At 44.8% G+C, this 138430-nt stretch overlaps 2 protein-coding genes across 2 annotated transcripts in view; one reads left to right on the top strand and one right to left on the bottom strand.

The window, feature by feature from the left end:
* Positions 1-19894: 19894 nt before the first annotated feature.
* On the top strand, positions 19895-120277 carry LOC8040172 (calcitonin gene-related peptide type 1 receptor). The gene is made up of 17 exons (XM_040500166.2): positions 19895-19945; positions 53902-54031; positions 97015-97125; positions 98822-98907; positions 101728-101890; positions 103051-103170; positions 103862-103968; positions 106157-106248; positions 106867-106993; positions 108503-108656; positions 109342-109408; positions 109492-109558; positions 110572-110657; positions 115610-115742; positions 116761-116802; positions 117559-117648; positions 120014-120277. The coding sequence occupies exons 1-17, from the start codon at positions 19913-19915 to the stop codon at positions 120086-120088; spliced, it is 1683 nt and encodes a 560-aa protein (XP_040356100.1). The 5' UTR covers positions 19895-19912; the 3' UTR covers positions 120089-120277.
* A 15141-nt stretch (positions 120278-135418) lies between these two features.
* LOC121838194 (BTB and MATH domain-containing protein 43-like) overlaps positions 135419-138430 on the bottom strand; it is a 15228-nt gene continuing 12216 nt past the window's right edge. Inside the window, exons 2-3 of the mRNA XM_042294284.1 lie at positions 137995-138298; positions 135419-135694 (exon numbers count right to left, since the gene is read on the bottom strand). Coding sequence (XP_042150218.1) covers positions 135419-135694; positions 137995-138298 — 580 coding nt within the window. The remainder of the gene's footprint in view (positions 135695-137994; positions 138299-138430) is intronic.

The following is a 138430-nucleotide window of genomic DNA, read 5'->3' on the forward strand; positions in this document are numbered from 1 at the left end:
GCACGCGCTTCGTCGTCGTCCTCGGTGGCTCTAGCACGCGCCCCGGCAGAACCGCTACAATATATATATATATATATATATATATATATATATATATATATATATATATATATATATATATATATATATATATATATATATATATATATGACGTATATGGAGCGTAAAAAGGGGGTAAACAGCCGTGCAGGGCGGTTAAAGACTGCATTTCCGCAAATTTTTCGAGACTGAGGAATTAGTGGCGTCCGGGACTTCTAGGCGCACATCGGGGAGGGGGGGGGGGGGTATAGCTGGTCGAGCTAAAAAATTGTGTCAGCCTTTTTGGATTTCTGTATTTATTTCAATATGAAGCGAGAAAACCGCAAGAAAATACATCGTTAGTTTTATATACCTCTTCGCACCTGGGAATAAACTTTAACCATTCACGCTGGAACACTTACCAAAAAAAAAACAACTTTTTTGTGTGTGTGTGTGTTGCTTTTTTGCGGTACGTGTAATTTTAGTGCAATACAGCTGTCTTACTTGGTATATTTTGCCGTGAGGTGTTCGAAAAAGGAGCCTACGATCATCAACTCTGGCCCATTATTGGATATGAACAAACTAGATCGTGTATGTACCAACCACACTATAATTTCACTCAGCGGTCGCATACAGGAGCTTCACAATGCACAAAACTTGTCAATTGGTTGTTGCTTATGTTCATTTAAGATGTAAACGTTCTATGAAATTGGGTAAGGAGTGGGGAGGATGTTTTAACGAAGAAATTAGGAATTGGGTTCGTTCTTTACCTAGTAGGGTAAACAGGGGTTAGTCCTTTTTTTTTTTTTTTTTTCGTAGTCACAATTTGGGCGAAAACTTATGGCACTGGTTGGATCTTCAATACTGAACGCTGATTACCAGATTAACGATAGTCTCTAACAGGAGCAGAACGCAAAGGAAAGGGGGGGGGGGGGGGTATTCAGTTTTTCCTACACCAGCGCGAGCTTCGTGCCTAGCACTTCGGTGTCTCCTGAAGGAAGGCAATAAACGGGGGTTGAGGGTTAGGCGTTCGAAAGAGATGCCCTGCACTTCTTGTACCGTTAGTGAATATCTATACGATTGCGAAGCCCGCTCTGGTTATAAGACAATCTAAGTAAACTCCCGCTCCTTCCTTCCCCGTTGCTATTAGTGACCGTGGAGGTCACCACGAACAAGATCACCCCTGAGCATGGCGCTCTTACCGAAGCTCTAACACAATACTGCTTGTTCTGATCGCAATTATCCTGCAATATTAAGTTGTACTCGCTGACGCTCATAACGTCACTACCTAATGCGAGGTAAGAGCAGGGCGAAAGAACGAAGCGCCAGAGTCAAGGTGGCGACAACAATACATCGAATCACCCGATGATGTCGCCTCTGCTGCATTCGCGTTCATAAGGATCGCGATGTTACGGATATCGCCCGAATACGCGTATGCTACAGCTCCCGTATAAGTCCTCTGGGAACCGCAATATCTTTCAAAGTATTTAGCCGCGTCGGGGTTGCGCACGCGTGCAGAACGCACAAACATTGTCTTGCTCTTGACGACACACACTGCCCTCCCAAAAATCTATTCTTCAAACGTCCCGTATGCGGAATGTGTTGGCAACATGTACGCCAGATCTGGACAGTGTGACGTCACGTGACATAACGCCGTCACTTGAGGTGCCGGTGTCGAGTCGTGGTGTCGTCTGAAACCGTGAAGTCACGTGACCCAACGTTACGGGGACGAGATCACGTGTCGTGACTTGAGCTTCCACCACGACTTGACACCCAACATAACTGGAAGTGCCTTTTGCACACATCACGTGACCACGTGACCCATAGTGGCGTCCAGCCAAATATAGCGGTGCATTAGCCCGCCAAATTTAGCTGATCACGTCACGCGGTACGGCTATGGGGACGCGTGACAGCGACGGTTACACGACGGCCCCAAGAATCCCACGTTCCCTTCCGCTAGAATGCATTCTGCATACTAAGGAAATGTTGGGCTAGAAATCGAGGAAGTTTTATTACTTGCTACAGATTTAATGTCGTGACTGCACGCGATCACTCGAGAATATCACTTCATCTCGAGCTAAAGAAATCAAACGCGGTTTCACTAGAAATGCCCAGAGGCTATAGGTCGCCTTGTCGCTTGACAGCCCTCTGATCCCTCCAATGCAGAAGGCGATCACGCCTCGTCCTACAGATATCGCATCGGTCTGTTGCTTGCGCAAGAGCAGTCTGATAACAGAAGAAGTGTACAAGCACGGCACTCATTCAAGACGCCCGCGAGAACGGCGTCGTCTTCATAACTTCTCACAATTCTTTAGCATGAGGCGTTAGGAGGTTCTTTGTTTCCGAAGGCGGCATGACATCAATATAAATAATTTAACGGCCTTTCGTGCGCGTTAAGCCCCTGGCGCGCTTCTGATCTTCTGGGTGATTAGGCTCATTCAACTTGTTTCGGAGGCAACCACGCCACCCCATATAAAAGACACGCTATTTGCTCCCTGACTTTGCGCTAGGATGTTTTCTATAGCCATTCATACATTGTCAGATTAAGAGTCGCTTAAGGCGCTTTTGTACAAGGTCCTAAAAATGCCCGTCACGTAGCTAGCGCCGAACCAAATCCAAATGACTCACTTGTAATCTTTCATGAAGAGAGCAAGTGGTTGAATAGGCGCTTCCCGTCTTTAATATAAATTATGGATAGCTCCGAAATGTCGCAGCACAGCGTTCTTACTGAGGAATACGAAGAAGTCGTTCACCATTCTAGGCGAGCGTAAGTTTTCTCCGATTTCTTATACTTATTTACCGTGGCTTGAAAGGAAGAGAAAACGAAAAGGACCAGTGTTCCTTAGGACATGAAATATTAGTTGAGTATTTGACTTACGAAATAAGTCGGACGTCGGAATAGACTTAAGATACGTTACAATCGATTCAAAAGCCGATGCGAGAAGGTTTTACGGAGAAAGAACGAAGGGAGAAGTGTGGCTTCAACTCCCCGCAGTCACATGGCTGCATCCGTGGATATTTCGTCGAAGCTGCCTCCGCTCTGTGCTATGTAAGCGCTTTGCATCACCACTTTTAATATAGCCCCTCGCGGTCGGTATATGGTTGAATGAACTGGAGCTGCAATATTGGGATCCGAAAACTTATGAGGTTCCCTGCTACTAAAGTTGCATAATTGAAGGTATCCGGAACTCCCCAAATGTATTTTCTTTTCAATCATCACACGCTTTAGGATTGTCGTAACTTTTTAAGAGGCCAAGTTAACCTCTGTTAAATTTACACACGTCTAAGAAATACTCTAAATTCCCTCGGTGATATAAAAAGCAGACAACGACCTGAACTCGCTTATTGCGAGACTATTTTAAAGTTATACTTTTAATATAGTTTAGGTTGCAAGCAGCATAATCATTAAATATGTCATAAATAGTTGAAACGTATTAATTAATTGCCTACTTTAAAACGAGTTATGCCTAACTTAGCTCGCTTATACATATGTATAAACAAAATAAAGACAAAACCTTTACGAACATCAAACGGTCTAGGGGTTGGCAGACTAGTGTCACGCACGGTCTCTGTTATGAAAACTCAGTGGCTAACTACTGAGAGAGACTCTTAGCTGAAGTAGACATAAACCTTCTGGTCTTGTCTGAATAGAAAGTCCAAGAGGCACGCTCATGCCCATTTATCCATATAGCGAAAACACTCAAAGCTGGCGGGAGGGAGTTTAAAATAAATATACTATACCTGTTTTCTACCCAAGAACCGCAAATAAAAGAGTCTGGCTCATGGTGCACGGAGCATTACTGATATCATCCTTCATGTAGACAAATAAACGGGCCATGAAACGAATTTTGGGCTGGGGTAAATGATTTCAAGTTGGGGCTTTACTAATCGCATATCGTTTAGTTGGCCAAAAGAAAGAGGGTCGAAAGTCAACAGCCAGCTTTTCGATACGAACATTTGAAAGTATAGCGGACTATTTTGTACCTTCTTTCCTTCAAAAGCTATCCGCCTTTTTACTATGATACATCCGCAGTTCCCAAAGCGCGTCAGCGGTGCCAACCTGACGTCAGCCGAGCCCAGCTCACGCATTGGATACGAGAACTGCGTCACTCGGACGTATGCGCTCGTCAACAAAAAGTCCGTCGACGAATATTTGCATTCGCGTTCGTGGCCAATGAGTGCCCTGACGGAACTTATCGTCACTGGGGAATGACAAGTTTTATGGTGTGCATAAAAAGCACGGTGGAGGCTAGGAGTCATCGCACCGGTGCCGAAGAATGTCTCGGCGACGTGATCTCACAATTCGCATTTGAGTTGAGGATTAAAGCTAAGGAGGAAGATGTAGGAAAATCGTTTCATGACCCCTTTAAGGTGCATTCTAGGTTAGAAATATGCTATCTTATCAAGACGTACACTCTTTAAACGCCAAAAGCACCGTTTCTTCCTCCGACAACCAAATCTTGTAAGAACTATATACTCTGTTTCACCTTATAATGTACCCCAGGAAAGGCTACAAGCGCGAGCTTCTTGCTCTAAGGCACATCTCGGCGGCACAAGCTCTCGTGCACCAAGGGCAGCTCGCGCTTCTAGCCTTCGCTGCGGTACAGCATGAGGTGAAACGGAGTATACCTCGCGTGGCGTATAAACAATGCGCAAAGATTTCTTTTTTCTTCAGGTGAAAACGACTATAGAAGCATCACAGTACCAGCCGACCCGTTCTCTAGGCATTAGCTCCTGCTGGGCCCAGGAGAGGCTGAGCTCTTTCAAATTTATGTATACGCAACTCCAACGCCGTATATATTTAATTCCTTATCCTCTCTTTTACATTTAGGCCGCTAGGCCGCGTCAGTTTTTGCTGCGCACTTGGATAGGTGGTGCCTCCCCACTTCCCGTCTTCACGTCTTTTCCACTGGGTGGAGTCTTTTCCTCTGGAGTCGCTATTGGGCAGGAGATCGAAGTATAGGTAGCGCGTTATCGAGCTTGTTGTCCCCACAGCTCGGTGTTTACTAGCGCATCATAACAATCAAATTGAACCTCGCCTTACACGGTCCGGGCACGAGCGCGTCTGACCAGCGCTTTGGTCGCTCGTGGAACTACCTTCCAAACGTCATCTTGGATTTCTGCAAGCAATAAAATTCCGTTTGTTGTCCCCACAGCTGAAGCTTACCTTTAAAGGCATGACTGTTCAATCTCCTCCCCCGTAAGGGAAAGACGCGAGTTTAGATATATGCACACATTTTACAATAAAATTGCCGGGCTGTTCCGTTTTCTTTTATATTAATTGTTGATCTCGCAAAGCACAGGTGGCAGTTGGCTATAGACACCCCGAGGCTGAATCTCTATACAAGTTATGTTTTCATCAGTGCAACTGGACGGCTTGCCTGCCCGTCAACTGCGCTCCATCGCAGTACAGTGCACACATAAGTACTGACGCAACCGACTCAACAAGCTGATGGGACCAATCAGACAGCATCAACCAATCATAAACGAAAACAACGATTGGCATCGTTGAACCAATCATAAACAAAAAAGGCCTAGAAACTTGCGTTTTTGACGCTGCTTGATCAGTGCCACTACCTCGTAGCGTCGGCTGTGTCGGGACTTGGGCTGAAACAAAATATGAAAAGAATTTTAATGCCACGCTTGCTTATCTTTGGTGGTGTTCCTTATATCAAATGACGAGCCTCAATCGGTGCTTCGTCCATAACACAAAACAGCTGAAACCCCGATCCTTACCAAAAATTTCTGGACCAACGACGATAAAAAGTCTTGACACAAGCAGAGCTGCAAAAACATATGAATGTAGCCTCGGGTAACTTTCACGAATAAAACAAACAAAAAAGGCGAGAGCAATTTTGTGTAAAATTTATTGCTGCACCATAAAGGACGCGGAAGAATTTCTCGCTTTTTGATTCGAGTAAATTCTTTGGGGCCGCAGTTCGAAGCACGGTTTGCCTGAAGATTTATCTTTCCGATTTTTTTTTTATGAGTTCGAAAATATATGCGAAAGAGTGACAGTTCAAAGGCGCGGTCACTGGTTCGGCGGTCATGGTTTGAATCTCTGTAACGTTTCTTCGTCGGTCGATTCGCTTTGTTGGACGTGTCGGCTTCTCGGAGATGTGCCTTCTTCGCCTTTTGACTTGTTTGTGGGCGTCTAACATGCTGAGTATGAGAAGGTTCGGCGATATTTAACATCAAATAAACCCATCGGACGCGGGAAAAAAATTAACTGAATAGAAAGACACCATGAATCTCAACCGAGATTTTTTTTTTTTTTTTTTTTCGGTTGAAAAGTATGTCCTAAGCTTTGGATTTCCTGGCCGTAGTATATATATATAGTTTTTGTAAGTATGGATATATTTGAATCGAATGCTTTTTTCTTTCTTTTTGTTTCTTGACAAAATGAGAAATATCTCTTTTGTGAGCGTATCAAAAGCTTTTTCGTACATCCGCCAGAAATGTGTCTGTGTTCTGATTTCTGGGCGTTAGATTTAACTTTACGCTGACGTCCGTTATGTAGAGTTTGTAAGAAAATATACACATTTGCATTTTTCGTTTTGTTTTGTTTTCTTTCGTGTTTCTCTGTTGTTTTTTTATCCCCTTGCACTATTGTTACTATATGCTATGCTAGCAATGCTCGTCGTTAAATTGTGTATGCCAGAAAGAAGCTTTACATATCTCTTGGCGCGTTTTTAAAACCTTGACGGCTAGCGTCACCGATGCCAAGCAAGAAACAAAGAGTGAATTAGTAAAAATAAATATTTGCTGTATAATGACGTCTATGAATGCATTTATCAGTATAATAGGTTTTTCAAAACCTGGTGGCGGATTTTACCACCAATCTTTTATGTTTAATTATGCGGTTATAAATCGTAATGTCTATTTTTAAATCTTCTTTAGATTCAAAACAGATGTTTTATGACGTGGTGATGGCTGATAGATTACTCTTAGATAAAAGTCGCAACTTCAAGGAGTAATAATATCTCGAAATGTGTTTATTGTAGCGCGTCTTGGTTTTTGCACGTTTGTTTCCCCAAGAAATACGCCCAACACATAGAAACTTTCTATTTCAACTAACCATAAAGTACACTTGAAGCATATGTAGAGTATATCGAAGTACACTTTCAATATGCCGAATTATTCTTTATTTAAATTTAACGGCGCCTTTCTGTTCAAGGGGTGCGTTCCGCATCCTGCTATCACCGCTAACTTAGCACTGAAGCTAAGGCGTACACAGTTGAAGCATACTTTTAATATAAAACTATCAATCTAAAACTACACTTGAAGTATACTTCGGAAGTACTATTTTTGGTCAATATGAGTGCGCTTATAGTGTACTGTTCTTTGACAAGAGTGTACAGTCTTGCACAATATGAAGGTGAACGCCGGACCGTCGACCGCTTCGTACTATCAGCGCCATGACGCGGCTGCCGTGGCAGCCACGTCATGGCGCTGATAGCACGGAGTGGTGGACGGTCCGGCGTTTACCTTCATATTGCCGGCGGGTGTACGTCTAGTGTGAACCTAAGGTCTCCAACGCGCCCAGTTAGTTTTTAATTAATTGCGTCGCGGAAACATCTTTCTTAATAATTTCTTTATTAAATACCTATTCCAGTAAGACAATACAATATCCGAAAATCACGCAGGTTTACACAAAAGCATAGCTTATTACCTCGTCGTCGTTGTTGGATGTCTTTTAGTTATTTTACTTCAACCGATTAAAGCTTTTCTGGGTCGAGGTAATGAATGAACCAATTGCTCAACCAATCAACGAGCTAGCTTCTGTCTACTGTAAGCAAGCCGGTCGATCATTAGGCACGTAAGGACAGCTTCTCAAGCTAAAGTTAAGACTAGTGTACTCGTTTGCGTAATTAAACGGAAACACCAGCGTCGTTCCACAACGCACTGTCATCTATCTGTTCATACGCTGAGTGCGTATAAAACTGCCAAACGTGGGACATGCTCGAAAAACGGCGATATTTGGAAGAAAAAAAAAAGTGATTTCGGACTTTGTTTATATTTATGTTTATATTTATGTATAAAAAATAAGGACTGGAAGCGGTCGCGAAATTACGGGAAAACCTCCTGGCGACCAAGAAAGGCATGATCATGAGCCAAATGTTGCAGTGCGCGGTTCTTCAATTTGTGACGTCGCCTGACATTACAACTTTTTTAGAATTATAGGCATAGCCATCCCCTCTTTGCCGCAGTCGTTTGTATAGTTTAAATTTTTCACACAAAAAAAGGAAAAAATATATACTTTTTGCCGCGAAGAAGTGTTGCCCTACATCTCTGGTAATATTCGAACGCGTTTCTTTTCTCTCTTTTGTAATTTTAAAGGGGTACGGAAACGAAATGACGTGAGCGCGAGCTCCCTACTCGTCGCTTCAAAGGCGGCCAGCGAGGAGTGCAATGCGCGTCACGCTCGTGACGTCAGAAGTTCTCTCACGGTCAAGGGTGCTGTAGTTGCGAGCCTTGCCGCTTGGTGGCGTCAACGCGTGACAATCTCGCCTAGTAGTAATATCCGAGGACTGTATACGCCCTATATGGCCTATACATAGCTTGCTCGTAACATCATTTGCAGCCATGCCGGTATTTTAAGGGGCATTCACACGAGGGAGAAATCCCGGGGATTTCTCCCCGGCACGCGCATCCCACGACGAAAACGTCAGGCTTTGCGATGTGCAAAAGCCTCGCGTTTTCATCTCGTGATGCGCGCGTGCCGGGGAGAAATCCCCGGAATTTCTCCCTCGTGTGAATACCCTGAGCGTTCGCTTCACGGTGTTAGTTTCACAACGCCGAAGTAGTCGCTCGAGGGAACCAGGAAGTAGGAATAACCGTCAGTACCTGGCAGGAATGGCGTATGGTTGGCCTGACCGAGGTTTTCGCATCCTCAGATCAAGCTCCCACCTAACGCCTGCAAACAACGGCGATCTCGATGGTGTGGAATGGACGTTGCAGAAGCACTCTGGAACTGAGACTGCAGTCAATGCCGCAACCGTGCACGAGAGCTCGAGTTCGCTGCTTTGAAGCGTTGTTCCGCGAAACGATTGAGCGCTCGCGCTAGTAACGCATGTCTCAAAGCCAGGAGCGCGGGCTAGCTCGCTCTTGTAGCTTTGGCTGCAGTCTTAGTTTATGAGCGTTCTCCGTCAAGTCACACTTAAGACTAAGTAACTCCACAAGAGAGCCATACTGCCACGAACTGGCGCTGCTTCTTAGGAACTCGTGACGTGACGGCATTCCAACGGAGCTTCACAGATCGCCACTAGACGCAGTTCGGAAATCTGTTCATTCGTTTTAAAACTAGTTTTCTCGACTTCTCTACCTGCAGCCCAGAAGCACTATAGTCTGGGCTAGTGTATCCGGATGGCCGGCCCAACATGGACCACATCTAAACAAAGAAATAAAATTGGAAACATTTCGTTTCCGTACCCCTTTAAGGCATTCTTCACAGTTCGCGCACAATAATTTTTGCTCTTATATTGTCCTATGACAACCAAATTTGGCGTGCATAAGCTCGAGGACACGTGGAGTGTCCATATAAAAAAAATATAAATACATTGTAACTAGACCTAACTAGTTGCTAGTTAGGTTTAGTTACGATGTATTTATTCTTTTTTTTATATATATGAATGAAAACTTTAAGAATGTTTCGTTAGCCCTATGAAAGTCGCTTTTTTAAACTGTTTAGCTATTTTAAAACAAAATAGTTATCGTACACATTAATTAGGTTGTTCACTGCAGTCAGTTTTTTTTTAAAAGAATTGAAGTCATTCATTTTATGAGGCTCTTGTAAGGTGTGTTGACATGCCCCACGTGAACGCAAGAACAGGATTCTTTTTCCGCAAACCGTGCACTGCATTCATCACATTAAAAAACGAGCTATATCATAACTAAAACCAGATTTACGAAAAAGAGATGGTGGGTAGACCTCGAGGAAGCTAGCGTTGATGTCTACCCACCATCCTTCCAATCAGAGCCAATCAAAGCTCGGCGTTTTTCTGACGTCACCAGAACCCCCTGCAAAAGTATAGCAGACGAACTTGTGCTCCGCGCAAGGTTTACTTATTGATAACCTCCGCGGACCTCGAGCGTCGAGCCATGCCCTGTGTTTTGGTTTCGTTTCTTTCTTTCCCCTATAGAACGCTAATGCGGCGATTAGGCAACACGGGCCCCCTCTTTGTGCGGCGAGACGCTGTCTCCGAGCTGCTCGCCTTGAATTTAACGGACTATTTTCCTTTCGGCGAAAATTCCAAAAAGGCGTTCGCGAATCTGACACCCGTGTGAAAGCGTGAAAGTGTGAAAGCGTTAAAAAAAAAAAAAAAAAAACATTTCGTAACAAAAAACGAACAAAAAAAGAAATGGTAAGAATTCTGTACCTTTAACTCAATTTATGAGGTACAGGCTCTGCGATGTTTATGGCTGCCCCTAGGGCTCGCAAATGGACACCAAAGTAGGGAATGCTTGAGTAATATTTCGCTAATCCGCTCTGGGCCCCGAAGGCGCCACCAAAGCCGTCGCGTTTCGTAGACATCTTCATTTGTGATTCTTTTATTCTTTTATTTTAGTTGTAGCGGAGCTTGCTGCGACTTCATGCTTTCAGAAGTTTTAATTGCATAAGGCTAAAATATATATATATATATACCACGCATGCACACCTTAAAGCATTAGTAGCTTTTTATGCGCTGCGGGATATCGGTAGAGCGGTTTGCGGTTCAGCCTGTCACACCACAATTTATCTTCATTTCTCGAACTCTCTTTATTTTACGCGTGATTTACGCCGATCCGATTCGTTTCCTTGTACGCGCGCCGTGTAACTCGGAACCTAGAAAAAAGAACACGCTGAAGCAATTATGCGTAATCTATGGCCTAATAGGTTATCATTCTTTCCACAAAAGCGCCTCTGTACAAGTTGAGCGATTTAGCCTCTGGATTTAGCTATACGCCCGCCTCGCAATATTTTGTTTGTGTTGAGTTTTTTTCTTCTTAATACAGAAATGATTGGCCAGAAGAAAAAAAAAAACAGTTGTAGTTAACACGCCTCGCACGACTAATCCGCTAAAAAAAAATTCGATTAGAATTTTACAGCGAGAAGCTAATTGGCTTCCCGTCACACTAATCTTCTCGGCCTTTCTCCCAAGCCCTGGGACGCCCAGCGAAGATTTGAATGGCTTTGAAATGTTTTAATGCTCGCTAAAATAGGATCAATCGGAAGTGATTTGTTTAGACACTTTAAACACGCGCCAGATTGAGCAGTCATTGCCGAGCTTCTCTTGACTTACCGAGATACCAAGCCACTGATGCGGGCGTTGACGAGCCTCCACAAAGGCCTATGCTGGGGAGAGGGACCCAGTAGCCCCTAAGGTGGCAATAACCTGTACTACTGCGGCAATGATGAAGTGAAGCGAACGGAATAGGAGGAAACAAAGACTGAAGGTCGGTTATGGAGGCGCCCATGCACAGCTGCCTGAAAGCGTCTCTATGGACCTCGGTGTAAGATACACTCTTTAGGTGAGGACACGGCAGGGCTGGACGCGCGGCGCGAGGAATCAGATAGTGTTCGTTCGACGGGCATCCGAAAGGCTGCATCATTCCGCGTCCACCGTGCCCGCGGCTGACAGTGTCGCCGGCGGCCAAACGGCAAAACTGTGTGAGAGCGAAAACAATTATCTCGGTGCCATGACACCTTGGTACGCCGTGGTCTTTCTGCACGAGCGGTAACCTCGCTGGAGCTCTGCGCGTGTGGAGCATGAGGCGGCGCGAGCCGTCTTTGCCGTGCCCACGGGTCGACGAGTCATCTGCCGGCGCCGGTTGAAACCATAGTGAGAGAGAGAAAGAGAGAGTAAAAAGCGAACTTTATCGGCACTGCGCGAGGAGCGCGCTGTCCACACCTGAAGAGTATTATCTTAACCTTGCTATGGGCTCATTCACGCAGGAGCGTTTCCTGGCGTTTTCTTACGTTACGTCATAAATCACCGGAACATCCCTGCCTCCAATGTCGTGTGGAATTTCTACTATAGAAAATATGGTACGCCGTGGTCTTTCTGCACGAGCGGTAACCTCGCTGGAGCTCTGCGCGTGTGGAGCATGAGGCGGCGCGAGCCGTCTTTGCCGTGCCCACGGGTCGACGAGTCATCTGCCGGCGCCGGTTGAAACCATAGTGAGAGAGAGAAAGAGAGAGTAAAAAGCGAACTTTATCGGCACTGCGCGAGGAGCGCGCTGTCCACACCTGAAGAGTATTATCTTAACCTTGCTATGGGCTCATTCACGCAGGAGCGTTTCCTGGCGTTTTCTTACGTTACGTCATAAATCACCGGAACATCCCTGCCTCCAATGTCGTGTGGAATTTCTACTATAGAAAATATGGTACGCCGTGGTCTTTCTGCACGAGCGGTAACCTCGCTGGAGCTCTGCGCGTGTGGAGCATGAGGCGGCGCGAGCCGTCTTTGCCGTGCCCACGGGTCGACGAGTCATCTGCCGGCGCCGGTTGAAACCATAGTGAGAGAGAGAAAGAGAGAGTAAAAAGCGAACTTTATCGGCACTGCGCGAGGAGCGCGCTGTCCACACCTGAAGAGTATTATCTTAACCTTGCTATGGGCTCATTCACGCAGGAGCGTTTCCTGGCGTTTTCTTACGTTACGTCATAAATCACCGGAACATCCCTGCCTCCAATGTCGTGTGGAATTTCTACTATAGAAAATATGGTACGCCGTGGTCTTTCTGCACGAGCGGTAACCTCGCTGGAGCTCTGCGCGTGTGGAGCATGAGGCGGCGCGAGCCGTCTTTGCCGTGCCCACGGGTCGACGAGTCATCTGCCGGCGCCGGTTGAAACCATAGTGAGAGAGAGAAAGAGAGAGTAAAAAGCGAACTTTATCGGCACTGCGCGAGGAGCGCGCTGTCCACACCTGAAGAGTATTATCTTAACCTTGCTATGGGCTCATTCACGCAGGAGCGTTTCCTGGCGTTTTCTTACGTTACGTCATAAATCACCGGAACATCCCTGCCTCCAATGTCGTGTGGAATTTCTACTATAGAAAATATGGTACGCCGTGGTCTTTCTGCACGAGCGGTAACCTCGCTGGAGCTCTGCGCGTGTGGAGCATGAGGCGGCGCGAGCCGTCTTTGCCGTGCCCACGGGTCGACGAGTCATCTGCCGGCGCCGGTTGAAACCATAGTGAGAGAGAGAAAGAGAGAGTAAAAAGCGAACTTTATCGGCACTGCGCGAGGAGCGCGCTGTCCACACCTGAAGAGTATTATCTTAACCTTGCTATGGGCTCATTCACGCAGGAGCGTTTCCTGGCGTTTTCTTACGTTACGTCATAAATCACCGGAACATCCCTGCCTCCAATGTCGTGTGGAATTTCTACTATAGAAAATAGTTTCCCTTTTGCCTGTTGTAGAAGTTCTACTGCTTGAGCTTTACGCTGCGTTAGATGTCACCGGGGCACATGTGCTTCATATGAATCACAGATGTTTCGCTGACCCTCCACGTAAGCCGACGCCAAAGTTTTCGTGACATAACTCGAGAGCGGTGCTGTGTGAACCGGCCTTTACGCTGGCATCTGACGTTTTGCTGAGGAACGTTCTAAGAGGAAGCTGGGACTGTTGTCGAAACGTCGGCTGCCTTTACAAGTGCTGGCCAGCTTCTGCCAATTCATTTATTTTGGATACAACGGATACAACTATAGGTTTTCCCCGTAAATCCGCAACTCTGCTTAGTTCGGATTCACTCTTTCCCTATTCTTTTTTCGTTGCTTCTTTTTCTTCCTTTTTTTTTTTTTGTAGATGTCAATTTAAAAAACGAGACTTTTTCAAATGTTGGTAATGCCGAATTAGAGCGCAGCTCTTGAGGACGAGGAGAAGGGGAGGGTATGTCCCTGCTCCACCTCCGTACCCTCCCCTCCTCCTCTCCTGTCCCCCCCCCCCCCCATTTAGCGGGAAAAGTTCGCCGAATTTCACGCTAAATTAAGCGAAAATTTCCCCGCTAAATTTATCGGGGAAACTGAATTGGTGTTGACGTCACGTGCCGTCAATTTCCCCGCTAAATTTAAATTTTACCGCTAAATTTAGCGAAGAAAAACTTTTCCCGCTAAATTTAGCCCAAAATTTTACCCTCGTGACGTTACAAGCGACGTCATTATGGGAAACGTCCCATAATGCAACGCCGACGTCGACGCCGCTCAACCCGGAAACGGACGCCTAAGAGCTGCGCTCTAAAAAGCAGCCGAGCTTCCCAGGAACCGACATGTTTTTAGAGCGCGGCCGCCTAGGCACCCGTTTGCGGTTTGAGCGGCGTCGCCGTCGCCGTCGGCGTAACCGCGCGCGTCGCATTATCGAATAATGCAACCGGGTGTGACCGCGCGTTGCCCTATGGAAAAATTTCTCCGCTAAATTTAGCGGAAAAATTTTCCCGCTCAATTTAGCAGAAACTTTCCCCGCTAAATTTAGCGGGAAAATGTCCCATTAAATGGGAGGGGAACAGGAGAGGAAGGGAGGGGGAGGAGCGGGAGGAGGGGCATATTCTCCCCTCCGTATACCCCCCCCCCCCCCTCTTGCTCCTCAAGAGCTGTGCTCTAATTCGACATTCCAGAGAATTGTAAACGTCTTTCATTTTTTTTAGAGCGCAGCTCTTAGGTACCCGTTTCGGGCATGCGCGGCGTCGCCGTCGGCTTAACCCTGCGCGTTGCATTATGCGACGTTTCCCCGCTAAATTTAGCAGGGTAGTGTTTCGGCTAAATTTAGCGGGTTAAGTTTCTCTGCCAAATTTAGCGGGAAAATTGACGTCACGTGATCTCAACACCAATTCAGTTTCTCCGTTAAAGTTAGCTGGAAATTTTCCCCACTAAATTTAGCGGGGAAATTCAGCGAACATCTTCCGCTAAATGGGAGGGGAGAAGGAAAGAAGGAGGGAAGGGGGAGGAGGGGCACGCCCTGCCCTCCTCCTCCTCAAAAGCTGCGCTCTATTTCGGCATTACAGAGAACTGTAAACGACGTTCATTTTTATTTTCTAATTTGTTTTACTTGATTTTGTTCAGACAATACCATATATTGTCTGTCCAAAACAATAAAAATAGATACGGAAGGTCTAATAAAAGGCTTCTGTGCCTGAGTGCCGCCTTATAAAAAAATATAATACCGGCATTCTTTTTTTTTTTTTTTTTTTATCCCTCTTAGACATTGCAATGTGGTCACCACGACAGCCGCAGTGTTCAGCGTTCCGTGCCATAACTGCCGGGTGTGCGCCCTCGAATCGGTTTTCTTATCGAAGCCACTTGGGACTAACGACCGATACTTTGGCGGAGAATAAATGCCCCTTACCGAGTCGCCGCCGGGCCCACAATGGCAGCGTATAGCAAGGACTCTCGGCAAGAGCACACCCTGGAATCAATATAGCACTCTCCTTTCATGCTGTGCGCGGTCATCGTTTTCATTGTTCGGCGAAGTATTTGACCCTCGCCTCGTTGTAATGTCGGCTGTACACGGGCAATAGTCGTACGTGTCCCTAGCTAAGGCGCGGCCATTATGTCCGTTGTAAGATACGATTACCGCTCTAGCTCTTCATCGTTTAAGAACGGGGAAGCTCGGAAAGCTGGAATATGTGCAAGTTTTCGATACGGGTTCGCTTCGCAACGTTTTCGGCCGTTCGTTTAAACGGCATTTCGTCTATTTTACTGCTCCAGTCGACCTCTTATTCGTCTAATGTCGAAGCTGAAGTACTTCGAGTACTTTGTTTTGCCAATGCCACGCTGATATAACATACGTACCGGTATTAACCAGCATATGTCTACGCGAGCGAACGCCTTTAAACGAGATCGGTTAAAGCGAGACAAACTATAATAGTAATAAACGATTATTTTACTCTTTCTGTACGGCGAGCAAGTGTTCCAAAATGCGTCTCTGGCGCATCGGAACTGGAGGAGGAGAAGTACGCAAAGGGAAACATAGAAAAAGCTAGGGATGTCGCGAACCACCCTAAGGTCGATTTCGAAAGGTTTCGATATTTGCGAAGCGAACTGAGGTTCGACTTCGAAAAATTTCGATATTTTAATACCGACCGAGGTTCGAATTCGAAAAATTCGCAACTTTCGGTCAGAGTGGAGTTTCGAATTCGAAAAGTTCGAAGCTTTCACGGTCTCTAAAATTTCGGATTCGAATATTTCGAATATTTTTTTACTTCAGGCTCGATAAATTCGAAGATTTCGAAATTCTTTGGAAATAAAATTCGAAAACTTCGAACGCTTCGAATTTTTATAGATATGAAGTTCGAACAATTCGAAGATTTCGAATTTCTTTCTGCATAAAGTTCGAAAAGTTCGAAGGTTTCGATTTTCTTTTAACGCTAATTAAAAAAAAACTTAAAAAAACGAAGCTTTTGATTTTTTTCTAGTCCAAGTTTTCAAAGTTCGAAGTCCGGTTTTCAAGTTCCTCCACAGTTTCAGTTTCAAATAACGTTTTCACGACTCACTGGTTTTTACAAAATCAAGTTTAGAAAAGTTAGGGTGTGATATCTAGATTCTACGAAGTTGGTCAGGCAATTAAATAAGACGACGAGTGTCCCGGATGTGCTGGAATATTTGCCAGTGCAGAGTGACGTGTGACCATAGATCAGTAATTGCGACCGCCAGCCGGTGGGGGGGGGGGGGGGGGGGGGTCTTTAACCTGCATCACGCAGTAGTGATCACACGAACACACCGTTTAACGAGACTCATCCAGTTCGAAGCGGCAGGGGCGAGCAGGAGGTTGGGGCTCACAAAAACCTTGAAGCGACCTGGCAAACTACCTCGCCACCCCTTGCACGCTGGAAGTAATCCGATCGAACGCCACCCGAGTGACGCTGGCATATAGTAAGTAGTAAGTTAAGTTTGTAATTGACCTGGAGGTTTATTTTCTGGGGCGGAAGAATCACCTCGCAAAAAGCCGACACTACTCGAGGTCGAGGAGCGTTCAACCATACAAGTGGCGTCAGAAGACGAAAAACGGGGGGAAAGAGGGTAGCGCGGGGGGGGGGGGGGGGGGGGGGGTCTTCAGCCTTCCCCCCCCCCCCCCCCCCCCTTCCAGATATTTCGGACTGTTAAAGAAAACAATACGGGGAAAAAGGGCGTTGTCGAGCTTATTTTAATCTGAAATTATTGATTCATATGTATAGCTACTGTCGCTCTTCACTGCATAAAAGAGTGCGTAGATGGTAATTGTTAGAAACGGGTCCATATCACAAGAGCGAATGACATTTTAGCGAACGGCGACATTTGAGCGAATGGTCGTTTTAGCGAATAACGGGGGCGCGCGTTAACCCATCCGTCGCGCTGCGCTTTACGCCGCTTCGCGGCGACAGTCTGCGACAACTCATTACAAAAATATAAACTCACTTGGCCCACCCGAAAACGCCGCTTCGCGGCGTCCGGCTATTCGCTAAAGTGTCGTTCGATGAAACGTGGGCGTTCGCTAAAACGTCATTCGATCAAGTGAGTGCCTCCCGTTAGAAACTCGCTGTCAGAAGGCGCTATTCGTCTCGTGCTTAGTGGTTCGGAAGTTCAAAGCTATGTCTTTTCGACCTAAATACCTGTGCCAATGATAAAAAAAAAAGATGAATAATTGCGGGGATAAAAAGCTCGAAACAAGTTTCTTTTACCAAAATGTGCACAGGCTAAAAGAAACAGGTCCCAGGAACGTGAAGCGAAAAAAAAAAAAAAAGTGTTCTTTTAATGACGTGCTGAACTTGAACACTATTAGAAATCTTCTCCCTTGAGTTAATTTATTCCTTAACGTGAAAAAACAATAAATACATTATTTTGTATTCTGCAGATGGCAACGATATGTACTGTCTGTGGTGTTAATTTAAATGCGATACCTCAAACAACTTCGACGAAAATAAATATCAAGTTTAAGGCATACTTGCATGTATATACATGGTTGGACATTTCTTCGAAACTCACGTTGAATTACCTAGGCTATACACAGATCATTGTTTAAAAGTATAACATCTCTACCATAAACAGCGCGCTTCAAATCTGGCACTAACGATAATCGTCAATAACCCGTCGTCCTTTTTCGCCCCTTCGGGAATTTATTTCTCTAAAACTAAGCATGCCAGAACATTGAAACAAACGGCATTGTCTTTCGTAAGGAACGCAGCACCGCGTGTGAAAATTCGAAAAAAAAAATTACGATTGTACCTCACTACTTGAATTCAAATGAAACCGTCCGCCGGTCTTTCGAAGTTCGACGAACGTCGAACTTTTAGCCTCAAAGTTCGAAGGTCGTCGAACTTCTGACTTTACAGGATTCGAAAATTCGAACTTTTCGATTTCTTTTGATAAAAAAGTTCGAAAGTTCGAAATTCATCGCATTTTTTGGTCAGACAAGTTCGGAAGTTCGACAAGCATCGAACTTTCCAGCGCAAAAAGTTCGAAAGTTTGAAAAAGATCGAATTCTTTAGCGTAATAAGTTCGACGGTTCGAAAAGCGTCGAACTTCTTAGCTTAACAAGTTCGAAAATTCGACTTCCGTCGAATTTTACGGTATAGACAATTCGAAAAATCAAAATCTTTTGAACCTTTCGAACCGCTTGATTCGATCATCGAAACTTCGATTCGAAAAAAGTTCGCGGCATCCATAGAAAAAGCGCAGGGAACGCGTGTGGTGGCGAGGCAGCGAAGCGCGCACCGTCGTGGGTTGAGGACGGGCGAAAGAAAAGCACGTGGCGCCCTGCGTGTATTAAGCTGCCAACGACTATGCACTCTATAAAAAAGGACGTAAGTTCAATGTCCTGTGAACGCGAAGATGGTCAATCATGGCGAATAAAAGAAGAATCCCAGCGAATGAAAAAATGCATAATACGCTTACAAAACAAAACAAAAAAAAAAAAAAAACTACAGTGACACTTACGACTGCTCACGTGTCGGAATGCGAAAGCATTCGCATACGTAGCGTATTCCTCCAAACTGCGCGCTGCGCCAGCCCGGCCGGGCGACCTGCGCGGATGCTGCCTGGGCGGGCTCTGCGGCCGCCCTCTCTCTCTTACCGGCGACCGGTCCGCTGCGCCATGGCAGTGGGGTGGCGTTCCTCGGAACTATGCCGCGCGCCAGCCAATGGAAGCCGATTCATCAATTCGCTGCTACAGACTACGGGTTTCGCTTTATCGGATAGGGGAATTTAGGTGCCGTTTGGCACGGCTTCATAAGCTGATAACGCCGGTTCGCTCCATGGAACGCCCCCCCCCCCCCCCCCCAGTTCATGCTTTCGCATTAAAGAATGCTATGCACGCCGGGACAATGATTATGACGTTTCATCGAGCTTGATAATTCACTAGGGCCCTTTTATTGATCGCCGTAATTGACTCCCTGCGTCTTTTGCAAAAAAAAAAACAAAAAAAGTGAAATTACCATTTTGGGTTTAATTTTTTTTTTGAGAATCCAGTAGACACAATCTAAAAAAAAAAAAAAAAAATTTAACTTTTGTTGAGCGAAATTACAACGTTCGATTATACTCCGCTGCACTTTAATTCTGATCGCAGCAAATCCTGCGATCCGACGGAGCTAATCAAACATCTCCAAATCTACTACGTTACGGCGCTCGTTTTTTTTTTTGTTTTTTTTTTCGCTTTTTATTACCGATTAGACCAATCACAAAGGGAAAAGTCACGGTGGCACTGCCGTCGGTACTGCGCAGACGCCTCACGTAAATCTGAGTTTTGTGCAAGCGCAGTGCCGAACGCGGAGTTGTGTGTAAACAGTGTCTTGTTTTACATGTCACGAAAGAAGCTCACTTTGAGTTAGAATTAAGCGGGTCGGTATTTGTTACAACTTTTATGCGAAGATACTTGTAGGTATAGCTGCGAATTTCTGAGCAACAACTTTGTCTCTTTTTTACAGTGCCTGGTGAAGACACTACTCGACATGTTCTTCGTCCGTCGTGCGTCGCTTACTTTGGTAAGTGCGGAGTCTTCATAATTTTTTTTCTACAAAAGAAAAAAAAACATGTCCCTTTTCGATCCAACAACAGGTATAATTGATTGTTACTTGGCACGTTTGTCGCTGCGTCTTTCAATAGTTGTTTGCAAGTAAAGCGAGAATAACAGCGTATTTTCTACTGAGATCGTTAATAATATCCGTTCTCGTGGACATTTTGAATCACGCGACGCCCAAGCAGTTAGAAAATCTTCCGCTGTTTTGGGTACGGGTAATTAATGAGTCCCTGGATCCTAAACCGGTCAACAGTTCAAGGAAGAGGTCGGGGAAAAAAACAAACAAAAAGAAACGGAAGTCACACGAGCGTTTTGAAAGGTGGCATGCCCGGTAGCTGGGAGCTGGATTCGTACGCACATTAGCGCCGCTGATGTTTTAATCGTCGAGCATATATATATATATATATATGTCGTCATACTGTGGCAAACCGACATCGCGCCGTTTTAACAAAAAGTAAGAAAAGAACTTAAAATGGACGTCCTTTGTTATATCAAGTATACGTTGGATTGACTTGACAATCAAAGCCTGCTGGGCAGTCTTCCACATAACGAAACGCAGCGGGTCCTCAGCACACTTTAAGAAATGCCTTCGCATCTACTTACCCGCAATACACTTCGAAGATCCAATCTTCGCGATCTACGAAATGAGCTCAGTGAATGATGAGGCGGAACATTCCTTTGGACCTAGAAATGAATTCTGTGCTGTGGCATTACGCAGCGCAAAGCGTCATGCTTGCATTGCGTAACGCCACAGCACGAACTTAATTTTGGGGTCTATACAGATGTTCCGCCTCATCATTCGCTGAGCTAATTTCGTAGATCGCAGAGATTGACTTTTCCAGTGTTTTGCGGGTAAGTAGACACGCAGGCATTTCTTAGACTGCAGCTCGTTATCGCTCCTCGGCCTATTAGACTGTCGCCCACAAGATCCCTGTAGAACGAATCGCGAAGCAGAGAGCGTGAACACAACTAGCCGCGCCCCGTTTTGCATCAGGTAGCTGTGACTTTAGTCTGATAACAAACGCGTTCTCAGCTTCCAAAAACAAGTTAGCTTTTATTATTGGCGATATTTTGTCTGCATTCTGAGTATTCCGACGACAAAACGATGCATCTTTTGGATGCACTCTTCCGCCATGGTAAAAGGTAAGTTAAGTGAGAGTGAGTGAGTGAGCGAGCGAGCTTATTGCAGACTTAAAACAACAAAAAGAAAGAGTGGAAAATGCAGAACAAAAGGGTTAGTCTCCCAATAGCGGTGTCATCTTTCTCGTTCCGCTCAGGAACTGGGCAACCAAGAGTGGTAGGGAATTGAAAACAAAAACAAGCAAAAAAAAAAAAAAACACATCTGTAATTAAGTAAATTGTGTTGCGAGTATATTTAGACAGCCGGAAGGTATAGTCTCAATGGACGCCCGATGTTTCGGCTGTAGATGAGAAGTGTAGCCAGTGCACTACAACCGCTAGTCTGGGGTTTTTCAACGTCCACCGCGCCGTAGTGATTCACGATCTCACGCCGGTATACGATGCTCGTCCAGATTAAAACGGGCAGGGGTGGAGTTTGAACACAGGATCCCTGGTTTCTGCAGCGCGTGTTTTCGCTCTACGCGCTCCCAGCTGGGGTGCTACTCTGGTCACAAACGGTCAGGTTCGTGTTTCTCGAAAACTTCTTTCTCCTACGAACCGCGCGCTCCTATTGGCCACAGCCCGCGTGATAATTCCAACCGGTTACCATGGTAACGTTCGCAAAACACGAAAGCAACTGTTTGCCGTAACTGTCACTCTTCGAGCTCGGACCGTGACGACAAAGTGACGTATGACCACGTCCGACCTACGTAGCACATAGCGGAAGACGCGTAACTAGATTAACTGCGATATTACTCGACACACCCTACCCTCTGTTTCACTATGAGTGCGAGCTAGTGCGGGTGTAGGAGCTACAAGAACGTGCTCCGGGCTTTCAACGACCCTGTCGAGCAGGCGCGCTTGCGCAGTGCAAACCAACGTTCGTGCAAGCATCGTTTGGGGTGATGTGCTCGTGCTTTTAATTTCTGTTTCTATTGCACGAAGGGGAACAAGTTTTGGGCAGGATTCTAGAGCGTAGAAAATGGCGGCGATGCTTGTTGCGCCACGATGGCTCGATTAACGTGTACAATGACGGGTTCTCCTCGAGCACCCGGTAGCCTTCGCGATGCACGACGACTGTTTCTGACGACAATACCGCTTGTCGAAAAGCACCGTGTGATCGCAGTGTGACCAGGGGGGCTATGTTGCGCTTTTTGCACTCCCAGGAGACTAGGGAGAGGGAAGTGACGTCAACGACACAGCAAACGCAGATTGGGTGTTCATTTCGTTTTCTTCTGTCAACATCCAATCTGCATTTGCTGTGTCGTTGACGTCACTTCCCTCTTCCAAGTCTCCTGGGAGTGCAAAAAGCGCAACATAGCACTCCAGCTGCGCGACGAGAGACGGCGACGATGAGAGATGATGATCGTCGAGCAGCAGCAGACTAATTGAATCGCACTGAGATTTTTCGCAGCGGGGAACTACAAGAGCGCGGTTGCCACCGATGATCACATAGCTAATGCCCAGTGGATGGTGATCAGAGCCGTGACGGCCGTCGCGAGTGTCGCTGTCAACCGGCTGGGAAGAGGCGGCTGGGTCGACGAAACCCCGAACCGAGGCAGCTGAGGCATGTGCGAAAGAAGGCTTTTGTCGCCACCACGACAAGCACACCGACGTCGTGGGGTGCGTTGACGGAACCTAGAATCTAACAGAACCTTCGTCACCATCATCATCGGTCTGAAGGAGATTGTCACCGTTCTGAAGGACTCGAATACTTTTCCGCAAACACCACTTTGTCATTAACAACTTGGTGGTAAGTTTACGTTAAAATTTCAGGGTTTCTACCGCTTCGAAGTTAGTGCACGCTTAGTACCTATGTCTTCAGTTGACCATTTGTTGCGATTTGTAGCTACTGTCAATCACGCAATAAAATCTGGATGGGTTGCTGATGGCATTTTGTTGTATCAATTAGATATTTTACCTTTTCACGCCAAGCTGCTGGAATTGCAAGTCAGTCATCTGAAAGTCATAAGAACACTTTTCGATGCCCTGCAATAAACTACGAACAGGTCTGTCCTAAAATTAATCGTTAGTTGTTTAGACAGCAGGAGTTTAGTCTGACGGAGCATGGTAACATTGTTACCCACTGTTCACGAGAAATTTAGCCAGTGCAATCTTGTGGATGGTCGTCATCTCCATGACCAAGAAAAATAATAAAGATAGAATTGTCCTCCATTCAACACCCGTGTGTTTAATGTAAAGGTTGTCATACAAATTAAAAAGATTGTCGTTTCAAAGGTGACAGTAACTCGTTGAAATTATAGAGTAGTGTGAGCTGGATTTTTTTTTTTAAATTTGCCTGTAATGCAGAGCAAATACGCACTCTTGAAGCAGAGTAGATGTGTGAAGGAAAAACAAGCATATGTACTAAAGAAAGAACCACTACGTAACGTGAAAAATGTCAGCAACTATCTTGCCATTGTGGTACGAGTTCAGCGGCTCTGCACATGCTGGATGCTCCCCTTATGGTATCATCCAGTGGCAAAGCCAGGGGGGGGGGGGGGGGGGGGGGGAGGAGGCTTATCTTCGCCCCCCCCCCCCTCCCCAAATCCGGCGGGCCCTAGAATATACACACAAATTTCGACATCATCCCCCATCCGCACCCCAAGTCATAAACATCCCAGCCACCTTAAACCCCCTCCACCCTCACCCCCTTAAAAGTTCCTGGCTACGCCACTACTATCAACAGCACTCAATTGATAGTCAACATAATCAAGATAAGCGAAATTTTCTTTATTTTATGCACCATATAGGCAGTGTTTCTGTCTTTATATGCGTGCAGGCAAAGCACACACTGTAGAAAACACCTGTGTGAAGCCTGCGTCCACCATGCAGTCCCCGTCAAACGTTCAAGGCGTTAACGAATTCCACAAATTAAATTTTCAACGAAACGCATTAGTTTTGAAAAACGCTGGCAAACTTACGTTGCGTTTTACTTCATTCACCTTTGTCGTCCGATGAATCAACAGTCAGCACTACACAAACCTCAATGAGCTTGTGGTTTGTTTTCTTGCCGTTGGGGCGATCGCTGGCGGTCGTGGCGGAGGCACAATTTTTTCTCAGACCGTTGGCTGCTTCCTCCGTGCTCGCAGAAACGTGGTTTCCTTTGTGTAAAAGGGAGGTTGTGAATCTTGATGCATGTCAACGCTGAATGAAGGTATATTACTGTCTTCATAATCTCAGTAAGGCTACCCTACGAGCCACAACACCGCCACCACTTTCAAGCTTCATAACACCGGCACAAATAGAAGCCTTGCATCTCGCCAAGTGTTATATCGGAGACGTTAAACGCCAGCTTACTGTGCTCTTCGACCCGGTCCTGCCGCCGAATGGGCTCATCCAACAGCACGAAAGCATTCGTGTGCGCGTTGACCGAGTGACAGATCGCATGTCAAACCCCAGCCGCGGTCGATCCGACGAGCATCGCAGCCATGTTCTTTCGAGTTTAACTCGCCAAGGGTACGGTTGTCGAGCTAAAACAATGCAAATAGTCCCGTGCATTCTTGTTCTTACGTCATTTTGTCGTCACAACCCGAACTCGAAAAATGACTGCTAGCGGCAAACAGAGGCTTTCTAGTTTCACGAACGTTTCCATGGCAAAGAGCGTTGAATCGTCACGCGCAATGAAGCCAAAGGGATAGCGAGGTACCTATGTAGGGACGTGTAAAAACGTTAAAGCCGTTTTCTTTTCTTTTTTCTTTTTTTTTTTTTTGCACGAGCTTTTCTGCAAATATAAAAATAATTAAAAAAGACTGCCCGAGATTATGCGGTCGCGTCCATTTCTTCAGCGCCGAAGCAGAACCCAGGGATCCTGGGTTCGAGCCCCACCCCTGCCCGTTTCGATCTGGATGAGCATCGTACCGGCGTGCGGTCGTGTATCACTACTGCGTGATGCACGTTAAAGACCCCAGGCTAGCGGCTGTACCGCACTGGCTAAATTTCTCATCTACAGCTGGGAGACTCGTCGCCCCTGTGAGGCAGACCAAGTTCTAGGCTGTATAAACACACACACAACCCAATTTTTTTCAGCGCCGAAAGAGAAGAGCATGGTTTATGGGGACTACCGTCGTAATCACTGCGGTGAGCAAAGCGAGCAAAGCATTATTAAAACTGCACGAAGAAACTTTCCTGCATCATCCACAGCATGTTCACAACCGGCGCACTCTGCGTCGATCTCATGACTAGTCATATATTACCACAAAGTCGTCTTCAGCTCTGTATCCATTTGGAGTCTCCTTCACAGGCGAACAGGAAATTTCATTTGCAGCTTATGTTCACGGCGGTTCCACAAAGGATGGTCGGTGTCGCAGCGTACCTTCACATAATATTTTCTCCTCGTAATGCCATCCGTATCGTGCAGAAACAGGGAAAGCAACCACGCAAGCGAGACGCAAACACCACAAGGTCGTTACCGCGGTTTTCGCCATGTTTGTTTTCAAAGACCGTAGCGAAATACTTCGAGAAAAAAAGCTGAGATATCTTAGCTAAATTTACTTTACGTCATAATTATTGAAATAATCTTTCGTATTTTATAAAAGGATAATATTATTTTTCTCTGTTTCCTTCCATTTTCCGGAAGGTAGCCTTTTCTCCGGGGGTCCACTCAGTTCATCCCAAGATACTTCATCCCAGGACACTTCATCCCAGACACTTTATACCAAAGGTTTTTCATCCCAAGGCGTTTCATCCCAAGATGTTTCATCCCATGAACGTTACATGCCAGGATATTTCATACTTTAAAGTGGCTCTGCCACACTTCATCCCCGGATACGTCATCCCAGGAATGTTCATCCCGTTCACTTCATACCAAAGTCATTTCATCCCAAGATGTTTCATTCCAAGACGTTCCATGCCAGTGGCATTAAATACCAAGGCATTTCATACCAGAATAATTCGGGGCACCCACGAGTTGCTGAGCTCGAGCAAGAAGAAATCTCAAGGTCGCATTTCACCGGCTGCAGCACTTAAATGAACGTCACTTTGGGGCGTGCATAGGAGTGCCCACAGACAACTCGGTACTGGACTTCAGCAAAAGTCGGGCCATTCCCACTTAGAGCCCTTTCTTCTCTTTTTGTATTCTTCCCTCTCATTCATTCACTTACTTCAATCCCTATTTGCAGTGCTGCTGCAACGGTCAGATTTACTAATGAAAGCTGTATACTGCAACAAACCGCAATACTGGGGATTGATGTCACTTGAAAACCGGCCGAAAGGTATCGTTCCAAGACAACATTCACCAGAAATATGAAAAATTAATACGTTTATTTTGCAATGACCCACCCATAAGAGCAAAACCTTAACAAGAGGCCAAAGTTCGGGCTAATACGCCCTTCAGAGCACACAATTCTGGCTAATAAACTCAACAATCGCCAAGTACATAGCACGAGCACGCATTGAGAAAGCTGTCTGCGTCTCTGTTGTTATAGTCATCCAGGATCCGGCATAGACGCTTGTTAGACTGCTCGTACTCCTTCTTCGTGTACAGCGGTGGCTCATGACCCACGTCCAGCTGGATGGCCATCGCGTTCACACGAACTTGTTCAGAGAGAAGCGCATCCTGCAACTTGAATACTGTAGGATGGGATGCACCGATAGAATTTTGGAACACCCGGTGCCAGCTTTCAACGCTATTGTTGGTTCTGGGAAGGCTGACCTCTGTCACGCGCTTGCAATTCCACATAGACATTGGGAACCTTGGGTCCTTGTGGGGTCGACCGACCCAGGTATTCTCAAAGTAGTCTAGGAACTCTTGGTGCTGTTCCGTGCGTCCAAACAAGTCCAGCAGCTGTCTTGCGAGCATGCGATATCTGTCGCAGACGTCGAAAACATCGCAGAAGCACAGTGCGATGAATTTCTTCACGATGAGGTGGTAGCTGGAATCATCAATGAATCGCGTGTGCATGCCCAGCTCTTGAATTCGGCGCCAGATGCTTTGCGCGAAATGAAATAAGCATCCATGCACATCGACGTCAGGAATGCATTCCCGAAAAGCATTCTCTTCAGCCTTCTCGAAGTCCATCACTATTGTGTGCACCTGTCGTGGGCTTGAAGTGGCATCGTCAATAGCCTCAAGTAGCATGCGCGTTGCTCTTTTGTACGTCGCTTCGCGCTTGTTCGGCAAGAGACAGTATACAAGGGGAAGCACCCTTCCTTTGTAGAGGCCATGAACAACCCAAAGCTGGTAAAACATCTCTAGTGCTACTTTAAATGTACCGTCACACAACCAGGTTTCGCAGGTGTTTAAACGGCACAGGTCCGTGTCACAGGCGAAAATCATTGTTCTTTCCGAGTCACTACAGCCTGTGTCCCCTGCGAGAAATACTTCGGGTGACGCTGTTCTTGTCATGCGCAGGTGTTCTGGTACAATTATGTCGTCGATTCGGTGGGGAACTTGAGCTGCGCCATGGGCTTCGCGTCGAACTCTGTTCACCTTCCTTTCCAGTGATGACAGCTTGGGGAGCTTCGCGATAGTCGCCGGTCTTGCCCCTTGTAGGCAGGCGGTGACGACGTTCCGAGGGGTGTCGTGGGAACGCTTGGCTGCAGTTTTGATCTCATCTTGTAAACGCGCCGCAGCGACATTTTCCGGACTCGGTAGATGGCAAGTATGGCCTTGTGTAACAGTGGTCGTCTCACCTGCAGTAACAGCTCGTCCCCAGCAACCCTCCTGGAATTTTTCGCATCTCCATGCCGTCTTCTCGTCGTTGGTCCTGTGCTTGGTGTACATGTAACCTTCGAAGCAGAGCTTCGGCGATCCTCGACGAGAAGCCACAAAGGTGGCCATGTTCTACAAACAAACTCGATGACAATTAATGAGTCGGGCCGGCTGGATTGTTCGACTGATGGAAGCTCGATGCCAAGTGCAGGACGGTCTTACGTGGCACGGGTGACAATAGAAGAAAGACGAAGTGCATGTGTCGGCTCCGCGCGTGCGAAACCGATTTTATAACTTCTTCTTCTAGGCAGAACACTTTGTGGTATAAAATATCCAGGTATGAAATGTCCTTGGTATGAAGAGTCTTGGGATGAGACGTCTCGGAATAGATCGTTTCTGGTATGAAGTGTCCGGGATAAACAGTCCTGGGATGAACGGACCTGGGATGAAGTGAGTAGCCCTTGAATCGGCTGAACCGTGTGGACTATTCTGGTATCAAATGTCGTGGTATGAATTGTCCATGGGATGAACTGTCTTGGGGTGAAACATCCTGGGATGAAATGACTTTGGTATGATGTGTCTGGGATGAACTGTCCTGGGATGAAGCGACTTGGGATGAAGTGTGGTAGAGCCTTTTCTCCGTCATTCGCTCGTTCTAAGTCCCGGAGGAAAGGAAGAAGATAACAAAAAGATCAGGGGGAAATGCAGGGATTTCTTTGCCACAACTGGGTGGACACGTCACCGCGACGTAGGGCATCGTCAGATTCTAGCTGACCGCGTGCGTGAACCCGAACGTTGGGGCGGAGCCTCAAACAAGAATCATTCTAGTTTGAGGCTCCGCCCCTTCTTTCTCGATACGTCACAACTCGAAAGGTTCCGTTTGCGACCAGAATAGCACCCCTGGTGTGCGTCAACACGCTCGGCCACTGATCTCTCCTACCTTGAGACATTCAGCGAAGCGCTGGCAGTTTAAGTTCGAAGCATACGCCAATAAAGTGAGCCGAGCTGGTAGAACATTTATCCGTGACGTACTTTCTCTTGTCGCTTAGAATTTTCCCAGCATTGACTCTCCGGCTTAAACCTCTTTCCTCGCGTGCCAGCGAAAAAACTAATTGCATTCGCGCGCCGAGGGGTTCCTTCGAGACTCCCAAAAATTTGTAAACAGGAAAAAAACACGAAAAAAGAAAACACAAAAACGTCGACAATGTGCCACGCACGTGGAGCTGACAACGGCGCGCGTGCCCTCGTCGCCTGGCGAGTGCCTCGTGAGGCGGGAGCTCTTCTGCCTTAGCGCCTTCTATGTTTTATTTAAACTTGTTCACTTTGACGTCGGTGCAGTGGACGTGAGGGAAAGGTCCCGGGTCCCCGCCGACGCGGCTCTTTGCAGAGGCTTCGTTGAAATACAGCGACAGTGCTGCATTAAATGGTCGCGTAAGGGTTTCTAAATCCCCTCCGAATTACCATTACAAATGAAGTTCCTAAAGGGGTATTCACACGAGGGAGAAATCCCGGGGATTTCTCCCCGGCACGCGCGCATCACGAGATGAAAACGCGAGGCTTTTGCACATCGCAAAGCCTGACGTTTTCGTCGTGGCATGCGCGTGCCGGGGAGAAATCCCCGGGATTTCTCCCTCGTGTGAATACCCCTTAAGGAGGAATTAGGTTTTCCAATGAGTATTGTTTCTTTTTTTATCTTTCTATCTTTATCTCGCGTTTGTGATTAGTCACACGCTGTTGCTTTTTTTTTTAATTAAAGCTCAATAAGGGCGACACTGCGTCAACTTTAAAACCTTGATGACCGGGTACGTTTGAGCATTTGGTGTTTTTGCGTTTCCTTCCTCAGTTGTTTGAGACTTAAATAATTTTATTTAAGAACATTCCATTGCGATTCTCCTTTCTTTTTGCTTTTTCTCGTCGCACACAACAGAAATTTTAAAACATTTGTTATTTGTTCTGTTATCGTGTATACACTAACTAAAAAAAAAGAGCTCCCTTTTTTTTTTATTTTTAGAATGACCTTTTTTTTAGGATGACATTTTGCTATTTTTTTTCCGCCAGTCGTTGGTTGACCGTCCGTCAACCAGCCTAATGTCTACAGGACCCCTAGACATTAGGCTAATTCAATACCTCTGTCGCCGGTCTCCTTAGAGCAAAGCTTTCTGAATGTTAAATTTTGAATACTTTAGCTAATGCACCTAAAATCAAGACCAACTTGTTCTTTTTTTACGGTACTTCTTGATATTTTTAACAAATGTACGCGTGTTTGCAAAATAAATTATGGCATGCTCCGGTTCTCTTAATACCACGGGACAAATGAACAGTACCACGATAAAAACAAGTTCGTCCGCCTTTAGTTTGTTTAAACGCGCCCTGAGGAGGTTTCTGATATTGCCTCAATACGGCGATAACTCACTCTGCTGGCTCTATGTATCCTATAAATGCCTAAAACACTACGATACGCAGCCGATTTCCCTATTAAAAAAGCAATCATAGATCGAAACACACTGAGCTCACCTGCGGTGATGGGAGGAGCATGTTCCGAAACCAAGACCACTATCAGCCAATAGCACGCGAAGAATCCTCGAGCCTCCGACCTAGTGCCACTAAATAAGCTGCGCTTCAGAGTAACGACACTTCGCCATATTGTGTCTTAAAATCATGGTTGCCAGTTATCTGGAGCTTTATCTGAAATCACAGGAAACGCTTTTCCGCCCTCCACAAATGTTTAAACTGCTCGCGACAAAGAAAAGCAATATTACATGAGCTTCCTAACACCGAATCTAATGCTAAGGAAGACGCACTTTTGAATCATGACGATCGGCAGTTGCGTCTGCTCTGCATACGAGCCAAAATGGCGGCGACCACAACACTGTCGGGGAACGGAGTGTCATTACTCTAAGCGCAGCTCATTTAGTGACTCTGCTCCGACCGTTAGAATTGCTGAGTGATATCTCGAATGGGCGCGCGGCTCGTTGCCCATACAGCCCGGAATACGATTGAACCCAGCTAGCGCGCACTCGAAACCAGACGACTAAACATATCACTCTCGCAAAAGAAAAAAGAAATATAGTGCGTTGTTTGTGAGACGATTATTGTATATAGTATTATGTTCTCTCTCCGCGAAAAATTAACGTTTTTCCACTACTCTTATTTGCTATTATCATCTACAGAGGCATACACATTTTGTAATAACCGAGTTTGCAATCTCAATGAAATGCCGCTTTTTCACGGGTCACGTGTCGTCCTGGCTGCCGGAACAATGCTCCTTCCATCGCCGGATATAACCTCGGTGTGTTTGATCTTTAATTGGTTTTTAAATAGGAAAATCGGCCGCGAATCGTTATGATTTATAGATTTCCAGGAAGCTTAGAGGCCCGCAGAGTGAGGTCTCGCCAAATTTAGGCGATCTCAGAAACCTCCTCGGGGCACCTTTAAGTGTGACATGATTTAAACGCAATGGTACAGGACAATTCATAAAAAGAAAATATTCTAACTCATATTGACAAAAAATTGAAAATAAATAGCGCGCATCCGATAGACGTTTCAATGAACACTCGGTGTATTGGCAACACGTTGGAAATGTCATTACGATTGCTAAGCGCGTTTTTAGCTCCGAACAAAAAGGTGTGCACAAAACCTAGCGATGAATGACGCCTTGACTGCTTACGTATTCGCCAATACAAGACGCTCGAAATTAGAGTATATAATTTCGTCATTTAAATTGATTAAAAATATTGTACATTCATTTTTACAAGACGGTCTTGGAAGCTTTTTACGCGCAAAATTCCACAAAAATGTGGCTCCGGTCTGCACACCCCGACGTGAAGTAGCATACTATCATTCATAAACTAGCGATGCAGGTTTGCATGTTATAAATGTATATCAGTTCACAATAACCCTACGGCTGAACGCAGAAAAGTGAAAAACATTTTCTCTAACATTGAACGACTTAATTTCCTGTCCAAATTAAAAGAAATATAACTACTGATTTTTGCCGCAGAATATGTTCGTCGATAACTCTACATCTGGCATAGGCCATAGCTCAAAGCTCGCATCACCAAGTTCCAATGAAGTTCTGGACTTTGCAAGAATTCATTGAGATAGATGCGACGACTTTCGTTAAGGTATCTCGCCCAGCGCCCGACGTTCTGACTACCCATATTAATCGTCAGAAGCTGGACCGGTGGAGTATAATCACTGAGCAACAATCGATCGCGTTAATAGCGAGAACTTTCCCAGTTGTCATTAAATCTGCCGCTTGGAGCGTGCGGCCTCGGCTCATTTCACTCGAGGCACGCCGCTCGTACGGCAGAGCTGTATTTGATCGGTCAGCTAATCCAGTGCAACTCCGTCCTGGTGTGAGGATTAACGAGCGTTCGAGAAATTCTTGGTGCAGAGGACCGTTCCATGTCCCGCACATATTCGAATCGAAGTCATTTAGTCCGAGTGTTGTAGGTCTGCTGCTGCAGAGCAACACGTGCGAACATTCACCATCTGGTCCTCTTCTCTCTCGCGCCATCTATGTGTAGTTTGGAAAACTATACTTCGGAACTCGCGCTAGCTGCACACGCCATAACAAAATGACTGCTTGGCAAGAAAAAAAAAAGCGTTCGAATTCTGTGATTGTTTGCTTATACTTCCGAAAGGAATATAAGTTGGCAAACTTTGTTTGAACGACGTCAATATTTGAGGCGCCGCATGTGCGCCGTTTCCCAGCCGTCATCTTGGCGCGCGTGGACTCGACAAAATTTTGCTCACTTAACAAATGCGTCGCGCTGAAAGGGTTCCGTATAGTGCGCGAGTAAAGATGTATGCGCACAGAAAAAAATAATAAAGAAAGAGTCTCGCAACAAACGAATTTTACGCATCTGAGTTCGGAAGTTGTAAACTAATTATTAACATTTCAAATCACATTTGGAAGTTTCAGTTTGAGGAACTTAAGCGTTGCATATGTTACTATATTTTAGTCTCTGAACTATGTTTCACGCGGTATTTTTGTCTAAAGCTGACCACCACTTGACCGTACGTGAACATTCGAAAGAGATACGTTTAAATCGGTGAAATAAGAAATGCACCACCGCGAAACAAAAACAAAAAAGCACAAAATCAAAAATGCTGCTCCTCAACGGATCGCCACGAGTCAACTCTGAAGAAGAGGCCGAGTAGACTTCGATATGTTGGGTCTTTAATTTGAGGCTTGGTTGGACGTCCTTCTTTTAAATTGTCGTACGACCAGTTTTTTTTTTTTTTTTTTTTTTTATGGTTGTATTTTACACTTACTTATATGTAACACGATGTCTTTAGTCGTTCATGGTTATGACTAACACGCCACCTGAATCATCTATTCCAGTCTAAGAGCGATTTAGAAATCTTGTAGCTGTTTTTATATAGGAACACTTCCTTTCGTTGTTAATCAATGTTATACAATGTTTTTTGGCTTGCTTTTACAAACCACAGTTTTCCTCTGACCGCGGAGACGGAAAATCATTGCGATTGATGACCGGTCTAATGCAGTAAAGGTTGGTTCCCAGATTTGCGTGGACCGCGTTGGGCTGCTCAGCGTCGTGCAGCACAGCGCCTCCCCATTGGCTCGTCGCAAGTGTCGCCATAGAAACAACTCGACCCGAGTAGTCTTAATTGCAGTCGCTCTGGAACGCGACTGTATGAAAGAAAGATGGGCGAGTCGGTCCACGGTCATTCTCTCTTTCTCACTGTGACTGACTCTGACTGTGAATGTAATAGGCGAAATGCCCTCTATAGTTTTTTTGCCCCAGTTCTTCTTTTGTGTCAATCTACTATTTTGTTCAGGAAAAAAACGACTGTCTTTAGTCAGCGATGTCTTTGTTAGTCTGTGTCTTTTACGGGTCCTTGTCTTCATTTTTGCACAGTTTTTTTATTTCTCTCAGATTTAACGCAACTGACTAAATTAGATATCCGCTCCGGGTGCTCCCTACGCCAAAGCGGCGGTCACACCGCCGATACATTGTACAAAGGACAGTCTGGAGACACTGTCTGAAGTTCGTCTCTTTCTTGTATATGACAGTCCTTGTAGACTGCTAAAAAAACCGTGTGCAGACATGCCCTAAAGCCGGGGTCACACTGGTCATACATCATACAAGAGACAGTCTGCAAACACGAATCACCGCAATATCTGTGGTTCGAATGCCGCACGCACAAGTCTCCTCCTTGAACTTGTTGCCATGTGGCATTCGAAGCACGAATCTCGCGGTGACCCGCGTTCCAATCTGTATGCAGGCTTTCTTTTGTATGATGCCGCGTGCATAAGTTTCCTCCTTGCACTCGTTTTTTTGCGGAATTCGAAGCACGAATCTCGCGGTGACCCGCTTTCGAATCTGTATGCAGACTTTCTTTTGTATGATGTATAGCCGGGGTCACACTGGTCTTACATCATACTAAAGACATACTACAAACACGAGTCACCGCGCAATATTCGAGGTTCGAATGCCGCGTCCACAAGTTTCCTCCTTGAACTCGTTTTCTTGCGGAATTCGAAGCACGAATCTCGCGGTGACCCGCTTTCGAATCTGTATGCAGACTCTCTTTTGTATGATGTATAGCCGGGGTCACACTGGTCTTACATCATACTAAAGACATACTACAAACACGAGTCACCGCGCAATATTCGAGGTTCGAGTGCCGCGTGCACAAGTTTCCTCCTTGAACTCGTTTTCTTGCGGAATTCGAAGCACGGATCTCGCGGTGACCCGGGTTCGAATCTGTATGCAGACTTAATTCTGTATGATGCATAGCCGGGGTCACACTGGTCTTACATCATACTAAACACATACTACAAACACGAGTAACCGCGCAATATTCGAGGTTCGAATGCCGCGTGCATAAGTTTCCTCCTTGCACTCGTTTTCTTGCGGAATTTGAAGCACGGATCTCACGTAGACCCACGTTCGAATCTGTATGCAGACTTTCTTCTGTATGATGTATAGCCGGGGTCACACTGGTGTTACATCATACTAAAGGCATACTACAAACACGAGTCACCGCGGAATATTGGAGGTTCAAATGCCTCGTGCACAAGTTTCCTCCTTGAACTCGTTTTCTTGCGGAATTCGAAGCACGAATCTCGCAGTGACCCGCGTTCGAATGTGTATGCAGACTTTCTTTTGTATGAAGTATAGCCGGGGTGACACTGGCCATACATCATACAAAAGACCGACTACAAACACGAGTCACCACAGCATCCGTGGTTCAAATGCCACATGCACTATTTCCCTTCTTGAACTTGTTACCATGCGGCATTCGAAGATTCGAAGCACGGATCTCGCGGTGACCCGCGTTCGAATCTGTATGCAGACTTTCTTTTGTATGAAGTATAGCCGGGGTCACACTGACCATACACCATACAAAAAATAGACTACAAACACGAGTCACCACAGCATCCGTGGTTCGAATGCCACATGCGCTATTTCCCTTCTTGAACTCGTTGTCATGCGGCATTTGAAGCACGGATCTCGCGGTGACTCGCGTTTGAATTCCTTTGCAGACTCTCTTCTATGATATATAAGCAGTGTGAGCCCCGGCAAATAAGCGGTGTGAGCCCGGCTTAAGCATACATATATGAATCAAGCAAGTATGCTTCGAACACGCGTGAGGCACGTACGCAGATGATTCTGTTACCGTGTATTTAATATTCTGTAACCGTGTCAGATAATTCTGTTACCGTGTCACACGTCCGGAGAAAAAACTCCGTCTATGTTGCATGACGTGTGAGTGGTGTGAGTTCGGGTTGAGGCTACACTTACGCCATGTGCACTACCGCCCCATCTCATGCAACCTTCGGAGCCGATCGCACTTCAAATTCTAATTTCGAGTTTCGATGCTTTCCCGTGGTATCTGGCTCATATATGTGAAGTCAACCAAATCGCTGGAACCGCGAATGGCATTCGACCTTTCGTCAAACTTTCAACAGGCTTTGTAAAATATGGGAATAAAATCCAAGTGTGGTTGGGGGGAAGGGGGGGGGGGGGTTGCAAACAAGGAAGGGCAGAAAAAGTTTTTCACTTTTACTTGTCCATTTACTTTTAAAAGGATTTCGCAAGACCATGCATCAAATGACATCATCTCTATAAGCGTCAACGACCTTCCTGCACACATTTAATCTCCGCAAACACAAACTCAACATCCACAGACAAGGGCATTGTCCTCTGGAGCTGAGGAAACAAACAACCGCAGAAGAGAACAAGCCCTCGATGGGAAGTTAAGCGCCATCGGATGAGACGCACTCAAAAGAACAGCAAAAAAAATAAAGGACGAGAAAGAAACGGCTCATCTCCGCGTCAGATTCATTACCAATTAGTGGTCGTAGCAAAAATAAAAAAAACCGCACCTCACGCCCAAAAAAAGGAACGTCTTTCGTGCGACCCACGATGTCGCGCCAGTTTGGTTTTTGTTTATTTATAGTATATAGGGCGACCTCCGACAGTTCACCGTATACCTCAAGTTTCAAAATTTGCGTAACACAAACCCTGAACCTTCCTAACCTCTTTGCCAAGACAAGATAGTGCCCGCCATCTGCTTTACTTTTGAAACTCCTTTGTTTTTGCGCTTATATTCTTCGGTCACGTCGTCGACACGCGTCGTCTTAATCACGCAAACACCCTTAAGTAACGTCTTTATTTTGAACTCCACTCCCGACTTACCGGAGTTTCCTCGGGTGAGGCTGCATCCAGCGTTCCGATGCCGCCTCGACCCTTTTTTTTTCGTGCTAATGACAATTTTACCGAAGCAAATTAAGCCTAACGGCTAGAAACGAAGGAATGTCTCCATGCAACTAGGACTGGCTCGGACAAAAAGGCGCACCCTTTAATCAATACACATAGATTCGGGCGCACTTCATTGCCGTTTCCCCGGATACGAGCGAATCCCTATATTTCAAAGTAAGCCTCATTAGAATGGACCCCGCGGGCGCGTTCAAAGGCGATAGCAAATACAGCGCTGGGAGCGGCGGCTGCCCAGATTACTCAGAGGCGTCGTTTTTGTAAAGACATCGAAAAGCAAGACGAAGCCCTAAGAGCAGCGCGCAGGCTGAAGTTTCTTTAAAGAAAAACGAGGCGAGATGATGGCAGCGACAACAACAAAAACTGCCTGAAATCGGGATTTCGAAAAGAAAACAAGGACGCGCGACCTTCTCTTTATATGGCGGTCTTTCGCGTCCTTTTAATTTTTTTTTTCCTCGGATGCCTCAAGATAGATCACGTGTTGGAACGCAACCACGCTGTATATTCTGCGTGCGGAAAATTGAACGAGGAGAACGACGAAACAAAAATGAGCGGGAATCGGTGTAATGCCGTTACGAGGCGCGCGAATAATCGACATCTCGAGCCAAACAAAAATTGAATTCAAAAATGTCGCTGCGTTTCACGTGGCAGACGTTTAGCGGGATGGTACTTCAAGAGGCAAAAGTAGAAAAGGAGACGGGAATCAGATTGAAAGTGAAAGAAAGCGTGAGAGAGAGAGAGAGAAAGCAAAGATGTACAAGAAATTAGAAAAGAAAATGAGAGCGAAATGAGGCAGAATTCATTAAAATAAAAATTCGAAATGCGAGCTTTGTCATTAAGATGCTGATTGAAGAGCATGTAGCCGAGGAACGAATAAGATAAAACAATGCTCAGCAAAACGCGAACGAGATAGAAACAACATTCTTGTCTCGTGTCTTATTTTCTTTTAATTGCTTTTCTATAGACCAGGGTGCTCCGAACCCCGGCCCGCGGGCCGAATCCAGCCCGCGAAGGTCTCCCGACCGGCTCGCGGCAGGGCTCGCGGTACTTCCAATGAAGCCCGGTCCGCGGCCCGGGCCCGCTGCTACCTGCGCAAAACTTAGAGCGCGTAAAGAAACGACGCCGTAACGCGCGCCAACCGCGTAAACTAATATTCCAGAAAGAAAAACAAAAACAAAACAAAACTGTTTATTGTAATTAAGAACCTTGTATCTTCCTCGTGTTTAATTATTGTTTATTGTAGGCGTGTCCGTTTTGAAATGGTAATCCTGGAGCGGGGAAACAAACGGGACGGGCCGCACAATGTGTTGTGTCGTCATTCCCATTCATCCCCGCGCTCCTCGGTTCAACATGCCAGTATTGAACCAGCTCGCCTGCACACTTGCTTTAGTGTCCACTCTTTATATTATTTACTAAACGTTGTTCTCACCCTCAACCTCACGGATTTTAGTATCCAGTTTCATATCTGTTTAGCTTCGTATGTTGAAATTCCTGTGCGTTACCATGTATAGGGAGCTTCCAAGAAACGAGAACCGTGTTTTTCGTCTCGGGTGAATAAACTATGCATCGCAGAAAGCCCAAACTTCGTGAGGATGTGACGCTGGTGGTTGGGATAGAACGCGAAAGTTTGAGAACATGATTTTACCTGGATCAAAAGATGATTGAAATAAGCGAAATTTATCTATGAGCCGACGTCCAGTAAGCCTACTATTGTTAAAACACGAAATGACACAGTGGGAGCACAAAGGATATATTTCAGTGGAAAACAATTCTGAACTAGAAAGAGGATATTGTTTTCTTTCTTGCTGACACTTTTTTTTCCCCACTGAAATAGGTACTACAAAGTTGTCCCACAGTATCATTTCTTGTTTTGACGGTATTAGGCTTAGGTGGACGTCGGCTCATAGATAAATCTCGTTTCTCTCAACTATTTTTTGATTTAGGTGACCTCATGTTTCCAAACTTTCGCGTTCTATCCCAACTGCTAGCGTCACATTGTCATGAAGTTCGAGCTTTTTTTGATGCTTAGTTTATTTACTGAGGCGAAAAACACGACTCTCATTTCTCGTAAACTCCCATTGTATTGTGCTTAGTCTCCTGTGGCCATATCTATTGCATATTTTCAGCATCAGTTCGATCATTCTAATTAGTATTCTGCCCTTTTGTAACATGCCAAAATTTTTACGCGCTCTGATTTGTACCTGATGGGTTTTTTATGTCTTCCTATTCATTGTTGGAAAGTACTTTAAGTGCATTGTACTTAAATTACTACTTGAAGTAGGTTTAGAAAACTTGCACTTTACTTTAAATACATTCTCTAATAATGTACTCGAAGATGTGGTTTTTGCTGGTACTTTCTGAGGAAAATACAGCTCCCGACTTCAAAATATGTTCCTAGGATTTGGTCATGTTAAATTTGTATCACAAAATAATCTTTTGTCTACTCTGAAGAAATGCTGGGAGGAATATTCCGCTCTCACCGGAAACGCGAGCAAACGGCGCACCGCTCCGTTTGTTCTGGGGGCGACTTTCCCGTAGTTTTTCAAACTCTCGCTACTTCTCGCTCGGTCAGTGCAAGAGGGAACCATTAATCATAATGTAACACCTGAGAGTGCGTTGCAATAAAGCTAAGAAGCTTTTTTAAGTCAAAGAAATGAATAACAGAGGAGAATTTCTCAATGTTTTGAGATGCTCTCCTCTGTTGTCTTTTACTTTGACTTGAAAGTTCCTTAATTTTTCCGCACCACAGTCCCAGGTGCCACATTATGATTAATTAGCACCAGTTCGCCTGCACACTCACTGTTTTTGTTTGTTTTTCTCGTTAAGGAGAGGACACTCATCTATGAGAGGATTGCTTCCGGAAGCTATGGGGCTAACGTCATGCTCTCTCCTTGTACAACCCCCTTGGGTGCAACAAACCACTGAGAGCGGCGCCAAGTTCACTAGTCGGAGGGACATGTGAATTCGGCGGCTTCTCTGAAAATAGCTACCTTGCGGCCACTTGACTTTATCCAATATTCGCCGCCATTTCGGAAGTAAGGGGTGCACCCCCGATAACACCCCTGGGGCAACGCATACCAGTTAAAAATCACTGTATAGGGGAATGAAAAAGTATCATGAAAGATCGTTAAAAAGTGCTTGTACTTTACTTTGAAATTGTCATCTATTTACAGTACTTTACTTCAAGTAGTACGCTGCACCCAGTGTAGTTACTTACTTCAAGTACATCACATCTAATGTGCTTTGCATTTTATTTGAAGCACCTTTTAAGTGTGCTTTACCCAACACTGCCAATGCATATTCCGTAGTGTCATAATTTTTTTATCTAAAAACTAGATTTAAAAATAAAGTAGTTGTATTATTCCACTTTACATTCTTTTTTTATTACGGCTTACCTTAACTTTAAATTTTGTATTTAATAATTGCTTATTTGGGATTATTTATTTAGTTTTTCCTAATTTAAGCTTACCTTTTTATTTCCCGGCCCTCGGGACACCAACAAAACCCTGATCGGCCCCTTAGCGAAAACGTTTCGAGGCCTCTGTTTAATAAATCTTTCGAGCCCTTATCGCCACGGCAAAAATTGCCGGGACGCTGAACCGTGGACGAAGGCTGTGTCTGATATTTCCCCAAAGAAAGCCAGTGCGCATGTTCAAAACGCGTACCAAAGCCAAGCAAACAAAATCGGACAGCGCGTCCAAGACGATTGTTTGAATGGTCAGTTCTGCCTTTATTCACTAGAGTTTACTTTTCTGCACGGTGGTCAAATTCGGTCGCAATATGCGAATTTACTGATTCAATGTTCACAAATTCGCACGTTATCTCCAACATTTTGTTTTTACTTTCTTGCTTCTATTCGTTAATCGAGTTCATAGGTATGCGTACAACTTGACGCCTACGTATGGTTCTTGATATGCAGTAAGCAAAACTAAATGGAGACGTTTTCTTAATTTCCAGTGGCAAATGGTCCCCCTCTAAGCTCTTGCCGGGAAAAAGGGTCGTCTCAAATTGAAACGTGTTATCCTCCCCCCCCCCCCCCCTCTCTTCCCCCAAAGAAAAGAAATGAAAGTAGAACTTGAATTCAAACACCAACAGGAAGAGATGACCCGCACATTAATCAAGTAAAGGGGCAGGAGGGTTCTCTCTTCGCAAAGACCTCCATAGGGTTCACGTCTTTTTTCAGACGGCCGTGGGTTGCGCAAAACCCGTTTTTCCTTTTCGCAGTTGGGCTTCTTTGGAGTTTTGACGGGATTTCATTCTCCCGAAAGGTGTTCCATAATCCCCTCCTCCTCAGTTCTGGAGTCGAAACCTACATCGGCTTACTTCTTGAACTCGCTGCTCGTTAGATTTGGATTATCCAGGCTTCCGCGTTGTCCGGTTTCTGATGCCTTTTCGGCACCACTCTCAAAGCCAATCGTGACAGCGTCAATACCCCAAATAAAAGTGCTAAAAAAAAAAGAGAGAGAGAAAAAAAAAAAGAAACGTCTAGAACACTTTAAAATATGCGGAAAAGTACGGATAAAAAACAAATTTATCTACAAACGTGACAGCCTTGAGCCTCGGTCACTCCCAATCTCCAACTTGACACGTGTCTTAAAAATAGCGGGATTTTTTGTTACAAGTGTTAGAAGATCAAGAAAACTTCAAACTCCATAAAGATAAAAAAAAAAATCGCCGCCAAAAAGAAGCAATATTTGCTTACATTTTTTTTCTTTTTTCAGGAAAAAGAAAAGGTGGGGGGGAAGGAGGAGCAAGGCTTAACTTGGGTTGAAAGAAAAGGGGTTCTTAGACTCTGGGAAGGCGCGCTGTTCTGTTGATGCGAGACAAAACAATGCAACAAAAAAAAAAATTAAAAACACCCGCGAGCACAAAACATCCGATCCGGAGCGCGGCAGAAGAGCTGTAGAGGACCGGTGTGCCGGTCAGAGATAATGCGTCCGCGGACGTGCTCTCGGTCCACAGCGCGCTTCGGTAGTGCTTCCTTCCAGCGCCCAAACTGTCCGTATGAAACGGGACCTTTTTCATCCTCCTTTCTTTCCTTGTGTTTGTCCTTGCTGTACTTAATTCTCTGGATCCCCGCTGCTCCTCTGGACGTCGCGGAATTGATAGTGCTTTCACTCGACGGCGGCGCGGATGCTGGTCTTAGGAGCTGACGTGTTGTTCTTACGCCAGCGACAACGCAGAACTGGGCTGAACGTGGGGGTTGGGGGGGGGGGGGGGGGGGGGGAGGGGGGGGGGAAGGGGGGAAGGGAGGCTGGCTAACGCTTTCCACGCGTGTCATCGTAGCTTCCTGCGTAGCTAAAAGCAGGCAACTAGTGCGGGTGCAACGTTACGGACCCGGAAGGGGCCTGATGAATGCGCCATACACGATACCGCTCCTGATCGAACATGATACTGGGGCGCATTACAATCGTGTAGTTAAGGACACCTACCGGCAAAGTGCTCTGCAAAACGATGCCTGCAACTCGTTTTCTCTTCTTCTGTCTTCTTTTCTTTGTTGTTGTAATGTTTGACGTTACAAGACGCGTGCCGGTATCGAGTTCTTCCTATCACCATGATGGGTAGACTTGGCCCGCCGTTGGAGTCACGAAATGGGCTACAATACAATTACGGCATCAACCGATATCAGCACCGAAGACGAATCACTTTCTGACGTCACGGAACTGCGGTGGCACTGCTGTCGGCACTGCGCATGCGCAGAAGCTGCACTTAACGCGAATCTTGTATCTGCGCACGTGAAGTGCCCAGAAACCTCGGTGTTGGCAAACGCGGTCTCGTTTGTGAACAGTTTGTTGGTGTATAGAGGTATCATATAGGTAAGCTCGCTTAGACTCTAGGCCAGTGGTTCTCAGCCATGGATGTGTCGGGGACCCCTTGCGGACCGCTGGCAGTGATGGGGGACCCCTTCCAGCGGGAGGGGGGGGGGGGGGGGGGGGGACGTTAGTAAGTTAACACGTCTGGACCATGAAACAGGTGCCTTTTATTGCTACGTAGCAGAAAAACATAAAACAAAGGTGCCACATCACTTCATTCTGGTCAGTTCATCAATACGTGGCGGCACACTCGCGCTTCAAACTACAAAAAACGTGCCAACTAAAAAATATATATATATTTCTTGTTGAGGGCCTCGCGGACCCCCTGGAGTCCGCGGACCCCCCCTATTTGGGAACCACTGCTCTAGGTGATAGACGTCCCCATGTCTTCGTATTAATGGTTGAATCATCATAAATAGTAAAATTAGATACGGAGGTTGTTGTTTATCGCCATAATAACAAAAGCCGGGGACTCCGGGATACATGGAAAAAACGACAAGCACGCACAGACAGGCTGTGTGTGTGTGTGTGTGTGTGTGTGTGTGTGTGTGTGTGTGTGTGTGTGTGTGTGTGTGTGTGTGTGTGTGTGTTCCTTCGCCTCAATTTTTCTTCATGATGAATAGTCACCAGATAGTTTGTTGCTTAGGCGTTGTTATGTTGTCTTTATTTTTTGTTTCGTGACTCGTTAAGGGTCCTTTTAAGCCTGGAGGGCCCGTAACGAAGACGCGTTCATTACGCAATGTCCACGCTTGCGCGCTTTGGGCCCCTGCGCTTTGGGCGTGCCCGAATGAACGCGCCACTTCCTGAATAATTGCGCGCCGTGAAATGTGGGGTACGGAATTGACACGGCGCGTTGATAAACACTCCAAGGGCGCCAATCGCCGACGTCCCTTACTTTACTTTTATTTTTGAACAGTCTAGAACATCGTTCTGCCTGTTCCTCTCTCTCTCTCTTTTCGTTTATTCTTTCTTGTTTACTGTTTTTCTTTCTCGCACTCACGTTCCCTCTCACTCGTAAAGCGTACATGATAGCGCTAAAAATAAACTGAGGATGTCCGCCAGCGAGGAGCTTGATACTAATGGCACCGAGCTTTAATTGCTCGCACGTGCGTCATTGTGTTCTCTTAAATGGCTCGTTAAAATGAAGACCGCTTTCAACTAGATAGCTGAACGCTTCTTTTCTTTTTCTAAAGAACAAGGCACCTTTGTATGCTATCCGAACTAAGTGGACGCCTTAAAAGGGTGCTGTTTGAGCATAGAAAGAGTTACCCTGAGAAGCGAGCGTCGGAAGTATAAATGTACAGACTTCTCCTGGGAACGATCTCTTACTCAAGTGCTGTATTACTTCAACTGCATTTTGTCCATTTTGTCCTCCGCCCTCCTCTAGTCAAAAAGTATATATAATTTTATTTTAATACGGACATCTCCCCCAGAGGCATTATAGTATGGTAAGCACATACACAAAAAGTAAACTGCACATTACAACCGAATACGAAATAACCAATATATTAAATACAACAATGTTAGAATTAATATGATTAAAATATTGAAAAGCAAATTTTACATATACTTTCGGCCTTTATCAAAAACAAGTCAGTCAATTTTACTACAACAATGTCATTACATGGCTAACGAGTTACAGTCATTTACAGACCGCGAATAAAACATTAACGTCTAAACAGATAGTTATGACCAAAAGATATAATGCGCCAAAAAAACACGGACCGAGACACGAAGAAAACAACGACACAGGGCGCACTCTCAATTGAAGTTTATTCGAAAAAGTACGCACTATTATTCCCAACGGGAACGCACAGTCATCAATCAATCTCTGCCCAGCTCGCGTTTTTAATACTCATACTTGTCCGTAGATAGGGCCAAAGACGTTTCGCTGACGCACTTGTTTCCCCTAGCCCTACTCCCAAAAGCTTCTTGTGGTACGCGTGACACCTTGTTTTTGTATTTTGCCAAAAGTTTTGTGCTGTTGAATGGCGGGGTGCAAGAGCATCTGCTGCAATGAACGGCGAGATGCCCTGACGGTGTCGTCCTAGTGGAAGCTGCGTGGTCGCGGGCCCGACCATTAACACTTCTGCCTGTTTGCCCTACCTACACGTCATCGGAATCTCCTACACGACGCCAGTCGTGCAATATGTGCACTTGTTCCTGTGTTTAGTGCTGCACGGGTCTATGATCGGCTGGGGATTATAGACCCGTGCAATTCGCGACTCCAATTAACTATAGGTGGCGCCACTCATTTTCCAAAATGGCGGTTATAGTGAGGGTCGGAGATGCGTGCCGCTGTTGAGCCTGTCTAGAGTACTGGCTTTACTGAGCGACACAAATTATTTCTGGTAATACGAGGAAGCTAGGGTGTTATGGGCGCAGGTCACCTCTTTACCCTGAAATCAAGAACGGTGTTTAGCTTAATATATACGCGAGGATGGGCGTTTTAATTCTGGAGCGAAACCCAAACCAACCCCTTTTTTGGATTTAATTTTAAACTGCGGGCCTTTTTATGGGTTTTCGGGTATTTAGATAATTAATTGGTTGAACAGGAATAAGAGATCAATTCCAATTTTTACAAATGTCCACAAAACATGTTAATTAATAAACGCTGTTCTCACTGCAACAACCCAAAGACGGAATCCGAGTCAGACAACTGAAGTGTGTGCGTGTGTTTTTTTTTTTATAGCAACGCGTGACGCATAGGACTTTATATTACATCCAGTGTTTGACTGTTTGTTTATCTTGATAACGATGTCAGAGTTCTTCATATGCTAAAAAGAAAACAAAATCATACCTTTCTCTATAGACTAATACGGTCAAATGGCGTATTTTCGTAATCTTGGCGTAAATTGGGGGCATACATTGCCGCGATTGGTATTAATAATAATATTAAAATTCAGCTATTGTAATACGTAATTTTTCAAGCGTTGCTTATGATCTAATTTCAAACGCGCGAACAAATATGACAACCGAAAGTGTGCTAATTATCAACACTGGTGCCAATTGCAAAATTTTAAATATCAATTAATAAAATAAAGCTAGTCTGAAGTCAATGAAAACATTCTAGCTAAAGTGAGAAATCCATGTAAAATTACATTAATTGTGGTTAAAGTATATTTTTTGTATCAAAGTCGCCACTTTTTACAATCAACAAAACGTAAGTCGCCGCCAGTATCCTTCCGGACCAAATGCCCACAAGATTTTAGAAAAGAATTATTAATTTTTTATAACATTTAGTTACTTTCATTTTTACGCTCCGTCAGTTTTTCCAATCTCAGAATTTCCAGTTCGAAGGAACACCTACTTGCTTGCACGACTGATTACTGCGGCACGTTTCGATGGCGTTGGAAGCCGGTGAAACAGTAGTGAGTTTTAGTAATGCGTATACGAGCGAACGCAACTGCTTTGTGTTTCCGTTAGCTTTGCGTGTTCCACACTGCGCGTGCGCGGAGCCCAAAATTGCGCTCTTGGATGGCGCATACCAACGAGGCGCACGCACAACGTGGGACTAGCAACTCTAACGCAAACGCACACGGCTTGCGTTTGCTTCTATGCGCAATACTAAAACCCTCCAGTAAGGTACAACCCCATACCAGCCGCAGCACTACGTTGGGACCGTGAAGAGTTTTATTTGCATTCGTAAATGACATTTCGCGAGCTATGATCTCGAGCAGTTCCGCCGTGCCCGCTGAGCAGGAGAATCGGGGGGACCCTCACTAGAGCGCTTCCCGTTTCCGCCGCGGGAGGGCGAGCGTCGAGCTGGAGACGCGAATACTATCACCACTCTTGTATGTTGAGAATGAATGTTACGTTTTCTGGTGAACCTCATGTAGATAAATTTAGATGTATTAAGGGCCATATGCCATTTGGAACAGCATGTAATCGTCCCATTTAAATCACTTTGAAGAGCACAAATATCGGCATCACAGGTGACATGTCTGTATAAAATGCAATTATCCACATATAATCTAATATTTCAAGAATTGTTTTCAACAATATCAATAATAAATATTAAAACAAAAGTGGCTCAAGTACCGACCCTTGCGTTACACCATATGTTACTTTTACATAAGATGATTGTGTGCCATAAATAGCCACGGATTGTCTTCTCGCACTCAAGTAATCGCCAATCCAAATATAAATAACGGCATCAATGTGAAGCTTCTTGAGTTCGGACATGAGTAGGGCGTAAGGAACCATGTAAAGGACTTTTTTAAAGTCTAGGAAAATGCAATCAACCAGTTTACTATTGTCGAAGAATTGTGCAATGTCATGATAACATTGAAGGAAATGAAGCGTTACAAGAGAAGCCAGAGCGAAGACCACGTTAAAACAAAGTAAAGAAATTAATTATGTTGAGTTGATTCATGATGTTGGTGTAAATTATGTGATCCAAGGCTTTGCATCACTCGTTGGTTAGAGAGACGGGCCTATATTCCTCAACCAGAGTTTTATGGTACGATTTATGGACATGGACAAAATTAGCTGATTTGCAATAAAATGGCAAAGAGCCACAATTTATAGATGTGAACTAAGTTACTGTAACATTTTATAAGCACATGATTTTAAAAGAGCGTTTGGAATACTATGGACTTGACGCAGAACCCTGCTTTAATTTAGTTGACAACTTAAAAATACTATGAGCATCAAAACAAATTTCAGGAATGTTATCGACAGGATGTTTAAAGTTCGCAGCTTTTAAACTCTGATCCCTTACAAGGTTCCTAACGACAATTTGAGACGGGATCCTCCTTGCGATTGGAGCGAATAAACTTCCAAACTTCTTTACGGGTTGTCAAAGCTTTAAATTCAAAGCTAAAAAGAGAATGTTTGTTTGGACAAGATTGCACACTTGACGGTGGCCCCTATCTCTTTGAGTTCGCCAAATTATCAAGTGTCATTACGTTTCCGGTATCGCTGTAAGGTATTGTCGGTAAGTGAAGCATGATATCATTTTACTCCCGTATAAACTATCACGATTGCGATCTACCCGATTGCAAGCAAGGCGACTGGCCGCGGCCATGTCTCTGCTCGTGCGGACTAAAGTCGCTGGATCCTGGAAAAGTAGCGCCATTACCTCCCCTGCCTCTTAGCCGGACACAAGCAAATACTAACATACAGACGACCAAAACCTCGGAAGGCGATTGGCTAATCGTTCTCCGTTGCCATGACAATCGCCATTTCGGTCCATTCCATTCTCCGAAGCTTCGAGAGGGTCGTTCTAATCCAGTTGCACCAAGACCACCATGGCGCATCATCGCACGGAAGGTGTTCCTCGCAATAATAAGCATCTTTCGCACTATGTATGCAAGCAACTTACTAATCATGCCATGGCTTTCACTACTTTTCAACATGCATAACCAACTTATAAAGCCCTAGTTTCACTTGAGTGATATGGACCCCATCGAAAATTACAGCCTCTTACGGTCTATCTAAAACTACTGCACAAAAGACACCATAAAAAGGGCAAGTTTATCAATTGCATACAGCCTCTTGGAAGTTGGTATTATATCAGTTATTAACTTGCCAACTTTTCGAGTTGTTTTTTTTTTTTTTTTTTTTTTTTGCGCACGTTATTGTGCAGTATATTGAGATCGACCATAAGAGGGCGTAACTTTTGAAAGAGTACTCTTGGTTGGTTGGTTGGTTGGTTGGTTGGTTGGTTGGTTGTATTGTTTGCCAGACGTGACATTTGCCTCACTCACGATGGGCACGTTTCACGGGCCTGGGTTATTGTAGGTTGATGAGGGTGAATGCGGGGAAAGGGAAGGGTAAATATGGTGATGAAGGGGTCCGGGGATGACGAGGGAAGCGTTAGCAAAATAATGACTGAACACGTTTCGCGGGCGAAAATAATTTAAAAAAAAAAAAGGATTAGCGCCGTTAAGACGAACTGTGACAAATGTTTAAACAATGCTGTACACGACAGAACCCCACAGCGCGCACCAGCAAGCACAAAATAAATAATGAGAGTACTTATATCGACCTAACTATACTTCATTTAACCCCACGTGCGAGCGAAGGCAAAGCTGGAAGCGCGAGCACGAAAGCTCCGCGCGCTCAGGCTTTGCTCGAGCACGCGAGCTGGGGAGAAGCGCTAAAAGCGCTGGTCTCGCGCTCTCAGCCCCGGCCCCGCCCGCAGATAAGGCGAAACGAAGTATAGACTACCGTTCTAAAGTTTCTTACACGTCACAGTCAGAGTCTTGAAAGTAGTTCGCACGCGCCCAAAAGACAAAACACAAATTTTCTCAGCCGTATGCACGTGGACGTTCGTCCCTTCGGAAATAATGTAGCTTCGAGCGTGAAAGGAATGTCCAGCCCTCTCAGGCAGTTCAAGAATTCAATTCGTTCGGATGCGTAGTGTTCGCACTTAAAAAATATGTGTTCAATTGTCTCTTGTTGGTCACAGTGTTGGCAATTAGGGCTGGCCGCTTTTCCAATCCGGTACAAGTTAACGTTTGTATAAGCGGAATCTGATCTAAGACGGTGAAGAAGGGAAGCAAACTTGCGTGTTAAGCCCCGCGTACATGCCAGGGGAGGCGGGTCATGCGCTGCAATTCTTGAAACCGGATGTCTATGCTGTATCCAGGTTTGGATTGCTATTTTTGAGTCAGTCTGGGTCGGAAACTGTAAAGTAGCAGTAGGTAGGAGCAGAGCGTTGGAATCCAGTTGGTCCGCCTTTTCATTGCCAAGAATGCCGACATGTGAAGGTATCCATTGCACTCGAATGTTACAGCCTCGGAAAACAAGTAGACGCCCCAAGTTAAATATCTCACGAGTCATGTTGGCATTAACGCCTCTGCCGCTTCGAATGCTTCGCACTGCACACTGGGAGTCCGTTGCGAGCAGCCAGTTTTCTGGTGGCCTTTTCAAGATATAAAGAAAAGCTGCGTGAATTCCACAAAGCTCGGCCGTAGTCGATGAAACAGCGTGATCAAGCCGTCCTGACCAAGAATGGTGTTCTGATGGGATATGGTATGCCGCAGACGCGGAATCGTTAATAAGATTAACAGAGCCATCAGTGAATATGATCTTAAATGAAGCATGGCGGGACGCCAGGACGTCTTCCGTCAAGGCGCGGCTGACCAGCGAGGAATGCTGTGATTTTCCATGAAAGCCAGAGATGTCATCATATACGGTGAATGGATGCTCACTCCACGGTGAATCGGCTGGAGAACGCTGAACAGCTGGGCCCGTTTGCTCGAAGCGCTAACCGCGGCTAAAGTTAGCCGCAGTACCTAGGAGGGGGATTTTGAGATCACGTGACTGGCTCAGTAGGGATGCGGGGAAACATGGCGGTGCCCCAGTGAATGAGCGCCGCTCGCTTTAGAACTAATATGCCGTTGTAACTGCCATATCGGGCGCGTTAGTCAGCAATGAACGGTGCAGGAGGCTTTCGCTTTGCCTTACCTCACTTAAACCGCAAAGCATGGGCAATGGCATGGCCGCATTTTTTAGATAGTCTTTCGATTCTGGGCATTCCTAAGCCTAAATGAACGCGATAATTGTCGGCATGGCAACGTCTTTGGAAAGCGGATTGTTGATAGCCCACAAAAGCAGACAGCGTCCCGACAGACTTTTTTCTAAATTATCCAAGCATCGCTAGGAGTACGCTGGAAGTGTCATTCTACGGTCCACGCGCGCTGGCCTTCATCTTATAAAAGATTTCAAGTAAAAAATCATAATAAGGCTTTAACAAACGCGCGTGCAAGGCAAAATTTGTTTTATACTTTTTGCTTTAGAACGGTTACTACTGCAGACGCCAGCACGTGCGACGCGTGCAACTACAGTCGTAGCATGCACCTCGGTGCTTGGATAATTTAGAAAAAAAGGTCTGTTGGGACGCCGTCTGCTTTTCTGTGCTATCAACAATCCGCTTTCCAAAGACGTTGCTATGCCGACAATTATCGCGTTAATTTAGGCCTAGGAGTGCCCAGAATCGAAACACTATCTAAAAATTGCGGCGATGTCATTGCCCATGCTTTGTGGTTTAAGCGAGGTAAGGCAAAGCGAAAGCCTTCTGCACCATTCGTTGCTGACTAACGCGTCCGATATTGCAACCACAACGACATATTAGTTCCAAAGCGAGCGGCGCTCACTCACTGGGGCACCGCCATGTTTCCCCGATCCCTCCCGAGCCATTCACGTGATCTCAAAATCCCTCTCCTAGGTACTGCGGCTAACTTTAGCCGCGGTTAGTGCTTCGAGCAAACGGGCCCTGGTGTAGATCCGAGCGCCTCTATCAAAGTGTTGCAGTGTCTGCCTTAATGAGAACAATGCCGCCGTTGGATATCCTCGTAAAGAGAACCACCGCTGCTGGACTGGGCGAGTCGAACCAGATGGCGAAGAGCCCGTTCCTTAGCGTGCAAAGATACTGGCATTTCCTGGGCCTCAATCCACGTTGCCTCTATTCGAGAGTAAGGGGGGAGTCCTAGGGCCATCCTTAGCCCAGCGCGATGACGTCGTTCCAGCTGATCCCACAGAGAGCGAGTAGGGGGCAAGTACGGCGCGACATAAAGAATCCGAGACAGGTTCAGCGCTCGATGCACGTTAGTTAGGGCTCGAGGAGTTGGTCCCCAATCAAGGCCACGAAGCCTACGAATAAGAGAGGTTGTCATCGTGCTTTGCCGTACAAGAGTAGTTACGTGGCGACGAAAGCAGAGCCGCGAGTCGAGATCAACGCCCAGATAACGGTAGTTTCGCACACGTGGCAATCGGATCCCAAATAAAGTTAAACGTGGAAACCCGTGGCGAAGAGGACGGCGGGAACATGCGAGCACAGCCGTCTTTTCTGCCGAGATGGAGAGGCCGAGGTCTTCCGGCATGTTTGCAAATCGTGTAAGGCAGGTTTGCATAAAAGGGCGAAGTATACGGCGATCGGAATGGGAAGCCCACAAACAAATGTCGTCAGCATAAATTATCATACCACTAGGATGAGGTGATGAGTCCATGCATAGTGGTAGCGTTGCCATTACGACGTTGAAGAGTGTCGGGCTTAGACAGCTACCTTGAGGTAGCCCCCGCAGCAGTGGGCGAACAGCACCTTGAAACGTTCCCAGGCGGATACTGATAGTCCTGCCGTTCAGGAAGTCTTCGAAATATCTTAACATCCTTCCCGTTACGCCAAGATGTCTCAAGCACGCAAGAACATCATGGGGAACAGAGTCAAATGCGCGTTCCACGTCTAAAAATACTGCCAAGCCTGTATGTCCCTGGGAACGGGCGTCTTCCAATGCTGACGTGAGAGTCGCAATGCAGTCAGCGTTGCAACGTTCGCTTCTGAATCCTGCGAGCTCAGGGGGAAGAGCTTCAGTATCGTCGAGGAACCACTGAAGGCGTGTAAGGACCAGGCGCTCTAAAAGCTTGCCAACGCATGATGTCAAAGATATCGGGCGATAGGATGACAACTCCGAGGAGGGCTTGCCGCGCTTTAAAAGGGGTGTTATCAATGCGTGTTTCCATTCTTGAGGGATCACACCCGAAGACCAAACTGAATTTAAACGTTCGAGTAAGGAGCTGCGTGACTGTTAGCTGAGATTTCGTAATGCTTGATATGTTATGTGATCAGGCCCGGGAGCACTGTGACGCTTGCATCTTCGAAGAGCAGCTCCCAGTTCTGACATGGTGAGGGGGTGGTCCAGATTCTGCGGACTTCGCGATGGGCCAGTCAGCGATAGGGGCCGCGATGACCTTACAGGAAGAGTACTCTTAAACGCGTGCGGCATGTACGCAAAGGTATCTCTGGCAGTCTTCAAATAAATCATGCTTCTCCGCGAGCTCTGACGGGTTGCAAGCCTGCTAAAGGTGCCTTGAGGTTGGTTGGTGTCGGTCGCTCCTGCTTGCGAAGCCGATGCTACGAGCAGAAGCGTGTAGTCTTCAACGGCACATTCATTTCCGAAGCGCGAGTGCATAGCATACCTTCCCAAAGCGTTGCGCTCGCTCTTGTAGCTTTTCCTACTCTCGCACTTATGGTGAAACAAAGAGTAGGACGTACAAGAACAAGAACTATCTAAAAGCTATGTCTTTCCTGCGCGCTTGTTTTACCAGTAAGCGAGGTGTTCACAGGAACAGAAAAGCGGTGGAGGGGGAACGGTACTGTACTGTACGGTACGGTAAACAAACGTGTTGACATACCGCAGCTTGACAGCACGCAGATAAAAAAGAATCTAGGATCACTACCTCGAGCTCAACTCTCGCTTGCCGATTTCGCTGTAGATGGGCTTTGCACTGGATGTCCTGGTTTCTCGCAGCTGCAACGCAGTCAAACGCAGTCAAACGCAACTGTGCGTTGGGGCCTTTACCTTACCGCGCGATGCGCTTCAACGCCCCAGGTTGGAAGCCGTACCGCTCTAGGCTGACTGCCCCACTTCTGCAAAAACACAAGCATCTTGAGAACGACTATCCTACCGCACTCACAGCCAATATGGCAACACCTGCTCTCTCTTTTTTTTTTTTGACAGTTGTGTGTTTGTATTTTTTACCCGCGTGTATCCCACCATAGTTAACCGTATTAACAATGTAAGACGCAAAGGTAGTCGGAGCTGCTAGAAAAATCTTAAAAGAGGCTTAGATTCTTCGACAATTCGCTAAGAAGCTTAACCCTAAAGAAGCTAAGTTTTCCCTACGTTGAATCGCAGGGGACTACGAGCCATCGGAGCCAATCAAACGCTGAATGAGTGTCGTCTGACCTTTTTTTGAGCGCAGCGGCGCGCGGGGCATGATGTCAAGTGATACGCCCAAACGCATGTGTTGGTTTAGCTTAGATGACTCCCAGCGCCTGGTGCGGCTTAAAGATGGTGCACACACTTGCGTGAGTCCGACCCAGTGCGCGAGTTGCTATGACAACAGAGGCGTCGGCTCCAACAAAACGTGGTAAAAACAGCTTTTGTTGGAGTCGACGCAGCTGTTGCCATAACAACCCGTACGTTCGCAAACCGTTAAGCCTGGTTCAGACAGTTGCATTTGACTGCGTTTGACTGCGTTGCGGCAGCGAGAAACCAGGACATTCCTGCTGCTTATGTCCCGTGCCAAGATCATTCCTTGAATTGAATTCCACGCTTCATACGAAGTACGGATGTGCCGGTGACTCACTTTCGGTTCTCGACGCAACGCAGTCAAACGCACTCAAACGCTAGTGTCTGAACCGGCCTTTACAGTTGCACTCGGTCAGACGCGACGCAAGTGTGTGAATCGCTCTTTATCACAATTTTGCATAAGGTAAAACGGAGCATAGCGAAATGTGGCTGCCATCCTGAGTTCTCCGTGAAATCAACCCATTAACCGTATGTACTCGGGAAACTTGTAAACGCAAACAAAGACGGACACGTAGAAGGAGACGCGGACAAGCGCTTCGCGTCTGTGTCTGTTTGCGGTTACAAATTTCCTGAGCGTCATGCACCAACTATCTCAACAAGTTATCGTTAACCATAGAAGATCCTTGCGAAGACGGAGCCGTCGTCTGCAACGGTGTTACTGCAGCGCGAGAAACAATAGCCCTCTCTGTCTCTTTCAGTGTCGACAAAATGAGAGGACTCCCTGTAATGGTTGCCGTGGCGCTTGCGCCCCGGTTGTCTCGCAGGTGCTTGTGCCCTGCCTGGTGTGCTGGACGTCGGCGGAAGGCTCCCGGAGCGAGCGCGTGTTCGCCCAGCTCAAGGCTCTCCGGGAGTGCGAGCGCAGAGCCGTCTACGAGCCGGAGGAAAACGACACCGGTAGGCAGAAAACACCTTTCATTTTTTTATATACCAATCCACACTCTAGTAAAAAAAGAAATTAAGGCCCGTTCACACTCTTGCGACTGCTTGCGACCTCTTAAACCTCGGTTCCTTAAAACTTCTTAAACCAGAGAACACACTGGCGCCATCTATTGGGAAGCAGTGTAAACTCGGCGGTCCGGCATATTTTTTTTTATTTCTCGCGCAATATCCTTTCTTTTTTGGCTCGAAAAACTTTTGTCAATGTTATAAACGAGCCTTTCTATGGATATTACGCACATTTGACCTCGGAAGTCCCGCAAAACCTTCGCTTTTGTGAAATGCAGTTCTAGGGTCACCGCGTAGATGGCGCCACAATGTCAGTGTGTTCCCTCATTCTAGAAACATTTAAGAAGTTGTAAGATATCTCGTCTCTCTCAGTCGTACTCGGTCGCAAGAGTGTGAACGGGCCTTTAGTTGCTTTCTGAAAGAACTGCGCAAGCCGCTTCGCTGCAGGCATAATATGTATCCCGTCCCGCTTATATTCTTTGCCAGCTTCAAAAAATTCGGCTGGGGCTACACTTCGTTTCGCCTTACGTCCGGCCGCAGTGGACACAATGAGCCATCTCAGCCAATCGCCCCCTCTCCCTGGACACGTGACACTCACATGGCCCTTGGATTGGCTCGGATGGCGGCTAGCATCCGCATGCGTTCGGATCGTAGGCGGAGGGCAAGCCCGCTTCTTGCGCAGGGGGTTGCAGTGACGTCAGAGATACGCAGAGCTCTGATTGGCTCTCATTGAAGGATAGTGGGTAGACCTCAAAGCAAGTTGCCTTGAGGTCTACCCACTATCCTTATTTCAGAACCAATCGGAGCACGGCACTCTGACGTCAGCATAACCCCTGCAAAAGAAGCAGACGAACTTGCACTCTGCACAGGGTGAAACGGATTGTAGCCCCGAACATCTCATTATCTCACAGCAGCCAATCGGATTGCGGCGTCCGTTAATAAGAACACCGAAGAACGAATCAGAAAACGAAAAGCTTGATTGGCCACGCCCCACGTTTCTTCGGCTGTCAGTGACTGCAGTCAGAGCGTCCGACTCAAGAGGGAGCTCGTAGTTGAGCCAATAAAGGAGGGAAATGGGGTCGTATAGCTAATCTAAGAAGGTGCCGTATTTATCCGAAATTGAGTCGACCTCTTTGTAAACAATGCCTGTGCATGTTCTGCAACGCTCAAGAAGAGCCAATCATTGCGATTTACGGGAGAGACCTGGTGAATGACGAGGCACCGATAACGTCCAAACGCAGAAAGATCTGCAAGGGCCGCATTTTTTTTTTTTTTTTTTCATGTTAAGCGTAATTTTTGGTTTTTCGCCATTCGCCGGTTCCTTTCGCCAGTCCTAATGATTGGTCTCCGTGGGTTCTGTTGGAAAGTACACGCTAAGGCTTGTTCATAAAAAGGTCGGCCTATACTATTTTCGAATAAATGCGGTATTTAAGTCTTGGGTACGAAAAGCTATCATTTAAAATAGTTTCTCAGAAATATCTATTGCCGAACGCTCATTCTCCACCCAAATGTAGCACTAAAAGTTCGAACCGAATGCAAAATTTTTAGCAAAAACCGATATCTTATTTAAACGTCGTAAGTAATGTTCTGAAAATATCACTGTGAAAATGGCGCCCATTTTCGTCCGTTATCGGTCTCTGACGCCATAGAGCTCAATGTATTTGAGAGCTCCGTCGGCCGCCGTTTTCCCATTAAAATCTAAAAAAGAAATCACTCACAACTTTTGAATACGATAACGGTTAGTGCTGAAACTTTGGCATATAGTTTGGACCTCTAGGGCTACATTTGGGGGAGAATGAGCCTTCGGCAATGCACAGTTTATGTTTGCGGTGAAAAAAAAGAAAACATATAAATTGTGTGTGTGTGTGTGTGTGTGTGTGTGTGTGTGTGTGTGTGTGTGTGTGTGTGTGTGTGTGTGTGTGGGGGGGGGGGGGGGGGTCGGAGTGGGGACTTCCTGTGAATTTTATTATCATTATTCCTGGAACTCTCATAATCTTAAGTGATCTCCAAAGAGGAAATATTCAAAATAATGCATACAAATGAACAGTACTTGATCGAACTGAACAAAGTTTACGAAGCCGCCGAAAAATAAAATCCTTAGCGGCGCCAGGATTTGAACTCCGGGGCTTCTAATATCCGGTCTGGTGTGCAAACCCCTACACCACACCGCCTTTTTTTTTAATTTAAACATTGCATTTTTATGTACAAGGATTATAAAAAAAAGGCATTGGTTTTATTGAACACTAAGTTTTCAAACACTGCTCAAAAAAGCGTAGGACCAACGCACACGCCACAACCAGTTTCACTATTGAAACCCAGCCGCGCCTACTTAGCGGGGCTTTCAAAATGTCTGTTCCGCAACCTATCGTACATTAAAAACCAACACGCTCAACCATTTATATGGTAAGTCACCTTCGCCGCAACGCAGTTAACCTTCGCCTTTACAACTGTGTTTCTACAGTTGCCCAACATTCCAACCCTCGCTGTTCCGTAGCCTCTATGTAAGCGAGCTCACGTATATATATGAACCCGTCGATAAAGTGCCGCCATGCAGGTTTCGACCCTTCCGATACTTGGAGGTGCTTGGTCGTGGATCGACAAATAGAATAAAGGCCAAGAAGTGCCAACCCCTCCCATGCTCTGCTGTCGGGATGCTCTCCGAACTTTAATAACTTCGCGCTTTTCCAGCCGACGTACACGTCGACCTTCAGCACCTCTCGGAGCTTTGCCCAGAAAAGTGCGGCGTTTGTGCAATACAAAAAAAAAGTGTTGTAGCGTTTTGGGGGTCGGACATAGCACACAGTTCGTCGACCATGGGTCGTAACAACCCTTTTTAACGAGCCATGTCTTGACAAGGGATCACTTCAAAGTGAAAACGCAAAAAGAAATTTTTGATTGCCGTTCTGACCGGATATCTTCTCAAACGATGAAATACATCAGAGTCAACAGCACTCCCAGCAAAAACACGATACATTGGCGGCGGCGTTATTAGGTCAAGAGTATCCCAAAGCAGGGTTTCTCTTTTATCTTCTTCTCCGGTTCCTCCTGGAAAAGCGGGCTTCGAAAAACACCTTAGCCGCTGCTATTTCTCTATGGAGCCTCAAAATGCGCGACGGGTAGTCCCCAGCGTGTCCCTCGAATACGCTGTCGAGCCACTTGCTCAGACACCTTCCTCTTAGTTCTGTGAAAAAGGAGACAATAAAAAAATTTGTTTAAATCCTTTAAAAAAAACACAAAAAAAATGAAAGCCGTTTACAACTCCCTGTAACACCTAATTGGAGCGCAGCTCTTGAGGAGGAGGAGGGAAGGGTACTGAAGGTTACCTGTTCTCGGGGCGGGGGAGAGAGGGGGGGGTCGTGTGACCTTGCGGGGTCACGTGACCCCCCAGAAAAATTTTTTCGCTAGATTTAGCGGGGAATTTTTTCCGCTAGAATTAGCGGGGAAATTTTTCCGCTAGGTTTAACGGGAAAATTTTTCCCGCTAGATTTAGCGGAGAAATTTTTCCGCTAAATCTAGCGGGGAAATTTTTCCGCTAGATTTAGCGGGGAAATTTACCCATAATGCACCGCGCGGTTGTTACGCCAACGGCGACGCCGACGCCGCTCAAGCCGGAAACGGGCCCCTAAGAGCTGCGCTCTAAAACGTTGAACTTTCAATTTAAGCTCCACGTTTTTTTCTAGGTCCAGGCCACATATCTTGTGATTCAGAAATCGGTTGCTTTGCCTCATGCGTTCAAACCCCGAGCCCATACAAAAGTAGCGAAAAAACGACGCACTTCACAGTGTAACTTTAGGAACACAGCAACACTTGTGCCACATACTACACAGCAGAAAAGAACGCAGAGTTGCAAATAAAGAAAACGATTAGACAAGGACCTTTCTCGGGCATGCAAGTCTTCGATTTTTCCTCTTAGACGAGTAACGTCCGAACCACCGCATCCAGAACTCAGTTGCTCTGTGTCCAAGCTGACACCGAGATAGTTCGACACGCTCGCGGTCAAGGTGACTCCGAGGTAGCGCTGACTTTGAGTCCCAGTCTCCCAGTCAGGTGACCGCACCCGAGACATGCACCGCAGAAGTCTGTGATGTGCTGCATCACCGCGCGCTGTAGCGTTCTCGACGAGCACAGCACAGCCACACCGTCCCCGTGGGCGAGCATTTTCAGCGACGCCGACGACAGAGAAAGCCCCCGAATACTCTCTTCACCGATGATTGTCCTGCACTGGTTCGAGGTACAGCGCGAATAGCATCGGAGACGTCGGGCAGCCTTGCCGTCATGTTTCCGTTCACAACTCAGACGTGTCGTGATGTCGCGTTGGCACAGCTGCACGTATCGGAGATAAGGCGCACCGATTCTGCTCTCTTCTAAAAGCTGGAACAAAAGGAGTGGCTCACCCGGTCGAATGCTTTGTGAAGGTTGACTTGCAGAACTGCCAGAGAACAGTACCGCACCTGCGCAGCCTCGCACACGATGCGCACCGCGTGCAGGTTTGAGGTTATGCTTCGCCCATTGATGGCGTATGTTTAGTGGTCTCCAATGACATTCCGAAGGCCCCATACAAGTCGCTTTTCCAAGATCTTCGCGAGGATTTTATAGTCGGTCGTGAGAAGGCTTATAGGCCGAAAGTAGTCAACTTTCAGGGCTCCTTTGGGTTTTTCTTCGCGATGAGCACCGTGACCGCCTGACGCATTGAGGGCGGCATCAGTCTTTGCTCGAGTACGTCAGCAAAGACGTCTTTCAGAATTTGGTTCAGCTGTACTTCGAACGACTTGTAGAAGAGGCTGCCAAGTCCGTTTACTCATGTTGGCCTGTGTCGGGGCCAGATCTTTAATGGCATCCTACACCTCTATCGTCCAAATCTCCCGGTTCATCTGACAGCTTCAGAGATCTTGGGCAGCGCCTCTCCGGCGGTTCGACTGTCTTGGTCTTCCTTGGATTCGCCTACTTGCAGATTTGCAATATTCTTACGAGAGGCGTGCTGGCATTCCTTTGTTTTAAATATCTTGCACGGCTCTTTATCTCTTTCCAAAAACATTGTTCTGCATCGGATCATGGCGCCGCGGTATTCCTTCTCGAGGAGCGCGCCTTTGCAATCCCGGATTTCTTGTATACACATCCCAGCTTTCTTTGTTATAAGGATCTTCCGTGTCTTCGTAAGGAGGCGCTTCTCTGCTTTTGCGCTGGACGCTTTTTCTTGGCTGTACCTGAACACCGCGAGCTTGATCTCTTGCGTTAGCTCCTTCCAGGCGACTGCATTCATTGATACCTTTTCAGTCCTGCTGTCAACCAGTTCTTTGATCTGCATGCACAGCGGCTTGTCTTGCAGCAGATTTTCTTCCAGCTTCAATCCGCTCTATTATGTGGACTTCTCGGCCCCGAGCGTTACCGTGACCAGAGAGTGGTTCGAGAACACCAAGGGTAGGACTTCCAACGCAGGCGTCGTTGCTGAAAATTCTCACGAGAGGTTGATACGGTCTTATCGAGCGTGCCATGTTCCCTGCCAATGCGTGTACGTCGGGTCGGCTGCTTCCTCGCCATCTTTAGCATGCACCAGTTAGAAGTCGCGCAGCAGTTCGCGCAGTTCCGTCCGGCTGACGTCCGCTTTCAGCCACTCCGAGCAATCCCTCTCGGCCAGCACACAATTAAAATCGCCAGCGATAATTACTCGACAAGGTCTGTCGAGATAGTGGTGAAGATTCTTAAAAACGTCCCTTCGCTCAGTCGCGTCGTTAGGTGCATACGCAGATACGAGCTTGTGAAGCTGTCCACAGTGCAGCACTCCTACGGTCCACACCCGCCCGTTCCTGTCTCCCTTCCACTCGGAGCAGATTGCGATGCCCTTCCTCTTGCAAATCATTATCGCCTTTCCCCCGCTTTGCCTAACTGCTCTCGACAGGAAGATGACGAAGTGACGATCAAAAAAGCGCGTCATCTCCTCCACTTCGCTAAACCTAGCCGAAAACTTTCCCCACTAACTTTAGCGGACAATTTTCCCCGCTAAATTTAGCGGAAAAGTTTCATCGCTAAATCTAGCGGAAAAAATTATCTAGCGGAAAATTTTTCCCGCTCAATTTAGCGGGAAATTTTCTCCGCTAAGTTTAGCGGAAAGTTTTTCCCTCTATGGGGGCGAGCAGGAGAGAAGGAGGGGCATAGTCCCGTCTCCGTACCTTCCCCTCCTCCTCCTCAAGAGCTGCGTTCCAATTCGGCGCTACAGGGAGTTGTAAACGGCTTTCATTTTTTTAGGTTATGTTTTCTTGTTTTTCTTTTACCTGCAAGCAATATTATTTACGAAACGATTTTTTTAACACATTGTGTAAAAAAACAACGTATACAAACTAAAACTAAATCAACGAGCCCTACACTTTGTTCGTTCGTTCTAAGTGCTGGATGTCGTACACATCCCTCAGCGCGCATCTCAACTCCTCCTCTTATAAATTACACCCCATAAATAAACCGGAACGGGCATGGTAAACGAGTTTGCATAATCACGCCTAGCCCTAGCGTAGAAAGTTAACGAGAATGTGTGGCTCCTTGAAGAACGTTTAGTGAAACCGCATATACCAAAAAACAGATGACAAACTAAACGCGCGCCGTACAGCAAAAAAAAAAAAAAAAAGACAAATAATAATAATAAAGGAAATTGCTCGAGATTAGCATCTTCTCCATTAAAACTTCCGCTTGGCGCACAACACGCAATCTTGGAACTCCATAGCGCCCAGACACGATCACGCATCGCCAGACCCGCGCTTCTGGTTGACGTGGAATAATTAACTGCATTTCTAAAGGAAAAGTTTACGATAAAAGTTTATGGAGCGTCTCGCGTCGTTGTGGGTGTATATATGTCCTTGTTTTTCCGCGATTTTAACCTCCGACTTTTTATGTTGATTAATTAATTAATTTTTTTCATATAACGCCCGAACAACAACGCCTCGTCGCCGTCGGCTTCTCAGACGATGTCTTACACGTCATTACCGGTGACTATGAGAGCGGTTTTCTTTTTATCGTATCTTTTAAAATATTTTTTTAGTGTTTGCTCTCAGAAATAGGATGCGGATAAATTATACAAAAGTGACCTGGATTCAATGCCAAAGGCTAGTACGGATCCATCAAAGAGTAATAAAATAGGAACTTAAATCCAGGGGCCATGACACTTCCAAAACGAACCTAAAAATTAACAACACTGAAATTCGATTAGCATAATCTAATGACATCAATAAACAACGAACAATCTGTTTTTCATTAAGAAAATGTAACTAGATTAGATACTTCATTGCACGGTATAAGTAAAAGTTTGATCTAATAATTTTACTCTTCAAATACCACATAATCGAGTAAATATAAACATTGGTTGCACTCTTGATTACACACATATATATATATATATATATATATGGGTGGTTTCATCTCAAATCGTGCAGGCAAAAAGGGTCGAATTTTTAATTTCGATGAAAAAAATATATGTTATGGCGCCGTTTCTAAAAACGCAGTCGCCGCAAACCGCAAGTTCGTCGGATTTTTTGTTCTCGACTTATGAATTTTTAAAGAGGCCGCGGCGAAAAGCAGTGTTTTTCACACCCGTCGTGGGTCGGATGTTTCGCTTGATCTCCCGCCCTGGATTTTCAGTCCACATTATATTATCTTTTTTCAAGCACTCTGTGGACACATTTAAAAGGCTCCAATACCTAAAAATAATTTTAGGCGTTTTGCTTTTGTTTTGTAAAAATGTCAAAAACGCCCCCTCGGTCAATTGTTGACGAAGTTTGACAATTAATTACTGGCGATCTACTTGGGTTACATCGATAATTTTTATGTCCACGGAGAGCCCAAAACACGTTCTTTATATGTATTATAAAATAACTCGGCTGTATAAAATATTCTTTTCGTTACATTTACGTTAATGTTATGTGAAAACCAAAAAGTACCATTTTTGAAATTGATTTTCTCAAAAAACCCATTTTTTATTTTTGTTATTTTTTGTTAAAATGTAGATGTGATAGTTTTCTACGCGGAAATTAAGTCGAGAAAGTGTATATTTTGTTTGTATGTTCTATATTTAAGCATCAATATCGTACAAAACGTGTTTTTACGGCTCGAAATAGACTTGCGGATTGCGCGTCTTCACAAGCTTGGAAATAGTTTTTTTTTTCTTTTTTTTCAACGTTCCCACATAAAAATGAAATACAGTATTTCTACCCTGTTATATTTATTGATTATTTAAATTTTATTATAGGCGGCAAGCTACATCGGAGGAGTTCCAAAAAGAGAAAGCAACACTTCTTAACAGACCAGCAGGTGTCGTTAATTTTTTACGTGTGGGAGTCGGTAGACGTCGTATTGATTCGGGGCCCTCATTGACCTGCATGAACGTCCCGCCCTTTCGGAGCCAGCAGATGACCACGACTTTTCGCGCTCGTTGTGTTAGATAGGACGGCCCGTGACAGTAAAGCGAGCAGCGCACCCTGTGTCACGAGGAGTGAAATGGTACGATTGTGTCGTTGACACGGCGAACAGTGACAGCCACCCAGGAGGAGTCAGTCAGAGTATTGCACAAGGGAAAGCAAAGGAATCGTTGCCTGAAAGGATGAGGACACCACGGCCTTACAATATCGACGGTCAACAACTGTTCTGCCAGCCAAAACAACGCCGCGTGCGCGCTAAAACCGGCGGCGCGGGACAGAAATCCCGCAGACGCACACACGAAGATGGGCCGGTTTCGTTAGGGATATGGGGAAATTTGAAACCAGCCATCCGTGCATGCGTGAAACGATACCGCCTGTTTGCCCTAGCTTCGAGCGCCCTATCCTTACCTTGAAACGGCCGTGCTCTCTCTCCCTCTCTCAGGGGAGATCCGATAGCACCGAAGGGTTATCTATTAAACTTGACGAAGAAAACGAGAAGGGACTGTTTAAGTTTAATTATCCCCACCAACTCGCTCGTTCTGTCCTTATAAAGGGTTATCTCTTTTGGAAACAGCAAAGCCCGGAGATTGACATTAAAACGAGCGTGTTGGTAAATATACTTGTGTTTGTACTCTGCCCGGAGACTAGTTGGGTCGAAGTCAGCCTCCTTGTCAACTATAACCGCTTGTGAAGAGTGGGCTTCTCCCGAGATGAAAAGTTAGCGCCGTCTGACGTGTTCTTTTGAAAAAGGGAAGGGGAAAGAGAAAGTTTGAGTAACTGCAGAAACGACCTCGAAAGCTCCTCTCCCGATATGAAGCTTGAGGCATAGTCTCGGTTACCTTCTCGCGCATCGCCTGCTCGAATCTATTCTTCACTTTCTTTCGTACAGCCACTGTTCCGCACAGCCGTCGTGGATGTGCGTAATAGAAGGAGGAACAGATGCTAGCATCATCTGGACGCCGTCATCCTGCCAGACTTCAGTGTCGTGGGACCGACTCGTGTGTGTTTCTTCGCCCCGCTGAACTTTGTTTCTCGGGTGCGGTTTTTTCTGAACGTTTTTTTTTTTTGTCAATGTTTTCTTACTAACTGTTTGTTAGCACTGTTCAGTTGTTGGGTTTATTTCGTCATGGCGTAGCTGCCTGGCGGTGATGTAGAGAGCGTGTTCGCACGCATTTGGTTGCGTCCCGTTTAGGGAATGCCCGGAGGAATTGGATATTGTTCTTGCCATGTGCGGCTGAGTTTTCTCGTCTTTATTAAGTTTTTGATTTTATTGTTTTTTTTGTTTTACCTTTACGTGCCGTCGACTTCTTTGTCTGACTCTCCACCAGGCGTGGACCTATCGCCTTGCCACCGCTCGAACCTAAGTACTTTATTTTTTTTTAACGCAATTTTCGTTAAGATCGGAGTTGGGCAATTTAATTCCTATTCATTTGTTTTTATTTCCTACCCCTCTCCATGACACACTCTCTGTGTGTTTCGGACCGTTTCTGTGTCACCACTTTTGTGTATTACGGAAGTGAAAGGACATTCCCTGGTGACCTGTGCGATGTGCGGTGAACAAACCCCCAGTGTTTGGTTTCGGAAAGAATTGTATATAATATATCGACGATGTGGTGACTTTCTTTGTCTTAGTAATATGACAGCTAATAGCTAGTCGTGCTAGTTTACTGTGAAAGGTTTATAAATCGAAACAATACAACGTCTGTGCCTTTTGGTTATTGATTTCGTTAGATATGTATCTCCTGGTTCCCGGTCTTATCAAAACATACATAAATATTCAATACCATAAATCCGTTTATAATTGATTACAAAATGCAGAAGAAAATTCAAGAAAACTTTTTCACAATTCATAGAGACGCATGGGTTGCTATGTCTGACTTAGGTCTTGCAAAACAAAGACGTCTTTTTTCCGATATTGAGGCCTAAATATAAAACATACAAACAAAATATACACTTTCTAGGCTTGATTTTCGTGTAGACAACTATCATATCTACATTTGAACAAAAAATAAAAAAAATAAAAAATGGGTTTTTTGAGAAAATCAATTTCAAAAATGGCACTTTTTGGTTTTTGCATAATATTAACGTAAATGTAACGCAAAATATATTTTACACAGCCGAGTCATTTTATAATACATATAAAGAGCGTGTTTTGGGCTCTCCGTGGACATAAAAAATATTGGTGTAACCCAAGTAGATCGCCAGTAATTAATTGTGAAAGTTTGTCAGCAATTGACCGAGGAGGCGTTTTTGACATTTTTACAGAAAAAAAGCAAAACGCCTAAAATTATTTCATGGTATTGGAGCCTTTTAAATGTGTACACATAGTGCTTGAAAAAAGTTAATATAATGTGGACTGAAAATCCATGGCGGGAGATCAAGCGAAACATCCGACCCACGACGGGTGTGAAAAACACTGCTTATCGCCGCGGCCTCTTCAAAAATTCATAAGTCGAGGACAAAAAATCCGACGAGCTTGCGATTTGCGGCGACTGCGGTTTTAAAAACGGCGCCATAATATATATTTTTTTCATCGAAATTAAAAATTCGACCTTTTTTGCCTGCACGATTTGAGATGAAACCACCCATATATATATATATATATATATATATATATATATATATATATATATATATATATATATATATATATATATATATAATGGTTCAATCCCCATACATGGGGTTAGCCTTGAGAGGAAAATATTTTTAAATTGGTATATTTAATCTATTTGAAGAGTCGTAGAATTGTTGATCGTTTCTTATTTATTTTTTAACGTTCGGATGGCGGGATGAGTTGACGCAATTTGTCATCTTTGCGATGGTAGGCCACACGTGCGTGAGACACGTGACTCTGCAGTCGCCTGTACCCATCTCATGGTTCTGACATCGCATACGCAACACGCGTTACAAAGAAAAATTAAAAAAAAAAACGTTATCTGCGCATGCGCATTGTTCATAGCTGCTGCTTTGGGTTAACGTGCTTGTTTATAAACATTATATCGAGCTGTTACCCCTGCTTTTCTTTTATTCTTCTGCCTGAGCTATTTGTTTCTTGGCGTGTTTTTTCGTTTTTTTTTGTTTTTGTTTTCCACATATGAAAATTTATTGACCTCCAAGTGACGTTGCCGCGCGTTATATTTAATCACCGGCTGGTACGTGAGGATTTTCGACAATACGCTTATATGATCACGTGAATAATGTACCGTAAAAATACCGACCAAGCGGCCACCCAAAATTTCGAGTCCATCTTAAAATTCGGGATATAGGAAAAGGGGTGTCAACCATACGGCCCGCGGGCCGCATGCGGCACGCGACTCGCTTGGACGCGGCCCCCAGACAACCGGCTACGAGTCCCGGTTCCCATATCTCGGACACTAGGATGGCATGCGCCATGGAGATCTCATCTCGCCTGATTCAATTTTGCTCGAAAGTAGCTCAGCTCTTTTAACATATTCACATTGTTTATACTTCTCTGTGGTCATTCGTGCTTTTTTTTTTCGCTTTATTTATTGCTTTCGAGCTTGTTGTAATGCACAACGATTCCGCTACTACGCTGCAAGCGCGAGCTCTTTGGTGAAAAATGCATCTCGGAAGCGCGAACTCTCGATCAGCAGGAGCGATTGCTAAAAAAATAAAACTGCGAGCTCGGGATTTTCGCCTTAAAAAAAAAAGAAAAACAAAAAGATATTACTATTAAAAGACAAGTACTTTCTCAGAGTGCTGTATAAAAATCGTCAGGAAAGCAAGAACTGCCAAATTAACTTATTGTTTTTCTAGAGACACGCTGAGCTCGCTTAATTCCCGAGTAAATTGAGCAACGGGAACGACTGTGTATTTGCACTCTTCTTCTATTAAAATGCCAGCACGTTGGTGGGGTGTGTTCGTCTTAATTCTTGTTATGTCATCAGGTCAGGGCCCCAAAGTAGTCATTAAAAAAAATCAAATCTAAAGATGCCAATTGCAAAACTGTGAGTTCACAAAAAGCATGGAGCCACAAAATCTCTTTTTTTTTTTATCTTTTGAGCCCCCACCCTCCCCCGCATTACGCTGGCCCTCAACCTTTCCGGTGTGGGCTATATCCCCCCCCCCCCCCCCCCCAAAGTGAATTTGAGACCACTTACATAGGCGGTTAGGTTCGAGACCAAAAATGCAAAAGGGGCACATCTTATAGCGTGGGCTCCACCGCTTTACACCGGCGTGATCGGAGAAGTGAAAGATAAGGGGAAACATCTGACCTAGCTCGCTGGGCTCAGATTCCTGAGAAACATAAGGTAAAACCTAAATTTCTTCTTGACAAAAAAATAAAAAAAAAGGCTCGATTAAAAAAATATACACAAAAGCAGTCTAATTAAACGTTTCGCCTCCCATGCGGAAGGCATCTTTAGTACAACAAAGAGCGACGGGGGAGCACCCGGGGAAGTTGACTTTATTTACGTATAAAGTTTCTGTACACGCTTTTTCTTTGTGCATTTTTCGTAGAGGGGGGGGGGGGGGGGGGGCGCTTATCGTAACATGGGCGCGTGCTCGGTATTTTACTAAATGCCCTGGCTACTGTTTTTTTTTTAAAGTTTGTTTTATTAAACAACTTTCATCCAAATCTCCGCTATGACGATAAATTTCTTTTAAAACTATGTCTGTTTTTAATCGCACTTACGAAAATTGTTTTTCTTCGGTTATCCGGGCGCGACCGAGACAATCCTGCAGATTGAGAACTCTAGTCTTTAGAGTCAATTTGTTTCAATTAAGGTTCAGTTTATGATCCGGATTTTGCAGCGGTGGTTTAAATTTCTTGTCTTTTGCATAATATCAAAGCTTCTATGCAGAAAAAAAAATTAAAAAAAAGCTACACTGTCCGAAATAACGTAATCAGGATCGTTCCGGAAAAAGAGGATACCTGATAAGAAACAAAGTTTCGCTGAGAATCAATAGTTACGAGCGTACATGTTTAAATACATGTTCTCAATGCAAACACAAAACAAAAAAAGTAGCTTCCTTTTTTCTTTGCTGGCTGGAGAGACGTTTTAACATTAAGAACACAAATTAATTTTCTTTCTTAGGGTGGCAAATAAAATTTACCGTGACCTGCACGCCAGACGCACGCACTAGGTCTCAGCGCAAAGCGCCTTTGGAAGATTTCGAGAAACGCACTACGTACTTTTAGGCGGTCCCTGCAAAAAGGCAACGCGTATGCACAAAGAAGACTCAACCGTGCAAAGCCTCTGAGGTGACGATGCAAAAATAAACAAATACAGCACTATCGAACCGAAGTTGGAACTGACGAAACCACAACAAACCTCGTCGTAGCAACACTTATCTGAGGACGCTAGTGTCGCAATCCACAAGAGCCTTCGAGCGAGGCCAAGTAAGTAACGAACAAGACTACAAGTCAGTGCCGCTTCGGGATCGACTTTTCACCTATCACGTTGTCACGGCGGAACCGTATTGCGCAAACCGTACAAAACAGACATTGTGTGGTTTGTGTGTAGATCATTTCAGGTTCGCTCCCATTTTTGGTCGGATTTCGAGCGACCTACGAATGCCAGGCTCAACAAAGAGAAGTGTATTGTTCTCATATCGGAAAGTTTCATGCCGCGTCTTTTCGAATCCGCTACGAGACGTTCGATAAAGTTTCGATGAACTTCAGCGTTCCAAGCGGCGGTCGTCCTATTTTCAACTTTCAAAAGGGACAAAAAGAAAATCGTCGTTTTCTTTCTATGTACTTTTTGTCACTCTGGAGCGTTGTGACAAAACCGAAGTTTCAGCGCCTATGTCCTTTAATACTGAAGACATAAAAAAAACAGTCTCTCTCTTTTTTTGTTTCGTTCTTGTTTTGTGGGCATAAAGAAAATCAATCGCAGCACTGGTTCGGACAGTACTATGGGGTAAACAAAAGATTAATCTGGACAGAGTCCGAAAGCTGCCTCCCTCTTGTGTCGAGTTTGGCGCCGAGCACTCACTCTAAGAAGCGAAGGCAACAAAGGCGCTTCTGTGTCTCTTAAATAGGACACGGCTAAACTTGCGCCTTTAGAAGAACTTAATTAGTGTACTCAGGGATGCGTGTGCGAGAGTATTTTCTTCTTCTTTTTTCTCTCTTTTTGTACGTACTATAGTTATTATGTCTCCTCCGTCTGTCTGTCGTTTTCTCTTTCGATTCTCCCCCTCCTCCACGCAGAGTCGCTCAATTTAAGATATCTGTTTTTTTCTTTATCTTTTTGTATTATTCCCCTCTTTTACTATTTTTCTCAAAACAAGACGCTTTTTCACGGAACCCCCAATCTCTAAATTTTGTCCGTCCGTCCGTCTGTCCGTCCTTGCTAAATTTATTCTAGCTAAATTTACTATGATGTCTGACATCACAAGAAGGCCTTTGCACCAATTAAATTTCCCCGCTAACTATAGCGGGAAAATCGACGTCACGTGACCGGATGTCACGTGGCCCATACACAAATTCAGTTTTCACGCTAAATTTATCGGGGAAATTGACGCCACGTGACTTATGCAACCCAGTTTCCCTGCTCAATGTACCGGGGAAAAACCGATATACATAAAGGATCTCCTTCGCTCCCCGAAACGGCGGTTTAATGTCTTCTAAATAATTTTAAACGATCGCACCTTAAATACTGCATTTCATAGGACTTTAAAAATAAAAACCGCCGCCAATTGTTTTTTGTTTGTTTTTCTTGTTTTATTGTGATCTAGGGAAAGAGAGTTTGCCGAATGACGAAACCGAAATGCAAAATGTTTCGACTGAGAAATAAAGTCTGCGACACGACCTGTAAGCATCACGAAAGCAAACGAAATAGAATTTTCAGTATAAAATCAAACTCTTTTTTTAATAAAAAAATAATTTTTCGGTTTCGTTATAGATCGCCGTGATCGGTTCCCTGAGTTCCCTGGGGAAAACTATAGATGTGCGCGTTGTATTTTGATGTGTATGGTCGCATTGTATTTTGTGATATAGTTATTAGTATGGCCAGCCGCATCGGCGGTTCTGGGGAAGCGTGCCTGCCTACGGATCCTTAGTTGGTGGGCTCGCATACTTACGAGGCATCAGCGGTTTGACGGAGGCTTATGGAGATGTTGGTATCATAGAAGCACCTATAACTGAGATTTTAGTCTTCAGTTTTGCTCTGGGAGGTCTCATATACTCTCCGTTAGATTAAAATCTTGACCCAATTTTTTTTACACAATATATTTTTTTTTCACTTTTGACAAACTAAAGGCGGCCGTGAAACTCTATCTAATCGCGCACCGCCGCTTTCGCACGTCAATTGCAGATGACTCTTCGTTTTTCGATGACCTCATAATTATTTCTTAATTTGTTTCAATTGATGGTGGGAACGTGATAACTGACCAGCACAAAACGGCGAATCATAAGCGCCTCGACTAAATTTCTGTTGTCGAAAGGATTTAGAGCCAAACTTGTGTCATGAGGCTGACTGGATCACACTCCAAAGTAAACGCTTACGCAGACCGTTGTATCTAGTTCGTGCGTCGTGTTCTACGGACGTCTCGAACTTACCGGTCTCATGTACCCTCCCCTAGGTAATATCTTCAACTTATTCCTTCATCAGCCTCATGGAGGCCGCCATTAGTTTGGCACAGATGTCATACATTGAGATGATGATAGTGATCAAGGTTGCCAGACTCAATTTCGAAAGGGGTCTATTTCATTTTCAGCCAAGATTTTCTGCGACCTGTTGCAACTTTCCCACTAACCATGTTTATTTAACCTGAGACATGGGGAAAAGAGACACCAAAATGTAGAAGGAACAGAAAATAGACAGGTCGACCTGTCTATTTTCTGTTTTTTCTACGTTTTGATGTTTCTGTTCTTCCCAAGTCTCGGGTTAAATCAACATGGCTAATATTCACCAGCGCGCCTGCACTCTTACTATATTTTCTTCTATACTAAATTCACCTGTTCAACTTACGCACTAAATTCACGCAGCTTTTGGGAGCGACCTTCCCTGTTAGATTAACAAGCCAAGCTTCAAGCACGCTGTCCTCTTGTATACGGCTCTTTGTTTGTTTAGTCAGAACGTTATTTGGCCTTAAATATTCGCTGGCCTCCTTCCCCTAAATCTCAATAATCAGCTCTTTTTTTTTACTTTGTGGCATCGTAAACGTAAACGAGTTATTCAACTTCTGGCACCAGATGCTTGTTGGGTGTTCTTCAATGAAGGCTCTTTGTGCAAGATTGTTTGTTGTTTGGTCCTCCGCTCAGAACACTGCCTAAAAGTAAGGACGTGGCAAACTTCTTGCTTTCCAGAACCTCAGCTTGTAATAATAAAATTTCACCACGTATCTTGGACGCGGAGAGACGGAAATAAACAAACATTGACTGGACGTTTGACCATTCTGCCAGACGCGTTTAAATTCGGTAGCTTTATAGGGTGGCCGGTGCTCTTAGTTCAGGTGGTGCTTAGGGCCGAGTTTTGTATGGAAACAGATTGCGTCACACCCTTATATCTTTGTGACGCTGCGCGCGGTTCCCTTCAGCACCGCAAGGATACAGAGCCTTGGCGCTAAATTTTCTGGGTCACCAAGAGTGGGAAGTACTCCTTCCTGCCCTTTCCACTCCTCGTTCCGAGCGTTCTTTCTACGCCACCTGTTCGCGCTCCTCTCTTTCTTGCCCTTTCCACCCCTCTCCCCTCCGCGCGGTTTCTCACACCACCTGCTTCTGCTCCTTTCGTTCCTGCGTGCTACGTCCGTAACTCAGCCAGCAGCGCACTCGGCTTCCCCTCCGGTGACCGCGTTTGAGCTTGATTTCTGGCACCGGTCGCCGTTTTTTTTTTTTATGTTTTTTTTTTTTTTTTTTTTGAGATTGTTTAGTGGTTGCGGACTGTCCGACCTACGCGTTTCGTTCACGCTTAAGCGGCTCCTGAGGTTGGTTTTGCCCTATAAAGCCACCGCTATAAAAAGAGGAGTTCGTCCGTGCCTCCGTACTACCACGATAAATCACTGTTTAGATTCTTTTTTTTTTTTTTATTTTACGGAACGACAGCCAACGAATCGCGTTGCATTGTTGTCTTATCGGTGCGCCGGGAGCCGGTGTGTGCGTTGATTCGTGTTTCTGTCTTCATCAGCGCGCGTCGTCCTGTCTTTAGGCGCTCAGGCGTTTAGCTAGAGCGACTACCACCGCGTGAATTTTTGTCCCCGTCCTCGTAGTTTATCGGACGCTCTATTTCTTTTTTTTTTTTTTTTGCGTCTAGGTTTTGTCACAGAGTGTAGCGTCCGTTGAGAGCACACTCAGTTTGAACGGTGTCACTGCCCTCGCGTTCCAGCTCGCGCGCGCGATTACGTTCGAGCAACGCAAACAACCGTGACGGGTGCCCAACGTCAGAAAACGAGATTGGGGGGGAGACGCTAAAAGGTGAAATGCGTGCACTCGAGTACTTTGTTCATGTCGCGTAAAAGATAGCTGCTACAAGCTCATTTTTATTATTATGCTTTATTGTTTTACCGAGTTCCCATCAATTATCGTTAAAGGGACGGCAAACTTCCGAATTCCCTCCCCTCCCCCCGCCCCCCCCCCCCCCCCCCCCCCAAACGAACAAACAAATTGTTTTGTAAAGTACTTGAATATTGCCATCTGCGTAAACGAACGCGGCTGTCACGCGGGGGAACGTGGTTCGAACCCCGCTCGGCCCAGATCCTTCTTTTAGGATTCTCTAGTCTTTTGGAAAGTTGCAGCGCATTTTCGGCTGTCATCGAATATTTTGCTTCAGAAAATTTTTGAAATAAACGGGTGCGGTAACGCGCAGCTTTAGATCATTCATTCGCCCTTCCGTCTCCGACGCAAGATGCTGGCATTTTTCATTTTAAGTTTGTAGGCACAAGTTCGGACCTCGTTAAATGTTTCGTTTCAGTCCTGCCTTTGGCAACCGTTTTCATTCGTGACAATATGACATTGTGCGTCAGAAAATGAACTTTACGCCGCGAGACACATTTTGAGTTATGAGCGATTTTTATATTTTGGCACGTCAACCCCAAAATTGGCCCATATTTCGGGGTCGCGATTAGAAACAATGAACGCTTCAAAATATATTTTTTCAAGTGCCTAGATTCCAGAACGTCTGTCGCAACAACTTCCGCCCCCCCCCCCCCCCACACACAAAGAAATATATATATATATATATATGTCATATTGGTTTTGGGATGATTATGATACATAAAAATGATGACCGGGAAATTCCCCACCAGGAAGGCATTTGCATTTTACTTTTTTTTATTTACAAGTCACGTAAAAAGAGTAAGTAGAAAACAAGAATCATAAAAACAAATATTTTATGAAGCACGACTCCAATGCACAAAGCCTCCAGTCATCGGGGCTGATAAAACAATGATGCAGAAGTAGAAACGCAGAACATCTTGATGGATAGACGATAAGCACGGGAAAGCTGCTCCTCCATAAAGTACTCCCTATCTTAACCTGATCTAACCAACAAAAATCTCACGTGATTTGTTCGTTGGTGTCGATTTCTAATGTTTCCGAAGTCCGCTCACAAAAGAAAGTCAAGGAAGTCACACAACGCAACAAAGGGACGATGTAAAATGGTTTGTACACTCACATATTGCACTTGGCTCTCGTCCTGAGGCAGCAGGTCGCACACTCGCGCCCCTTTCTCGCGCGGTTCTCAAACTGCCGGTGACAACTTCCGTACTCGAACCTTGAACCGCAAATCCCGCGCCTTTAGGCGCCTATATTCACTTTTCTACGACTTTTCCCGTTATCCGAGGAGCCAATCAGATATCGCTCTTTTTAGACCAATGCGAGCCACGTGGTACAAAGAAACACATACAATACAAAATCCAATTAAGAAAGGACACGTGCATAGGCCCCCGAAAACTCCTAAAAACCTTCGCCCGCCGTCAGCCGGACACCGCCTCCAGGAAAGATCCCTCGTCGGGGTGCAAGAGCAGTACCGACGCTTCTTCTCAAAATAAAAAAAGGCTACAAAACATCGAGGGGCCCCGCTGCGCTCGAGCGAGGCACAGCGCATGGTACGCACCCAGAGCGGGGTCCTCGAGGAACAATTAAAGGGCCGCTCCGTGGCGACGACAAACCAGCCCTGGCGGCTCCGCGAGAGGGACATGGGGCCCTCGTGAAACAATAAAAGTAGAAGTAAAGAAAGATATTCGTTAATTGATTATTTTCCAGTCATATTAGATAAAAGACGTTAAAACTACACATTTTTTTTTTTTATTATTTTTACTATGTCATAAATGGCATATTGCATTCCCTTCCTTTTCTATTTCCTATTTTTTTTTACAACTTCTCCACGAAGTTTGATATTGATATCCCGAGAGTTAGTAACCTCGCCGACTCCCCCCCCCCCCCCCCCCCTTCCCTCGGAAATTTCGGGGGGGGGGGGGGGGGGGGGCCGCGGCCACCTTCGGCCCCCCCCCCCCCCCTGTGTACGCCAATGATATATATATATAGAAACAGCACCTAGGATAAAAAGAAGGCACTCGAGAGAAATATCTTCAAACGAGAGTGTTCTCGTCTTGACTGACGAAGAGCCTACCAGGCTCGAAACGTATCTGCAGATCACTTTTTTGGCGACCTTGGACGACCATCTCCTATAAGGGCAAATATTTTGTGAATATATATATATATATATATATATATATATAGGTGAGGCAGAGTAGCTTGAGAACAATGGACCGGGAAAATGTAATAAGTCAGAGATCCGTACTTGCGGAGTTGCTATGCTATGAGTTTATTGCATGTATTTCGACAGTTTCGCCGAGAGGCTCGGCTTCGTCAGGAGATGCCATACATACATATATATATATATATATATATATATATATATATATATATATATATATATATATATATATATATATATATATATATATATATATATATATATATATAATATATATAGATATATATATATCAGTGTGTCGAACCGAAAAAAATACGGGTTCGGTTACGCTTCAGGTTCAGGTAAATTTATTTTGTTCCGGTTCAGTTCCGGTTCGATTAATTCGATCCGCGAACCGGTTCGTGAACCGGTTCGGGGCACTGAACCGGTTCGCGAACCGGTTCGGAAATTATAAATGACAAATTGCAACATCAAAATAACAAAATCAAAATAACATCAAAATAAAAAAAAAAATATTGCAACATCACGTTCTAGAAACGTGTTCTGAAATGAGCACACAGCAGCATTTAGGATTTACGAGATTGTAGGAAAATAAAATCCCGTGACGCGATTTTCTTTTTTTCTTTTTTTTTTTTTTTTTGCACAGCCTTTCAATTTTTTTTTTCCGTGCAAGCCGCGACAGCGCAATACTGGTTCCTATGTCAAGATTCATGGATGCAGGGTTTGTCAAGATTCATGGATGCAGCGTTTATATTCCTAAGACTGGGTGGAGAAGAAAAATATGTAAGCGAGGTGTGTGTCAGTTGACGGCACTTAAAAAACAAATGGCATTGATAGCACATTCATTGTCAACAGCGCGTAACCGAACCGTTTTGACATGAGCCGGTAACCGTTATTTTTTTTTCCGGTTCAGTTCCGGTTCGGGTTCATCGCGATAACAATATAACGGTTCGGGTTCGGGTTCAGTTCCGGAAAAAATACTGGTTCGGTTCCGGTTTTCGGTTCGGTTCGGTTCCGGTTCGACACCCTGATATATATATATATATATATATATATATATATATATATATATATATATATATATATATATATATATATATATATATATATGTATATATATATATATATACAGGGTGTTTCACGAAAGGTGGACAAATTCGATATTGCGAAAACTACGTGTCGCAACAAAAAAAGGCTTGTGTCGTTTTGGTTCTGGGCCAGGGGCCTATTTAGGAAAATTAATAAAGTCCGGAATTATTAGGTTGTTAATTTTTTTTGAGCAATTAACTTTTTTTAATATTTTGTTTAGGGGCATTGTTTCAATTAGAGAACTGCTCAGCGTCATCGAAAAACACTTTATCAACAAATTACAGAATTATAGAAGGCACGTGAAGCGTTTTACGGCTTTCTGAAAAACCGTACAAATTCGACGGGTTGTTGAGTTTCGGTCTGCTATCGGAGCGCAGCTCGGCCCCGACGGCACCGCGCCCCGTGGAGAGATAGTGCAACCAGCCTCTGCTGAGTCGCGCGATGACAGAGCAGCCGATGTTGGATGCACTATCTCTCCACGGGGCGCGGTGCCGTCGGGGCCGAGCTGCGCTCCGATAGCAAACCGAAACTCAACAACCCGTCGAATTTGTACGGTTTTACAGAAAGCCGTAAAATGTTTCAAGTGCCTTCTATCGCTCTGCAATTTGTTGATTTGATGGTTTTCGATGATGCCGAGCGATTGTTTAATTGAAACCACGCCCTTAAACCCAATTTTAAAAAGTTAATTACGCAAAAATAATTAACATCCTAATTATCCTGGACTTTAATCATTTTTCTAAATAGGCCCCTGGCCCAGGACCACAACAACACTAGCGCATTTTTTTTCTTCTTTTTGCGATGCGTAGTTTTCGCAATATCGAATTTGTCCACGTTTCGTGAAACACCCTGTATATTACCGCAACATTAACGTTGTAACACCAAAGCAGTCTTGGGTAAGTTACTTTTAAAAAGTAATTCGTTACAGTTACAGTTACTTTCAGAAAAAAGTAGCGAAGTTACCGTTACAGTTACCGCAACAAATAAAGTAACTCGTTACAGTTACAGTTACTTTTAAAAAGTATCGACGTTACTTTTCAAGAAAAGAGTCAAAGTACAGGCTAGCTGGTGGAAGTCAACCATTTCGTCGTTTACCCTGAGACTGGGGTTTTTTTTAGAAGAGCAGAAGTGACAGAAAAAACAGACAGGTCTCAAACTCAGCTACAAGTTTATTTCAACAACCTCCTCTTATATGGTTCGTTATCGTCGTCATCAACCAATCACATACGACTTGTCCTCTGCACCGTGACTTTACAGGTTCCACTCTATCACAAAAGAAGCGGACACTCCCAACGTTTCCAAGTGAAAAGGTTCTAGCTGAAGATATGCCTCACAAAGACTTCAAGCAACTCTTTTGTGTCCTCACAATAAACAGGACAACAGCCCACAACAACATCCTACTCAAAACTGGTCACCTACAAAATTATAGAAAACAGACAATACACACCAATACACACCACAGACAAAGCCTTTCACGATGAAAAAAAAAAACACTTAAAACTATAAAAATTGCTTGCAGCGGTTCCCTATTTGCATGGAAGGTTGACTAATGCAATTTCCCAACGATCTAATCCTAATTGTTTCTCTTACCACCCTTTTAACATCGTTGCTTTCCTTAACAACTACATCCGTTCCAGACCAATCCGTTATGCAGTTTCTACACTCCTCCAGATGCTTAGCCAACTCCGAATTTGCTGCTTTATTTTTAACATTCCTTTTGTGTTCTGTTAAACGATCATTCAAACACCGAGAGGCTTGGCCTACATACTTAAAACCACACGCCAAAGAAACCTCATACACCACGCCTACGCTACACGGCACCGACTTTTCCCTATGCGCCTTCTAACAGCCCCTCTGAACCTTTTCAAAAGGTGTCAATCTATCTAACCTAAAATCCGTGCTGAATACGACATCCACGCCATATTTTTTTGCACATGCTCTAAGATTGTGGGACACCTCGTGAAAATACGGAACCACAGCGTACCTATTCCTGATTTCTTGCGTCTTCCTCTTTTTCTCCCTGCACTTAGGGCAATCTGCCTTTTGATGTACTCTTCCCCATATCCCGCCATTACCAGTCTTTCCCACTGGTTTTTTAGTGCCTCCGGTCCGAAATGCATGCATGATCTCATCAAAGCATTACTAATCAAAGATCTGACTACCCCGGCTTTTACATTTTTCGAGTGACAGCTACTCTTTGACAGAACCGGTTTTGGGTTTCCCTTCCCATACTCCCAACAAAGACCTCGTTCCAAATGTAAACGCAGGTCGAGAAATTGCAGGACCTCGTTCCTTGTCCTCTCTAACGTGAATCTCAACTCTGGCGCCGCTGACCTTACTACTTGTTCTAAAACTTGATCTAACCCTTCCTGAACAGAGTAGCTGTCACTCGAAAAATGTAAAAGCCGGGGTAGTCAGATCTTTGATTAGTAATGCTTTGATGAGATCATGCATGCATTTCGGACCGGAGGCACTAAAAAACCAGTGGGAAAGACTGGTAATGGCAGGATATGGGGAAGAGTACATCAAAAGGCAGGTTGCCCTACAGTGCAGGGAGAAAAAGGGGAAGACGCAAGAAATCAGGAATAGGTACGCCGTGGTTCCGTATTTTCACGAGGTGTCCCACAATCTTAGAGCATGTGCAAAAAAATATGGCGTGGATGACGTATTCAGCACGGATTTTAGGTTAGATAGATTGACACCTTTTGAAACGGTTCAGAGGGGCTGTCAGAAGGCGCATAGGGAAAAGTCAGCGCCGTGTAGCGTAGGCGTGGTGTATGAGGTTCCTTTGGCGTGTGGTTTTAAGTATGTAGGCCAAACCTCTCGGTGTTTGAACGATCGTTTAACAGAACACAAAAGGAATGTTAAAAATAATGCAGCAAATTCGGAGTTGGCTAAGCATCTGGAGGAGTGTAGAAACTGCACAACGGATTGGTCTGGAACGGATGTAGTTGTTACGGAAAGCAACGATGTTAAAAGGGTGGTAAGAGAAACAATTAGGATTAGATCGTTGGGAAATTGCATTAGTCAACCTTCCATGCAAATAGGGAACCGCTGCAAGCAATTTTTACAGTTTTAAGTGTTGTTTTCTTTTTTTATCTTGAAAGGCTTTGTCTGTGGTGTGTATTGGTGTGTATTGTCTGTTTTCTATAATTTTGGAGGTGACCAGTTTTGAGTAGGATGTTGTTGTGGGCTGTTGTCCCGTTTATTGTGAGGACACAAAAGAGTTGCTTGAAGTCTTTGTGAGGCATATCTTCTGCTAGAACCTTTTCACTTGGAAACGTTGGGAGTGTCCGCTTCTTTTGTGATAGAGTGGAACCTGTAAAGTCACGGTGCAGAGGACAAGTCGTATGTGATTGGTTGATGACGACGAGAACGAACTATATAAGAGGAGGTTGTTGAAATAAACTTGTAGCTGAGTTTGAGACCTGTCTGTTTTTTCTGTTACTTCTGCTCTTCTAAAAAAAAAACCCAGTCTCAGGGTAAACGACGAAATGGTTACTTTTCAGTTACTTTTCTATAACAAAAAAAAATTGAAAAAAACTAGAAAACGCCTCCCACAACGTTTTATTGCATAAAATTAAAAAGTACGCTTTTTACTTCATATTGTAACTTAGCAGCAGTTGCTTCACGAAGTTAGTGTTTGAAAGTTTCCACGCCAGATTAGTGGTGAAAATCAAAATACGAAACGTGCGCAGCGCGGAGTAGTGTCGCTAATCAAAATACGAGACATGCGCGGTGCCCTCCACGTGTATTGTTGTTTCACGGTTGATTCACCCGATTAAAAAGCGTTTGCACAGAAAAAATAAAAACCACAACATAGATAGTGCTTGAAGACACTAAGATGTAAGTGTTCAGTCACAAAGTACAAGCGCGTGCGTAAAGATAACTAGATATTTTTTCATAAAATCTACACGTGGCTACATTAGGGTCGTGACTCGCGAGAAAGAACGTATTCGCAACTTTGTGCAAAGCCAACTTGACACTCGAAATGTCGGAATAGACGATTTGGAAAGTGCAAGGAATGGCTAAAATGCACTCCTTCAGTGATATATTATTCATAAGACACTGGAAAGTAATGACAAAAGTAACGTCGTTACTTTCATCGTTACCTCAGAAAAAAGTTATAGAACTACAGTTACAAGTTACATTTTTAAAAAGTAACTCGTTACAGTTACAAGTTACCAAAAAAGTAACGAAGTTACAGTAACCCGTTACTAGTAACGCGTTACTACCCAAGACTGCACCAAAGTGGTAAGTAAAAATCAAGATTTAAACCCTGAAATAAATCATGAATTTAAAACATGATTTAAATTGTACTGATTTGGTTATGATGATTTTAATCAAACATTTTCCACCAAAGCAACACTGAATTTTCTTTCTGTTTATCGTTCATCTATCTGTCTGCTTCGCATTGACTTTTATTTTGCATTTAAAGCAAAGAATGATCGAACAGGAAATGTTATATGAGGCAGCCATTAGAAAATAGCTCGATTAATGATAGAGAAGTCAACCTGTCCAGCTAAAGTGATTTAAATCATGTCAGTATGATTTAAATGAAATAAATCTTATCAAAATAAAATAAAGCTGATTAATGTGATTTCAAACAAAAAAATTGTTTTTCCACTTTGCTTGACACAGATCTTGAGTGAGAAGTGATTTCGAAACCGGCTTTTGTTTTCAATTGATTTTCTTTTTAAAAGAAAACGATGAGTATATGCATGGATCTTTTGTGGGTCGAAGCTCTGAAGCGATCTTACGCAAGGCACGCAACGAGGCAGTTGCCACAATTAATGAAAAGAGACTAGCTCACGACGAGGCCAGCAAAAGTTTTGAGGGACTTTTTACTTCTAAACAAGGAGCAAACTCAACTTAATCGCTGGATGGTATTTCTGGCTAAGGGCAATATTGGCTCATTTCTATCATGGGCTCCTCTGTTGATCGTACGCAAACTTCCCGCGCGTGCTTTGTAGGGTCACTGGACACACGGTCGTTTTTACAATCTTTCTTGTTGGTTATATTGACCTCATTATATCACGTGTACAGCTAACACTTCGATCCCACTTTGAGCAGTCCGCAAACATCGGTTTCCCAACGTATCGCGCTGGGATTTACTAAAGAGGTTCCCGAAGGTGGTTCATACATTAATTGGGAGTAGGCATACATGAAAACTCCATATTCAAAAGAAAGAAAATAAAATCTGGTTTTGTCAATAGAAAAGTTATCGCTAATATATATATATATATATATATATATATATATATATATATATATATATTCCTTTTTGTTTTAGAAGCATCAAAACATTGTTCTGGCCATTCTGTCCTTTATTACGATTGAAAACAAAACTCGGTAAAATGAAAAGAAAATACAACTATTTTACCCATTCCTCACTTAATTTGGCCCAAATAAGCGCCACAGCGACACAAAATATTATTCGAGTCACGATATGCAAACGTATTATTTAAATAAGACGACCAACCAATCCCTAAATTAGGGGAGGGGTTTCTGATATAGGGATCGGTTGGTCATCATATTTTAATAATTGTTTCCCCCAACTAGACAGACTTCTGTCTAATGTTTACTTGCACGCAAAGCATAGGGAAAACATAGTTTTTGATTTTTCGTAATTTACTCAGGTGAACCAATTTTTCCACAATTGTCGTAAAAGTTTCCACCATATTCGGGCGCCTCTGTAATAAATCCTAGTGCGATATATAAAAACCCTGATTTATGCGGACCGTTCAAAATGGAATCGAAACATGTACACGCTAAACATTTTGTCTAAAAACGCCGAGACTGGGACGAGAAAGGACGGACAAACACAAAGTCTCAGACACAGCTGACATTTATTCGACAACGAAAGGGCTTATATAGGCATCAAATCGTACACAAAATGCTAGAGAGCGAGAGAAAGAGAGAGAGAGAGGGAGAGAGAAATGGGGGAAACCCGTGCCACAAGCAGTACAACAAGGCAACCTTTACAATCTGAGAAACAGTGACCTTCTTATACAACACTAAAAATAAAAATAAAAAAACAACAATTTTTTAGCACTGTCTACACCGGCAGTTCTCAAAAAAAAAAAAAAGAAAGACGTTTTAAGGATCACTGAAAAACGTACACTTTTCTGGCGAAAGCCGGAAATCTAGAAAATGAAGGACGCAGTGAACCAAACGACCAGGAACCCAAGAAAAAGCGAACTGATCTTGATAAAACTTGAATTTGGACAAAAACAACAAAACCACCTAGGCCGCAACGAAACATTTGACCTAACGCGCCAAGGCATCATATTCGCAGAACATTCTTTGTTCTGTATCTAAAGTGAGGGATGACTTATTTACCGCATTCCCGTGGTTCATGATTGTTATAGAATCGTTCATTAAACGTTTCCGGTCATCTTTTTTTGGTAGGACTACTGGTTGGGTCCCTATTAGATAGAAAATTATTGCATTCAACTACATGTTTTGACACTTCCGAATATCGATCTTTGTTTTAATGCAACGTTTGTGTTCGGTGAGACGATCGTTTATACAGCGCTTTGTCTGTCCTACTCCTGTGTAGCATAATCCGCAATCAAACGGGATCCAGTATACTAGTCCCAGTCCCGATGCGCAACTTACCTCTTTTTCCCTGTGTTTCTTAGTGCAGCCAGCTCTGGTGGAAGCAAACGGAGTCACTCAACTCAGTCTGTAATGCCCGTGTCCCACTAGAGCGACAGACAGAAACGAAAGACAGAGACAAGCCTCAAACCCATGCAGCATGCTCGCGATGGTACCTTTGGCAGGCGTTTAGTCGTTCGGTGCTCGTGAAGTAACCGAGAGCGATTGCAAGCCTACCAAAGATACCCTCGCGTGCATGACGCTCGTGTTTGAGCATAGCCTCTTTTATTCTACAAAGCCTCTCAAATCGCGAAAGACTCTGGTTTGAGGCTTGTCGCTGTCGTTTGTTTCTGTCTGTCGCTTTAGTGGGACACGGGCATAAAAATTGCTGAACACAGTGCTAACACCATACCTGTTCCCAATGGATCTAAGATTATGTAAATTTGGTGAAAAAACGGAAGAACCACACATGTTGTGGGTTTAAGAACACTTGATCACTTTTTTTTCTTGACAGAGACGAGAGATAACAACTGATTAAAAACGTAATCATTGGGTACCCAGCGGGTTTAAAACGGTCAAACAGACGCTTGAGAGCAGACCACATAAAGTGGGAACATGATTTTTTTCAGAGAACTATTGACTAGATTGTGAACAATGCCAGCCTGTACATGTTTTGAGTGACACCTGTGAAATGGTGGGAGAAGTTTTGCAGTTGGCTTGCCGCATTCCCGGCACAAACTGAATGAATGTTTCAGCTGTAGATCTGAAAATTGTAAGCTGTAAATGTAAAATTGTTATCTACAGAAAACCTTAATTCTGGAGAACTGTCAAAAGTATCCTTTTCAAGTGATGCCGCTAACTTGGAATCGGTACTGAAGATTAAAAGGTCGTCAGCGTATCGCCTTACAAGAACGTCGCTAGGGGAACGGTTTCGGATGATATCATGCAGGTTTCGATCTAGTTAACTTAATTAAATCTGACAAAATTGGAACAACTACCGTACCTGATACATATTCCACGTTTCAGAATGAAATCTCGATGATTGTGTTGAATTACAGTTGCTTGTAAATATAGCTCAAGAATCCTAAGGAAGTTATTTACCCCCATCCCTGGCTGTGGCTGGAATCTAACAAGATTGTTTTCAAGAAACTGACTTACGCGTTCAAGTAATGTCTTAGGTTCTAACGAATAAGATAAGTCTTTGATGTCCATCGAGGATACAGTGCAATGCTTCACATGAAAAAGCTGTAATTCTGCAACCAAGTCATCTGAGCAACGAAGGGTTAATGAACTTCCAACATCCAAAACACTCAAGGCTTTCTGAAGAAAGGACGACACCAGTTTTTGACAAGTGCCGTTTTCATTTACCACAACTCAAAGAGCTTGTGGTCCTTCAGAAAAACTTGATTCCCAAAGTCTCTCTTGAGGTTACATTCATCTTGGAAACCAAGGAAGGAAATTCACTGTCCTTCATAATACTAACAATTTCCCGCTTGATCCGTCTAAGGTTTCCATCGAACAGCCTGAACAACCCTTCAATGGCTAAGTCCGATTTTTTTCGGAACTCATCCATTGGTAATACAGCAAATTTTCCAGATTTGTCGGTTTCGAGAAGCGTGATGTCCTTTTCTTCCAACTCTTTTTTCACGGAAGTAACTTTTCCAAAATCCCTACGGTCAGTACGCAAAGACGAATCCGGAAAGACGAATCATTGTTGTAGTGCTTGTGGCACGGGTTTCCAAAATTTCTTTATATCTCTCTCTCTCTCTCTTTTTCTTCTCTCGTCTCTGGTGTTTTGTGTAGGGTTTGATGCCTATATAAGCCATTTCGTTGTCGAATAAATTTCAGCTGTGTTTGACACCTTCTTTGTTCGTCCCTTCTCGTCCCAGTCTCGCGGTTTAAGTCAAAATTTTTAAGCACCACCAGCTCGTTTGCGCCTTACCCTTTTGTGTACACGCTGTAGTTCGTATTCTATTGGCTGTTTTCCACTTGTATTGAATATATATATATATATATTTAGAACAGCGGGAAGCTAATTATCTTTAATGGATGTCCCGTATTCGCTGCAGTTGAGAAATGTAGCCAGTTCCGTACTTCTGCTAACCTGGGGACTTTGACATGCATCACGCCGTAGTGATCCCACGAACAGACGCCGATAAGATGCTCATCAAGATAAAAAAAAAAGATACAGGACTGGGGATCGAATCTAGGTTTTCTGGGTTCTGCAGCGCGAGCTTTTGCTCCACGTGCTCCGAGTTGCGATGCGTTAAAAACACCTTGGCCAGCAATCCCCCTTTATTCGCTGTCACGAACGCGACGAAGCACAACATTGTCAGAGGTTAATAATACATTAACTCTAGAAAAACGTTGTTTTCCTAATACAGCCGGAACAAATTTGTTTTTACCCTCAAACGGAAACAATTCATAATAACGCCTAAGAAAAGAAGAAAAAAAAAGTCTTCCGGCGCTGCTTTTCCACAAGGACAGCTCTAAGCACATCGCGTCCTGAAACACTACATCAACAGCTCGTAGCATGCGTGACAAAAAAAAAAAAAATATATATATATATATACTATATATGACCTGGCCGATACATCTCGTTTACAACCCAAGAGCCATCGGCTAATGCGTTGATCCGGCCGGCGTGCCCAGCTCCCCTAAGCCATTTCAAGCGCCTGAGGTGACAGACTGCGGATTTGGCCGGAGGAAAGGAACCCTTCGAAACGGGGGGATTCTTGTATTTCGTCTTTTTTTCTCTCTATCACTTTCACGTTCTCTCACTCTCCTTTCACTTCCGTCCATTCCTCGCAGACTCAGTCTCGCCTTGATGTGGACCACCGCGGCCGTCGCGAACCGTCACATCCAGTCGCGTGCTTTTGCGATCGGATCGAGGAACACCCGGAACGCGAACATCACGTGGCATGGCTCTCGGCTCCGGATTGGTTAGTTATACGCTCGTCACGTTCGCCGTGGTCCACTTGGTGCCAAAAAGACGCGTAGTCGGGGGCTGTCCCGAGCGGATGTGGGGCTCTCGGAAGAAGAATCCACCGTCCTCGGTCCGTCCGCCGTTTGCTTCGTCGTCGACAGTGGCCATTATTCACAGTGTACGCTGCCTACATTCCGTTTATCTTTACAATGGACCGCAGCTGACGCTACGAGGCATCGCGCGACATTTGATTGGCTTCGATGGCTCGTAGCGTCCGTTGCGGTCCATCGTAAGGTGTAACGGAGTAGGGTCGCTCGGTCGCTCGCCGACCTGCCCTCGCGTAGTGGGGGGGTGTGCAACCGGCGACGTGGTACTCCTTGAACCGGTATCTTGCCCTTGGTGACACATTTGTTATATTCTTTCGAAGGTAGGGGAAAGGTAATGCCCTCCGGAAGTGGGTGCGACCCTCGACTCATACTTCTTCCCTTGGAAGTTTGGCTCCACGTTCTCATCAATAACGGTTATGTCCGTTCCAATGAGGTTGGGGTTGATCTTGTTGACTGAACGTTTCGCGTTTTGGCGCCTGGAGTAAAAACTGGCTTTCAGGTACTTGTTCAGGAAACGAGGTCTTCAGTCTCATTGGTGCTCACTGTAGACAAATGAAGAGTGGGACGATCAAAGCGTCGTTAGTGGCGGAAAGGCAAAATGCAGTGAGCCAACGTTCAAATAGCGGCATATGGGGCATGTCTAATTGCCAATGCATTTACTGAGAAAAAAAATGTGGACCGTGAAAATCCGGAATAGCGGCAAGCAACCATGCCAAAGGCAATTGACTGTTTGCCATGGGGTTAAAAAAATGACCGCATCTCCACGTGGTGAATGATGTTGATTGGGGCGAAGCTCTGGTGGTGCTGGTGATACTGATTTTGTTCATAGGTAGTGCTGATGGTGCTGATTTTTTTTTTTATCCTCTTCGGAGCAGCTTGCTGTCTGCGTAGACGATGAGCCGCAGCATGCCGAGCTTTTCGTTGGTTTTTATCCATGTCAGAAAGAGAATGTGTGGTATGGAACGTGGTTATATACGCATTTGAACATTTGACCGCAGCGCTCTCTCGTCTATAAACGTTGAGCCAATGCATGCAAAGTTTAACGCGATTATATACGCATTTGACTGCAGCGCCCTCTCCTGTATAGACGTTGAGCGGCTACGTGCAATGTTTCATCCATGACATCCCCAGCTCTTGAGTTACTACCACATCTCAGAGCCCCCTACTCGTCCCGCAGTCGTGGCCGAGTGTCTAAGGCGATGGACTAGAAATCCATTGGGTCTCCCCGCACAGGTTCGAATCCTGTCGACTGCGCAGACATCTTTTTTTTTTTTTTTTTTAAGAAGACAGATGGGATGGCAGTCGATGTGAGCACGGACGCCGGACAAGCCTAGACCCTAGGGAGCCTTGCCCCTAAATATTATGAGAACAAGAACTCGTGCCAGGAGCCGTACGGCAGTTTTGAAGACTTGCTCGGTTTTTAAGTGCCCTCATCTGGTTTAAGTTCACTAACTTCACAACCTAAAACCCTCGACTGTGTGTTTTCATTATCAGTTTTAGAAACATTTCAGTTCGACATCAAAGCACTGATGGAGGAGTCTAAGCTTCCGATAACTTTGGGCAATAGGTTGACGCACCTCAACCTTCAAACTGTTCGAATCTCGAAGTGCCATATCTCAGCAAAACTTTTGGCACGATTGTTTTGACAGCAAAAACCACCGCAAAGCGAGCCAGAAGCTTCCCACGGTGTCCAAGATTACAAGCCACTTACTGCCGAATTCAGAAACCTCACTCAAACTACACTCAAACTGAAGGGCCTCTCCACTTCTCCGAGGAAGGCGCGAGGACCGGTGCTGGCCTATCGCGACGGCGGATCCGTCCTCGCGATTGGCCAGCGCCGGCCCTCGCGCCTTCCTCGAGGAAGTGGAGGGGCCCTTTAGTTTGAGTGTAGTTTGAGTGGGGATTCTGAATTCGGCGGTTAGTCTTTGCTGTCTCACTTAGGAGTACTTACGCACGTTCCCCCAACACTTAGAAACGTTCTCAGAATAACAACACGCCTTGCGTTTAAATGTGACTTCTAAAGATAGGGAACGAATGCGGTATAGAAATTGAACACGATTGATGCATCGCCGCTCGAGCTCCATTCACGCGACGGCATTCACCAAGATTTCAGCTAGCGATGATTACGTCAGTGAACGTAAAGTTCTGAGATCTGAGAATATCCAGAACACCGCTTATTGTTATAGCTTTTCTTTGCGCTATGAAAAATGTCGCTTGGCAGTGGTGGACACCATTGGTGCAACTGAGAACAGTTCAAACGGCTTTTGTTGTGACTTTAATTCAAATTTTTTGTTCTTCATTTTAGCTTAACCTCTTGTTGTTCGTGTATCTTTTCGAAATTAAAGGCGTTTAAAAAATAAAAGGTAATTAGCGTTTTATAATTAGGCACATGACATGTAGGTTCTACTATATTAAGCAATAACAACATGACGTATGTTGTCGATTAAAACAAAACAAAAAGGCGCTGTTCGTGGCGAAATATAAACGCTAACGTTAAGAGTCAGTGTTCAGGCCAGTCCGAAGTCAACGAGAACCCATAGCAGGTAATGTGAAGATGGCGTAAACTTCCGAAGCTGCTCCGGCTCTTTAACTTTCTACCCAATCTTGTTTTAGAGGGCAGCTCCTAGACGTCCCTTTCCGGGGTGAGCGACGTTGCCTTCGGCGTCGGAGTAACCGCGCTCAATTTAGCGGGAAATTTGACGTTACGTGACTTCAACAGCAATTCAATTCCCCGCTAAATTTAGCGGGGAAATTGACATCGCATGACTTGGTGTCACGTCACCTATGAACAAATTCAGTTTCTCCGCTAGATTTAGCGAGAAAATTAACGTCACGTGACCTCAGCATCAATTAAGTTTCCCCGCTAGATTTTTGCGGGGAAAAGGACGTCTACTGACTTGGTGTCACGTCAGGTATGAACAAATTCAGTTTCTCCGCTAGGTCTAGCGGGAAAATATACGTTACGTGACTTCAACAGCAATTCGATTCCCCGCTAACTTTAGCGGGGAAATTGACATCGCATGACTTGGTGTCACGTCACCTATGAACAAATTGAGTTTCTCCGCTAGGTCTAGCGGGAAAATTGACGTTACGTGACTTCAACAGCAATTCGATTTCCCGCTAAATTTAGTGGGGAAATTGACATCGCATGACTTGGTGTCACGTCACCTATGAACAAATTCAGTTTCTCCGTTAGATTTAGCGAGAAAACTGACGTCACGTGACCTCAACAGCAATTCAATTCCCCGCTAAATTTGGCAGGAAAATTGGCGTCACGTGACCTTTGCACCAATTCAGTTTCCCCGCTAGATTTAGCCGGGAAAATGACGTCACATGACTTGGTGTCACGTCACCTGTGCACAAATTTTGTTTTTCCGCTAGATTTAGCTGGAAAATTGGCGCCCCGTGCGGAGGAGGGGAAAAAGAAAAGGAGGTGAGAGGAGGAGGAGGAAGAAGGAAGGAGGAGGGGGAGAGGAGAAGGAGGTGAGAGGAGGAGGAGGAAATGAAAGGAGAATGAGGAGCAGAGGAAGAGGGGTGGAGGAGGAGAGGTTACGGAGGGAGGAGGGGGGCACCCTCTCCTTCGTGCCCTTGTTTCTTCCTCAAGAGCTGCGATCTAATTTCGCGTTTTAGAGATTTGTAATCGTCTTTAGTTGTTTCCGCATACAACATCCTCTGTGAGACATTTTGATCTCAGTCTTCAACTGTGGACAAGTGACCCCAAACCCCAGACAACGTGGACGCATTATCTCCGCGCATGATTCAAAATCAAATATAGGTGCTTTACATTAACGAAAGTGTGACTGATTTGGTCTTTTTGCACCAATTAACAAGTTTGTCCTTTTTAGAGCGCAGCTCTTAGGCGCCCGTTTCCGGGTTGAGCGGTGTCGGCGTCGGCGTAACTGCTCGTTGCGTTATAGGAAATTTTCCCGCTAAACCTAGCGGAAAAAAATTTCCGCTATATTTAGTGGAGGATTTTTCCCGCAAAATGTAGCGGGGAAATTTCCCCGTTATATTTAGCGGGGAACTTTTTCTGCTAGATATAGCGGGAAAATTTTTATGTTAAATGTAGCAAACAAATTTCCCGCTAAATTTAGCAGAAAACTTTCCTCCCTATATTTAGCGGGGAAACTTATCCCGCAAAATTTAGAGTGAACATTTTCCCGCTAAATTTAGCAGGTTAAGCTTCCCCGCTAAATTTAGCGGGGAAATTGACGTCGCGTGACCTCAACACGAATTCAGTTTCCCCGCAAAATTTAGCGGGGAAATTTTCCCGCTGAATTTAGCGGGGAAATTCAGCTAAACTTTTTCCGCAGCCAAAGAGAAGGGGAGGGGGAGGAGGGACATATCCTCCCCTCCGTACCCTCCCCGCCTCCTCCACAAGAGCTGCGCTTTAATTTGGCATTACAGAGAATTGTAAACGTCCTTAAGTTTTTTGTGTGTTTTTTTAGAAGTTTAGTTAAATCTTTGCTACCATACTATATTGGGGCGATTTATATTTTTCTCATCAGCGTGAAAAGCTGCGGTTTGTATGAAAAGGACAACCAACACATTCTCAATTTATTTCTGTTAAACAAAAATCAAAGTCATGAAGCGGTAACTGCTGAAGCGAGAAACGAAAAAAAAAAAAAAATCATGAGCCATTCCACTCTGCGAAGGGGGACGACCACCGAAGCTGTTTCGCACACGACACGTGACACAAAAGTTTGAACAAAGGTACGAACACATTTGTTGTCTTGATCGGTGGTCATCGGGACGAAAAGTGCGCACACATATTTATTGTTGTCTTGATCGGTGGTCATTATTTCGCGTGGACGACTATCGCCGCCCGGAGAAACCGGAGGAAACTAGACACGCGCGACGGGACGACCACCCTGTGGAAAGTAGACACGCGCGACCGGTCCGCCATCCCGGGAGAGCGGAAAGAGAAGAGACTAGGCACGCAAGCTGTTGGAACGACGACAAAGAGAGGGCGGTGCGAGCGTAGACATGGCCGACGCGGGTCGCACAGCTCCAAATCTTTGAAAAACCTTTAATATCTACCTCAGAGTCTACTGATCTTGAAAATGGTGTCAATTTATAACTAATCTACTGAATAGACCTATTGCTAAGTTACCGAAGAATCAAGGAGAATGCTGGGAATGGTGTTTCATCCGCCGCACGTGCCGGCGTCAGAAGCAGTAACTGTTCTGAAGCAAAAGCTTAAAACAAATGGCATCTTCCACGCGAGTTCGTTAACGCTTTATTTTGGATATTTACTTCGAACCTTCTATACGGGGAAGGCGTGCGGTACTGGCGTCTGCAGCACTAACTGTTCTAAAGCAAAAACCTAAAACAAATGGCATCTTGCACGCGCGTTCGTCAGGGCTTTATTTTGCGTGTTTACTTCGAACCTTTAATACGGGGAACGCGTGCGCGTGCGGCGCGTGCGGTGGTGTGAGTGTAGAGTTTTTATTGACGCACATGAAAAATCCACGGAACCCTAATCATGAACAGCTTCGCTGTAAAAAAGCACCAGCTGGTCCGTCTCTGTTCTCACTTCCGTAGTTCCTTCGTCGTCAGGGGGCCGTCGTCTGTTGAAAGAAGCCTTCTTTCTTTTTCATTGGGTATGCGTCATGGGGCCAGCAGAGTTTTTACACTTCTATACCCTTCTCAATTCTTCCAAGATTCTTGTTGAAGACTTTGAAAGCGACAGATATCTCGCTCGGTGTTTGATTATCCTGCGCTATTTCTTTGACAATTTCTTTTCCCTTTCCCCTTCCCCGATTCAAAGCATCATGGCAAAACGTGTGCAGCTCTTGTATTTCGCTCGTTCATCTCCGCTTCGCGTTTCTCCGAGTACAAATTTGTTTCGTGATTGTGCGCATTTTGCATACATATACTTATTGCACTCGGAAGTGCGACGAAGTTTCCGCAGCTCTATTCAAACTCGAGAATAATCAGGCAGGTATTCTTCGTTTGTCGGAACGACAATCATTTCGCACGATGGTATTATGAATAAAATAAATGGCAGAAAGCAACAACGTACGTTTTGCCCCTCCAATGATTCTCGACAGACTTGCGCAAGTTCTCGCAGACGGGTCTGCTTTTATGCAACACAAGGGTTGTGCCTGGCCTTTTTTTTATGTTTGCATGGCGCGACGCACCTGAATTGTCTTGGGAGTTTCGCGTCGCGGACTATTCGACATAATGGGGTTCCGTCGCAGTGCGGTGTTTGCTCTCTTGCCTAGACTGATCAGTTCCGTTCCGAGTCTCATTCCAGCATAGTGCTGTCTTGAATGCAGAGCGAGCGGGTGTTCCGGAAAGTAGACAAAATCTGCAGATATTTACAGCCGTCGACGACAGGGACAGAAGCATGACCGCTCGCCCAGAATATCGTCACAACGTCTTCACGCCGGTATTATTAATCTTCGGAAGTCTTACGCTTTCGATGTGCAAAAAGACAAGGTAGTCTGACTTATTTTTCGCACCAGGTAAACTAAAGCTGGTCAAGGGCTATACATGGCTTGCATTGACGTCACGTCAGCAGTCATTGTGGTGGCCTTTCTGCTGATCGCGTACCTATCGCAACATAGGGTTTACACCACAGAATTTGGCTTTTTCTTTTTCGACAAGGAATGACCACCAGCATAGTGCAACCACGTCCCATGCAAACGCCCATTCCAAAAAAAAAAGCTTTTTTGTACCCTATAATGCACCCCAAAACGACACCCTTTTGTCCCAATATAATTCACGCGAAAACTTCAGTTCGACGTACAGCGCACTGACGTGGAATAGACGGCCCCAAGCATTACGAGGGGCTTGATAACGGTGCGATATACCTTATTAAACAGATAAAATACCGTATCGAAAACTACAAAAAAAACAGAGTTTTTGCAGTAGGGCCAAAGGAACCACGATTACTTTTTACAGCGAAGCTGTTTATGACTCGTTGGTCAGGTTTTTTAGTGCCCGTCGACAGAACAGTAGTCGACAGATAAAACAGTTGACAAAAAAACACACGCGCGCGCCTTATCACCGTTCGCGCGCGCCTTATTTCTTATCATGTGGTTTTGACACTTGTTTCAATAAGAAAACCACAAAACAAGTGTCGAAACCACGTGATAAATGATAAGCACGTAGCGTTCCCTGCATGCGTTTCGCGGTAAAAATTTCGGTCGCATAAGCTGCCGCGGTAACGGCAGAGTATGAAGTGGGGAGTGACGTCACTAGCCCCGCTAACAATGCGAAGCACGTAGCGCTCCCCGCATGCGTTTCTCGGTAAAGATTGCGGTTTCATAAGCTGCCGTGGCCACTGCACCTTACGAAGTCTTTCACGTATAAAAACGTTTTGGTACGGTGCATTTACTTTTTTTTTTTTGTCATTCATTTGGTATAGACCCTTTTGCTGTTTACAAACACAAACTGCCGCTTGCGTCCCAAGCGACTTGCGGTCGCACCGTCTTTGGAAACCTGTTGAGCTTGCTTGTGTCACCAGTGCTATAGAAAGCATAAATATTATACGGACAACAAAGTTCTAAATTTAACGAGGACTTTCGGCTGTGCAATGTTACATCTTGGAGGAGGCAAGCTGGTTTTAAGAATACTCGAAACATTTCAACGTATCTCGCACTCCTTCGTTCTTTCGGCGTTCACTTGGAGAACTGGTGATTAAACTTTTCATCTACATTTCAAGCAGCGGTGCTAAGGTGCACCACCTGGTGGCCTTTACTATAAAACTGGTGTATAGTGCAGTGTGCAATCGTTGCAGGTGATACCACAGCTTCGCTGGCCAACCACCTTCGCAGCATGGATTGGAGCCTTTTTTGCAGTCAGTCACACGTACATTATCTATTTTAATAAGTTGTACCACTCGGCAATCAAGTCGCTTGAGAACGTTGGTGCCGTCGGTTCGAGGTCAGCTCGCTGTACGTCGCACTGAAGTTTTGGGGTGTCTTATATGGGACAAGGGGTGTAAGAATATGTTTTTTCTTTTCTTTTTTCTGAGAGTGCATGAATGCGCTCCCGTAGGCGTACACCCTTCAGAAACTGATTGTTAAAAAAGTTGTTTAGGTATTGTCAAATAAGCGAGACGATGACTCTCACCACGTAGCAACTTCTTGGCCGGTGACTGCTTTTGAGAACACCGGATCACAGTCACACCTCGCGTTCACATCACGTATTTTTTGCAGAAATTTGTTTACACCCCGTTTTAATGCTCACAAAATCACAGCCAAACACGTGCTAATCACAGCCCCAGTACGCCTACGTTCGTCGCTTCGGAAAGCGAGCAAAGTATGCGCCGTACACATAAACATTTTACACCCTTAAGGGTGTAAATCAACGTGCTCCATGGCTAAAACTCTAAGGGTGTCACAGTAACACACTTAGGATGATGGCGGACACCATCAAAATAGGATGCTCTCGGTCTTAGCAGCCTCCTGGGGATACCTTTCGCGACTCAAGAAGTTTATGAGCAACAAGTGCCACATACAGTACTCACATGCACAGGAAAAGAAGATACAGTCACAATGAATATCGCACGAGAGAGGAATCACGACCCTATGGGACTGTTCCACCACCTTATATAATCCGCAATACAAAGACTCTCATGCGCCAGTGGATCTTTCCGCAATTAGGAAGGCAACAGGTATGTTGCTTTGTTCTTGTCAATTATTCCCGTAAGGCACAATATATCTAAGTTCAGGGAATACATCTCCAACTATAGAGCACTGGTACAAGCAATAATTATTTGACATAGTCGCTAAAACCACCTCCGCCATCGCTGTTGGAAGCAGGTGTTAATGCTGCGAAACACCCTTGAAAACGGGCGTTCGCCTCACTTCACCATAGCACCCTTTTCTACGTTCTTCTTAAACGCTTCAAAAGTTGATGTTCCACGTAACAGCGCCCTATTTCACGAATAAAGTGGGGTGCACAACCCAAAATTAAGGTGCTAGACTGGTGCAGCCATTGGTGTGAGTCTCTAGAACTGCCTTTAAGTTTTTACATCCTTCGTGGTGTAAAACGTTCTATAGAGTTTCCCCACGAACGCTGAAAATGGCACAGGACAGAAGCTCGTCTGTGAATTGGTGTATATTTAGCACGGTTCCCTTCAAGGTGTAACCGAGAGAGAGAGAAAAGAAAAACTTTTCTTTTCGCTCCGAGTCCGGAAAATAGTGAAACCGAGCACAGTAGGACCTCGATGAATGCTATCAGGCTCGGAAATTTGCTTTCCCGTGGTTCCAGAAACAGTTGCCTCGGACGAATTCATCTCTCTCTACGTGCGGCGCATCCGAAGTGCGCTGGTTCATTTCAATACTGGCCTCGTTCGTTCCTCCTTCCCTAGATTCATTTGGACCTCCCGCCGACGCACTCACCTTAAACCGAATTCTGAGCGCGAATCCCTCTTCGCATGGGGAAGTGCTTTGTATCCAGCGAAGCTTTTCCCACTCTCGCACGTGTCTCTGGATATGGAACGTTCGGATACGCCTCACGCGGCGTCGAGGGAATGGTGACGACGTGGCGGATCAGCTATTACTTTCGTTTCGCTTTTTTTTTTTTTTGTTTTTGGAATTTGCCTTGTGAGGAAATGGTCGTTTGCATGCTATACACAGTGGCGCGCAAAGCTTCCTAGTCGTCCCCCTTATAGGGTCACTAGTTAGTAGGCCGTAATCTTTTCTGTTTTTGACCCTAAAAACATCGATGAGCCTATTTTGGTTGCAAGAATTTAAAATCGATTAAAAACCTAGAAACAAAACACCGATAAACACCCGTCGGTGTCAAAAATCCGAAATGGGTTGAAACTAAGAACATGTGTTTCTAAAAACCTTTTTTTTACAATTCTAGGATTGTTTTTTGTTGAAACCCTTTCCCCCGCAGACTAAACTTCGTAGTTTTTAAAGCATGGAGCGCTTTATAACGCTCCCCCCCCTTCCCAAAATGTTTTGCGTCTCTCCGTGCGTCCGTCTGTTCGTCCGTGCACATTCCGCTAAATTTAGGAGAAGAGAGTGACGTCACGTGACCTTGGGGAAATTGACGGCACCTGACCTATACGTCAACTCAGTTTCCTCGCTAAATTTAGCGGGGAATTGATGTCAGGCGACCTACACACCAATTCATTTACCAGCTAAATTTAGCGTGGAGATTCACGTCTTGTGACCTGACCACCAATCCAGTTTTTCCGCTAAATTTGGCGGGGGAAATCAACGTCACGTGACTTTACGTCACGTGACCTATTCGACCATTCAGTTTCCCCGCTAAATTTAGGGGGGGCACGTGACATACTAGTTTTTCCACCCCATCCCTTCCTGCCTTTTCCTCTTTTTTTTTCTCCTCATCCCCCGCTCCCTCCTAACAACACCTCCTATAGATAATCCCAGAGGCTGTTGCTCCAACGTTTCATGCATTGCAGGACTTTGAAGACAAAGGCTGCAACCAATATCATAAATAGAGCATCCTTCACCGATATTCGCCGTTTTTAGCGTCCCCCCCAAGCACATCACCGAAATACTGCGATATCTTAACACTACATAAACGCCGAAAAAACATCCGCCAATTTTCCTCGTAAATTAACACCTGAAAATCTACGGCTTATCAACGAGCTACGCCTTAGAGTAACGACACTTTAACTATTTTGGTACTTAAAATTATTGTTGTCAGTTATCCGAAGTTTTACTTGGACCGCAGGAAACGGTCGGCTTGTCCTCCGGAAATGTTACAACAGTCCGCGACAAAGCAGAGCGATATCGCTTATCATCCCAATTCCTGACGCTATATATATCTAGAGCCAAACGAAAAATTCCTTCTCTAAAACAGTTCAGCCTCTGGTGGCAGTGTTTGACCATGTACCAAACTTTGGCCAAAGTTTCGAGACCAGCACCAAGTCTCTGAAGGTCCATGTGGAATGATTCGAGTTTCCTCCTCAGATTCGAATCGTAGAGAAAGCTGGAGCCGCGTATCCGTGATAAAAAGCGAGACAGGGCTATAGACCTGCGCTACTTATACAAGACGCGTGTGTTTTTATATAGTGTGCCAAGTATTGTGTTCTGTGCCTCCCTACTGCTAAAACAAAACAATAACTTTCTGAATAGACCCCGACGGACCGACCTTTGGAACTCTTACAGTGGCACGAAACTCGAATCCTATCAAAATACGCCCATCAAAACGACACCGTAGATGTTGTTGAAAAAACGAATAATGGAGGCGGACCTATATAGCATATCAGGTTTCTACTTTTAGTATAGAAGTTTTCGCCCTATGGCTTTCGGCACATTCTTCGTGCATCGTAAGACGTGCTTCTTGGAGAGGATACATACTTCCTTGTACGTAATGCGAGCCACACGTCCTCGAAGCCAAAAAAGTGGAAGCCGTTTACAAATCCCTGTAACGCCGAATTGGAGCGCAGCTCTTGAGGAGGAGGAGTGAAGGGTACTGAGGGGAGGGTAGACCCCTCCCCCTTCTCCTCCTCCTCCCCTCATTCTTTAATATGCTCCGGGGGGGGTGTCACGTGACTTCGGGGAGGGGGTCACGTGACCTCGGGGAGGCGTGACCTGGGGGTGACCTCAAGGCCACGTGACCCCAAAGGTGACCCCCACGTGACCTTGGGGGTCACGTGACCTCAGAGGGGTCACGTGACCTCAGAGGGTCACGTGACCTGGGGGTCACGTGGGGTCACGTGACCTTGAGATGACCTTGGAAGGGGTCACGTGACCTTGGGGGTCACGTGACCTCGGGGGTCACGTGACCTTGGGGAGGCGACCATGTGACCTCGGGGGTCACGTGACCTCAGAGGGGTCACGTGACTTGGGGGTCACGTGACCTTCAAAGGGTCACGTGGGGTCATGTTGGGGTCACGTGACCTTGAGATGACCTTGGAAGGGGTCACGTGACCTCGAGGGGTCACGTGACCTTCAGGGGGTCACGTGGGGTCACGTGACCTTGAGATGACCTTGGGAGGGGTCACGTGACCTTGGGGGGTCACGTGACCTTGGGATGACCTTGGTTACGCCGACGCCGACGGCGACGGCGACGGCGACGCCGACGGCGACGCCGACGCCGACGGCGACGCCGCTCAAGCCGGGAACGGGCCCCTAAGAGCTGCGCTCTAAAAACGAACCTCACACTCGAATGGAATGGAATGGGAGGAGGAGCATTGTGCGAGGAAGCTTGAGCTGATGTTTTATGCTGGGTTTTTGTGTCCTTACTTCTTCGGCAGCCGTGTGTGACTGGAGGTTCGACGGCTGGCAGTGCTGGGCTCCGACTCCGCTGGGAGGCACCGCTCGAGCACCGTGTCCTGGCCTCTTGCCGGGAAATGTCAATTCTTCTGGTCAGTCTAAATGCATTTTTCTTCCTTTCTTTTTTTTTTGCCGGGGGCGGGGGGGGGGGGCAGGGAGGGGGAGGCACTTATCGTCGTTGACAGGTCAACAGTTCAGTGAAAGCTCCTCCCACCCCTTTCCGCTTTAGCGGAACGAACGCTGGAGACAAGGTCCCCCAGCGTTCGCTCTGCTAGAGTGTAAAGAAGGAAGGGGGGGGGGGGGAGCTTCCACTGAACTCTTTACATATCACCGACTTCAGGTAGTTGTTGCTAAGCATTAAGAAGTGTTAGAGTAGGCTACCTAAACGCTTTGCGTACATCAAGAAATAGCGTGGTCGCAACCGCGTATATGCGCCGAGCCCAAACCATGTTTGCAAATGGCGCGCGGAGAGGGCGCCATTTTTTTTACGTTCACAGAGCTGTTGGGTACGTTATTCTAAACCTCGCTATCGTATCACCGTGGACTAACCTGTCCCTGCAATTTTCTTGCAAATGAATAAAAAAAATGTCTTAACTTACGAGCAATTTATCAACGAGGTGTCACACATTTTAGAACTTTTGCGTAACAATCTTCAAGTACCGAAAAAGAAGGGTCGTGCTGTTAACCAGTCACGAAGCAGGTGACGTCTACAGATAAAGCCGCACCTCGCGTTTTTTAAACTTTCGGTAGCAATAGCTTCGATAGTATCTGAAGTCAAGTACACATAAGAGCAACGAACGTTCGTCGATCAGACCACGCATTGTCATTCGGCTTTAGTTATTTCTCGTCTGTAGAAATGTGCGCGATAATTATGTAAAGCACGCTTCAGTATAGTGGCTGACTTCGCGATTCGGCTACTGCTCGTCACCGTGAGTTTTATATTATTCCTACGTTTAAGGCTCAGAACACTGGTCTAAAGGCTCTCCCATTGTTGAGCGCAGCGAACGCAGCGCGCGCGTTTTATTGGTCGGCGAGGAGCTCGATATCTGCGACCAATCAGCATCTGCGTGCGCTGCGCTAGGCCGCGTTTGCTGCGCCTAACGTCGGACTATAACAGGGCTTTAAGTGACGCGGTCTCCCCCCCCCCCCCCCCCCCCCCCCCCCACTGCACTCTAAAAAATGCAACCCTAGTCATGTGCCGCAGAAGCCTACACTCTTACACCCTTACTCTCTAAAAAAAAAGTGGCTGCACATTCAACTTCCGGATAAAAGAAACACGTGGGCAACCAATCACTGCGAACACTGACAAAGTCATAGCGAACGAGAAAACACAAAAAACCACCAAACTTACAAAAAAAAAAACGCGATGTGCATTGTCTCGGGGAGCACGAACTTTCATTCGCTCACTGTCCCTACGAGCATCTTTACAGATCTGTAACGATCGGATATCTGAGCGTTTTACAAGGAATGTAACGCACAAGGTTTTTATAGCGTAGAATATTTTTTGGCGTGACTAGTGACGTAGAATTTAACGGTAGCGTCAACGTTAAGGTTATTATTAATATTTCATTTCGAATTGGCATGATCTGGCCCGAGAAAGTTATATACTGTGTTCCACTCAGCGTGGATAAAGACTCACATGTGAACTCTTCTGTTCAGTTAGTCGAAGTTATATTAGTGCATTTTAATATTGTTTCCGTTTTTATATAACATTGCTTGGTGGCGGTTTACTCGTTGGTCTGAACGTGTTTCCATGTTTGCTTGTGTTTTTTGTTTCTTTTCCTGCAGCTACAGCGACCTACCACTGCCTTTGGAACGGGTCTTGGGATGGGGAGACGGGCAACTACGCTTCGTGCACAACGTCGCCGTATGACGTGAGCTGATGTTTTTATTAATCTATATTTGTTTGTTTTCAGCTTACTTGCTTGACTTTTCTCTAAGAACGTACCAATATTGGTTTGGTTCGAATGGCGCTACCTCACTCATAGCCAATTCACAGTGCAAAGGAAAGTAACTGTGTGGTGGCTTTCCTTGCATTGTTGAAGCTAGGGATGACGCAGTGCTTTCCGATTCGAAGCAACATTCACACACTGCTGCTTTCTCGCTGGGAATTCGCAAATGTTGCTTGTAAGAGAGCAGCGCAGCATCATTTTTAAATTTACCACTACAAAGATATCCGGTATGTCTAAGTCTCCCTAGTACTGTGAAGTGTGCTCATGTCACATCGCTATTCAATTTGACCCACTATTCGTCCAGCCTTACTTTTCTCTCGCGTATTGCCGCAGAAGCAAACGTCCTGGGGATCTAAATTGGACGCTCGTTGGGAAAGTCGGCGAGAAAGTCGGCGAGATCACCGACCACCTCGATTGGTCAGCGCCGCGCAGCCATTGGCCAGCATCACGCAGCTATTGGCCAGCGCCACGGTCAAGCACGGCGCTAGGCAATGGAGTTGTTCCTAAAACCGACGCGCCCCATTGCGGCGAAATACCACGGAGTGCATTCTGGGAACTAGTTGGCCACTCAGTTTCGGTTTCGACTGAGCAGCTTCATCTCATGCTATCACGCTGCGACCGAACGCGCTGCTTGCGTTTCCAATTATCTGACTTTTCACGAACGTACAATGCACTCATTTTCGAGCGATACAATACGAAGACCGGGGCACTTTCCTTAGTTCCCGAAACACCGGATATTGTACGTCCGTATGCGAACGTAGTAGGTCGTGGCTTAGTCACCTCACCCCACGAGTGCATGTTTGAGCTCAATTTCAATAATCCCGTCTAGTACCAGTGAACTAGAACTGAGATTTGTTCATCTAGAACATTACACGTATTTGTTTTCCAAACGTTCGCTTTTTGTTACTTCATTGGGCGAAAAGCAAGCCGCATCCTCACAGGGTATCAAAGTTGAGCCCAGCGTTTACGCATGAACTTTTAAGGAAACGCAATAAATTCGACTACACTACTGCACAAAAGTTACTATGATGTCTTCCTCGTGTCATCACCTATCTCACACTCAAATTTTATGCTGATAGAAGATTAACTTTTCGCAAACGCTGAGATCGGCTAGCTACGACGGAGCCCCTAACAAGCGTCCCCTACTCCTCGCTAAGCCTTTTTGGACGAGCTTTTACTGACGCCCAAGATCTGTGCCTGAACGGTGTCTGAAATTATCTCGGCATACTCAGGCAGCAAGAAAGCAAACAAATAACAAATATTATGGCCATTAGCAACCGTCAAACGCGCTTTGAATTCGTTCGAGCGCTTGTGTGAAGAATGTCGCACCCTGCGCCGGACGGGCATGAACCCCTATGCGGTGCGCATAGGGGTTCATGCCCGTCCGGCGCACTTCCGGCGAACGGTGCGACATTCTTCACAGAAGTGCTCGACTTTTTCTTTCTTAAAACGGTCTGTATGTGCGAATTTTCCTATATGATTGCAGGATAACTTTATGCGCATACGCGATGTTGAATATTAGTGGAATGCAAGCGGGTGGGAACTTCACTTCGCGCAATGCTGCGGGTCTGTTCAGATAAGAGATAAGAAGTGTGCTAAAATTTAGCTTTTCAATGGCGCCTCCGAGTTTTACCTCGCATACTCAGGCATATTAAGAAAAACAGTAATAGCAAAAAGTAATATTTCGTGTATGGACGCACGAAACAAACTTCCTGATCAACAACACTAATGTAAAGACGCGAGCTCGATGTATGCATACTTATTGGTTGCTACAGCTTGTTGATTCGTACACAAGCAAGATCCCCGAGCTTCGCAGCGTCGAGATTCCCAGCACTGGCTCGTCCACATTCCTCGATTGGAACGCTAACAGGAAGGCTCAAGTACAAGAATACAACAAGCATGTGTTAAGACAAGCTATACGTCTCGGGCTTGTGCTAAAGGTTCGAGGTCTGGCCATTTAGGTTAGTTTAGAGACCACAAATGACGCTCTTGGGATCAAAAAACAATCTCTTGGCGACGTGTCTATCGAAACCGAAACCATGCCAGCCTCCTTTCTGGCCAACTAGTTCCCAGAGTGCAACGCGCGCCGTGTTGCATGCAGGGCTTTATGGAAGTAGTCTATTGCGGTGGTCGTCGATCTCTCCCATCTTCTTGACGAATATCAAATTAGAGCTCCTATGTCCCGTTAGAAAAAAAGTGACCTTAATGTTACTAGGGCATTTTGTTCCCTCTCGGGCATACTTATCAAGCAAAGTTAGTCCTTAAACATTGCCAAAATACAGTTTTAGGGGGAAAAAAAGAAGGATTTACTGTTAAAAGTGAGAACTCAGCAAGCATAATATAATAGGTGAAGGGATATTCCCTAACAAAGTTGTAACAACAGTGGGTATGCTCCGTTTCACCTTATGTTATACCGCGGCAAAGGCTGGAAGTGCGAGCTCATAGCGTTGGCACCTGCCCTTAATCCACGAGAGCTTGTGCCGCCGAGATGTACCCTAGAGCAAGGAGCCCGCGCTTGTAGCCTTTCCTGCGGTACATCATAAGGTGAAATAGAGTATAAACATCGCCGACCTGCAGCAGCAACTCTGGAAGTACGTTGAAACGTACAACAGGCTGACTACAATATAGTGCCTGAACTTTGCTTTCCTAGAACAAAAAAAAAACAACAAAAAAACGTGAAGTTAACGAACATCACGCATGGTTTCCATTTAAATTCACCTTACGCATGTTGTCTCTGATTAGGACCCAGAGCTCAAGCTACTGGAGGCCATCACGCAGGACATCGGGGATTTCGTTCCCTGGGAACAAAGCTCCTTACGGGGCGAGAACTGGCAGTGGCAGGAGAAGATCAACCAGTTCAAGAACTGCCTCGAGGACGTCCTGCTGCGGCCGCCACCTCTACTCGGTAACCGAAACTCCAATGGTCGAGCCTGGTTTTGTGCTTTCGTGTCGAAGAGCACAATCCTGAATTTTATGCAGGGATCGTCGATCGCAACCTTCACAGGATGATTAATCAGTTCTGAGTAATAACAGAAATATCCATAAACTATGTCAGAAAGAATTAAGGTGGTTGGGTTTTGTTTGCGCGTGAATGTCTACGTGTCAGAAACCTGTGATATCTTGTTTGAGGTCGGCCGCATTCTCATTTCTGAGGATGTGTATGTCAATCTGGGAAACACTAGCAGCTTTATATTGAGTTACACTCCAATGCTTACGCAAGGGCGTGATGCAGTGCGACGTCTGCCACGCCTAGCAGTGTCAGCGCCGTCTGTCGCCGCATCCTTGGAGCGATGGCTGCGGCACGGCTCATTTGGCGTTCTTTTGTTGACTGAGTGACACGCACACGATACGCAGGATATAGATAACGCGGAGTGTTTATTGAAGTTGGGACGCTCATATTATGTTTATAATGTTGCTGCAATCTCATGACGGCGATTCCTAACCATATTGACTCGAAATCTGTCAGTTATATCTTCTTTTTTTGTTCTTTTGTGTGTGTGGATTGATTCCGTGAGCGCGATTTCTGATGCACCTCCAGATACTTTCGGCATCTGACTATTTGAGTATTAGATGCGGAATTCTGAGTGTTGCCTTGAGAGTTACCAAATTAGGAAAAGCAAACATGTTTAGCGAAGGGCCTCCTCGTGTTCCTCTTTATATACTGAGTTCTAATCAGATAGCCCATCTACTAGGTATGGGAAAGCTTTTTGCCATAATACCTAATCTTTATACAAAGCTGTTGTTAAGCACACAATTTTCTGGTGAGTGCGTACTGCACTCTTAGCATGTGATAACGATTACCAGCAAATAAATTTAAGCTTTGTTTTTGCCAAGAAGTTGGCTTACGTTGTGCCGGAAACGGAGATAATAGGAAACGTACCATTGGCCTCCGCTGCTCTCTTTGTGACGTGTTTAGTTTTGCCATTCTCACCAATGAAAATTAAACCTTGTTTTAAAAATAAGTGAGACAAAATACCGTTATCTGAGTTTCTCAAGCGTCCGACAGGATCAGCGTCATTCGGACACAGTCAAGTAACACTTAGTTCTACCGCTTTTTTCCATCAGAGGGCAACGAGACCGTCTGCCCACGAACTTGGGACGGCTGGAGCTGCTGGGACGACACACTTCCAGGTCACACGGTCTACGCACCTTGTCCACAGTTCGTCGCCGGATTTCTTTCTTCGCGTGAGTTTCGAACTCAGAGCAAACGTATGCTTGATCTTTAAAATATTAAAACAGTTATGATTTTGAAATGCGTTCCAAGCATTTCATAATTATCCGAAAGGTCGCCGATTTCTTCCGTTTAGTCAAGAAGTGTTTTTTCTTTCAAAATTAGGGAGGCCGAAAAAACTATTTATTTACTCACAACTATCTAACCTGTCAGCAAGGCTGGACGCGTGCATTTCGAGCTTGCATCGCCGTTTGTGAACATGTATGGACAGCTTGAACATTCTAGTCAAATACACAATGGTAAAAAATGGACGAAGACACAGCGGTTAGCACTTTTTCTTTATATAAAATGTCATCCTTATATATACACATAGAACCTGTTATTCTTCACGTGACCCAGTAAACACTCGCATTTTAAATCACCGTGACGTGGTACACCGCAACTGCAGTTCTTTTTTTGGTGGTGATGAAGCGGATGCCGACACGTACTCCCGAAGTTTCTTTTATTGTAGGGCTAGTCAGCGGTGTCTTCGTTCATTTCATAGTTTCGTGTATTCGTTTAATTTTTTCAAGGTGTTCATATTAACAGGAACAATGAGCCAACTAGATCAATTTAAGCCTCTTACGTTGCCTCCTTACTTGTTCTTGCTGCTTCTTTCTTTGGTGGGAGTGAGTAACGTTAATGCACCTTTCTTTTTGTTTTCAGGGCAAGCTCACAAATACTGCAATTTGGATGGCACCTGGTTTCGTCATCCAGTCACAAAACACATCTGGTCCAACTATACTGCCTGTGTCGACACCCATGATTTGCAGGTTGGAAATTTACTCAAATTTCGAAGGAAAAAAAATCTATAATTTTAGGCGATAAAAAAACTTCATTTTAAATGTGAATATCTTGTCACTTTTAAGGTGCCGCTTTGAAGTTTGTGAAGGACGTAGGCTATCATTAATAATTTTTGCAGTCGTTTCCTCGTCTCACGCAGTGTTTCGTCGCACAAATGCACAAGGACATGAGCTTTGCATAACGTATATTTGTTTTTATTTAGAAATCGATTTTGAGCGTATTTTTTTATTTATCCAGTCGATTGGTTTGTTTTCTGGTCACAAAAAAATTTAGCTTTATGTTACCGCCTTGCGGACATTAAAATGTTATGGAGAAGGTAAAAGAAAAAGATTATGCATATTTCATAAACATTCAAACGCAATTTTGTTTGGTTGAATATATTTATTTTCTCATACAGACTATGTCTAGTGGCCTTTCTATTTCAGACACAACGCGGACACGGTTGAATTCAGATACGTGCGCCTTCTTGATTGCTAATACTAAAAACTTCACTACAAACGTTGATATATTTTTTGTTCTAAATCTAAAAGGTGTGGCATTTGCGCTCGCATTAAAAGGTTTCTCCCATTAGTCAAGCATGCTTTTTGATCGATGACAAGTGTCCTTTTGTTTCTTGTGCCATAAATTCGATGACAAACAAAGGGTTATCAGCTACAAAGCTCCAAGCCTCGCATTCTAATTTCCTACTAGAGTTTGCGTGCATACAGAGCATACTCAATAAAGGTACAACGCCACTGCCCACGCAAACAACAGATTCACAAACCTTCAAGTAAGGACAAGACTTCATTTTTGTTTTCTATTAATCGCGGCTGAAGAAAATCAAATGTGTGCCTAACCAAGATGTAACACGCTATCGACCATAATCGACGAGTCGACAATTACCACGGTGCAATGTCACAGGCACTGAAACAAATTCCCTTTAATAGGGGAAAAACGGGTGTCTCCACCTTGTGTTCCTTACGGCTCACTTGCTCATTGGGCCGTCCAAACACCGCACTGAAAAATTGTTTCTGAGAAAGACACAATGAAATCTTTCGCCATAGCAACCTATGCCACGGCGTCAAAAATAAATTCACATTAGTTTTTTTTTTTTTTTATGCTGCGTTTTTACGGCAATTTTCCTCGGTGTGCCACAAAAGGTAGAGCAGGTTGTAAAATCCGAGTACTTTGGTAAATTGAATCACGGGCAGGACGTAAACAAGTTCCCATTTTCTTTCTGCGCTAGACCTATTCCGATTGTGTGAGCTGAAATTCCGCGGGACTCCTTTGTTAGAAGTTTTAATTACTAGCGTAACTCGAAGAGGCTTGCGCCGAACATCTCATTCATTAGCGTCCCAACATCTCTAACTTTCTCCGTGTTCGGAAACCCCCTTTTGAAAAAGTTTGGGTCACGTTATATGAAAAGAGATTCTTTAGTCTTAATCCCGCTCCTCTTTCTTCTCCCTTTTAATCTGTTTCTCTCTCGCTCCTCCACTTTCTCGACTTCCGTCTTTCTTCTCCATTGCTCGTTGAACTTTCTTTTATATCCCGTTTCTAATACCGTCGGTTCGGCAGCTCATTAAACACCAGAAGAAATGTAGTCCATGGAGTCTATAGAAACTTGTCTCCTTTGTTGTCTCTAGACACGAAACGCCAGCATGCACCGCCGTTCTTCCAAACTCCATTGAATTGATCACCGCGAAAACGACGTGGCTTTGTAGCGGTTCCTCGTCTGGATTCATTGTGTTTTCGTCTATGACTGTTTATTTAAATATTGCTTCTCTATATGAAGCCTCGTGTTACTTTATTCCTTTGCACTACGGCGTGTATTCTTTATCTAAGAGGTAATGATAATATATATATATATATTCACTCCGAAATTATTTACGTTCTTTTTTGCCTTAGATTGTTTTGCACTCCAAAAACAAAAACAATATACACATACTTTTATTCTGGTAATTATGTGATCGTCGTTTCAGTTTTAAGGGTAACGGTTTGACTACACGTGCAGTGAAAGTCGTCTCCAGAGCTATGAACTCGCGCTCCGCTAGGTTTTGTTATGCATCCAAGTTCTAGGCTGAAGTTACGTAGCCGAATTCGTAGATTTGTTTTTGAATCACTACAAGTGTCCAATTTCCTCAGAAAAATTGTATTTTGTTGTGTCTTGTTTCGTTTCAGTTCAGAAATCTGGTGAACTCTCTGTACGTGGGTGGATACTCGATATCACTTGTTGCTCTTCTGCTCTCCTTGTTTATATTCTTCTACTTTAGGTGAGTACACACTTTCTCAACCATCAGTTCTATAACAAGGCTAATTCTTTGTAATTTGTGCCCGTATTCTACTTTACAAATATGCATCAGGTTATACTTAAATCTATCAATTAGGCAGTGCAAAATATTTCGACCAAGAAAGTTTCGATTCGCATCTTATATGCTCGCGAACAATGTAAATAGATTTTAGCATAACTATATGGTTTTATACTGTTTACAATATATAAGGCTGATTTTTTCTTACTGCGAAAAAATTTGCTCATAAAATTAAAAAAAACTCAGGCTTGAATTCTTTTATATATAATCGCCGTGTATTTATCATGTTTATCCGATCCTTTGAATATTTGCCTTTATACACCAATAGGAAACGTGCTGTGAGATGAAACTCCATAAATGCAAACTGATCAAGTTACATTTTACGAATGCCCGCAGTTTTTCTAAGTTTAGTTTAACATGGTGTGTGCAATCGTTTAAACAAGTTTAGACTAAACCAAAGACGCTGCGCATACACATATTTGCTATCCAGAAAGCACTAGTGGTTCTGAAAGTTAAATCCTGTGAGCTTCTTTTTTTTTTTACATTTACCTTTGTAAAGCTTGTTGCCCTATTTTTCCGCAGGTCCCTGCGTTGTCGACGGATCACCATTCACAAAAACCTCTTCACATCGTTCATAATCAATAACCTATGTTGGATATTGTGGTACATTCATGTCATTGCACAGCCCCATGTTATCGAAGAGAATCCGGTAAGACTGGTACTTTATTTTATTGAAATGCTACGTAGCATAATTGAAGTGGGGTGGGGGCTACAGAAGAGTGCATGCTACTTTGAACTGGATTTTTGGAAGCTAACACGAAGTCGAGCGTATTTTAAAAACTCTCATAATTCAGCATAAGGTAATTCTTAAATTGTATACCTGAATAGTCTACCTTTACTAAATTTTGAGCACCCATCTAGAAAATTTTAATGGCTATGCAATCAATATTGTAGACCTTAATGCGGTCCGATTATATTGCAACAAGAAAGCGAGGAGATAAAAAAGCTTTTGTGTCAATCAGGCTTTTTTTTTTTTGAAGAGAACTATTTAAAAAGCATTGGAGCTAACAAGCTTTCCGTGGACTATATGAAGTGTAATATTAATTTTAAGAGAATACAATAAGCTTTAAGAGTTTACAGTTGGCTGCGATGGAGTTTTCCACGCGTATTTTAAGGCCTTTCATAAGTCTGTCAATATTCGGCGTTACAAACTCATTGACCTGAATTATACCACCAAGTAAAAAAAGTGAAAGCCGTTTAAAACTCCCTGTAACACCGAATTAGAGCGCAGCTCTTGAGGAGGAGGAGGGGAGGGTACTGGGGGGGAGGGGGGGTGAAGTGACCTGGGGGGGTCACGTGACGATGCCGATAATGTCATCAGTGACGTCACTGATGACGTCATCAGTGACGATGACGATGCGGACTCCGATGACGTCATCAGCGATGATGACGATGACGATGTGGATGTCGGTGACGTCATCAGTGACGTGACTGATGACGTCGTCCGTGATGATGACGATGCGGATGCCGGTGACGTCATCAGTGACGTCACTGATGACGTCATCAGTGATGATGACGATCCGGATGCCGGTGAGGTCATTAGTGATGATGACGATGCGGATGCCGATGACGTCATCGGGGAGGTCACGTGACCTCGGCCGGGGTCACGTGACCCTGGGGGTGGTCACGTGACCTCGGGGGTCACGTGACCTCGAGGTGTCACGTGGCTTTGTGTGTCACGTGTCTTTGGGTGTCACGTGACCTTGGGTGTCACGTGACCCTGGGGAGGGGTCACGTGACCCCTCCCCAAGATGACCTTGGGGGGTCGCGTGACCTTGGGGTAACCTTGGTTACGCCGACGCCGACGCCGCTCAAGCCGGGAACGGGCCCCTAAGAGCTGCGCTCTAAAAACACGCAGCACTGCCAAGCATATCAGCTAGCATAAAGGTAATTTATGGCACCAGCACAAGTATTACACTAGTCATAAGTCGCGTTTTAAAGCGATCACCGGTCATTGAGGGAACCCAAAATGTTTCTCTCCTTATTAGCGTGCTTTACAAAAAGAGGTAACAGCTATGAAGCTATGAAGTGGGCACAAAGTCGTATTGTTTTGTTCAGGTTACTTTGGAAATAACCAGACGTGATGGTGCGAAAGCAGAGCGCGTCTAGACCGTGTTGTAAGTTGTGGAACGCTGTGCAATATTGGTTTTCCATTCAGGACTGGTGCCAGGTATTGCACGTGGTGACGCAGTACTTCCTGCTCTGCAACTACCTCTGGATGTTCTGCGAGGGGCTTTACCTGCACACTCTTCTGGTCATGGCTTTCATAGCGGAAGACAAAATACTCAAGTGGTTTCTTCTCATTGGATGGGGTAAGGCGCAGCTCTCTCTGTCTGCGATCGCAAACATCACTTTCTTCCGTAGTTTTATAAACCATGCGAGGTGTTGAGAGAGATATAAAATAAAATAGGGTTGCCGGGAGAAAAGGTGTTGAAATGTATAGAAACCAAATTGTGCGATTATTCGTGCGGATGTGAAGAGCTGAAGTTGTGACCTCCGAAGCAAACGTTAAACGAACATTTCTTGTAAATTCGACAGAACCGCCGTCTTGCCAAACATAATTATGCTTCCGTGTCACCAACAGACAAAAGGAAAACTCGGCTTCTACAGAATTATGTGCAGCCTTTTAACGTGGCGAAATGTGCAGCATGTTAGCTTTGCTGTGTTCCTGAGCAGATAAACCTTAATAATTGCCTAAATGGAAGGAAGCATTCGAGCGGGGCTACGCACGACAATATTTTTATATTGACGAAATAAGAAATACCCGGGCCGGCTTGCTTGAACAGCGTCTCAGCTGAGACTGGGTGAAAGAAAGCACTGCAAAAGCTGGGGCACGCTAGCGTCTTGAGAGCTCGTGCGCTGGCTTTGGCAGCGCTTTCTTGCTTCCAGTCTCAGCTGGGACGCTGTTTCTAGCAAGCCGGCCCAGATTCTAACAGTAACAATCGTTTTTTGTCGTATATTACAAAAAATTATGATGTTTAACCTTTCTTTTGGCAGGGTTTCCGCTCCTCCCTGCCATAGGGTATGGTGTAGCCCGGAGGATGGACCCGGAAGCGTCCAAAATGTAAGAAACGTTCGTTCTCTCCTACTTCTGGTATCAGTGACAAATTCACAATTGGTTCTCAAGTTCAAACCTTGCCTTTTCAGGTGCTGGGTTGAGCACGATGTATGGTACACATACATACTCAGTGTCCCCGTTTGCTTTTCAATTTTGGTAAGGAACCAGTGGATTTCTGATTTTTCGATAACACACTAGCTCTTCCGAGAACTAAACAGAAGATAAATGATGCTTCATTGAATAATATTGAAATTTTGAACTCATAACAATGATGAGGGCCTATGTGCCGGTTTTTGTATACGGTTATCTCAGTTCTTTTACGTTCTCAAAAATACTTGCGTGAAAAATTGATGGGAGTTTTTAGATGGGAGAGGGATGATAAGGTTGGGCGACCGCGCTGTATGCGCCGGTGGAAATTTGCCTCTGCGCACTTCTGTAATAAATAGCCATTGTGAATTTTCAGTATGATCGCCCGCCAGCTTGCCTGTGCCATTACCCTTATTTCCGTGAATTTGCATTTTGTTATATAGGTTTGACAAATGTATGCAAAACTTAATTATAAATTGCCTTTTTAGACATCTATGTGTGACCGGCAATAGCGTTTACAATTTCTGTTGTTTTTTTTTTTTTTTTCAAAATGGAGTTTTTGCATTCGAAGACGTTTAGGTAACGCTAAAGCTATTGCTAGCGGTCCGGTCTTGTGGCCAAAGTTACAAAACTGACGGATATATCTTACTCAAAAGTTATAAACAATTTTCGGAAATGTTTTGTGAAAAAATCGCGGCCTTCAAAGATCACTAAGAGATGGAGTTGAGTGGCGTCGGCTACCGCAAGCAGGCCCGTATTGATCCCTGAAAATTTATAAAAATTGCCTATAAATTTTGTATTAGATAGCGATCATCTCTGAAACTTCGGTATGTTGTCCGGGCCGCTAGCGGTATATTCGGGTGGGAGCTTAATGTTCGGCGACGCGTGGTTTATTTTTGAGGTGTCAAAAACATTGTAAGCTTTTGTTTGTCTCCCAGACACATATCATCACCCTTTATATTAAAGAGCAAGGTAAATTCTCCTCACGACATTTGAGCGGTCCAAACCCATAAGGCAAAGTTTGTCATTATGCGATGCTCTTCGTTTGTGACAGGATATGTCTTTTCTTTTACTCGTTGCAGTTGAGTTTTGCATTCCTCGTAAATATCGTCCGTGTTCTGGTCACAAAGCTCCGGGCCGTTAATTCTCCGGACAATGAAAGTACGAGGTAAGTTCAGTCTTCTTGAGCCTTTTTGCGTTTTCTGTTGTTGCCGTCCGAGCGGTCCCAACCTCTTAAAGTTGTCTCTTAAAGATCGTTCAAACTTATGCAGAGTGCGAGTCGTCTGCTTCGTGCGCAGGAGTTACGGTGGCGTCAGAAAGACGCCGAGCTCTTATTGGCTCTGACTGCGAAGGATAGTGGGTAGACCTCAAAGCAAGCTGCCTTGAGATCTACCCTCTATCCTTCAATCAGAGCCAATCAAAGCTTGGTGTTCTGACGTCATCGCAACCCCTGCAAAAGAAGCAGACGAACTTGCGCTCCGCATACCCATCGTGTACTGACATTTATTCAACTACGTTTTTGTAGCCTGTGCCAAGATAATCCACTTTTACTATTGGCGTGATACAACCTTGCCAGGAGCTAAATATATCTGCTCGTGGATGCCAGTAATTCGTGTATTCCACGTTATACGGCTCATAAGGAAATCAACGCGCATTAGAACTTCTTCAGGCCAGGCATATTTGTCGTTATCTTTAATAGATTTAGTGTCATATAAGATTAGTTCCAAGCATAGTTACACCTATTGTCGGTGACAGGTTCAGAGTAAAGTGGAAGCTCCTCCCACCTCGTTTCACTTTAGCAAAACGAACGCTGCAGGGGAAGTCGCCTCCTGTCTATGCGGGGCGCAAGATCGTCTGCTTCTTTTGCAGGAGTTGCGATGACGTCAGAAAGACGCCGAGCTGTGATTGGCTTTGATTGAAAGCGTAGTGGGTAGACCTCAAAGTAAGCTTCCTCGAGGTCTACCCACTATCCTTCAATCACAGCCAATCAAAGCTCGGCGTCTTTCTGACGTCATCGCAACTCCTGCAAAAGAAGCAGACGACTTTGCTTTCCGCATAGCGTTCGCTCTGCTGAGGTGGAAATAGATGCGAGGAGCTTCTCCTTAATACTCAGCCTGTAACAGATAGTACTTTACTTAATATTTATAATATTTTAACACATTCGTTCAGAAGCTTTCCTATGGTAACTGCTTAACCGAATCTAATCTTTCTAATTAAAGTTGTGGACTATTGCATCTGTACAAAACACGTTCCGACATTTAGATTTGTGGACGGAGGAGGACAAAGTGGGTGGTGCCGTCCGCTTACTCAACCGTTCTGGCAATTGCGCTTACACTACACGATTGAAAATAAATGCATTCGCAGCATCACGTGCCCACCATATTTTTGAGAAAAAGAAATATTATATAGAAAAAAATGTTTTATCGTGTGCAATCGGGAAAATAGTTAGCTGCACAACTTCCAACGTATATATCTACAGCCTATCCCCCCCCCAAAAAAAAATAAATGCGCCGAATGTTTTTTTTTTTTTTTTTCATTTAATAAATAATTTACAATTTGCCAAGCGTTCACTTTCTGCCCAAATGTCGCACTGGCGGTTGAAACCAGATGACAAAGTTTCAGAACGAACCGTAAAATCACTCAAAAGTTATAAGTACTTTTTCAAAAATTTAATTGGCAAAGTGGGGCTCGTTTTTGCCCGTTTTTGGTAACTTGAGCCATTCAGCAGCCATTCGACAGCCTTGTCGGCCGCTTTCTCATTAAAATTTTAAAAAATCCCTTACAACTTCTGAATAAGCTAACGGTCAGTTTTGAAGCTTTGGCATCTAATTCGAAACGCAAGAGCTACATTTGGGCAAAAAACGACCGTTCGGCAATGCGTTGTTTATTTTTGCAATTAAAAAGAAAAGAAAATGGGGAGGGGGGGGGGCATTTTTCTAGTTATGTCATAGACGGGTGCCAACAAGTTAGATATTTTGATGTCTCGTTTACTACCTTCTCCTGCGCAGGGGCGGATCCAAAACTCCGTTGTGTTTTTTTTTTTTTTTTTTTTGGAGGGGGGGGGAGGGGCGGAAAAATTTTTAAGGATACTGTTCTCTCATTTTTTCTTGTGCAAGGGTGGTCCTCCCGTGTCAAATTTTTAAGGATACTGTTCTCTCATTTTTTCTTGTGCAAGGGTGGTCCTCCCGTGTCAAATTGCCCTCCGAGAAGGGGGGAGGGAGAGGGATCGACTTTGGTTGGGGGGGGGGGGGGGCGCCGCCCCCGTCGCCCCCCCCCCCCCCCCCCCTTGGATCTGTGTGTGACTCTTAAATTTAAATGGGGCTAAAATTGAATTCGGAAATTTCCGAAGTTTGGACATAAACTGTTCGCGGGTGTGTCCAGTTTATTACAAATTGAGATAATTAAAAGTTATTGTTACGATTCATACATGCATATTCAGGTTGTCTATATATGCTACATTTGGCGCGTGAAGTCACTCAGAGGTTTTATTAACTTTGGTTTGACCGCAGAGCCTCACTCAACAAGATAATTATGTCATGCTGCTCAATTTTACTGCTAACAACTTGCAGCTACTTAGCAGTACTATTCACATGCTGCATGTCTGAACCGTAGAAAAATAGTATAGATATATTTACAACAATAGGCTGATTTCATCGGAATGTACATTGCTGAATTACGTGATACAAAATTTGTCACATCAGCCAGTCAGGCTCAGTTAATTGAATCGCCGGTAAACATAAATTATTTTGTGAAAATATTTGAAAACAGTTATTGGAACAATGACAACAAAAACATACTCACAAAAATCAAACTAAAAAGTTTTGTGTGTGTAACATAATGTCTCTTCAGTGTAAATAATAAAAATGACGAGTAAATACTACGAAATCAGCAGGTTTTTGAAGCAAAGTTTGAACCAATATCTTTTAAGCACTTTTTTCTCAATTCTAATATGCATCGTTTTGCTGCGGTTCCTAAGGCTTCCGGTACTTTAAAGCTTTATTTTAAATATTATTGTTGTGGTTTGTTGTAATTTTTAGATTGGGTTTGCGTTTAAAAATTAGTAAACACAAACACCACACGTTCTCAAATTTCTTCTGTGCCTAATACGCCAGCTTTTGTATTCTTTCTATTTTCTATTGGAGTTTGTTTGTAAACCCTGGATTAAATTTTTTTAAATCAAACTTCAGCAAATCTATAAGCTAGACCGCTTGAGGTTGACCATTAACCGGTGGTCTTTATACGTTGTTTTATGAAGTTAAACTACGTTTGACAAATATACCGTGTTTATTGCTAGAGGACACTTGATTTCAAGCTGGCTCCACTGCAAACCACCAGTCAATTTTAGGTCAGTTTTAGCTTTATATTTTGTTTTCGTTTTTTGTACCTTGGACCTGAATGCTTATTGGTCAATCTCCTTGCAGCCGCTTGATTTCTAAAATAACTCCTCGGCGAATCATCAACACAATCTCTAACTGTAAATGCTTGGAGCGCTCTGAGAATATTTATAAAACCATTTGAAGTACTTATTTAGTTAGAGATTGCTCTACTAACTTAATTTACGTTTTGTATTTTAGCTTGCCCAACTAATTTGCATGGCAATGCGTATATGAACTTTGGCATATTGCTGCATTTTACTAACATATTTTATAAACTATTTCTGAATTCCACATATGACACGAGCATGTTTGCGTTGCCCTTTCTGGACATTTAATGTGGATCCTCATTTGAGATGCATCATTAAATAGAAATAATCTGGTATCTTAGAAACATGCTTGCCCACAACACACAGACGTGTGAGAATAATAAATACATTGGTTCACGTAAATTTGATAATAAAAATAACGAAGCTATAACACTTCGAAATGTCTGGCTGCGGATAATGGCTACCGTCACAACTATTAACATAACTCCCTCGCTCATAATAAACTATCCAAATCGAAACGCTTTCCTGAATGATAAATGTAATTGACGTCGTTACAATAAACTATAATTAGGTTAATTGTAGTAAAATTATATGCCTCACGTTAATTCATTAGCACTTCTTCAGAGCACCTGCGTTTTATTGGGGTAATACTTGGCCTATTTCTAAGTTAAGTTCACTTTTACTACAAAGCTTTGGAATGGTAAGCTAAAGGCTGAACATTCTCAAGTTGCGCAGTTTCTTAGGTGAATTGTGTTTAAAAAAACGGTACTAGATAAAAAAGGATCATTTTTATAACCTTTGAAATAATTTGAGACTAAACTACTTATTCTTTAAATAACGTTTCTTTTTCTAAACAAATTGCCATGTAAATGTCGATCGCTTGGAGGAACACGTGATCATGTGGTATTAAAGAATTAATAACTTTATTTATTTATTGAACTGCACCTAGCCGCTTCTTTTTATAGGTTAAGCCTCTTTTTTATATAATGGGAAGGGCTCGGACTTCTTCATTAGGCTTTTTATTATGAAGCGATGAGCTTTTTGTGTGTATGTATTTTAGTAGTTGTGGTAGCGATTTTAACGTGATAGCATTCTTTAGATGCAGTCGACCATTTCAGCTCACATTCTCACACTCCTTCACAATCGCACCCTCTTCGAAGGACCTGACGACCTTGAGGTCGTCCTAGAGGTCGTCCTTAAGATCACCCTAGAGGTCGTTCTAGACGTTGTCTTTGATGTCGTTCTCTAGGACGTCGTCATCGACGTCGTCTCAGACGTCGTCCTTGAGGTTGCCCTAGACGAATGTTGTCGCAATTCATAAAGAAACAACAACAGTGGTTTCTGCAGCCATATTTTTTTTTCAAATCATTTGTGATTTAATTACTCGATGACACAATACACAATAAAACTAGTAAATATACACAATAAAACTAGTAAATATTATATAAAATAAAGCTGATAAGCTAACGAATAAATAATATATCAATAAAAATCATAAATAAATAAATAATAAACAATACTATATATTACGATATATACAATGAAACTTAAAAAAATGATACGAAAATATATATATATATATATTCTTTTTATAAATTTGCGCCGCTATATGTGGTTTCGGTTCAAATACACGTACTTGAAGGTTGATGAGGAGAGCATCTTACAATTTTTTGTCTGTTTTTATTTCTTTATTTTAGGAAGGCAGTGAGGGCCACTGTAATCCTGCTTCCGCTGTTGGGGCTGCACTACGTGGTCACACCTTTTCGCCCCGACAAAGGGTCCATTTTTCTTGCCTATGAAATCATCTCGGCCCTGGTCACTTCACTTCAGGTGAGTCTCTTGTACTGTACACTTTGTCCACCCCCAAGTTGACAGAGTAAGGTGGAAGTCACGTGCTCGTTTGACCGGTCCTATGTCTATCCCCGCTCCCGCCCACACGTGCGCGCAGAGAAAGAGCGGTCAGGCGAGGAAAGGGAGGCGTTTGATTGGTACGGCCAGCGCGTAGCCCACACGGCAATGTGAGCGTGGCCTTTCTAAGAAATCTACTGAATACTGTCGAAAGTTACATATTTTAGTATATTGTTTTATCACCCGTATCATTTCGAACTTCTTTTCGTGCCAAGTTTGTGGCTGCTTTATTACAGCTAGAACCGAAATTAACTTTTTTAAGAACACCATGAATAACATTCAAACGGTTTTGATGCTTGCCTTTCCTCATGGAGACTTGTAGCTTATAGTTACAAAAACGTTGGCGTAGTAGTTTTTTTTTTTTAATTTTAGGTTATTTAGACCTACAGAATTTGCATATGTTCCTGTATTGGACCCCAAAGAGCTACCAAAACAGCAACAGAAGTTCTTGCTCAAATAGAAATGGTCGCCGCCTGAAGGTCACGCAAAAAACTTCTCGGGCGTTAGCGTTGCTTTCGCATGTTAATTGGTTTTCACACATCTGGAATCCTGAAAATATTAAACAAACTGACTTTACCCCAGCCAGGTGCCCTGATTATTACGAGCGGAAAAGGTCGCCAAAAAAGCCCCGAATCACGGTTTTTAAGTTGCCTCAGACAGCCTTTCTTGTGTATTACTGAATTCCAGCCCATGTCATAATTTTTGCCCTTTCAAGGCATAAAACATTGCCATTTTAAACTAGAAAGGCCCGCGCGCATCTGGTGCATCCGAATATACTCTAAATAAGAGATTCCTAGAAAGATTGCTTACAAAGCTTGCTTTAAATTCAGTAGCAGCTTAAGACGTTTGTAGGAAGCTTGTAAAGTTTTCGAAAGGGACTTTGGAGAGCAATTTTTTTTTCTTCTAATTACATGTGTCCTTTTTTTTTCTTTTTTTTCAGGGGTTATGTGTCGCACTTTTGTTTTGCTTCTTTAATGGAGAGGTAAGTACCCGGCTCTTACGTGCACTCTAAAATAGGCCGGCTCGAAGATCAAATGAATACTCCCAAATTTGTGTAGATTACATAAAAACAAATTCGCAATTTGTCACAAAAATTATCTCCTTGGCCTTGAGCACCATATTTTTATTTCTTGGCTGGCAATGATGTACAATTGTTTTGCAGATACAAGGAGGTAGTACCAATCATATTCTGGACGTATGCAAACAAGTTTTAATAATACATCAAATAATGTACTATTAATAATTGATGTGTTTACTATATAAACTTTTAATAATAACTTTTGATCCCGTTAGGGACTGGAATTTATGATTGTCAAAAAATACAAATTACTGGAAATATTTTTCACTCTGAAATTTAAAGGCAATTTCCCACAAAACAACAAACTAAGCGAACGCATACATTACATTGTTAAACAGTATATTATAGGTTTTGTTTCATGCAACCAATCTTTGCATATGTTTTTCATGAAGAAGTAATTCTTATGTAATTTGTAAAACAGTGCATTGTCTATGTGAAGTGTTCAATCGTCACCAATATGTTTGCAACTAACCGCATTGATACCCACAACAGAACTTAACTACCGTATTTACAACGCACGTAGCTTAGGCTGCTGATAACTACCTCACCCTAATAATAACTATAACATAACTATGCCACCCTAATCATAAATTAGGACTGTGCTTGATTCAGCAAGCCTCAACTTTCAAGCAATTAATAAAAAATATTTTTCCTTTCCAGGTGCTTGGTGTACTGCGAAAAACCCTCTCTCAGACGCCGTGTGTTAGAAGTGAGGGTCGCCGGATGTCTTATGCGAACACCAGCATAAGCGTAAGTCGCTTTAGGAAAGCGCCACAGAAGTATAAGTGTGTGACTGTTATTTAAGACAAAAACACTGCAAGTTGTGACAGTGATTGCTTGCCTGTACCTGGGAGCCCGCGGCCACTGGAACATAGTTCCCGAACGCTCTCTATTGCATGAGCAGGGTCACCAGAGCTAGCGACAATTCAACATCTCTGTCCAGCGGCGCCGCGGTCGAATACTGTCTAACGCTCTCCCAGCGAAACTGACCTTCGTGACTGGCACCCACCTGTAGAGTGTAGACCAATGTCGGTGTCGCTGTAGCGTCTGGTAGTCTCTAGTAATTGTACATACGGTATTGTGCATCTAGCGGACCAGCTGAGATACGCATCAATGATTTTTATCTCGGCAAGAATTCCTATCTGCGATCGTCTCAAAACACCAAATCGCTATACGCAGTGTGCGCTTGGCTGGACTGCTAATCTTTATGGCGCCTACGAAAGCAGCTCCCATGTGATGCATTCCTTCCCATCATACACTCCCCTGACCACGCACAAAACTCATGGGCAAGCTTGCGTCAGTTAGCATTTCTTTTTTTTTAGGAACCATGTTTTTTTTTTCTTTTTTTGTGGGGGTGCCTAAGGGGTCATACCCCTACCTACCCCTCCTGCACACAAAACAGAATGACTTTTTTTTTTTTATCAGTAGTGCACTTTGACAAATAACCTTGCACCATTCCTCTTGTTTGCTATCGAAAGAAAAAAACTGTCGCGATACATGTAGTTCGTTACGTCCTCTCTTGAGCTTTATTGACAATGGACTTTTTGAACAAACAACGTCTGTAGAGTGTGCTAGTTGCTGAGGTGACTGTGTGGTTTATGAAGTCATGAAGTCTCGCGGGCATGACCAGCGTAGGGTCCCGGATGACCGGCATGCGTTCTATGACTTACCTCTCATCGCACCGGCACTCCTTCCTCTTGCAGTGTCCTTTCCCCTGCCTCCCCCTCACTTCTCTATCCCCATCCTGAGTGCAAGACACCCCTCCTTGTACAAGTGAGCCGCTGTAACATACGTATCCATTGAGTATCCGTTCGACGAACAGCTCGACCAAACACGGCTGTCTGTCCGATGGATTGACTCATTCACGAGCTTCTGGCTGCTGCTGTGATCGAAACTCCTTTGTGCTTTTTATTCGTGCGTATCTGTGTGTGTGCGCGTTCTACTTACGACTGACAACCACAGGGTGTAAAAGAACAGTTTTGATAGACTCAAATGTATAAACTGTGATCGTCGAACCTGCATTACTGCAGAATATTGTGCCAACTTATGTAGTGCTTCTAGGAGTGACCTGTGAATACTTCCATACAGTGTATTTCAAGACAAAGTGGCGTGCTTTTTTTCTGGCTTTGACGACGCCGCAGGAGCATGAAGTATCTTACTGGGGAAAAGTAACAAAAACAACTACAGTCAATTGTGTATATTTTTATACGACCGAATGGAAAAGTTCATTTGAAATCATGGGTTACGAAGAACAAAAACAATCGGTCATTGTAGCACATTTATTGTTATGTGGCCATTGATGTGTCTCATGTAATTGAGTTACTCCATTCCAAAAAAAGCAATAAAGAATTAAACGTGAAACTGGCATTTTTGTAAACAATTCCAAACACATGGACATCACTCCCACCAGCACCCCAAGACGAAATGCAAACCTTTTGCATGTTTTGCATGCTGCGACGAGCATGAGAAGATGGCCGCTTACTACAGCGCATTTTTCAAAAGCGCTTATACCCCCACCTCTGCCTACTAGTGCAAGCATCGAACGCGCCCTTGATTCTGATCCTGCTTTTTACCAATCTTGCGTAAAACGTATGAAAATATCATGTCCTTTGGCAGCTTGAATGCATTATTCCTTATTCTACCTCATCTTGCAGTCATGTATATGTTAATCTCCCAAATTTTCAAGTGACGCGTAGATTGGACATTCTGGGATGTTCCCAACGTGCTTTTAATATGTGCTGTGCTATGTCATTGCTTCTGTCAAAAAGTGGCTAACCTATACTTTGTTGTGGATAATTATTTTTAATACTGAGACAAGTAGTTAGACACAACGTCACTGCTTTAGTCAGCCTTTTGTAGAACATTTAGGCAGGCTGCGTTGTTCTGTGCAACTTAAATGCTGCGACATGCCCTCCCAAGGAATTCGCTATTCACAAACAGCAATAAAAATAGGAAGCGCTGATTTTCTCACTAGTTCGCTTTTTTTATTTTTATTTTCCCACAAATTTTCCTGTTGAGCTTAAACAAACTTTAATGAGCCTACCGGTGAGTGCGGATGCTTTTCAATTACCCACTAAAGTATATTAGGCTTACAATGGAGCCGTTTCCTTTCCAGTTCCTTCCGAGGCGAGCTTCTGATGGCAGAAGTCCGTCCGCCTCGCCCAACCATCTTCAGCAGACCATGCTGTGAACGAAGCGGAGATCGCACACAAAAACAAAAAACGTGTTGTGTAACCCGAGTGATGACCAATCGTCCGCGGAGTTTCCATGCAAGCGTGTGTTTGCTCACGAGCGAGTTAGAACGGAGTGCGAAAGGCCAAAGCTACCATTTTTATGACATGTCACCCTCCACAAAACATGTCTTCTTTGTGTCCATGGCATCGTGACCCTTCCGGAGCCTGAACGTTTGCTTAAAAGAAAAAGAAGGGTAAAAAAAAAAAAAAGGTCGCTGGCGGCCTGAAAGTGTCGGAAAGGTATAACCCATTTGACGACACGGTGCGCTACAACGACAGCGAGAACGGCTGTATGTGATTTGGAGTGTGCTGCCGCTCGACATCTTTCTTTGTACAGCGTTTCTTCTGTATTTTGGCACCTGCTTTAGTTTCACAAAAGGGGCCACTTTAAATATTGCTGATGTTACTTTTTTTTTTGTATATAGAGACGACGCAAGTGTCTACGTTCAGAAATGATTAACATTGAATTCAGCTTATTTGTACTCTGGATTTTTGTTTCGGTCACGAACGAAAAGATGCACCTACTACTTTCACATTTTAGTTTTCAGACAAAAATCTACAGTGGCAACAGATGGCCAAAAAATACGATTGTGTAAAAGTTGGAACGTAACTCAGGGAAAACCAGCGTGCTTTTAGTGGTAACAATTACGCAGAAAGCAACCAGACGAAATATGTGGGAGGAAGCGTCTTTATCGCACTGACGGATTTTAACGCCATAAAACAAGCAGGGCATCTCGTGGCCAAAACGTGAAGCTGTCAAGAAAAGCGAGAAAGTGTTTCACTGGCATTCTTTCTGAACGTGACAATCATCCACCTTTCGGGCAAACGGCCATAGATTTGGCGTGACCTACAGTCAGAAATTCCAAAAATGTGGTACTCATTTTTTTTCTGATTTTAATCGGCTGATATTGTCAAACCTGATGACGCCCACAAGGCCCATTACCTTAGGAAAATTTATAAATCCAGAATGGACATTGTTTTACTTCATAAAAGCTGTGATATGGCCCTAAATCTTTCGAGTAAAAAAGAAGCGTTCACTTTTTTTTTTTCTTTAAATATATATTAGCGGCTTTTTAAGCTGATTACTTTCAACTGCAAACAACGCGGGTGACGTCTCATTTCAATCTGAGTTGGAATGATCCCATTAACAGGTTGGCTTCGATTTATGTGAACAGAACTAAGAAGCACGTGAGGGTGAAGGACATACAGGTACAGCTCCCTTGCCCCTACGTGTTTATTTTTCCCGTTCACGCTGCATTTACCAACATACTCTCTCGTTCATTCATTTAAATATTTAAGTATAACCATTGTCACATGCGCGATCGAGAGTATGAAGAAACTTGGATGACGTTCGTTTCATAAGAAATGGTTTTGCTGAATTTCTTCAGATCACATCAGTCGAATGCGGCAAAAAACGCGTTGGCTATCTGGAAACGCGAATAAAAAGGAGATCTACGATTTCTGACCAATGCTGGTCCGGAAAACAATAAATGTAGTGATGTTGAATCATTTTTGCTTTTGTATCTAAACTTTGGAACCTCTTTACTATGTGATATTTCTCGGCAGCCGCCATAACTCTAACCACAGTATATTCTTGAGACCGCAGTTTTGGTTTACTTATCTACACCTCTGAACTCGCTTGATCTGGTTATAACTTGACTGTTTATCACACATGTTGATATGCTATTATTGCCCCATATGAGATGGACGAATTCTTTCATACGAAGAAGGCTTCAGTCTTACGCTTTGTGATTTATATGTAGTGTACGAATGAACAGTATTGAATTCCGTTACGCCCCAAGCTTTTCCCCACTACACTTTACACTGGCGTAATTTATGGCCGCTTTAGAAGTGTTGTGATCAAAAATAACGCTAATGATTAAACTGCATGGTATCATGTGATATTTCTAAACTTCTCTTTGATAGGTCACAAGAGAAGAGAACACTTCATAGCAACATCTGACGTGCTACTAAAAGCAATTTAACCTTAATGCGCATCCCTATAAAAAATCTAAGCAATCACGCATCTTCCTATTATCATAAACTTCGCTCTGAGAAACGATTTGGTAAAAGGCGTACCCATAAAATTGCGCTTAGGTACGTTTTATGTCGTCAGGCTTTGGTCTTAGCGCGAAGTAGAATAGCCTAAAATGTTCAGTTAACAACGGATGAAACTCTTTTTGGAAGGAATAATATTTTTAAAAAAAATTTCAAACAAATTAAACCAACATTCAGTTTAGTGAAGCGAAATCTAGTTCAGATCACTATAAATACATCCTCATATTTGCTGCATCACTTTTTCAGAATTTTGATGGACATTTCACGAGTATATGTGACCTTTCTAGGAGTATTACTTTACACCACTCGGAGAAAGCGCGTTTTCAAATGTACCAGGGTATATGAGAAAACTTTCTTGTCCGAATTTATGTAACAATTAACTTATAAAGTTATAACAGTGACTGACTGTTAAATTTTAAATGCGCGTTTTCTCAGGGATTCCACTGGATAAACAGTGTTTGGATTGAGTGGGAGAGCAGCATTCATTCCACAGGTTAGTCGTGCACATATCTACCAACACATGCTGATATACAATAACAGTTAAACCCAGAGTACTCAACTGAACCTATGTATAACGTCCCGAACTGCTTATTTCAGTCAAAAATGAGGTTTAACGGGTGAGGACAATATTTTATTGCCGTGAATATTATCAGAATGCATACATATATTTAGCGGAGTCTACATATCAACATGCTATGATGTCATAAACATTAGTGGCTACATTCATAAGCTGCATTATTCTGTAACGTAACTTACAAAATTAGTTTCGTGTGGCTTCGGTTACAATACACATTTGCAATTTCATGTGATATTTGCAATTTGATAAGCTTGAAACGGATATCGTGTTAGCCTTAGGCATGATGAAATTTTATCTATTGTTTTCACTAATATGTATTTTTAAGTCCAACAACTTATAAAACAAAGTAATTAAATGGAAACCTAACGAAAGGCCCTGATTTATTTATTTTGTCAGTGCATTCGAAGCCATTATTTGCTTTACTTTAGCACATAGTAGTCGTTCAGGAGAAGCAAATCAAAAGTTATAACCAATTTATTTCCAAATTTTTCATGTACATTTTGTTCAGCTCTTCGTTTGCCTACTGGAAATTGTGCAACTGTATTTACCACTTTTTCACCACAAACAGTGATACAGTAAACATATCCGAACCAAGATATATTTTGGTATCACCCCAAACTTTTCCTGCAGGAAAACCTACTTCGCCAGAAGGAAGCATGTTGTAGCAATTTTCCCTCAAAGTTGCCATTGCACATACCTCCTTGCAAATGTCACAAGCACCACTCAAAGGTTTCGTCCTGCTCTGGAAAAAAAACATTCTTAGTAGAAACTGAATGTTCTTTGTTCGCGTGTTTTGCCATCGAGCGTCTGAGAGAAAGTGCATGCAAGATATAACATCGCTCAATAGATTCAAGTAGTTTGGAAATCGTGACCTTGTTCCTCCAATGACATCCTGTTCCAGTATACGTTGTAAAAAAAAGATCATTGTGCCATTTAGAGATAGAAAAAGCAAATGTTTGAAATGCTTTGTTGGGAGGATACTTTACATATGTGATCAGAGATTCGAAGTCGGCGAACGGGAGCAGAGGCGGTATGTTCTACTGCAGAGGGACATATGAATGCCACAGCGGCCTCCGCCGGCTTTGGCGTGTGTAAATAAAAATGCTGTTGTACAAACCTTGGTGACTAGTTATTTTGGCTCGAAGTTGTTCAGAACTTTGATATTGTAACGCAGTGATGTAGTCGTGTTCTTGCACTAAGACCTAGCGCACAAACGTACATTTAATATTTGTGCATTAAACGCACTGGTGCTGCAACTCGAGTGAATTGTTATTAAGATACAGAACTCGACATGACGTCTCACCTTTAGGGGGAATAGCTGGTGTGTTCGCTACGAAATGTGTTTAAAGCTCTTTTCTATCTATGTCATCGACAAGATTATACCAGCAAGAAAGGTAAGTCTCCACATTTATTTTTTAGAGCCAACAAAAATCAGTTCTTGCTCTTTGGCACCTTCTTACATTATTTTGACTGATACTCGTATCGAAACCGCTTTAAATGCAAAGCAAGTAGGTGAGTTTTCCTTCATTTAAATATCACAAAGCTTTCAAGAGTAGCTTATGAATATAACGTCACGAACGCCAATAATTAGCTAATCAAATTTGTTGTTCCCATATGCCAACCAAAAGAATAACCTTCGGACCTGCAGCATACAGCCCTAGCTACAGGATATAATGATAGTTTCGTCACATACTCTTCTCTAAAAATAGTAATCAAAACACGCTATCAGGTGCCTTTTTACGGCCCGAGCCGTCCAAAATACACCTGACAGAGTGTTCTGGCATGGCTTCGCTATGGTTCTGAATACGAGCCAAAAGGGCCAGGCACCGAAAGCACTTCCGGCGTCAGTTTATCAAGACAACCGTGGCTACTTAAAAATGCCCTAGTTATACAAGGTATTCTCTGGACGCCATATTTGAGGGCGATTTCAAGAGCACTTGTTCAGAACGAGCTCACATTAATATGATTCTAATGCAATTATAGCAAAGGTGCAAGCGAGCTAAACAAGAATAACGATAATAATCCCTGGAAAAAGGGGACAAAGGAAAAACACAAATCTCCAAACACAGCTAGGTGACTGGTGCGCGACTGAAAAAAATCCGCCTGGTCCTGGTATTGAACCTGGGTCATCTCCATTTCCAGTGGAGCGCCCTATCGACTGAGCTAATCAGGAGTCAGACGTCAGTAGAGCAAACCAGTTTTAACAGCTGCCACCAGTCTAACACCAACAACGGTGAACGGCTTGCATTTTAAGGTTATGATGATGTTGCAAATAATGCAAAGGTACCAGCGGGCCGGACAAGAATAATGATAATAATCCCTGGAGGAGGGGAACAAAGGAAAAACAGAAATCTCCAAACACAGCTAGGTGACTGGTGCGCGACTGAAAAAGTCCGAGGACACCTAAGCACTTCTTACGAGTTGTGAATGCGAAAGCATGAATTTCGTTCTACCGCTTCCTTGGTTCGTCTACGGCGAAGTGGCGGCGTAGTGGCGACGTAACGCCAGCCGACGGCCGAGCGCGCGCTCTCGGGAAGTGGCCACGCCGCGCTCGGCCATACACCCACTGCGGAGCTTGCCCGAACAAGCTTTGACGCCAGTGTTGCCAGATGGAAAAAAATCGAATGTCAGTAGATCGACCTCCTAAATACCATTAGATCACCCAAACAATTAGTAGATACAAAAGAAAACCTTTTGCGTTCCCGACCGTTTTTAATAGATAACATAACATAATAAATATTGTACTAATAAACACATATAAATTAGTTCTGTTTTCTACTTTCTACATGATTTAATATTTCTAATTCGCATTTTTTAGCGGCCATGTGTACATCACATCCCTTGCAGAAAGCGAAATGATTACTATGAGTACTTTCCCACGCTGTATTATACTTCCCTACATACTTGTTCTTTTTGGAGGGGGCCGGAGGGGTGCGGTTGCCGCTATCTGAAGAGTCACCGCTCATTATCGTACGTGGACGTAACCAGGCAATACCAAAGTCGTATCGGTTTCGTAATCACGCTCGTATAAGGCTGCGTTGCCTGTGTACGACTTTGGGTGGATAGCTGAATGAATCGAGGGATACGTAGATATATACATATTTATAGTTTCGTTTTTTTTTTATTTTACATGAGTTTGCTGCCTAATACGAGAGCCAGGGTTCCAAACTGCGTATGGTTCTTCACTTAAGAAAAGGTTTTTCTGTCTATAAAAAAAAAAAAAGTCAGATTTTCATTTTTATCAGGGAATCAGCAGACAGCGTGCAAAGACGGTAGATCTACTGAGAAATCAGTAGACCTGGCAACACTGTCTGCCGCCACCGCCGGCCGCCGCTCCCTTTTACCGGCGGCCGGGTCGCTTAATGCCCCTCTATCCTGGGAACAGTGGCGCCATTCATTGCTGTGGAAATGCTCGAGAAACGTGGCGCGCGCCACTTCTGGGAAGAACATGGCGTCTGAAATCAAGCTCAGTGGTGCGCTGTGCTAGAGCTGTGCCGCCATGATCTCCCCAAAGGCTGCACGTTGCACGTGCCTCGTGTATGGACGTACCTTGCGCTACTTTTTAAAACATGAAGGGGCTTTATGGTCGCTCAGAGTCGCTGCGTGCGCTGCGCCGCCATGGAGAGGGCTTCTCTGGTGGCCTTTTTTGGAACTACGCCGCACGAGATCCAATAGGAGCCTCGTTCCTTGAAGCGCGCCAGCGAATGGGAGCATAATCCATCAGATATTTGCTACAGACGACATTCGGACAGGGGAAGGTGCCGTTTGGCACGGCTTCAAAGCTGATGACGTCGGTTCGCTCCATGGGACAGTTAATGCTTTCGCACTAAAAGGTCCACCATTTCCAGTGGAGCGCTATACCAACTGAGCTAACCAGGAGTTAGACGTCAGCAGACCAAACAGGTTTTAACAACTGCCACCAGTCTAACACCAACAACGGTGAACTGCCTGCATTTTAAAGTTATGATGACAATGCCATTAATGAAACGGTGCAGGCGAGCTGGACAAGAATAACGATAGTAATTCCTGGAGAAGGGGAACCAGGGGCACAAAAGACAAACACAAATCTCCAAACACAGCTAGGTGACTGGTGTGCGACAGAAAAAATCCGCCTGGTCCTGGTATCGAACCAGGGACCCCTCGATTTCCAGTGGAGCGCTCTACCAACTGAGCTAACCAGGAGTTAGACGTCAGTAAAGCAAATAGGTTTTAACAGCTGCCATCAGTCTAACACCAACAACGGTGAACTGCCTGCATTTTAAAGTTATGATGACAATGCCATTAATGCAAAGGTGCGAGCGAGCTGGACAAGAATAACGATAATAATTCCTGGAGAAGGGGAACCAGGGGCACAAAGGACAAACACAAATCTCCAAACACAGCTAGGTGACTGGTGTGCGACAGAAAAAATCCGCCTGGTCCTGGTATCGAACCAGGGACTCCTTGATTTCCAGTGGAGCGCTCTACCAACTGAGCTAACCAGGAGTTAGACGTCAGTAAAGCAAATAGGTTTTAACAGCTGCCATCAGTCTAACACCAAAAACGGTGAACTGCCTGCATTTTAAAGTTATGATGACGATGCCATTAATGCAAAGGTGCAAGCGAGCTGGACAAGAATAACGATAATAATTCCCGGAGAAGGGGAACAAGGGGCACAAAGGACAAACACAAATCTCCAACCAGAGCCAGGTGACTGGTGCGCGACTGAAAAAATTCGCCTTGTCCGTATCAAACCAGGGACATCTCTTCTCCAGTGGAGCGCTCTACTAACTGAGCAAACCGTGGGTGTTAGACGTCAGCATAGAGCAAACGGGTTTTAACAGCTGCCACCTGTCTAACACCAACAACGTTCAACGGCCTGTATTTGAAGGTTATGATGATAATGCAAATATAGCAAAGGTGCAAGCAAGCTGGTCAAGAATAAAGATAATAATCCCTGGAGAAGGGGAACAAAAGGGACAAAGGACAAACAACTCGCTTGCACGTTTTCATTAATTGCATTATCATCATAACCTTAACATGCAGGCTGTTCACCGTTGTGTGTGTGCGGCAGCTGTTAAAACCCGTTAACTCTACTGGCGTCTCTGGTTAGCTCAGTTGGTGGAGCGCTCCACGGGAATTGGAGATGTCCCTGGTTCGTTAGCAGGAACAGGCGGGTTTTTAATTCGAAAACAATTTAATGTAAAAACATTAACTGTCTCATAGAGCTAAGCCGGCGTTGTCAATAGCCGTTGCCTGTAACAGCGAAACACGGCACCTAAATTCCCATTGGTTGAGCGAAACGGCATCTAAGTCTCCATTGGCTGAGCGAAACGGCACCTAAATTCCAATTGGCTTCGACGGTCTTCGCAGTGCGGTTCTCGGGCCTAAAGTAAAGTGCCTTTATCCTGCCATACGGGTTCGTGTCCACTCCGCTACAAATTGGCGACGAGGGTTCCCGGAGAATTCCTGGAGAACGGCTCAAGTTGATGGACGCATCGGGCGAGACATCGCAGCGAGCAGCATCGAACGTCTTTCGGTTCATGGGACCAGGACCATTCGCCCGGCAAAAGAGGACCGTAACTTATACCAAATAAAGTTCCAAGCATCTCTGGACATGGTCGGAATAACAGATGATGCCACAAAAAAAGAATTTTCTGATTTCATCTCTGGGTCCCGAGACGTTCAAGCTGCTGCACTCTCTGGGCCAATCGAGGCAGGCCAGTGAAGTTCCGTATAAAGAATTGACAAAATCACTTGACACTCATTTTTCGCCGAAGCGTTTCAAGGAATTTGAAAGAGCGAAGTTGTTTTCAACGCGCCAGGATAAACGTGATACACCAACCGAATCCCTTTCACGACTACGATCAGTCATTTACAACTGCGAGTATGAAAACGAAGTCGATGCTGGCGCATGCTCGTTGCTCACTGCTTTTATCATAGGACTTCGAGATCAACGCTTGAGAGCACGTCTCGTTCAAAAGAGAAAGAGTTATCCATCGTTATTACACTCAAACTGTCAGAAAGCTTTCTTCGAGTGGAAGAATTAAGAGTCCCGTCAATTGAGAAGCGCCGATGAATCACCCCTTGCAGTCAGCCAGGTGAGAGGTCTGCAGAGGTCTGCTGGGCAATGTTTCCGTTGCCCAGCAGACAAACCATGTCGACGACAAGTGCCGGTTCATGTCTGAAGACTGCAGAGCTTGTGGAACCAAGGGACACATCGCCAAGATGTGCAGGGAAGGACAGTTTGGCAAATCTCGATCAACAAGGAAAAGGACGGTGCAAATAATCACCAGGGTTCAGTCCGCTCTCGATCGAGATGGCAAGCTTCTGGAATGTCAGATGGAAGGCAAGCAAGTGGGACTCCCAATAGACACAGGTTCACAAGTCACCTTACTGGACATTCAGACTTGGCATCACCTTGGAACACCGGAGCTGAACGAAACTCCCTACGAACCGCAAAGTTTCAGCAAGGAGGTTATCAAGGTCAAGGGCCAATGTGAACTTCAGGTTGAATTTGAAGAAAAGAAGTGCACTCTAGAGGTTATTTTTACTAACACAAACCAAGTCACCTTGTTGGGGAGGATCTGGGTGAGAGCTTTTAAATTGGATCTCAACAACTTTTTTGTCGCTCTTGTGAAAACAGAAAAGAGCCTCAAGACGCTGTTGACTAGGTACGCAGCACTATTCAGAAATTAACTTAATTGGTGCATGGATATCAAGGCTCAACTTCACCTCAAAGAGAATCTCATCCCGAGGGTTCATACGGCCAAGACCACTACCGTTTGCACTAAGCGAAGCGGCAGGGTCTGACTCGAAGAGACAAGTAGACACCGGCGTATACGCCTCGCAAGTGGGCTCATTTTCGTCTTCTGCGCATGAGAAAGGAAGATACGGTGACGCCAGAACGCCGAGCCCTGATTGGCTGATCGCGACCCCCTATCTCGCGTCGTCTGCTCCTTTGCAACGTCGTCTGCTCGCAACATCGTCTGCGCCTGTCTTACCTTTCCTGCGACTTTCGGGTCTTTACGAGCGAGCTCGACTTCGCCTTTTAGAGAGGGCAGACGAAATAACTTGAACGGTACGTTGTTTTTGTCTAACAACTAGCAGACGCACATCAAGGAGCGAAGTCAAAGGACTCACTGGCGAGGTGTCCCGAGGCGCCGAGGTTTGTTTGCTAAGAACCGAGAGTGAGCGTGTTAGTGTCCGCAAGTTCCCTCCCAAATACTTTTTTCCTACTTTCGTGTGCGGCAAGACCCCTCATTCTTTAACGGCGTCGGCGGGTTGGCGCAGCTAACGTCGTCTGCTTTATGTCTGCTATCAAAGCGATGGCTGCTTTACCTTTCCTGCGTCTGTCGGAGATTCACCGCTTTTCCACCGGCGAGAGTCACCATTCCTCGGAAAACAAGGAGATAACAAGAGGAAGAAATTGACCTCTTAATCTAAAATTGAGGTCAGCGATCAAAGTATAATACGGGAAGGGTTCACAAGGGTCGCGCGGGCATATTCCATTCAGCACGCCAGCCGGTCGTGGGCAGACGGTCGCCGAGCTGCGGAGTGCTTGCTAGGCCTAACTGCCGAAGCTCGCTTGGTCGCGTTCGGTGGAATCGTGGCCGTTGCAGCTTTTCCCGGGTGTTTGTGGATCCAGCGTCCTTGTTCGTCGTGGTCTGTTTCAAGTAATTTTTACTTTTTTCTTGCTGCTTGAAGTCGGGACGCGTGAGAAGCGCACGTAGAAAGATAAACGTCCATAGGTCGTCGCGACCGCGAGCTGTCGGCCATGCTGAGTTGATCGTAAGAAGTGCGTAGACGGCTTCGGAGCTGTCGTAGGATTTCGTCGTAGTCTGCGCAGAACTTACGAAAATTTAGTTTCGTGAATACGAATTTGTTCTTAAGTTTTGTCTTACGCATATTTTTGGCGTAAGATCGATTCCGAAAGTCGCAGGAAAGGTAAGACAGACGCAGACGACGTTGCGAGCAGACGACGTTGCAAAGGAGCACACGACACACGACGCTCAGATAGGGGGTAGCGATCAGCCAATCAGGGCTTGGCGTTCTGACGTCACCGCTACCCCCTGCGCAAGAAGCAGACCAGGGTGTAAGATAGACAGGTGGGGAAACGAGAGCCAAATGAGCGACCGGATTGTGTCCCCCTCGGTTTTCTCTTTTTCTGTGGCGCCATCTATATGGAGCACCGCGAACTCTCACGCCGGGTGGGCGACCGGTGGCGACCAGTTAAACTGACAGAGATAATTTCTCGTGCATTTTCGATGGAGGACTGTCGTGCTCTCGGTTTATTTTGCGCACTCTCCCATAGAGTTCCATGCAAATCCGATTCGAATTTTTTTCCTCTCGCCGCAGCGCCATCTGTCGCAAATCGAGGGTACCTGCAAGCAGACGAGTACACAATCCGGTCACGGCGCTGCGGTAGGCTTCTATGGGCCGTTTCCCCACCTGTCTATCTTACACCCTGAAGCAGACGAACTTGCCCACCGCATTGACTCCAGTGGAAACAGCGTAATGGGCCACACCGATCGTCGTTGTCACGAAGACCAGTTAATCGGTGAGGGTATGCGGAGATTTCAGCGTGACTGTTAATCCTCAGTTGAACGTCGCGCAGTACCCGCTCCCACGACCCGAGGAACTTTTCTCGAAACTCAACGGAGGACGGAAGTTCACGAAACTGGATCTGTCGGAGGCATATCTTCAGATGGAGGATACAAAGAAGTATCTAGTCATAAACACTCACCAGAGATTGTTCCAGTTTAACCGGATGCTTTTCGGCATATCATCAGCACCTGCCATCTTCCAGCGAACCATGGAAAAGGTAACTGCTGGCCTGGGAAGCGTGGCATGTTACCTGGATGATATCATCGTCACCGGAGAAACTGATCAGCAGCACATCAAGAACCTGGACCTCGTGTTCTTACCACTTGAAGACTATGGGTTCACGCTAAAGAAAAATAAATGTGCGTTTATGTTTCCAGAAGTGGAGTATTTGGAACAGATTCTGTCCGCGGAAGGAATACGTCCCCCTCAAAGGAAAGTTGGAGCCATACTTGGCATGCCGGCGACGTCTAACCTACATAACCTACGGGCATTTTTGGACATGGTTCAGAATTACGTGAAGTATTTGCCAGGGTTAGCCGACCTTTGCGCACCGCTGAGCAACCTACTCAAGAAGAATGTCCCTTGGCAATGGAGTTTGCCTTGCGTAGAAGACTTTGAAGACATCAAAACGTGTCTAACGTCCATGGAGACTCTTGTTCACTTTGATGCAACCGAGACAATCTATTAGGCGGCCGATGCTTCATCAGTTGGCGTCGGAGCGGTCATCTCCCACAAGATAAAAGGAAAGGAACGCCCAATTTCGCATGCATCGAAAACGCTACCTTCCGCAGGGAAACGATATTCCCAGATTGAGCGAGAAGCTCTAGTTATAATTTTTGGCGTAAAGAAGTTTCACCAGTATTTGTGGGGAAAAAGATTTGTCTTGTATACAGATCACAAGAAATTTACGGTGGTTTTTGGTACAGTGAAGGGAATCCCTGTGACGGTCGCCAACAGACTTCAACGATGGTCCTTGATCCCACAAGGCTACTCGTATGACATTAGGTATACTCCAATAACTCAGTTTGGAAACACAGATGGCTTGTCACAACTACCTCAGGGACCTGATGCAGAGTTTGACGTGGAAGTTCAACATAGAGTCGCCGAGGTTGTGAGCTTCGTGTCATCAGACATCACGGCGATTGTTGAAGAAAATATGACCAAACTTCCAGTCAGGACACCTAACAGCGCAGCGGAGACTGCTGAAGACAAGACACTGTCGAAGGTCTACCGGTACGTAATGGAAGGATAGCCATCGGTTGGACGCGACGTGTACAAATGCAACCATACACATCGAGACAGTCGGAACTCACTGTGGCAAATGGCTGCCTAGTTTGTGGCATGCGCGCAGTGATCCCTTTGGTTTTGACGGAGTCTTCTGGATTTAATACATGAAAGACACCTTGGACAATCAGAAATGAAGATATTTGCCCGTTCGTGTGGCGGCCAAACATAGTCGAAGCGAAAAGTCAGACCTGCGTAGCTTGTGTTTCAGTCTCTGACAGGAACGAAAACGTTCCTCTACACTAATGGGAAGTACCAGAACGACCCTGGTACCGAATCCATACCGATTTCGCAGAATACCAGAATGCCATGTCCTTGGTGGTGATCGACGCGTACAGCAAGTGGTCAGAAGTCACTTTGATGCCGTCGACCAGAGCTGAGTGGACGGTGGAAGCATTCAAATAAATCTTCCTTGTTCATGGACTGCCGGAGCAGGTAGTCAGTGATAATGGACCACAGTATACTAGTGCCATTTTTAAGAATTTTCTAGAAAAACAAGAAATTCGACCCATCTTAACACCACTGTACCACCCGCAGTCAAAGGGCTTAGCCGAAAACTTACTGAGGACAGTAAAGTCTGCCTTGCGGATATCCAAGAAGAGGGAGGAAAAGGAAGGACTAAGACAGTTCCTCCTCGAGTATAGGGTGACACCACACTACGACGGGACAACCCCCGTGCGAGATGCTAAACGAGTGATACTACAGAGCGACGATGGATTTGATCAAGTCAGGTCATTCGTACAAAGTTTCTCGCGAACGGGCTCGCCAAAAGAGCAACTACGACGAGAGGTCGCGACCGGACGTTTTAGAGAAATCAGAAAGCCTGGATGCAGGATAAGTTAAAGAAGAACCACTGGATTAAAGGTATACCATCGTCAGCCAAGGAGGACGAGTTACGTTTGAAGTAATGCCTGAAAATCACAAGCAACACCGGGTGCACGCCGATCAGATCAAGGAACGGATCTGCGAAGAAGATTGGACAGCATTGTACGTCCCAACGCCGGTGGACAACTTTTGCGCAGTTGATCCGCCACAATTAGCAGCAGATGCATCGGACACGGCTCTGAAACAATCAGCTCATGCGTCCGAGTCCACCGCGGTTCGTCGGTATCCGACCAGACTACGCAAAGCACCGGACGAGAAAGACTCGAGACATAGGAGCGTGTTGGACTCACGTGAATCAGGAGATTCGGACCCCGGCGCGTATAAAGAACGGTCTTCGCAGTGCAGTTTTCGGGCCCAAAGTAAAGTGCCTTTATCCTGCCATACGGGTCCGTGTGTATGGGTCCACACAGCTACAGGTGGTATCCCCGCTTTCGCATGTTTCCAATTTCGGCCGCACGGTAGCGACTTTTTCAAAAGCCGACCAGTTTTTTTGTATTTTTTTTAGACATTTTTAGACGCGCTTGAATGAATTCCAGTTCTGGATTCAATGAACATTGTATTTATTGGAGTTACTATTTAATGAAAATCTAAGATCATTTCATGCTCCATTTAACTATGCAGAGTTGAGAATAAAGAGTCATGCACGGCGCCTATGTTTCATATATGAGCGCAAGGGTGCCATCGTTTGCGCGTTCAGCTGGCCATTTTGTTCCAAACGCTTATTTTTCTTTTGTTCTGAAGCACATGAAAGGGCGTCTCTCTGCACGCGCTCTTGGCGTTGGTTGTGCACCAGGGACATTTTGTTTTCGGAGATTTTATTGGTATTTTTCCATGTGAGCACGCGCTGTCGGCATCGGATACCACAAAGGGTGTCATCACCCTAAACATTAGGACATTGCGGCACCCTTGTGTGCGAAAAGCAAACATTATTATTTCAACGAATTCCTCCGCAAAACGCTTTTCTTTAATCAGTTAATCACTACGATCCTAAAGAGCCAATCAAGCAATCAAGTCAAAAATGTATCGTCACGGTGCTCGTTGCCTTTGCCCTATCACCCCCCTTAAATGATATCGGATAAAAAAGGCTATCGCATAAAGAAAACTGCTATCTATACATAATTGAAGACTTGCCTCTCTCTATCAACTCACATTAAAATATTTTCCACGAGCACAGTTCGATCAGGCACCTCTTCTATGACGAACAATAACTTATTCAAAAGCCAGGTTCATTTAGTGGCGACTGAAGTTCCAAAATGTCTGCTTAGAATCAGCTGAATTGTGCATCCCTAAGTTCGTACATTTGCCGATTTGTGAAAATCATTTGCCCGCTACCCATAGCTTTGGATCCTTCTCTGGAGTGGATAGTGTGGCTTTTGAAAAGGGTCTATTAACCATTGCCTGACTTTAACAAAAAGGTACCGAACAAAACAGCTTGAATATTTTAATAAATTTATCTCTCCTTTTTTTTTATTCTTTTCTTTTAATGTAAACTCGTACAGAACCCCAATTCTGAGAAGCGCGCTGGCCTAACTCGGGCCCAACGCCCTCAACGCGAAGTCCAAAAAAGCGTGGTGCGTGCTTATACGTTTCATCAATGCGACACAGCGGTCAGAAGAAGAGAAGCGGACGACTCTGGCAACAACTCAAAGGTGGCCAGACCGCAGCGCTGAATTTATGACGTCAACTACAAGAGGCCAACGCGAACCCGGATTATATACGAGTGCCGCATGAGCGTTCGGCTGGGAGTCTCGTCCAATCAGTGAGAACACGAGTCCCAGCCGAACGGTGACGCAGTACTCGCGTCCAATCTCTGTCCCGCACTGGCCTATTTTAGGTGACGTCGACGATTCCGCACTGTGGCCTTGATATTTTTGGGGGTGTTAGTTGTCTTGGGCCGTCACACGTTGGTGCTCGAGCTCGAAGCAGACGACGCGTCCGCGCGCGTCGTCTGGTAGCGGGCGGCGCACTTGAAGAGCGCCAGGGTCAAGCTGTCGTCCTTGAGGAGCGTCTCCCAGGCGTCGGACGCTTGCACCTCGGGCAGGTGGGCGTCGATGAAACGCGCCGAGTCCCGGCTCAGATCTCGGTCGCTGTGCCGGACGGCCAGCTCGAACACCCGCAGTGCGTTGTCCGGCGTCAGCGCGTTGGACAGCTGCCGCGCGCAAGCCTGCTTCACCTGCACGCATGACCATAAAGAGGACAAACTTTCTCCCTGGCTAGACTTCGACGTGCAGCGAATCATCTCAGCACGCGTGAGAAGGTCTGACTCAAAACCTTCCTAAAATAGATTAATGGTTGAAAGTGATTCGAGACCACCGGCAAAAAGACGCCAGGGCCGGTTTCCTCATCTTACAGACGCGGCCGCGGCTACGGCCAAGGAAGTACCTAGCGTCCCTGTTCTAATGGCGGAGAAATCCGTTTCGCTTCAAGCACAAAAGCATAACTTCACTCGCAGAAACTGACTGCAGGGACTTTCAAGTGGAGTCCAATTGGCCGCCAGGTAAAGTTACGGCCAGGGAGGGTAAATATGAGCCAAAATAAAGAAAAAACCACGCGAGATAAAAGCGGCGGCAGTATATTTATTTTCTTCCGCCAGCGACGGCGGCTCGCGCTTTCTGCTGTGGTCGAGGGGCTAGAGCGCCGACAGTGACCTGACGTCGCGGCGTGAAAGTCCCGGGTTCAAATCGCGCCAGAAACTCTCCCTCTTTTTTTTTTTTCATGTATTTGACTGCACTTCCACTAAGAATGTAGGCAAGGCCCTATGAGCTCTATAAAATCATTGGGATGGTAGTTCTGACTCACCAGTTCGTTGTTCTTGCATGACCTCGGAAGAAGGCATACATGTCTCTGGCTTTCTTTACCAACTTCCCCCACGCCCCTTGCATCTGCCGTACACTCCGCGGAAAGGTGACAATATCTTGCCATGCCCGTCTCTTCGTTCACCAGGTAGCTGTGCTGCTAAATTTCTCTAGAATTTGTTGTTTCCGTTTTCCAACTGCCCTAATTAATTCCATTTGTTGATCCAAATTCATTTTAGGTTTTCGGGTTAGAGATATGGTTCGCGATGTCGACGCCCGATTCATTTTTGCATTCGGTTGTGATCGTCTGCTATTCTAACTAAAATTCAACAAGTAATGTGTTAATATTACAAAACGATTTCCACAGCAAAATGTAAAGAGTAAAAATACACCTTTTATCACATTCCATGCAAGTAAAAGTATGATCTCTTTTATTTCGGTTTTACTACTTTCTCAAACGTTTGACTTGCTGCCTTGCCTGTAGGATTTCGCTCGATCAATGCATCCACGGCTGCTAGTCTTTATTACTTTTTGCTTATTTTGTGGAAGTTTTTTTTTAATTGTCACAACTGCAGTTTTCATTAGTACTAAATAGGCGTCTCCTGTTATTGAAAGGAGTCGTAGCAAGAGCGTTGTATATTTAAAAACACATAAAATGATAGTTGCTGGGGAAAGGATGCTTGTTTCGGCTCCGTTCGTGTGAAAGCCATACCGATACTGTTACCTTGGTTTTCTTTTAATGAACATTATGAAGCGATTGTATTAGAGCGTTAACTTGATATTTTTTTTTTCTCGGTGTTTCGATTGAACGGGAGGGACTAACAGTAAAAACAGTGTAAGGCGCAGTAGTGCAAGTGGCTGATTCGTAAAAAGGATTACAGTTAAAAAATGAGACACGCACAAAATACAAAAGAAAAAGCTCCTAGCGCGATTTGAACCCGGAACTTTCACGCCGCGTCGTCAAGGACCGGCGCTCTAACCTCTCGACCACAAGCTCAAGATTACCCCCAGAAAACCGCCGACGACCAGTGGATTGAACTATGGAACTCCACACCACCAGAGTCTGGAATATACTGAACACACTGCTCCACAAAAAAAGAAGCCAAAACACTCATTAGAAGGCTACAAAAATGAAGAGTTGGCCGACCAAACTGACACCACCCCAAGCAAAGTCCTCCCGAAGGCACCCCAGCGTTTTCAAGCCTCTGCTTACGCGAGAGAATGTTTTTTGTTAGGATAACCCGACCGGTGAAGGGGTAAAAAAGGGTCTATATCACATCAGCGAATGACGTTTTAGCGAACCGCGACATTTGAGCGAATCGACATTTTAGCGGATAACAAAGGCGCGTGCTAACCCCTCCCCCGGCTCCGCGCGCTCGCTTCGCGGCGACAGTCTGCGGCGGTTTAATTACAAAAATGTGAACCCATTTGGCCCACCCGTAAACGCCGCTTTGCGGCGGCCGACTATTCGCTGAAGTGGTTTTCGGTGAAACGTGGGCGTTCACTAAAGAGTGCCTCCCGATGGGGCACGGGCATCAGCACGACAGCGGTTGCGAACCACGTGGGTTGCGAATGAGACGCAAGACGTGCTCGTGCAGCGATGCGAGGCTGCAGCACAATGGGAACTGCCTTGACGACGCCTAGAGAGTCGATCGAATAATGCTGCCGTAATATGAACCTGAGAAACGCCGTATTTATCAGCTGCGGCGTAGAGGTCCGCCGCTCCATGCACGAGCCCGGACAGGGTGCCGGCGTACAGGTATTCGACGAGCTGTCGCACGGCCTCGTACGACAGGTCCTCGATGACAATGACGCGTCCGGTCGCCTCGCGGGTCTCTCCGGACAGCATGGCGGCGAACACGGGAGACAGACGACCCAGAAGGTCGGAGTGCGCCCGCAGCGAGCGCTGCCCGACGCGGATCTCCACGTCTCCGAAGCTGGCGCTGTCCAGGATGCCTGTCCAAGAGGGTATCGGTTTTGGGCTTCAGATGAGCGACTAATTGAGAACCATCCTTTCTGAAGCTATTAAATCTCTTTGCTACTGTTTCGCAGGCCAAAGTGACGTTTCGCAGGCAAAAATGACCAACGAACCTTGTTGCGTTACTGATTCCTCG

This window comes from Ixodes scapularis, unplaced genomic scaffold (assembly GCF_016920785.2).
Source record: "Ixodes scapularis isolate PalLabHiFi unplaced genomic scaffold, ASM1692078v2 PGA_scaffold5__190_contigs__length_132052651, whole genome shotgun sequence".
Lineage (NCBI taxonomy): Eukaryota > Metazoa > Arthropoda > Arachnida > Ixodida > Ixodidae > Ixodes > Ixodes scapularis.

What these genes read in the sequence shown, in the direction of transcription:
- LOC8040172 (XM_040500166.2), top strand. Translation starts at nt 19,913, where the DNA reads ATGTTCTTCGTCCGTCGTGCGTCGCTTACTTTG. An exon ending in TCGACACCCATGATTTGCAG is followed by an intron (nt 103,969 to 106,156) that starts GTTGGAAATTTA and finishes GTTTCGTTTCAG; the next exon opens with TTCAGAAATCTGGTGAACTC. An exon ending in CCCTGGTCACTTCACTTCAG is followed by an intron (nt 115,743 to 116,760) that starts GTGAGTCTCTTG and finishes CTTTTTTTTCAG; the next exon opens with GGGTTATGTGTCGCACTTTT.